This window comes from Saccostrea echinata, unplaced genomic scaffold (genome assembly GCF_033153115.1).
Source record: "Saccostrea echinata isolate AGI-Se365-2 ecotype Australia unplaced genomic scaffold, CSIRO_AGI_Sech_v1 ptg000037l, whole genome shotgun sequence".
Classification (NCBI taxonomy): domain Eukaryota; kingdom Metazoa; phylum Mollusca; class Bivalvia; order Ostreida; family Ostreidae; genus Saccostrea; species Saccostrea echinata.
The window spans coordinates 24,698-168,876 of NW_026889786.1; the positions used below are offsets into that span (position 1 = coordinate 24,698).

Here is a 144,179-nt window from a genome sequence, read left to right on the forward strand (position 1 = left end):
CAACTTTTTTTTAAAAAGTGAAGAAAAAAATGAATGAGATAAGTTTTCGGAAATAAATACGGAAAGTTATATGCTATGTTATATAGGTATATATTATTAAGTGACATAAAAAGTCGTGCAAATGAGGTAGAATGTATCGCAAATGATTTATCTCGTTCGAACGACATACTGTGGATATATTTCCTAATGAAAAAAGGTGAAGATAACGAAAAGTGATGATTTTAAAATATCCACAAACAATACAATTCTGTTAACAGGCCATAAAAAGGAACCCGAAAATTGCAAAATGTGGGATCATGTGCCTAGAAAGAGTAAGCATGCCCTGTTGACCCGTAACACCTGCCGTAAGCTCTATGAATAAATCAGGTAAACGGGACATCCCATTGTCGAATTTGGTATAAAAACAAAGGCCAAACAATTGATCCAATTATAGGTTATATTTGTTGACAGGGTCATTGATACGACCATTGAATTTACGAAATGCTGACTTTAAACACGGTTGTTGACACCCCTGTAACATCAACTTACAGTTAGTAGCCTGCGTCGATTTAAGAATTAATCGTGCTCTTGGGTATCGAATAAGTTGGTAGATGTAAACATCATATGCAAATGATAGCGGAATATTACAACATAAATAAGGAAAGTTGACGATGAAAAAAGCTGAAGTCATACCGTTTGATAGACAATTTAGTTGTTAGTTGGTCTTTATCGTCTACAGTCAGTCGAACGTCCAAATATGAAGCAGACGTGTGTTACAACGCACTTTGAAAAATTACGCACTTTGAAAAAAAATTTCAAAATGCGTCAAATTTGGGACCAAGTTTCCACCATATCAACGCACTTTGAAAATAAATGTGCACGGTTTGGTCAATCTTCTTGCAAATTTTAGCATGATAAACAGATAGTTGAACTTAGTTGGATAACTTTTTGATGATGATATCACTTCAGGATCTGAGATATAGACGTTTTAAGGATTTTTAGGGGTTGTCTTGTTCCGAAAGCTCTCGTAAATATTATAAAAGGGAAATGGGTCTTTTAGAAATAATGGAGGAATGATTGTTTAATAACACAATTTTGTTTCCCTTTTTATTTTATTCAGTCTGTAATAAGGCATGGCCGTAGGAACCGGGGAGGGAGGGGACACAGGGGCGTGTCCCCAATAATTTTGAAGATATATAGAATACTACAGAAAACATAGCTACTATATGCTTATGCCTCCTCAATAATAACATCTGATGACCTTTTTTAATTTTTTCTTTCTTTTTTTTTTTTTTTTTTTTTGCTCGTCAGAGAAATTTAGAATTTTGGCTAGTGCCTAAGCAAACTGAAATTATTTGGTTGTGTCCAACCTGAAATTGCTTTCTATGGGCCTGATAAGTTCGGTAGATGTAGGGGTCGATAAATGACTTAAAACATCGCATTTTTCTAAGAGAAAAGGGTGCAATTATGATTTTTCTACTGAAAATAATTTTCCCGCACAATATGATAATCTTTTTATAGTTATTTGATAAGTATTAAGGAGTATGAAAAATTGTTTATTCCCGCACATTATGATGGCCTTTTTTATTTTTATTATTTTCACAGTTATTTGTTTAGTATTAAGAGATATGAAAAAAATATTCATGCTTTTTATACAATTTTTTTTTATCCGAATTGTATTTGATTTTGTAAAGCTACTTTGGCCAAAGTATAGTCGGTTGGCTGTTGTTGCTTAGGTCAGTGATATGGCCCCTGAGCCTCTCTTCTTTAATATAATAGGGTTCGTTATTATTTTTTTCAGGAAAGCTTAATTTTTCCCATCTATTTTACGTTAACTCAAATTTATTGAGAGAAGGTATATCAATGTCATACCAGTTATGTAAATTCATGTCTGGGTAGGAAAGATAAAAAGTTGGGCAGAGGGACCTTCTACCTGTCTTTTCGTTCTCAATGAGGGTAGATCAATTCATCAGATTTTCAAAAGAAATATTAAAAAATAATGCTGTTTATTACGAAAATCTAAGTCAGAATTTTTTATGCATATTTTTTCAAAGTGCGTTAAGTGTCTCCATGGTAAAAATGTAGATGTACACTCTTAACGCACTTTTTTTTTCAAAGTGAGTTGATTTTGCCCGAATTTTAAAGCACTTTGAAAATTTTTTTCAATGTGCGTAATTTTTTCAAAGTGCGTTGCCACAGACGTGGCAAACAAAAGAAGGACAAAAAATTTCTGCATGTCTGAAATATATACAGTCCTATAATGTGCATTATATTTTATTTATAAACAGTGGTCTATGGGAATTTCTTTTCAAACATATAGAAATAATAAAGAAGAATCCCAATATAATATACATTCAAGTCTGTTAACATGATCACCAGAGAATAGGAAACATACATGTAAGAGGAATATTTAAAAAAAAAACTACTTTAAAACAGTGATACATTTGTCAAATCAATATGGAAACATATCAATATAGTTTATATTGAAGTAGATTAATGTTTTCAATTCAACACTAGAGACAGACAATTTTTTTGACCTTCCAGGTGAACATAAGGATTTATTTTTCCTACATTGAACTAAAAGTAGATTGAAAACAATTCTGAAAAGTTATTTCAGCTGCATCCGAATTCCACTCAAGTGAACATAATATTCAGGCACAAAGAATCGGAGAAGGGGTATTGATTCCCCCCCCCCCCCGCACTTTTTCTGAATGTTTTTAGCAATTTCTAGTTTGAAAATGTTCATTGAAAGCCTTGTAACCGCCACCTCTTTTTTATACAATATAGTTAAAAAAAACTCTTCTACTTGACTGGACAAGGTGAACATAACATTCAGGCACATAGAATCAGGGGTTGGATGGGGTGTCCTCCCCCTTCCATTTTCATGAACGTAAATTTTTTTTTCACTTGAAAATGTTCATTGCAAGTCTGGTTGCCCTACCCCAACTTTTTGATACAGTAGAGTAAAAAGGGAATCCCCCTTACATCAACAAACTTTTTAAGGGGTTCATCAAAGATATTTCTAAGGTAACTTGCCATTTTTGCCTCTTATAATGCCCCATTTCCCCTTTCGATGCTATGCCTGAAATTTATTTTTACTACGTTGCACCAAAAATATATTTCAAATGCAAAATTAATACTGGTTATGCTTATGTTAACTACGATTCTCTCAGTGTTTGGCTAGGACTTGAGCAAATGTAAACAAGAAACTTGACATGTCTGCTTTATCACTTTGTATTATTTTAATCGATGAATCATATAATAAAACAATTATTACTGTTTCTTCTGTCAGTATGATGATTTTCCAACATCGATAAACAATGTTCACGTCGCCCTTTGGGCTCGATAAATCTTTTACTCCTCAAGTTTCTGAATCATCGCATTGACCTTAAAAACAGCAATAGTTGAATAATGTAATATCAACATATCATCGATTTATTCCCAATTTAGCTCAGGTGAGCATTTTGGCCAACAGATCTCTTGATTTACTATTTTTTTGCCCCCTAAAAATTTCAACTTTAATCTACAAGGGTCATTATTCTACGGGAGTCATTTTTCTTCACACAGGGTATGCAGATTTCTAGGGTTATGCCACTTTTTCTACGGGCAAAAGGGTCATTTTTCAACGTCGAATAATGACCGGGGGTCATTTTTCGCCGTTGAATAATGACCGAGGGTCATTATTCGACAGCGAAAAAATAATGACCGGGGATCTGGTTTTTTTCTGGTAGGATGTGCTATCCCTTAGACTATTGATTTTCTGTGCTGAGAAACCTAATTTGTCCAGATTTTCTATCTTTCTTTGCCTTCTCTTTTCCCATGATATCCAAAGACAATAGAATTATTTGACCCATAATAAAGGGTTTGGTTTGCAGACCCGAGGGTATATAATATCCACATACCGATGAGCCTTGCACAACATGCATCTGGGGGCCCAATCTCCTCCGACTGTTATACAAAGTTTGGAGATCTCTGTTCATACAATATATGTATATGTTGAACTATGTCTCTTATCTCCTAGTTTTATTACATTTCAATACCCACTTTTTAAAAAAAAATATCATCAATATATCAATATTTTTCATAGACTTGTCAATCTGTGATTAATGTTTGCCATGTAAAGTGGGAGAATTTTGTAAGATATTATCACATTTTAAAGTTTGAATAGAATAGCATAAAATTACCGGTACACCAAAGCACCAAAGAAAACTAACGATTTTTCTTTAAATTTTAGGGATTTATTACTTATTTAATTTCTATTAAAAAATGAGTCAAAAACAAAAATAATCCATGCATCAAATTTTGTTTGTTTTATGCATCCTGAAAGACTGAATGCAGTAACATGACATCAAAGATTTCAACTCGATGAACATATCAGATTTCATCATTTGATGTGTTAAAAAAAAAATCGAACTTGGTGAAGCTGAAAGGGGAATTATTTGACAAAGTGAATATTATTTTGATTAATAAGTAAACTAAATTTTGAAATTGAAATTCTGATGTCAATTGATACCTATTATATATCATATGATTAATTATATATAAATGCTAAAGATGTAGTTTTCGACTGCACTCGAGTTTTCCTTTGGATATTTGCCGATCAAGATGTACAGAATTTTGGTGACAGTTAAGGCACTCTTTACCTGCTTTTGTATTTCACATGGAAATTTTGTAAAGAATTTATCTTTTCTTTTAGCAGAAAATATAAGTTATTTTCCATAATCCTGAGAATACGACATGGTCTGCAATGCTTAGAAACATCTGACTGTATAGCTATGTACGTATGTGACGTCATGGACTACTTCAGATGCCGTCTGTGGACCACATTGCCAGATGTAGGTTCGTTTAACACATTCGTCTGCCAGCGCTTTTTTGAAATGAGTATAATTGTATTTTTTTTTGTATTTCTGACAACTGATAAATACCGTCAAAAAAGGTTCGTAACTTGGTAACAATTACAGGAATAAGATTCAAACTCTTATAAGACCGAGATCACATCTCAGACGCTTGCCCATATCAGTTCATATAGGCGGGCAACAGAACGTTCCCAACCTACATGATAAACACACCTTCCAAAAATAAATTTTTCTTAGGGGTGAAAGGTGGGAAAGTTGACTGGTAAGTATAACTCACTCATAAAACCTAAACTTGATAATAAATTTTCAAATTTTATTTCGTTCGTTATACTTACCAGTCATAAATATACATTAGGATAAATCAGATTCAAAAGCAATTTGAAATGGATGGAGGAAAAGAAAAACTTTCTTACCTCAAATTTTAAATTTCAACAACAGCAATTTTCATCTGTCACTAGTTATTCTGTCCACCATAGTGCCGTCACGGTAGCGTAGAACACTCGCTCCGTGATCGGAAGGTCTTGTGTTCGAATCACTTCCGCGACTGATCTAAGTCGATAAAAATAGGTAGCAACTGTTCCTTCGCCAAGCGCTCGACACTTTGAAGTGAAAGTTGCGAGTCCTTTGGATGAGACCTTAAAAACCGAGGCCCCGTGTCACGGTAGGCGTTGGCACGATAAAGAACCCTCATTGCGCAATGGCCCTGAGTGCCATAATGATTGAGTCTATCTTGCCTTGCCAAACCTTCTCTGACGAAAGTTACTCCTTTTTCTGAACATCGTCGTAGATCACTGCATCTCCTGAAAGTAGTTATGGCCATTAGATTAACAGTTTTGCATGTCAGATGTTTCAAAGATGCACTTTTGATAGGTTCAAAAGGAGAAACTTACAACATATAACCCTTGGTAAATCCCACTCTGAAACTAGCCTTACTTTTGGTGGTCTGAAGTTGAAAACTCCTTTGATGAGTCTGATAATGTAAGGATGTTCACCCACTAAAACATTGTCTACTGGAGGCAATACTGATGACAGCATTGACCTGTAATTGACCTGTAACCTGCAATAGTTCTCTACTGAAGACATTTGGTATACAGATCTGTCAAAAACCTAGCTACTTCAACTAAAGAGGCTGAATAGAGATCAATTTCCCTTGAACAACACCAGCTACTGAACTGCTTGAATTTACAGGAATAATCTTTTTGTGTTCCAGCTTGCTGCCAAAAGGATTCTAGTTTCTTTAGAAAACCCTTTCTTTTTGAAACCTCTGTCAATAGGAGCCATGTAGTTAGCTGAAACACTTCCGGATTTGGATGATAAATTTTTGTGTTTGGTTATTGAAGTAAATTTGGAATGTTTGGAAGTCTTTTTGGTATTGAGATTGAAGCTGAAGTAGATCTGTGTACCATGGTCTTCTTGGCCAACAGGGAGCTATCAGAATTACTTGACAATTGAATTGTCTGATGTGCTGAATAGCTTTGGCAATCAGACAAATCGGAGGGTAGGCATATAGAAACATCCCCTCCCAAGATAATGTCAGGGCATCCAATGCATACATGTATGCTTAGTTGTGAGGAAACTAAGTGCAAAAGATTTGAGTTTGGCGATTGTGAATAGATACACACGTGTCTATAAGAGGCTGACCCCACAACTGAAAAAAAATTCTGAACAATTTCTTTGTTCAACGTCCATTCTGTTTGTCTGATCTTGACCCTGCTCAAATGATCTGCTAAATATTTGACTTTCCTGCTATGTGAGCAGCTTTCAGCTTGAAATTCTCACCTATTGCCAAGTTCCACAAATCCCATGTCTGATAACAAATACGTGGAGATTTGGTTCCTCCCTGTTTGTTGATGTATTGAATCATGGTTGTTTTTTTGTTTATTTGTTTTTTAACGTCCCTCTCGAGAAATTTTCACTCACATGGAGACGCCACCACTTGCCGGTGGAGAGCTGCAATTTTTTTTTTTTACCTATTCTCGGCATTCAGGGCCATTGAGCAGTGAGGGATCTTTTTCGTGCCAGCACCTACTGCGACACGGGACCTCGGTTTATACGGTCTCATCCGAAGGACTGGTCTCCATGTCCCACAGTGGGATTCGAATCCGCGACGTAAAGATCAACTCCTTACTCAGCGACTCTAGAGCAGACGCTCTACCACTGCGCCACAAAGGCGACAAAAACAGCAGTTGTGTTGTCGCACCTGATCAAAATTGTCCTGTTTTGAATTTGTTTTTGAAAATGTTTTCAGAGATAAAAACACTGCTTCCATCTCTAGACAATTGATATGAAGACTTTTGTGTCAACTGTCCCAATTTCCTTGAATTAATTGATTGTTTAGATGACCCCCCACCCCCACAAGGATTCATCTGTCGTTATGGTCACCATAACCACCATTGTAGGTGTTGTATAAGATGTGTAATAGGAACTATTTTCTCCAAATCTAGAGAACTTGGTTTCCAAAAAAGGAAAAATGTACTGTAAAAACCTGTTTGACTCTCCTTTTTCTGTATTTGCGATATTATTGGGGTTTTTTTTACCCCTAGAAACTTGGGTTTTTGAAGGAATTCTAGTTTGTACCCCTCTTTGATTATCGATAATACCCAACTGTCTTGAGTTAAAAGATTCCAATTTTCTAGAAAATACTTGAGACGACCCCCAACTGGTATCTCGGGAAGCATTGCAATTTTGGTTAACTGTTCTAATATCCCGTCATTTACTGAATTTCTTTGCGGCCCGAAAGGAACCATTTCTGTCTACTGCAGTAGATGTAGACGTGTTTCTTGAATTGTCCCCTCTTAGTTTTTAGTCATAAGAACGTCTTGAGAAATTGGACCTCTGAGTAGATGTTCTTTTATTAATAACAGCAGTTGTTCTGGGTTTTTTTTTTTAAATTTCCAGAGTTGTCATTTGCATTTTCTGAAAATTTCCGTTTCTGTTTTCTTTTTTAAATTCCATTCTGGAATTAAATACTTTAGAGAGTCTTTCTGTTCTTTCCTTTCTTTTAGTTTCTCTTCTAATTTCTTGCCAAAAACCATCTTCTGAAAGAGGCAGGCAAACAATTTTACTATGATTACCTTTCAAAGTATATAATCCAGAGTCTTGTTCTGCTGTCTACCTTCTTATTAAATGGTGGAAAGTCCCTGCTCTCCCCATTTGTTGTAGTGCTTTGGTAGACATCGAGAAAATGTCTTTAATTGATTGTACAGTCTCTGCATCCTGACAGGCTATAGAATTCAGCATTGTTCCTAGAGCTTGCTGCATGTAGCTTAGTGAAATAATACCCATACGTGCAGCCATCTGTCCCAGATATGCTAGGGTTTCAATACTATTATAAGGCCGGGAAATTAAATGCTGACTTTCCCCCCAACCTTTGGCTTTATTACTGTGTTTTTCCTTAACATTGGTTCCAAGATATCATCTTTCTCACGAGTCTGGATAAAGTGGAAAACATTCCATGTCTATATTCATCTCTATAAGCAGACAAGCGTTCAGGATCAGTAATTCTCCATGACTTTTTCAAGATCTCCTCTTGAGTTTTATCTAAAACTAATCCGGTTTTTTCTTCCTCTGAAGAAGACACACTGCCAAAAATATCAGTTAGAATTTTTGTATGTTCATCACTTTTATTTATCAAGTTCTGAAATCTATTGTTGTTGCTGTCCAGATTATGTTGATTGCTATCAATATCAAGGGTAGCAATAGATTCCTCTTGTACTGAGGATTCATTATCTCCTAATAGCTCACGTACTTCTCTAACACTTGGAGCTAAGGATATCATATCGTCCATTTCAGGCACACTTAATGTCCCTTCTATTTGGGTTTGACTTTCCAAAGGTATAATCGGACGCCTTATAAATGAATCGTCTACATTTGATACAATTGGCTCAGGTCTCCGCCTGGATAAAACATCGGTATCCTGGTCCACTAACAAATTATAAGACACGTTTGTCTCATGTACATTCTGAGAAGCTGTATTCTCTAAAACACTATTTGAGAAAGTTTGAGTACTTTCTCTTAAAAACTCACCAAAGTGTCTAACCTTTCGTTTACTCTGCTCTCTAACTGTTCCATTTTCTCGTGAGCTTCTTTCTTAGAACTGCTGGAGAATTTTCTTGACGACCGCGTTTTCTTTTTTGCCTCCATAGCTGTTTGTAATTGTTGGTATTCTGAACCCGAATTTAATTCGTCATTCGTATTAATACTTGCCTCCTCCATACTAAGACTAAGAGGATAAGAAAAACTTCTACGAAGTGTTACTCCTCGGCAGAGTAAAAAGGATATCTCTGCCATAATTATAACGAACGAAATAAAAATATAATTGCCCTTTGTGGCCCCAGTCTATACATAGGGGCCTTAATTTAAACAAAAGTAAATATACACTACAAGAGGATGTTTTCACTAACAATGAATTATCACGGCTTTGCTGCTCTTGTGAGGAGGAGTTTTCAAGTTTTTTTTCCCCAATATAATCCCTAATGTGGCCACATCCAATCCCTGAGGCCCATGATGTAATTATTTAAACAATTTACAATCTACACTACTCCAGGAAGCTTTTCTCTAATTTTCAGCTTTTCTGGTCCATTGGTTCTTGAGAAAAAGATTTTTCCTTTATATCTCAATGTAAAACTTTGATACCCCACTGTGGCTCCGGCCTACCCACGACGACCATGATCTGAACAATTTAGAACCTACACTTCATAAGGAAGCTTCCGTACAAGTTTCAGCTTTTCTGGCCCAGTGATTCTTGAGAAGAATGTTTTTAAGGATTTTTCCTACATATTTCAATGTAAAAATTTAATTTTCTATTGTGTCCCCAACCTGCCCCTGGAGACCATGATTTAAACAATTTAGAATTTACACATCTTAGGAAATCTGAGGAATTTCCAAATAAGTTTTTGCTTTTCTGACCCAGTGGTTCTTGAGAAGATTTTTAAAGATTTTTCCTAGATAATTCAATGAAAATTATTGATTTCATATTGTACCCCCCTCCCCTTGGGGGCCATGATTTGAACAATTTAATTTAGAATCTACACTACCTTAGAAAGTTTCCACACGAGTCTCAGCTCTTCTTGAGAAGAAGATTTTTTAAAGATTTTCCTATATACTGTAAACGAACTATTATTCGCGTCGTCTTTTATTCGCGATTCGTCAGTTTGAAATCAATGCACGGCGATTAATTTTCGCGACTGAGAAAACATTCTCTATAAATACAAAGCAAAATAAAAGGTTCGCGGTGATTAATATTCACGAATTAAAGTAGGTCGCGTTTATTCTTGCACGCGAATAAAAGTTGGTTTACAGTATTTCAATGAAAAAACTCAAGGTTTTCTACTTATGTACAAGATCGAAATATTTCATCAAATAACCATGCCGAGAAAAAATGTCAAAATAAAACATATAGAATTTATTCATTTGTTCACACCAATCATTCAGTTTATTTATTTCTGTGTATATATAAAAATATAAAATAAATTATTATAAATGGTTAAATGTAATTTTCTCAGAAAACAAACTTTCCTGTATTAGTTTACAGAAATAAATTCGAATTACAAACCATTTAAAGGCAGAGAAAATAAGCACCTCCTCCAATTTTACCTGGTCTAGGGATCCCCGTCAATCAAGCAAATTGAGCTCAAGGATTGGGTGCTAGAATTTGAATGACATTTAGTTCCTAGTCCTCGCGTATACCTTGTATATCCCCAGGTACCGTGTCTAGACCTCGTGTCGATCTCAAATTTATTAAGCATTGTTAGCAAAAAACAGAATTACATTCACCAAAATGCACGGTCAAATTACGCTGATATATTGCCTATCCAAATGCACACAGACAGACACTTCAGCTTCCACTGTGAAAAAATACCCATCAATTTTTTTTGCATATTATGGAGTCTTTTAGTATATTCTTATATCAAAATTTTATGATCTTACATCCTAGCCTAGCCCTTCCTTGACAAATCATGCACTTTGAAGAATAAGGTTACTAGGAGAGATTTTCAAGAATTAATCAAAATATTTTGCAGAAAATGTGTAAATTCACTCTAATAAAGTCTTCAAAATTACATTTTATATCACGAAAGCAAAAAAAAGTTATACATACTAGACACATGTTGCCCTGATTGACCCTTTTGCACTTACATTAAAAAAAATATAAACATTTTTTTCATATCCAAAAATTGATTGAAATTTAATTTTTAAAAAAATCCGCTGTAGAGTCATGCCCTGTTCACACAGAGAGTTAAATTCGAATTAAACGTAAGTTACTGCGAATTTAATTTGAACCGCGTTAACACGGAGAATTTAATGCGAATTAGTTCAATTCGAATTAGTTTACTTAAGAAATAAACAACAATGTTAAAAAGTTCTCTGGGAAATGAACTTGGTTGGTCACGTGATCAAATCCTGTGAAGCCCGAAGGGCTTCTCAGAAGATTTGATCACGTACCAACCAAGTTCATTTCCCAGTGAACTTTTTAACATTGTTGTTTATTACTTTTATTTACATTTGAGACAAATATTCTGAAAAGAACTGCATTTATTACACGAACGGCCCGCCGTATTGCTACGTTGTGACGCGCAATGACCTAGAAGCTGTTTGGTCTTGAGAGTTCGCCTCGCTCCAACATTTGAATACTTACATTGATGTTCAGCAGTCCAGTTCAGGAAATATCTGTTCCTAATGCAAAACAATGATCGCTACTGACAATAATCTTACTATTATTGTATGAGTTCTTTATATATGAAGTCAAAAGCGGTGCTATCGTCTTCCGTTTACATACCATCAGAGGGATTTCGGGTTAAAAAGGTAAGCGTGATTTTAGGCTTTCTTCGCATCGAAGAAAGAACAAATGATCATTTGTTGAACGAAGAAAAACATATATGTTCCAATAATTTTATCTTTTTCATCGCTTTAACGGGTTAGAAGTTCCGAAACCAGTGTCACCGTGACAGAAATATGTAGACAGATATCATCGCGCTGTGTGATTCGGTCATGCCATGACCTCTGACCCCCAAATAAGTTCATACAGAATTGAACATATTTTCTCTTCAATAGGTTCATCTAAGAAAAAATATTTGCAAATGTAAATAATGCGCATTAAATTTCTTCGCATTAGCTCCGTGTGTACGCTAAGTGACGCTAATTCGAATTAAATTGTGTACAGACATTAGGTCAAATGGATCTGTCTGCATAAGATGATGTGATTTGCAAATGACGTCATAATAGCCTTACTGAATAGCCCTACCATACTAATAGACTATAGAAATAAAATTTTAATTCGCATCAGTTGTCGTGTGAACGCAATTTAATTTGCATTAGTTTACTTCGCATCAATTTACTGCGAATTAAACTATCTGTGTGAACAGGGCATTAGTAATACTTATTTACCGGTCGCCCGCGAGGCACAGTGGTAGAACGTCCGTTCTAGAGTCGCGGAGTAAAGAGTTGATCCTTACGTCGCGGGTTCGAATCCCACTGTGGGACGTGGAGACCGGTCTTTCGGATGAGACCGTATAAACCGAGGTCCCGTGTCGCAGTATATGCTGGCACGAAAATGATCCCTCACTGCTCAATGACCCTGAGTGCCGAGTATAGGTCAAAATCTGCAGTTCTCCACCGGCAAGTGGTGGCGTCTCCATATGAGTGAAATTTCTCGAGAGGGCGTTAAATAATACACAAACTTATTTACCATCTACGATATTATGTTTTTTATCTAAAAAGTAATTGTCTAGGATATTAATATACAAAAATAAAAATGATGACAAATTTTCACCTAGTCATAAACCCACAATCAGTTGAAAAAAATCTGCTGATATACCTAAATGCCATTCATATTAATCCTTGATTTATTTCATTTTATAATTATAACATTCACCAAATTTGGTCAATTTACTCCATTAACCATTTCTTTAAGCAGTTTTAAAAACATGTTTGAAACCTGTAAGTACACCAAAAATTCATAAGAGTGTGCAATAGAAGTTACAATGTATTAAATACTATAACCTAAAGTATAAATAGTGTTTTCTAAATCCAGATTGACTTTCATTAATAAGATTTTTTCTGATACGTATAATTAAGAAAAAATTAAATAAATAAGAAACACAAATTTCACCAGAAACCTCAAAATTATATTAGCCAGTGGCACTGTAGCTCTCCGGTCTGTCAATATTTTTTTTTCCGGAGAGCTACAGTTCTACAGATAAGTCAATAAATGTTTTGTTATACCTTTTACTTTTTATTTTGACATAACATGATGTAAATTTTGTTTACCCGCACCGCGGTCTAAACTTGGTCAATTCCGTAAAGTTCTGTCAAACTCCAACGCATGCAAATAAGATACAGCTGACCCCGCCCACACTGTGACGTATGCGGTTCAACATCTTATCGACAGGTCTAATATCTCGCTCTGCGGTCAAACATCGATTTTTTTTTATGACCGCTCAGTAAAACATTGAAAATGTTAGGCTTTTTTAGTATAGAATTATATAGGAAACAATAAGCTTTAGATACAAACCAATGGCTACTTTGGTGTTAATGTCAAAAGCACCCTTGCAAGCACCCCTGCATTCCTCTTTCCAGATCGATGACACTTGATTCAAATGGCCAACCAGGTTATTTCTACAGATAATGCTGAACACACTACCTAGTCTGTATCTTTTTTCACCTGGCAGTATTTCATACTTAAGTATTTATATTATCTGTTTAAAATCAGGGCCCTTTTGAGCATACAACAACAAATACATACATAAGTAACATGTATATACACAAGTACAATTATTTACAAAAGTGATTTTTGAATACAACTCCATTTAAACCGTATTTTATCAGTTTGTAAATGGATCATAAGTTGAGGTATTTGTTAACATGTAAAATAATTAAATACTATTAACACGGTAAATAATTAAACAAACTTATACATGTAACACCACAAAGCTTTATTAAATACTATATATCAAAAATACAGTCGTAAATATTCACCTGATATATCTGACAGATGCAGAGCTGACTGTATATCTGACAGATGCAGAGCTGACTGACAGTACAAACAATACATTTTATCTGCAAGGTGTTTAATCTAAACCACTCTTCTTCCATCACACCATTTAATATCTGCAGGGTCATGGTATTTTATGTCTACATTGAAAGCTACATCAGGCACAGTAGATGTAGATACCGGTACGGGACGTGAACAAGGTGTATTTTTCGTCAAAACTATATTCATGGTCGTTTTTAATCTCACATTTCGTTTCTTATTAAGGTGCTTTAATTTAGAGGACCGCCAAGATTTAATTTGGGTGTAAAATTTGCCTTTTAAGTTTAAAACGAGGAAATTTTCTCGTGCCAAATCGTCTGCCTGGTCAGCCATCTTGTAGCAATAGACAACAAGCTAATTCAGAGAATTTGTGTCCCCCGCTTAGGGAAAAAAGAAGAGCATACGCAGTTCGGGGGGGGGGGGTGTCACACTGCCCCCTGTATTTGTAGAATTACATGTATTAAATGTATACATGTATATTGAAGCAAATTTAAAAAAATGCCAATATGCATATAAAGATTTGATTGCTTTTTCTTTAAAATTAATGTGTGTATAGAAGATTATTTTTAATATACAGAATATTTATTACACTGTAATAATGATTTTATGAGTTTGTAAACGCCAGACATCATAACTTTTTCATTTCACATGTTGAATAGTATCATTTAGTAAATCAAAAAAAAAAAAAAAAAAAAAAAAATTAAAAAAAAAAAAAAAAAAGAGATTCGTCCGGGGATTGAACCCAAGCCTCTCGCTTGCTAAGCGAGCAACATGCCACTAAACCACGGAGGTACTTGATCATGGAACAAATTAAATGCAAACATTAACTCACATATAATGTTTATATTGACGTTTGATATTGTCAAAATTTTAATCAATATATGGTGTCTAATTTAGCCTTCACTAAGCAGTTCTAATAGATGTAATAAGAATATATAATGTCCGCCGACAACCTGTATTATACGTAATAACTCTCCACAAGGCCCTGTCGCTTGGCACTATTTTAGCACAGGGGCATGTCGAGAGTTATTACGTATAATACAGGTTGTCGGCGGACTTTATATTCTTATTACATCTATTAGAACTGTTTAGCAAAGGCTCAATTATACACCATGTATCGTGTAAAATTTTGACAATATCGAACGTGAATATAAACACACGTGACCTACTGTTTGCATTTAATTTGCTCTTTAATCATGTGCCTCCGTGGTCCAGATGTATGACTCCGGCTTAGCATGTGACAGGTGACGGGTTCAAATCCCGGACGATCCTTTTTTTTTTCTTTTTTTTTAAATTTTTTTTGTTGGATTTACTAAATGATAGTATTCAGCATGTGAAATGAAAAAGTTATGATGTCTGGCTTGTACAAACTCATAAAATCATTATTACAGTGTAATAAATATTCTGTATATTAAAAATAATCTTCTATACACACATTAATTTTAAAGAAAAAGCAATATTCTATATAAAAAGATACTTCTATACACATATTAAAGAATAAGTTATCAAATCTTTATATCCATATTGGCATTTTTTATTTCCTTCAATATACATGTATACATTTAATAATTCTACAAATCCAGGGGGGGGGGGGTCCGTCCGACCCCCCCCCCCCGAACTGCGCATGCTCTTCTTTTTTCCCTAAGCGGGGGACACAAATTCTCTGAATTAGCTTGTTTAAAATTACTTTTCCCAATACATTGTATGAATAAAGAATAAGGCAAGTCTATAGATACGGATACAGTACAACTCATGATCATTCTAACATGACTTTTTTTGTGATATACATGGATAATAAATCTGACCTCATATCTTATGATTGTATGTGGCGAATATATTCTATATAAATTTAGGAGACTACATGTACATCGTACTACCATTACACAAGATTCGTCACTGCTTTTTATAAAAGAATCGTCAGGTACGATTTTCCAAGACCCTGATATAAAATAACAAGAGGCCCATGGGCCACAACGCTCACCTGAGTCAATATGGCCCTGCTGTTTTTCACCATCAGATTTATTCTATCATACCTTCCTATATTATACAATTAATTATCCCATATGAGGTCAACATGTTGAAATAAGGACCCGAGACCTGGCCCACGAGGTGACCTGACCTGACCTGACCGAGGCCGCGTAGGTCAGCGAGTGGGCCAGGTCGAGGGTCCTTATTTCACCATGTTGATCTCATAAGGGGTAAATCAATTGTTTTATTATATCGATATATGCTAAGACAATGATTTGAACATACTTGAATTTACACTACCTCAAGATACTTCTATATCAATGTGACTAGACATGGCATAATTTTTTTTTCGATGCATCCACATGTTAAACTCTGATAGTGTATTGTGGCCCATCCTATTCCTACGGGGGTCATGAGTTGTACAAATTTGAGTCTACACTACCTGAGGATGTTTCCATATCAGTATGACTAAGCATGGTTTTGCTGTTCTTGTGAAGAAGATTTATAAGGATTTTTTAAGCTTTCAGATCAGATGAGCTAAAGAATATGAATATCGTCATTTCTGCTGTGAAAAACTTGAGGAACTTCAGGGCGGATCTCAAAGAGCACTTTGATATAAGATCCACACATTGAATAACCCAGATTCCTTACTGTTATAAAAATTAAATTACTGATATCTCTCGATTTTGCATTTTAGTAATTTCAAGACGGACCTTAAAACGTAGTTACTGTCCAATAAAAGGACCGCCCTCTGCATTTCCCAGTTTTGCTTAAATTACAATTAAAATCTTGGAATTTGCTGATTTCTTCTGAGAAAAGATAAAACGCAAAGTTGGACCTTCAAACGTAGCATAATAAAAGTTCCGTCCTCTGTATTAAGCAAATCTTACTGTTAAAAAGCTAAAATTTTGGACAGGGTTTATTTCCGTAGCATACAAACTAGATAAATTGGCAAATAAATTGACCTTAAACCGCCCCATATAAAATTTCCGTCCTCTGTATTTCAACTATCTTCGTGTTACAAAGCAAAAATGTCGGAAATAGTTTAGTTACGACAGTGACATGAAATCTGGAGAAAGTGGCAGGGCGGATCTAAAAACACAGTACAATGAAAGGTCCGCCATCTGTATTTCAGATATCCTACTGTTAGAAGCAAAAACTATGGACAGGTTTCTTTTCTGTAGCATAAAAACTAGAGAAAGCGGCAGGACGGACCTTAAACGCAGCCCTCTGTATTTAAGATATCTTACTGTAAGTTAGCAAAAATTATGGACGGGGTTTATTTTCGTAGCATAAAATCTAGAGAAAGAGGCAGGGCGGACCTTAAAACGCAGTATAATAAAAGGTCCACCCTCTGGATTTCAGATATCTTTCTGTAAGAAAGCAAAAATTATGGACAGGGTTTATTTTCGTAGCATAAAAACTCGAGAAAGGGCCAGGGTGAACCTTAAAACGCAGTATAACAAAAGGTCCACCCTCTGTAATTCAGATATCTTACTGTTAGAAAGCAAAAATTTTGGACAGGGTTCTTTTCGGTGGCATAAAATCTAGAGAAAGGGGCAGGGCGGACCTTGAAACGCAGTATAATAAAAGGTCCGCCCTTTGTATTTCATGGAGAAAGAGGCAAGGCGGACCTTAAAACGCGGTATAATAAAAGGTCCGCCCTCTGTTTTTAAGATATCTTACAGTTAGAAAGCAAAAATTTTGGACAGGGTTCTTTTCGGTGGCATAAAAACTTGAGAAAGGGGCAGGTCGAACCTTAAAACGCAGAATAATAAAAGGTCCGCCCTCTGTATTTCAAATATCTTACTGTAAGAAAGCGAAAATTTTGGACAGGTTTATTTCCGTAACATACAAACTAGAAATAGAGGCAGGGTGGACCTAGTGCAGCATTATAAAAGGTCTGCCCTCTGGGTTTTTCCCAGATTCATGTATCTTACGGTTTCAAAGCAAAAATTGTGGAAGGGTTTATTTCCGTCGTACAAACATTATAAGAAAGAGGCCAGGGCGGACCTTAAAACGCAGGAAAATGAAGGTCCAACCCCCCCCCCCCCAACCCCCCCTGTATTTCAGATATCTTCCTTTGTGCGAACATGGTTTATTTTCCTAGCATAAAAAATATCATGTCATTACATGACCGAAGAAAGTATTGTGAATTCACTTTTCAGATTCGGTCGTCTCCGCAGTTAACAGGAGCTGTTGTTTCTGTGGGGTTAAAAACAACATGTGAGCTTTCGGATTTCATCATAATAATGAATACAGGAGTCTTGTTGATTTCTTTCATATTTTTAAAGTATTAGATCCTAGGTGTCGCTTTAAGCACTTGTTCAACTTCGATGAAAATGAATTCGCTTGCCGTTCTGAATGGTTATGTTTTTGATACTCTAATGCTCCGAAAGCAATGTTTTACAAAATTTGGGGGGAAAAAATCTGTATTCTCAGGTATCTTTTAGTCAGAAAATGTATATTATGGATGTCACTCATTTCTGGTATTTAAATAATATTAATTTAGAATTTAGACATACACATTCCAATACGGAGGGACCATACAGAATATGAATATGAGCTTGATTCATTGATTATGCATGAAAATATTTTGATCCTCCAAGGGTATCATTTTTTTTTCAAATTTATGAATTATAACCATTATGAAAATGCGTTAATTCAGTGGCAGGTATGATACATGTACATTGTTGTACGAACTGCTTCTGAAATCTTTACAAACTGTAAAATTATTATTAATATATGCATAAAGTTCTCATTGTTTCTAGTGTTGTACCACATGCTACCACGTAGCATACTTTTTCCATCCGAAAAAAAAAAACAACAACACAGGCGGCAATCAGATTTTGGAACGCAGTTCGCAATTCGCAATTCAAAAGTGAACTGCATTCCAGAACGCAGTTCGCAATTCAAAATTTAAACATAAGTCATGGGGTCTGAAATTTTGAGGGTAGGCTACTAGTGGTCAGTTACCACTTCTGTGAAAAAATGGTGATGGTACCATCTCTAGTTTCCGAGATATAGAACTCCAGTTTTTAGGCCTACTATATAATACTATATGAATAAACATCGGGCTCGGGGACATCGAAGTCCCCTGTCCCAGGGTCTGAAATTTTGGGGGTAGGCTACTAGTGGTCAGTTACCACTTCTGTGAAAAAATGGTGATGGTACCATCTCTAGTTTCCGAGATATAGAACTCCAGTTTTTAGGCCTACTATATAATACTATATGAATAAACATCGGGCTCGGGGACACCGAAGTCCCCTGTCCCAGGGTCTGAAATTTTGGGGGTAGGCTACTAGTGGTCAGTTACCACTTCTGTGAAAAAATGGTGATGGTACCATCTCTAGTTTCCGAGATATAGAACTCCAGTTTTTAGGCCTACTATATAATACTATATGAATAAACATCGGGCTCGGGGACATCGAAGTCCCCTGTCCCAGGGTCTGAAATTTTGGGGGTAGGCTACTAGTGGTCAGTTACCACTTCTGTGAAAAAATGGTGATGGTACCGTCTCTAGTTTCCGAGATATAGAACTCCAGTTTTTAGGCCTACTATATAATACTATATGAATAAACATCGGGCTCGGGGACATCGAAGTCCCCTGTCCCGGGATCTGAAATTTTGGGGGTAGGCTACTAGTGGTCAGTTACCACTTCTGTGAAAAAATGGTGATGGTACCATCTCTAGTTTCCGAGATATAGAACTCCAGTTTTTAGGCCTACTATATAATACTATATGAATAAACATCGGGCTCGGGGACATCGAAGTCCCCTGTCCCGGGGTCTGAAATTTTGGGGGTAGGCTACTAGTGGTCAGTTACCACTTCTGTGAAAAAATGGTGATGGTACCTTCTCTAGTTTCCGAGATATAGAACTCCAGTTTTTAGGCCTACTATATAATACTATATGAATAAACATCGGGCTCGGGGACATCGAAGTCCCCTGTCCCAGGGTCTGAAATTTTGGGGATAGGCTACTAGTGGTCAGTTACCACTTCTGTGAAAAAATGGTGATGGTACCATCTCTAGTTTCCGAGATATAGAACTCCAGTTTTTAGGCCTACTATATAATACTATATGAATAAACATCGGGCTCGGGGACATCGAAGTCCCCTGTCCCAGGGTCTGAAATTTTGGGGGTAGGGTACTAGTGGTCAGTTACCACTTCTGTGAAAAAATGGTGATGGTACCATCTCTAGTTTCCGAGATATAGAACTCCAGTTTTTAGGCCTACTATATAATACTATATGAATAAACATCGGGCTCGGGGACACCGAAGTCCCCTGTCCCAGGGTCTGAAATTTTGGGGGTAGGGTACTAGTGGTCAGTTACCACTTCTGTGAAAAAATGGTGATGGTACCATCTCTAGTTTCCGAGATAGAGAACTCCAGTTTTTAGGCCTACTATATAATACTATATGAATAAACATCGGGCTCGGGGACATCGAAGTCCCCTGTCCCAGGGTCTGAAATTTTGGGGGTAGGCTACTAGTGGTCAGTTACCACTTCTGTGAAAAAATGGTGATGGTACCTTCTCTAGTTTCCGAGATATAGAACTCCAGTTTTTAGGCCTACTATATAATACTATATGAATAAACATCGGGCTCGGGGACATCGAAGTCCCCTGTCCCGGGGTCTGAAATTTTGGGGGTAGGCTACTAGTGGTCAGTTACCACTTCTGTGAAAAAATGGTGATGGTACCTTCTCTAGTTTCCGAGATATAGAACTCCAGTTTTTAGGCCTACTATATAATACTATATGAATAAACATCGGGCTCGGGGACATCGAAGTCCCCTGTCCCAGGGTCTGAAATTTTGGGGGTAGGCTACTAGTGGTCAGTTACCACTTCTGTGAAAAAATGGTGATGGTACCATCTCTAGTTTCCGAGATATAGAACTCCAGTTTTTAGGCCTACTATATAATACTATATGAATAAACATCGGGCTCGGGGACATCGAAGTCCCCTGTCCCAGGGTCTGAAATTTTGGGGGTAGGCTACTAGTGGTCAGTTACCACTTCTGTGAAAAAATGGTGATGGTACCATCTCTAGTTTCCGAGATATAGAACTCCAGTTTTTAGGCCTACTATATAATACTATATGAATAAACATCGGGCTCGGGGACACCGAAGTCCCCTGTCCCAGGGTCTGAAATTTTGGGGGTAGGCTACTAGTGGTCAGTTACCACTTCTGTGAAAAAATGGTGATGGTACCATCTCTAGTTTCCGAGATATAGAACTCCAGTTTTTAGGCCTACTATATAATACTATATGAATAAACATCGGGCTCGGGGACATCGAAGTCCCCTGTCCCAGGGTCTGAAATTTTGGGGGTAGGCTACTAGTGGTCAGTTACCACTTCTGTGAAAAAATGGTGATGGTACCGTCTCTAGTTTCCGAGATATAGAACTCCAGTTTTTAGGCCTACTATATAATACTATATGAATAAACATCGGGCTCGGGGACATCGAAGTCCCCTGTCCCGGGGTCTGAAATTTTGGGGGTAGGCTACTAGTGGTCAGTTACCACTTCTGTGAAAAAATGGTGATGGTACCTTCTCTAGTTTCCGAGATATAGAACTCCAGTTTTTAGGCCTACTATATAATACTATATGAATAAACATCGGGCTCGGGGACATCGAAGTCCCCTGTCCCAGGGTCTGAAATTTTGGGGGTAGGCTAATAGTGGTCAGTTACCACTTCTGTGAAAAAATGGTGATGGTACCTTCTCTAGTTTCCGAGATATAGAACTCCAGTTTTTAGGCTTTTTATATATAGACCTCCTATAAATAGCAGGCAAATCCCTTCCCATTATTCTTCTCTCTGGGAAAACCCCTGGATTTTATACGAAACTGTGTTTAGTTACCACATGTAATACTAAGTGAATAAACATCGGGCTTGGAGACATTTTAATTAATATACACAAGAACAATTTAAAACACTAGTCTCATAGCTTCCTTGATATTACAACTTTTAATATTTTTATTGCGGTTGATATGTTACATAATATAGTTTTTCAGTTCTGTAAACCTTTTTCTTTAACTCTAAAGGCATCACTAAACACTGAATACATGTACATGTGCGTGGTAAGTAATTCGGGTTGATAGGTTGTTCACCATTTTTTAGGCGAATCCGGCAATTTCAAAAAAGGGGGAGGGGGCGGGGGATTTTAAAAAAGTGGAAGATGATATCCAATATATTAGAAGATATCAATATATATAATTTAAAACGAAATGTTCTTCTAATTCTAGAATTCATCCTCCATAAATATGTAGAAATAATATCTATATTTAATAAAGGAAAATCCAAAACCTTTTTTCAAAGTAGAAATAATTTTTTTAAAACTTTTGTTTGATATTATAAAATACATAGGCAACATTTTTTTTAAAGATGTCAGACATAAATTAAAATATAAGCATATATATCAAAATGTAAATAGGGAACATTTCGGTAAACAACCTTAATAAAGATGCTTAAAAACGGCTTGAATTTACGAAATAATCATTATATTAACTTTTAACTATTATTTTATAAATATATTTAAATCCTTAATACTAGTATCAGGGAAATTTTCAATTAGAAGTATAACTATGAAAATATATGAAAAAAAAAAAAAAACATAAGTAGAAGTAATTGCCCTTGCCAAACTTTTTTCTTTACTATTGACACACTATAAAAGAAATATACTATTGAAAGATATTTTTATAATATTTCTATTACACCAAATGAAAGCAATTTTTTTAATGAGAATCATTCTTATTATCCACGAAGCTCAAAACCTATGACGTCACATGGGGTTGAAGATACCTTAAATATAAATAATAACTATAGACTCATGAAAGAAGTGTATATCCTTTCTAATCGTGCGTTGAGTTTGTAATACAGAGAGAGAGAGAGAGAGAGATTCCCCGAGATTCCAAAATCTAAAAAAAAGAAAAAAATCCGATAAAGTTAGTGTTCCTATGTGGATGCTTGTTCGGTTGGGGGGGGGGGGGGTTCATTTATAACGAATTTACTTAATGTGTTTGTTTGTTTGTTCTTTGATTAATGTCCCTTCCCAGAATTTTTCACTCATATGGAGACGTCACCAATTGGCGGTGGAGAGCTGCAAATTTTGACGTATACTCGGCACTCAGGGCCATTGAACAGTGAGAGATCTTTTTCGTGCCAGCATCTTCTACGACACGGGACCTCGGTTTATAAATACGATCTCAGCCAAAGGACCGGTCTCGAAGTACTCAATGTTGTATTAAGTTCATTTAATTTATTGCTATTTGTTTAGTCCGTCGCAAACATTCCATTATTTTCAGTTTCCTCTCTGAGGCGCCGTTTCGGTATTTACTGCCATAAAGTGATATCACCTATTTGAATAGGTGATATCACCTAATCGAATAAGTGATATCACCTATTCAATTGGTGATACCAGTATCACCTATTCGAATAAGTGATATCACCTACTCAGCTTCTGAATTGGTGATATCACCTATTCGAATAGGTCATATCACCTTATCATATTGAAATGGTGATATCACTTAATCGAAAAGGTGATATCATCTATTCAAATTATTTTTGAAATAAAACTCCTCTCAAGACTAGAGACTCTGAAAGCCTCGTTTACTTTCACTTTAGTTTATAATTTGTTAATGTTATCGAAAAATCTCGTGAGTCAGGTGACAAGATTTATACAATTCATTCTTTTTGAACACGAATAATCATAACTGAGAGAACTCAGAAACTATCAATAAATTTTGCAAAACTAATCTGCGAGTGCAATTTATATATCTTTACAGGGATCGATAACATAAAGTCTTTAAAATGTTTTGGATTAACTGGGCAGCCCAAATTTTCTTGGGGCCAATGGAAAACTAGATAGTCTTGAGGAAGGGAGCATTCATTATTTTATAATGTAAGAATTGCATTTAGGTGATATCACCTATTCCAATTTGTGATATCACTCATTCCAATTGAATAGGTGATATCACCTATTCCAATAGGTTATATCAATTATTCGAATAGGTGATATCAACTATTCATCTCGAAAAGGTGATATCACCTATTCGAATAAGTGATATCACTTCAATTCAAGGGTGCCTCTATCAAAATTTTGAGGTTTGAGACCCCCCCCCCCCCCCGGGCGAGGGGTACTGCGGGAGGGGGTTCTATTGATTTAATAGTGATTTTATAGTGAAAATGCATTATTTCTGTGAAAATCTTCTTTGCTCTAGTGTATTAAGCAAACAAACCAAGTATATAGTTATGATGAGCATGGAAGCCTTTTCCAAAATTGTGAATGTCATGGCCCCTAGTTCAGGGGTTCTGGGGCCTGTTTTACAAAAGACCAAAATTTAACTATGCTTATTACTCTCTATATTACAAATGTTAAAAAATGGTTTTAATCGTTTTAAAACGAATTTAACAAGATAATTTTAAGCTAGGAATTTCAAACAGAATTATCAATTCTGTAAAATTTTACAATCAACTTAAATCTTTGATCTTAGGCGTATTTTTTTTGTTTTTTTTTTTAAGGTCACCTGAGTCACTCAGGTGACCTATTGCTATCTCTTTTCATCCGTTGTCGTCCGTCGTCCTTCGGTCGTAAACTTTTGAACATTTTCAGCTTCTTCTCTGGAACCAGCAAACGAATTTCAACCAATTTTGGCATATAGCATCTATGGGTGAGGGGAACAAAAATTTTGAAATTCGTGGCCCCTGCCCCCCTGGGGCCTGAGGGGTGGGGCCAAAACCATCAAAATTAATGCAATCTTTAAAAATCTTCTTCTTTACTCATGGACATCAAGCAGTCAAACTGTTGGCATGATTATAATAAGCACTGAGCCCTCCACCAAAATTGTGAAATTCATGGCCCCAGGGTTAGGGGTTCTGGTGCTAGGGCGGGGCAATATAGATCACATAGTGAAAGTGCATTATTTCTTTGAAAATTTTCTTCTCTACTCCTGGGTATTATTGAAACAAATTAAATACATAGTTATGATAAGCAAGAGTGACTCTACCAAAATTGTGAAATTCATAGCCCCAGGGTCAGGGGTTCTGGTGCTAGGGCGGGGCTATATAGATCATGCAGTGAAAGTGTATATTTCCTTGAAAATCTTCTTCTCTGCTCCTGGGTATTATTTAAACAAATGCATAGTTATGATAGGCAAGGATGCCTCTTCCAAAATTGTGAATTTCATGATCCCTGGATCAGAGATTCTGATGTTAGGGCGGGGCTCTATTAATTATAGAGTGAAAATGCATTAATGCTTTAAAAATCTTCTCTGCACCTGGGCATATCAGAGGCAAAAAGAGTAAAAGTTTTAATAAGGAAGGGTATTTTTACCAGATTTTTGAACATCAGGAGCATTTGGTTCAAGTGTTCTGGTCCAGGCCAGGGCTCTTATAATTTGTATTCTACTGAGAGGAGTTATTCCACTTTGCCATTTACTTGTGATAATTAATCACTGTAAATAATGTACTTGAAAGGTTGATAGAATAGGAGAATTATGCAAGAATTTTTATTGTATAGTACAAAAAGTACTTTCATAGTTTTAATGATCAGGTAGACTTGTAAATAATAGATAAATAAAATTGAGACAAAAAGAACTTGTCTTATTAAATGTTCATCAAAGACCAAGGGAGGCCAATGTAAGAGATTTCAACAAGGAATTAAAAGAGTACAGAAGCACTGATAGTTTGTTTACATACTGTCTGGTGAGAGTGATAAATGGGGAACAGATTAGAACCTAATTTATGAACTGTTAATGAATACTAGACTAATAATATTGTTGATCCTGATCACCCTATTTTTCTTGCTTTTGGGGAACAAAACTTCACCTTTCAGTTCATTTTATACTCTATGGATCCTCTAAATTGTTGTCAGTATTATACTCAGGTGACCGTTAAGGCCCTTGGGCCTCTCTTTTTTTCTTTGTAAAACGTGCCCAAGGTCTACGAGAGGGGCTCTATTTTTTATATTGTTTAAATGCATCAATTCTTTGAAAATCTTCTCTATCCCTGGAATTTAGCAGACAAACTAACTACATGGTTATGATAAGTAATTTGCCTTTTCCAAAATTGTGGAATATATAGCCCCACTAAGGGGTTCTGTGGAAAGGGGGGACTGTTGAGAATAGAATGAAAGTGCATGAATTCTTTGAAAATCTTCTCTGCTACTGAGTACTTAGCAGATGAACTACATACATGGTTATGATAAGCAAGGATGCTACTTTCAAAATTGTGAAAATTGTCACCCAGGATAAGAGTGTTAATGTCGGGGCATGTCTGTGGAATACATGTATACTATGAAAATGAAATATAGTGATAATGCAATATTTCTTTGAAAATCTTCTTCCCTGTCCCTGGAAAGTTAGCAGACAAACTGCAGGATAAGGATTCTCAAGGATGCCTCTTCAAAAATTGAAATTAATAACCCCTGGGTCAGGGGTGTGTTTGTTTGTTTATTGTTTAACGTCCATCTCGAGAATTTTTTATTCATATGGAGACGCCACCACTTGACGGTGGAGAGCTGCAAATTTTGACCTATACTCGGCACTCAGGGCCATTGAGCAGTGAGGGATCTTTTTTCGGCCAGCACCTACTGCGACATGGGACCTCGGTTTATACGGTCTCATCCGAAGGACCGGTCACCACGTCTCACAGTGGGATTCGAACCCGCGACGTAAGGATCAACTCCTTACTCTGCAACATTATAGCGAACGCTCTAACCACTTCGCCACGTGGGTCAGGGGTTTGGCTCTGTTGACTGTATACTAAAAATGCAGTATTTCTTTGAAAATCTTCCCTCTGCCCATGGGTATTTAGTAAACAAACTAAATGCATGGCTATGATTAGCAAGGGCGTCTCTTCCAAAATTGTAAATTTTATGGCCTCTGGGTTAAAGGCTCTGGTGTTGGATGGAGCTATGTTGAATCTGTGGAGAAAATGCATTATTTCTTTGAAACCATTCATCTCTGCCCCTGGACATTTAGGAGGGAAAAAGAATATATATAAAACTGAAATAAATAAGATTATTTTTACAAGGTTTTTGAAATTCTGCACCATTTGGTCAATTTATCATTTTGTATTCTACTGACAGAAGTTATTCCACTTTGTTATTCACCTATGATAGTTAAACACTGTAAATGTAATTGAAGGGTCAACAGAATAACAGAATTTTACAATTTTGACAAGAGGTATTTTCTTAAATAATGTTAGGTAGAAATTCAAATAATAGCTGAATAAAACAGAGGCCAATGTGAGAGAGAATGAGATAGGTTTACAAACAGTGCTCAAGAACTTTTGTGTTGTTTAGTCTGCATGAGAATAGTGACAAACTGGGCAAGTACAGGCAAGTAAATAAATCAATTTTTATGTTTGCTCATGAACAATAAAATAATTTTGTTGCTGATCCCTGTTCACTATGTTCATATTTCTCTTATTTGGGGCAACATAGCTTTATTTATCGGCGTCTTTGTTTTACTTCATGTTCAATCTCCTGATCCTTTATATTGTGACATTATACTCAGGTGACCTAGGACCCTTGAGCCTCTGTTCCAGAAATATTTCGGGAAGTGGTTAGTTTGATTTGACGACTAGATCCCTACTAAAAATTTCAATCCTCTATGTTACGGGTTTTTCAATATTTCTGAGCATGATGTTTAAAAAATGCAGGACCTATCGAAGGGATCAAGATTCGAGGTCGGATCTTAAATCGTAAAACACGACGGCATCACCATGTTTTTCATAAAGGTTTTTTGACAATAATACCCAATGCGTCTCAAATATGTTTCATAGTATCCAGCACTTAAATTTATCCCTATTGTACAAGTTCTAAGTCGGAAGTCAATTGGCTTCATAAAATTCCTAATGAATAACACAGGTGGACCTGGGCCAAAATGCAAACCTGAGAAACTTTAGTCCCGCTTTTATTTAAAAGAAATTTCTCTTTTTTTTTTTTAAGAAAAACTGTGATTCAGTAATTATTATAGACCTTAATCGAAGTGGTATCTGAATCAACACAGCATACGCGCGCATGCTTTGATATCAACGTGACTATATTGGAACTGAAGTTCTGGAAAAGAGTTTTTTTTTCTCTTTTACTTGTAATAAGATTTGATCTCAATTTTAGCCATCTCTATTACAAGATTAAAAAAGGGAATCAACACAACTTGGATATGTCTCAAGATTAAGGGTTAAATATTGTGCTCAACCTGCAATGGACCAATAATTCTTGAAAAGATTTGATAAATCCAATATATCTTTCAGTTTAAAACGAGTACTTAAAATTTCAGACCCCGGGGCAGGGGACTTCGATGTCCCCGAGCCCGATGTTTATTCATATAGTATTATATAGTAGGCCTAAAAACTGGAGTTCTATATCTCGGAAACTAGAGATGGTACCATCACCATTTTTTCACAAAAGTGGTAACTGACCACTAGTAGCCTATCCTCAAAATTTCAGACCCCGGGACAGGGGACTTCGATGTCCCCGAGCCCGATGTTTATTCATATAGTATTATATAGTAGGCCTAAAAACTGGAGTTCTATATCTCGGAAACTAGAGATGGTACCATCACCATTTTTTCACAGAAGTGGAAACTGACCACTAGTAGCCTACCCTCAAAATTTCAGACCCCGGGACAGGGGACTTCGGTGTCCCCGAGCCCGATGTTTATTCATATAGTATTATATAGTAGGCCTAAAAACTGGAGTTCTATATCTCGGAAACTAGAGATGGTACCATCACCATTTTTTCACAGAAGTGGTAACTGACCACTAGTAGCCTACCCTCAAAATTTCAGACCCCATGACTTATGTTTAAATTTTGAATTGCGAACTGCGTTCTGGAATGCAGTTCACTTTTGAATTGCGAATTGCGAACTGCGAACTGCGTTCCAAAATCTGATTGCCCAACACAGGCCTGGCCCCAGGACCATGAAGCGTAAGCGTAAGTCAAAAATATATATTGCGCTGAAATATTTTAAAAATCAAGCAGTCCAAAATTAAAATGATTTTTAATTTTGCATCAATAGACTAATGTTATAAGCAAATTAAGAGTTTCAGTTCACAATCAAGTGATAAACATTCTACAGATGTGCCACAGTCATAATTATTTGACACTCCTTTTAATAATAACAAGGAAAACAGCTGTTGGGTTCGATATATTTCAATTACTTGGTAAGATTTAAAGGTGACCTGCAACAATAACAGTAATGAAAATAAATGAATACACTCTCATACATAAACACTCACACATTAAATTACTTTAATATATTTTAGCTTTTCTGTTCTAATTATCTCTAAGTGGATAATTATTTTATAATATATTTACTTTATCTAGAGCAACGGTGGTAAAATTTCTTACCCAATAGACAGTTAAATTGTCCACATTATGAAATGAGAGACCTTATGGAGAAGGAGAGGAATTCTTCCTTACTCCTGGCTGTTCTAGGGTGGAGTGAATTAGTTAGGGTATTTGGCGCCAAGCATGAGCACCTGAAACCAAACAGGTAAAACCACTCACACACTCCTCACTCTAAAATATCACCCAATCATACAACTCCAAGCCTCAGCCATTCTGACACAAACACCTTTGACCTTTCACACTCCTAAATCCAAAAATGAGCATTCAACCCGATGAATATGAATGAGATATTTTATGAATGAACACATAGTAAATTCCAGAGGACTGTAATTGACTATGCTGTAAAGATGAAAATGAGGATGAAGATAATAAATGATGATTAGTAGATTAGGTAATTAATTATTCAATCATATATAATATTTATTAGAATAATAATTTATTCACCCTGTGACATTCTCCCCCTCTTAGACAAAAATGTCTCCTGACATTTCAAATACGAAAAATCACATCTGAAATAAAATTATTCAGTTAATTTAAAATAATAACTCATACTACTTGACACTTGATCATTGTGGATGTCTTCCCTTGTAAACAAAAAGATGTGTCATGCATTAGTAACATGAGTTGTAACGATCAAACAAAAGAACAAGTATAGTCCAAGTAATATTCTGAAAAAAAATACATGATTAGTATCATAAAATAAACCAAGTAACTACCCTTAGCCATTCACTAAATTTACTGCCATAAAACTTATATACACCTACTGACCTGTACATTATGTTTCAGATCATCAATAAAATTAATTTAGTAACTCTTCTTAGTAAATTACTAAATTTAAGATCATAAAACTATAATACATATTTCATAACCCTGTGGCATTCTCCCCCTATACATACCAAACCTGAGGACACTGTTCCCCAACTACCCATTCACCATAGCTATCTGGTACATTTCGCACTTGAGTAGTGCGTCTCGGTTGTGCAGTAGACGGACTCGTTTCAAGTTCACGTGGCTGACTTTCATTAACATTTGTATAATCTAAGCCCGAAATTGTGTTCGATTTCTTATCTTGAATATAAGATTCAGGATCAATAGAAGAAAATGAATCTTACTGTTGGATAGGTCTACTGACATTATTACTGATACTGAAAGTATGTTGATTTGGTCTACTGATATTATAACTCACATTGAAAGTATGTTGATTTGGTCTACTGATATCCCATATGTTCACATGAACTATTGAGATCAGTATTGTGATCTACATCTGAAGTGTGTAAGACATTGTACTTTCTTTTACAGTTGCAGGGTCTTGTTACATATATTTATTGTTCTGAATCTGACTCGCACGATTCAGACTCTTCTTCATTAATCTCACCTTTCCTCTTCATCTTGTTTTGTCTGGTATTTTTCTTTGTTATTGTTGGGGGTGTCTCTTCAATCTCTTCCTCATCTGCAAGAAACATAAAAGGTAGTAATAAATTTTTGTGCAATAACCTTGTAGGCCCCTTTCCTGATGCCCTTTGCACCTTGTACACAGGAATGTCATCATTTGGTATGTCTGTTACTACATAGGGGTCTTTCTCCCACTTATCTGAAAGTTTACTTCTGGTAATAATGATCTATTCACCATGCACTATCTTGTGTTCAAATCCTCTTAGCATATGTTCTAATACTGTTTCCATTAGTGGATCATGTTTTGATCATCTGAAAATTTCCGCAAGAATCAAATTTACTGCTGTTTGCAATGCTCAGCTACACATACAATGTGAATTATTCCAAAAAAAAAAGCATTAATGTCTTATTCAATAGATAACATGCGAGAGCTTCCATGGCAGTGTTTCAAGGTTTTAGACAGATCGATATCAGATACTCAATGAGAAAGACTCTCATTTTGAAAAATGTGCAGATTACATTCCCAAGTGTGATCATGAAAGTCATACACTGCATTCATTTCATACGATAGTATTTCTCTTACAAACAGTTTTTTAAAGTTACGTGAATATTAAATCCATGTCTAGATAAAAAACCTCATTTTCTCTAACTCCTACAGGCATACAAGTATATACACCATTCATCCATAATAATGGTGATTTTTTTTCATGCATAATATTTTAAAAACTTGCGCGAACCACCTGGGAAAAAAATACGGAAATTTCGAATTAATCTTGTCCTTACAAATTCTTTTGACATTTTGGTCTGGATTGCCACAATATTTGCTTGATAATACAAGGGGAAATGTAGGTACAAGTGAAACAACGAAGTGAAAATGAACATATACTGCATTTAATCACAAAAGTAATATATATTTCCTAATATCAAATGTGCAATTCTTCCGGAAAGTACACAAATCAACATTCAAATGATTCCATTGCATAATGCTCTTCTATATATAGACCATTTTATATCCCTATTTAATTAGATCTGATTAATGATTAAGATATAAAAAGTCTATATTTGATGACTGTAACACCATGAACACAGGGAATTTTATTATTAAGTTTAAGATTTCATACCCTGTCATTTTAATCCAAACCAAAATAAGCATTGGCAATGATCATCAATTGTATGGAATGTGCTAGGGGGGTAAATTGTGACCAAAAAACTTAGAACATAGAAAAATTATGATCGCTTTGCTTACCCTGAAAGTTGCCTGTTGCACGGTAAGTAACGGGGAAAAGAAATAAACGCTTTTTAAATATCTATACATCAAATTCATTACAGCAGACAGCATAACTTTAGAATTTGTTAATCATAAATTTGTTAATTATAAATCAATTATCGCATGCATGCGCATATTGCTTAAAATAACGATTACAATAACATAGGAAAAAATTTGATCATTTTTTCTTCTTTTCAAAATATAAAATTTACCTTAAGAATTAAAATTATTATACTCTTTCAAAAAATCATGAAAACACTCAATGATACAGAAAAAATGTGCAGAAAAAAAGGCACTACACATTTTTGCGCAGCAAAAAATGGATACTAGATAGCAACAACAACATACTTTAGCTATACAGTGCGCTGTTATATTCATACGCAAATTGTACAACACCGCGCGAGCACATTATATACTGCAGACAAAGTCATTAGTAGAGAAATCACAAGTATAACAAATACAGATATAAAATGGACAGTTAAAAGTTTTTTTTTTCACATTTTCTTATGTAAAATTATTTCCCAGATTTCGTTTTTGTGATAACACTTTAAAGGAGTACACAATTAATGATAAACAATACATGCACAGTTATATATGTCAAATTGACAGCAGAGAAATGCCACCTGATGAAAAAAAAAGGAATAACAAATATGTGTTCTGACTGAATCAACTTACTTGAAAAACCGTTATTACCATTATGTTTTACCATTAATGGAATTTCTGCAAAGGAGGCATAAACTTAGAAAAATCGGGATTTATCTTTTAGATGACTTCAGAGTACAAGAAGGGTACACAGATTTTCTGCCATTCTGTTCCACAAGATAAGATAACAAGGGTATCCCCTTACCCCTCCCCTTCCCATTTAGCTTTCCTTTTTTTAGTATCCATGTCTGTGTTCACAGATTAACCCTAATACATAATAGCATATCTAGTACAAATGTGTATTGTATCCCAACCTTGCTTTCTAAATAAAACAAGAACATGAATTAGCAGGTACATTATCTTTCTCACTTAGTTGGACCTCAGTGTCTGTATAACCTGGTCAGCCAACCAAAATATTAAATTGCAAAGTTCGGAACTGATTTTTTTTTTTAAAAAAAATGATCTGAGGTTCCTATCTCTTCTGACAAAACAAATAGCTAAAATAAACATTTCTAGTTGAAAAAAGTTGGAAAGAAGAAAAGAATGCTTCTACATGTTGGTCAATACCTATGCCAAGCCAGTTTGATTAGCTAATCTCTTAAGAATGTTAATCAGATGCATGTCACAAAAAGGATGCGTCACCAATTCTATCACAATAGCCAAATCTTGTCCTTGATCAGGCACATTATGATGAGAAAAACTCTATAAATTTAATATCTGGCTGTTGCAATATCTTGGTATTCAATACGGCATGCAGTTTTAGTGCTAAGTCACATGGAACCAGTCTACAGGGATTTACTCGCATAACTGCAAGACCTAACTTCATGCAAATTAGTCATAGTACAGGCTACCAGCAAGTAAACATAACAAGATGTTTAACAGTTGCAAAGTACATTTTCTGCTTTGCTCAAAGATATCCATACCTTTTGTAGGATTATTTTTTCCAGAAATAATAATAAATTTTGATCATGCTCTAGAGCCCATACATCATAAGTTAGTTTAACAAATATTGATTATTTGTTTTACTTCTCTACAGTGTACTTACTGCATGATAAATGCATGCTATCACCATGGTAATTGTTTTGATACCATGCAGAGAAATATTTTTTTTTATCAACATGCCATAGCATTTGTTTTGGTACAGCTCCATCTGTGATGGAACAGACACATTGCGTGCTTTCTTGTAAAAGTACTGCACTTAGAAATCAACCAATGGATAAGCCACAACAGAGTCACATGACAACTTACTTCCTTCATTGGTGATGACAGTTATAAGCTGTGACACTGGACCTTCCCCTTTACTGGAGTAAGCTAGGACACAAAATGTGTATGTGTCATTTGGCTTCAGACCCGTTATAATAGTTTCACTGGTGTTCGACAGGACTTCTTTGTTGCTCCACAGAATCATGGGTAAACCTGCTTGCAGAGTGTAGAACACTCGGTATCCCTAAGAAAAAGAGAACAGAGTTAAGAATATTTCTGCATAGAAAACTGTTATAAATTATTCCAAAAGGACTAGAGTATAATTGTGGTACAGATTATTTTTCTTTTCTTTTTTATCTATTTATTCATTTTTGGGTTGGCAACAACCTGTATGACACCGTTTGGTTTTTCTGGAGGTAGCCATGACACACTGACTGTGTTTGAGTTAAGAGCCTTGGCGGTAACATATCTGGGAGGTGTTCCAGGTGCTGCAAGATAAAAAAAACATCCAGATTCATAAAACAAGATTAACTTTACTTAAGAAGCATACCAGTATTCTCAGTTTTAGACAAATGTAATTGTCTAACTTTGCATCTTATAATTGATTAATCAATAATGCCTTTGCAAAGTAAGTTGTTTTGCTTCTGTGAGAAATAATACTTGGAAGCAAGATCAGCTTAATTGACCATATTCAATTAGAAATGTTCATGCCTCCAAAGACAGAAGAAATACACAAAGTAAACAATTCGAAAAATCCATGCAAAACTATAAGTGAAAATAAAAGTTTTACAAAATATACATATTAAATTAAGAAGTGACTAAAAACTTAACTTTCAATATTTTTTATTTCAACTTAATGTCAACTACTTGAATACTAAAGGGCAATTTTAGAAACTGGGTGACCTAGGAACACATTTTCACCAAAGGCCAGTTTCTGTGTGTGAAGTATAGATGTGGTAAAAAGATTAAGTACAATTTGTGTCCCAGTAAAGCTAACCAAACTCTCCCCATGATGTCCGACTGCCTCAATCTTGCCAGAAGTAAACCAACCTCGGTAAAACAGTATATATATTTAGACTGACAGCTTATAAATACAGGCTGGCCAATAAAGTATTAAATTCTAATCAATTCAAAACAGGCTTATGAAATTCAAAGTAAGGGAATGATAAGTGAATTTGTTGCAGACATAATTCCTTGATCACATCAGCATATGTACCTCCTTAGTATCCATGAATTAGGACATCTGGATGCTGGACATTTATTTCAGAAACACTGTATATCAAGGTATGTCACTTCAGCTTTTGAGAAAAGTTTGATCAGAACCTTTAACTTAAAAATTATTTGATTTATAGCATACTTGAATTAAACAATTTAAAATTATACAACATTCAATTTAAAAACTGCTTACAAAACTGTAAAGAAAAAAAAGAGTGTGCAGTAATATTTATGTATAGATCATAATTGATTTAATTTTTAAAATTCAAAACAATACACGATAATTTACGAGCGTCATCAATATAAACACTTCGTATACACGGGCTGCACATCCCAATCCGACGGCTTGATTTATAACAACGTTATGAATAGTGATATCCTATTTTCATCATATAACAGTGGTTTTCCACTTCTTGTAGTGTCTCCGAAAATTTACACATCTCCGAAATTTTACACACCGTTGAAAAATCGTATACACCAATTACAAATCAATGAACTAAATATATTCCAATAATTTCAAGTTGTTTGAATAAATATTTTGTGTCTGACGTCGTTTCAACCATATTAAAACATAATTGTATGATTGGACGCTGTTCCGTTCGGATGGCCGACGTCGTTTTTTCTGTCAATTTTTGAAACATACTCGTACTTCTTGCGGTTTTCGCTTAATATTCTCACTGTCTATTTAGTAAGCGATGCTAAAGATATCAGAAAATGACGATAGCCGCTTTATTTGCGACACATTTAATTTTTATTAAGCTTTGACTCGTTTTATAAAGAATATAATCATTTTGATCAGAACACTTTATTTAACAGTTTATGGCATTTTAACCCTGGTCCGTGCGCACTATCGGCGACCTTTAATGTCCGCGATTTTTACAAAAATATTAAGTTCAAACAATAAAAACCAAACTATTCTGACTTGGATTTTCGTAACTAATATTTTGGTATACAATAAGTATATCTTTAACCATTCATTTTGACAAAAACGCCATTGTCCACGAACTTTTTGGACAATCCTCGTAGATAAACAAGTGAGTTACAACCAACAAATGTACAATACAAAAATATTCAAGGAAATAAGAAAGGAAGGAAGGAAGCGTGCAAGGAAAGGATGTAAGGTGGTTGTAATAGATACATAATGGTTTTGCTGTTTATTCATAAAATCTTTTCGATTTTCTTATATATTTGTGTACAGCTTTAACAATGTTGATATTATTTTGTTGACCCAAGTTTGGGTCCCCTAACAGAAATGTGTCCAGGTCTATTGCTCCTTGATATTTCTGATGGTGTGAAATAATTCTGTTCTTATTAAGGTCTTCCGTTTCCAACGGAAGACCTTCTACTGATTGTGATGATTAAGATTATTCTTCTTTTTTTTTTTTTCCTAGACGCCAACTTTGACGCTTCATATCTTCCTCATTTTTAAACAGATTTTGTTCAAATTTTCAGAGCTTTTAGACTTTACAAAACACTGTCAGAATACCGTAATACAATTCGGAAATTACCTTCTGTTCACGAGTTATTCCCCTTTGATTGACTTTTTCATGCCTCCGATTTCCAGACAAAGGCTCAGAAATGGTTATAATTGGAGCACAAAACCCTTTGAAATTGAAAAGAGGAAGTATTGAAGTTGTGCACATCGGTTTTTGTTTTTTGATTTTTGCATTAAAAATGGCGCTAGAGAGGGGTCAAAAGTTAGAACGCGGAAAACAGCAAAAAAATTGACATATTTTCCTTTATATCTTGAAAACTAGAAATATTTTGCTAAGACATGTAGAACAAAAGTTGTGCATAATTACAAGGGCTTTCATATTATACTATTTAAAAGGGGCTGGCCCCTATGATTAGGGATCTTGGGCCCTTAAAAGTTTTTGCTTTATAACTCAAAAACGGTAAATATTTCGATCTGGATCTTGGGAACAAAATTGTTCTTTTACACCTTTTTGATCTAATGAAAATGTTGTTTTGTTCGAGTATACCATGGGTATTGCGTAATACGTATTAGAAAGCTGGCCAGGTAAACAGGTAACGTTTTTCATTCGGCAAGGAAATCAGACCTCTTCATGTGTATAACTTAAACAGACTTGCTATCAATAATATACCCTGCGGTATTTAATGTTAATTTTCTTTTTAATAAGGTTTGAAACGTGGTTTATGGTTCACTATTAAATTATTTATTACAACTAGTCTTTCTTTTCTTTTTTAAATTAGATTAATAGTGTTCAAAAGCGGAGAATATTAAATCTATCTTTCTACGTTTATTATTACAACAAACTTTGTAAGTGATTTTAAACTGTATGCATTGAATAATTCACGATCATTAGCTGTATGCATATTACGGTCTCCATGTTCAGCTCGATGTTTAGTTATGTAACCCAACGCGCGAATCCCACGCCTTTGATCGAGGTCACCAGTGTACTAGCCACCTGTGGCCATAAACAAAGGTAGTATTTGTGATCGCGTATAATGTCAATTTTGTACAAAGAGCTGTTAATTAATGGAAAGTTATGTTTTTAATTATATCGAATCAGTACGACTACTTTACCGATCTTTTATAATCTTAATTCCAAACACTGGTGCATAAAAATCATTTTGAATTTTAATCGCTGTTTTTGTCTGTTCACGCAACAATACATTTACATCGAAATATTTCGAAAAAGCTGCCGTAATTAAAGTTGTTAGTTAACATCTTACTGATCTCAAGAAAACGTTATTTTGAGCTAGAAGCATAACACATATACAGGTAAGCGTTTTCATTCAGCAAGTAAACAAGAGCTCTTCATGCGTGTAATTAAAATAAACTTACTATAAATAATAAACCTAGCTACATTAGATGCTAATATTCTTTAGAATCGGGTTCTTGAAGTGTTCAGAGCTTTATTTCTAAATTATTTACTGACAACTTTCCCTTTTATTTCGTTTGTTTTCAAATTTGGATAAACCAGTCTACTTAACAGGGAAAAAAGATAACCTTTTCTTCTTATCATATAAAAACAAACAATAAAGTTAGAAAATAAAACAAAACTTTAAACATAGACCATTCACAGCCATTAAGTACACGCCTTTTACATTTACCTTGTGTGTTTACAATTATGTAACCCCTCCCTCGATAGCGCGTGGCAGAGGAGGTCACAGGGGATCAATCGGCGTGTGATCCAGCGACCTAAGGTCATACACAAAACAAACCATAGAATGGCCTTTCCAAATACATTTTGTAAACTAAGTGATGAGTGGATAAATATGTTGAATCTTTCAGATTATTTTATAATATCTTTGGTTAAGTCGCTAGTACATTTCAATTTATATTTTATTCGCTGAATTACAAGAAAGTTGCATATTAATTTTATTTTTATAAACATTGTATTTCTCGATATCGAGATAATTGCGCTTTGTGAAAAATTACTTTAAAATCATTCAGAATCTTTCATATTATTTCGTCTTACTGTTTATCACTCGCTCGTTTTAATCAACTAGTCTTAACTGACTTCAAATTCAATGCATTCGAATGCCGAAAAGACCACTTTGTTTGCGTATTAAAGAAACAGTTTATTTATCTCTCTAATGTTATTATTTAACGAGTTGCTATTTCTTTCATGAACATTAAACAGCATGTATATAATTATCACGATGATTGTACGTAGAGGTCACATTTTTAATTGTCAGGAAAATCGAAAATAAAGTTAACTACTTTTGAGTTTGTATTATTTTCTTCCTAACTTACAATATTATTGCATACAAAATACTAGTTCGGACGCAAGTAACCTAAGTATTTCACTTGTATTTGAAAATTCTATCGAGCGTCGAATGAATTTTACCCGTTAAAAAGTGTACAAAAAAAAACTTCCTATGCAGTTTTCTTTGGGAATCAATTGGCTTAGATAGTTTACTCCGACATGTGTTGACAAAACTCACGCAATGAGAAGCCATACATTTCAAACTTGTGACCTCTTGGTCAGTGCATGTGAAGTGCACGACAATTAGTGTCTGGGAAACGAATTCAAGTATGTTTTATAAATGATTTAACAGGTTAAGATTTGTTCTCATTCTAAATTAAATACAAATTTACACAATCCCGTTATTTCTTTGTTATTTTATACCGTCAGTTATATTAGAGATTGTTTTAAAAACGTGTTGTTTAGGAAGATTAACCTTATGCTTTTGTTTTATTTCATCTAATAAACTTAATTTTCCCATGATACGAATTACTGGTACATGCATGTAAGTACGCGTAAATGCGGTCTTATTTGTTTATGTGGAAGAGCGCCCAAAATAAATACACTTCGAACTCTGGAATTTCCCTATTTTACTGTTTAAATCATAGGTCCGCTCAGCTGACGAGTTGTTTTAATAACGGTTATAAATTATATTCAAAAAAGTCCTGGCAAGCGATCGTTACGCTTGGTTACATTGCAATTAAACAGGTATATACTAATAAGATATTAAGATACTATCGGTATATATATTTTCACCTAATATGTTTTCATTGAGTGTTTTCATAAAAATAAATTGCTGGAGAATATCATGTTCTCCCTGATCATATCGATAGCGCGTAGAAACAGCGGTACATGTATATGAACACACGCTTTTGTGTACAAAGCAAACGTGTAAATCAAAAGGATGGGGAAAAACGATGAAATAAAAGCATTTCTCTCTCAACTGAAATTATTGTCTTTAGACAGATAAAAATAAATGAATATTCGCCTGAGAACATGTGAAAATTATACCCAAATACAATGTAACGAAGGATTTTCGGTTTAATCCGAGTACACAATAACAATGTTGTGTACATGTACATGCAGAATACCTCTTTTTTATCCTTCGCCCATGTGTTCCTCCTTAACGGAAAAAATTATCAGTAAATTATATTATACCGAACGAGGTTGAAAAATGACGAACTTTATTTCTTAAAATTAACAGGAATTATCAGACTTTTCTCATATCACTGTAAAAATGCCCTAAAAACTAAAACCGTCTGGTTTGACTTTGTCAACGCGTTTTAGATCGGGTTCGAGATTTTTATTAAATATCTGGAGTATTTCGCTTATTCTGCAAGTCTTTATAACAAGATTAGCTTTTTAAAAAAAAGCTGAGAGTCAGCCACTGGAATATAGAAAGACTTAGTTTCTTTCTTGGTTTGTGATGGTATATGATTTGTTTTATCCATCATGTTGTGTTCATTAAAAGTCATTGTCGTCTAAGTTAAAATTCGCCCAGTCGTTTTCTTATTTGTAACATAATTCTGTACATAATAAATAATCAAAGTACTTACAGTACTGAAAAGCGCTAAGCTAAGTTAGTTAATAGAACTCTGGTGAATAAGTATGCTCTTTTTCAACAATTGTCACAGTTTTACTTACATACACTTTTTCAGAATTTAATGTCGATCTTATGTGTCTCAAAATGTTAAAAAAAATTTACCGTTTGACATGAGCGTAATTTAACTACTTAAAGAATACCTTCACCTAGGTGCTGAGTAATTATTTTCATGCCCAGACTTTGATCAGATTGATTACGATCTTTGGAGCATGAATATGCAAACAACTCAAGTAATCTGTTGCTATCGCGCAAAATCATATTTCTATCGATGTGGCCCATCATCGAATACGGTACGTAAAAGTGATGACAAAAACAAATACTAATACATGTACAATAGTACATTCATACTGGCGTATAACCGGTATTCATGTACACCAACTCATTTTTTAATGTTAAACATTGTTAAGAAAAAAGTGCAAGCAACTTTACTGGTCTTCACCGCTAGATCCATCATAAAATTAAGATATGATAGCACTGCGCTAGATCACTACAGCGGTGCTATTTTTAGAAAATGCGCTTATCGGAATATCTGAGGTGCTATGTTTAGAAGAACATAATGCCGATAGGAGTCGTTGATTGGATGACTTCCTGTTTATGAAGACTCCCTAATAAGCGCTTGCGCATGCGCTTAGCGCTTAATAAAGCATAGAATAAATTTTAGTTAAACTACATCGTGATCATTATGATGACCTCCGATTAATTTCTCTTGGGCGCGGACATCAGATAAAGTTCGTCTCAGAAATGAACAAAGCCACTATGATCCCAATCATTGAACGTGTAAGAATGTATACATTTTCATTTTTACTGTTAAATTCTATAAATAATATAGATTAATATGATGCTGAAAAGGAAGGTAGACCTTGGGTTAGATTGTGTTAATTATTATTAGATAAAAGTTTTTTAATCGTGCAGGTTCGAGGCATGCAATGCATGATAGGGGAAGGGGGAGGGTGTATGTATATTTAATTCAATTTCTAAATTTAAGCATCCATTTTAGTGTTATTAGGAAAGAAAAGAATTGCTTCCAAAATAAAGTAATAAACTGGAGATTCAAAATATTTTATACATACAGTACGTATACCCTAAAATGATACTGGATTCCATCTCGCCCACTCTCTCTAATTTGGGGGGGGGGGGGGGCTGTCTACAAATCCGCGCAGTTTCTCTCAACTATCGCAGTTCTACTATGGTCAGTTTCTCACCTGTGGGTGCGGTTCACGTGCACAAGCGGCACTTACATGTACATGTCTATCATCGTGTAAATTATAAGAATTTACACATCTTAAGTGATATTCTGACGTTTTCATAACTTTCATCATTAAAGTAAAGAGATTCTTTTTTTTTCACTGTCTTGGGACCTTTGTGCAAGTGGATTATTGTGAGAATTCCGACCCGTACCTGTCTTATGCAAGGTATTGATCGAGGGAGTCTTGCATCAGGCATTCAGAGGAATACAAATCCTTGAACTTGCAACGGCGATTGAGGGTATATATCAAGTGTTAAATGTGCTCTGCATATAAACTTCTCATCTTCTATAAGAAGCACTGAAATATTTTCATAGTATCATATTTCCCACTTAGAACAATCTCTTCTTTAATTTTTCGTCGAGAACGACGAAGAACAATGCAGTCTATCAATAGATCGAGGTCGCGTCTTTGTTTAGAGGCGTTTGTGAAGAATCACACCCTTTGGTTGGAGCAAATAGCACGAGTTTCTTTAGAACAAGTCGTGTACATCTTTTTCCCAGAATTCCAAATTATGCAAGCGTACTTGCAGTTTTATCCCACCGTAACTAGTCAGCCCGTGGGCTGACTAATAAAAAAAAAACACTGGCAGATTTAGAGGAGGTTCAGGGGGCCTGCAAGCCCCCTTTTTGTATCCAAAATATACACAAGATTTAATAAATCAATTTTTATGTGGCTTTGGGCCCCTACCCCGACCCAAAACTGATCGGGCCCCCTTTTCTAGATTCCTTTATCCGCCACTGAAAAAAAGAATGTGTTGTTCTCTTGGATGTCGATATCTGAATTATATTTTAATTAAACATCCTGTCTAATATATCATGGGCGCCCATAATAGGACGATTATTTGTTTTTTAAAATAAAGTGGTTCTTACAAATGTTAAAAAAAAATCTTACAAACGGCTAAGTAATTATTTAATTCATCTAGAACAAAAGTTAGTTTTGTTATTTGCTTACATAATCTAACTTTTATAAATTAACACGAAAGTCGTGCGATCGTATACAAATACTCAGAAGCAATCTTCATATTTAATGAACGTATAGTTGAATAAATTGCCTCTCATCGCTATACGTATACCCCCATCCCCGAAATAAATAGAATGTTTTCCTTCGCAGCCGGTTATGTAAGTACAAGTGAGGATGGAGCTTTACAGAAGCAGGTGATGTATTCCGAGAGAAAGGCACTGCCTATTTTATATACATGTACATTCCTAGGGACCTGGTTTTCTGAACCGATGTCACTGTTATTCAAAGACCTAGCTAGAAATTCTCTCTCTCTTTGAAATGCAGGCCCGTCGATCGTAAAAAAATGACAAAATAATTTCAATTTTTATTATTTACATTTGCAAATATTTTTCTTAGGTGAACCTATTGAAGAGAAAATATGTTCAATTCTGTACAAACTTATTAGGGGGTCAGAGGTCATGGCGTGACCTATTCTCTTTAGAGAAGTTGACAGGCTTTCGCCTACATCCACTTCTCTTCGCAAGCCTTCATGCTTTGATTCTGGAAAACGTGTAAATCTCGAACCGGTGACGGTCTACACTTCAACTGACATTTCGTCTAAAATACGTCTGAATGTACGTAATAGACGTGTTATCTTAACAATTTTAACATAAATACACACAATTGTCACAAGAAAACTGACCTTTTAGTATTGTTAATCCATTTTCACAAGTTCTCCATCCCGGATTTAAATTATGTGCAAGTAACTCTTGAAGTATTCAAAAATCTCTAATTCGGATAAAAATGGAAACTATTTTTTACAAAATAATAATGGAACGAGAGAAATCGTCTACTCTGTTTAAACTAACGAGACAGTATTTCCTCAAGTTTCGTTCAAATTCTTTTGATCTTTGTTTTAAATCTTTTTCATTTCTCGAGAAAGGTAGAGTTAATATCGTTTAAAAATAAAAGAAAATATTTTTTAGTATTGTCAGTGAGGAAGTAATGAAGTATTTTTTAAGTTCAAATTTACATTTAAATTGTATTAAAATAGTAAAAATAAGTAAAGGTAATAATATTAATTTTGAATAATATGCTAAATCAAAAGTAAATTGTCCAAAACATTTTTTGAACATTAAAATACGTCTTCGCCAATTTTTCCAAATTATCCGACTTAAAATTTTCATTTTTTTCTAATAAGCTGTGGTAGATAAACATTAGTTTAAATCCGGGATGGAGAACTTGTGAAAATGGATTAACAATACTTAAAGGTCAGTTTTCTTGTGACAGTTGTGTGTATTTATGTTAAAATTGTTAAGATAACACGTCTATTACGTACATTCAGACGTATTTTAGACGAAATGTCAGTTGAAGTGTAGACCGTCACCGGTTCGAGATTTACACGTTTTCCAGAATCAAAACATGAAGGCTTGCGAAGAGAAGTGGATGTAGGCGAAAGCCTGTCCACTTCTCTAAAGAGAATAGGCGTGACCGTATCACACAGCGAGATGATATCTTGTCTACATATTTCTGTCCCGGTGACACTGGTTTCGGAACTTCTAAGCCGTTAAAGCGATGAAAAAGATAAAATTATTGAAACATATATGTTTTTTTTTCGTTCAACAAATGATCATTAGTTCTTTCTTCGGTGTGAAGAATGTTTTTAATTAGCCTAAAATCACGCTTACCTTTTTAACCCGAAATTCCTTTGAAGGTATGTAAACTGAAGACGATATCACCGCTTTTGACTTCATATAAAGAACTCATACAATAATAGTAAGATCATTCTCAGTAGCGATCATTGTTTTGTTGTTTTGTTTTTTTTTTTATTATAAATAGATATTTCCTGAACTGGACTGCTGAACAGCAATATTTATGTATTCAAATGTTGGAGCGAGGAGAACTCTCAAGACCAAACAGCTTCTAGGTCACTTCGCGTCACAACATAGCATGAATACGGCGGGCCGTTCGTTTAATAAATGCAGTTCTTTTCAGAAAATTCGTCTCAAATGTAAATAAAAGTAATAAACAACAATGTTAAAAAGTTTTCTGGGAAATGAACTTGTTTGGTACCTGATCAAATCTGAGAAGCCCTTAGGGCTTCACAGGATTTGATCACGTGACCAACCAAGTTCATTTCCCAGAGAACTTTTTAACATTGTTGTTTATTTCTTAAATAAGTATCTCATCTCCCAAGCCCAGAGGCCCAAAGTAAGCTTTTCTGTTCATAATTCTTCAGCTTTGTTTGCTTTCTTGGCGTATATAAGCGTTATCGTCGTTGTCGTTCTAAAGTTACTTGTAAAATTTTCTCATTTTATCTTATCAAGAATCACTGAGCCATAACAACGAAAATTAACATAGAATATTTTTGGTAAAGTTTTGTTCAAATGAAGGGTCACATCCTCTTTTAACGGATACATGTAGTAAAAATTAGATGGGGTCCAGGCGCGGATCAAGGATTTTTTTTCCACGGGGGGGGGGGGGGGGGGGGGAGGATCCCAATAAAAAAATATTTCAACCCAGAAATTTCTTGACGAGCCAAAAAAAAGAAATTCTTTTCACAAACGTGAAAAACCTATTTCGTGTGTGTGTTTATGTGCGTGTGTGTGTGTGTGTGTGGGGGGGGGGGGGGGGTCGTTGACTTTTAAAGCTTCATACCTAAGACTTTTCATACCATTTTAACACAGATCCGCGTTATCGAGGAAGGGTCTGCGTTTTCTAGGGGGGGGGGGTTACTTTTACTTGCTTTAGTATATACATTTAACTGCCCCCAACCCCCTCTAGATCCGCGCATGGGGTCATTTGAAAATAGTATTCTCAAGAACCCATGGACTAGAATGAGAAAATTTCCAACACAGCATACATTCATTTTATTTTTCAAATCTTGATTCCAGGGAGAAGGTTTGGGCCGGAAAGAGTGTTCATAATTTAACATAGGAATTTATATATCCCCCCAAACGAAGTGTGTTGGTTTGGGGTGGGGGTGTTTTGAGTCTTTGAATCACACTGTCCGTCTGCCTAGCTGTCCGGCTGTACGTGATAGTTTGCCCAGGATATAACTTTGTTATGAAGAAACTGGAAGGTCATACTTGGTACAAAGATTACTAATGATCCGAGGGTGTGTCATGGTTTTGATCCAACATCATTCCGGCAAGTTCAAGGTCACTTAAAAAAAAATAGCAAAGTTTTGTCCGACTCATTTATCTCTAATAGGGAGTCACCGGAAGCTCACTGGATACAGGAATTGCTTATGACAAAAAGAGTTTGCCACGACCTTCATTCAAGGTCATTCCTGTAAGTTCAAGGTCACTGACAGAAAAGTGTAAGATTACTGTATGTGCTATAATTTTGGAAGCTCATACTAGGAACAAAGATTGCTTATGATCCACCGGTTTGAGATAACATAGTACTAGATTGGCAGAAGAAGTGGCAAAACTCGTGCCTGGATTATAAATTTATAAGGGGTGGGAGGAACACAGGAAACTTTTTCTCAGATTGCTTGAGATGGGTTTGTCCTGACCTTGAATAGAGGTTTTTCCCGCAAGTTCAAGGTTACTGGCAGATAAATATTAATTTTTTTTCCATGCTATAACTTTGTAATATAAAATCACTGGAAGCTATTACTTGATACAGAGATTGCTTATGATCCAAGGATGTGTTTTGACCTTGATCCAAGGTCTTTCTGGTAAGTTCAAGGTCACTGACAGAAAAGTGCAATATTCTTTTTCAGGAATATCTTGGTCATTGAGTATCACTGGAAGCTCATAATTAGTTCAAAGGTTGTTTTTGACCTTAAAATAGGTCATTTAGGCAAGTTCAAGGTCACTGATATAATAAGTGTAAAATTCAAAAAGGTCTAGTCGCCCACGTGGCGCAGTGGTAAGAGTGTCTCCTATAGAGTCATGGATTAAGGAGTTGATCCTTATGTCGCAGGTTCGAATCCCACTATGGGACGCAGAGACCGATCCTTCAGATGAGACCGTATAAACTGAAGTCCCGTCTGGCAGTAGGTGCTGGCACAAAAAAGATCCTTCACTGTTCAATGGCCATGAGTGCCGAGCATAGGTCAAAATTTGCAGATCTCCATCGGCAAATATGGTGGCGTCTCCACATGATTGAAAAATTCTCGAGAGGGACGTTAAACAACATACACACAAACAAACAAACAAAAAGGTCTTTAATTTTGTAATAGAAAAAATTGCATGCATTTGCATTTCACTGAAAAGACGATAAATATATCATCCAAAGTGTGTAATGGCCTTGACTTAAATTCGAGGTCACTTAGAATATGATGTTTTGGATGAATAGTCTGAAAGAATACGTGACTGTGAATTTTTTTTTTGTCGATGACATACAGATGGTGTTTGCTCTTAACCAGCTGCAGAATGTGTCCTGGCTTGACGCACGATTATTTGCACAAGTTCAAGTTCACTGACAGGGGAATTTTACATTCTTTTACTGTCTTTCTTCTGTTAAACATTGGAAGTTGATGCCCCTTACAGGATTGTTTATAACCTTAAAATGTTGCATGACCTTGACTCAAGGTCGCTATGTTCTGTCCGGAGCTCCGACGGAAGACCTATTCGTTGCATTGCAACGAGCTCGGCTCTAGTTTCAGCATATTTTTTATAACACAGGAAGAAGTGTTCATTGGTATATACACAAGAACCACCAAGTGTTATCGGGATCCCTAACTTTAAATATACGAGTATATGACTTAAGGAGACTTACATTGTGTTACATCGATATTTTTCAAGGCAAAAAGGTCACACAATAATAAACGTGCATTGCAGGATTTTTTTTCAATAATACTAAGTACATGTAAATATTATTCAAACTATTTTACATAAAATGAGATTTTTTTCCCCCCATGACTACCTCAGGTAAAATATGATAAAGGTTTAAGTCATTAACCTAAAAGTTACAATTTAAGTGCGAAAAGGTTAAATTAATTTTACCCTTGCTCAGTAAGATGCACACTGACCCCTGATTGTCTTTGCGATTTTGAGTAATGCTATACGAGTAGATACCCAAAATATACATCTCAAAAATCCTTGATGTAACTCATGTCAGGAGTGTACCTTAACAATTATTAAAAGTTAAAACGTATAATTTTGCCATGGGTACAATAGTCTATCAAAAATTAATGCAGATCACTCTAAAATTCTAGGAATTATACTTTTTATACTACAGGACTAGCAAAATTACTTGTATGATTATACTGCCTTCACAAAGGTTTACAGAGGTGATTTCTAGCTCAATTTTAGACTATATAGTAATTCAGAAAGCTGCCAATATTCTAAAATCCTAAAAAATTAAAGATATACCAGCTTATTTTAATCATAATGTTGAAAAATACTTTATAAACAGAAACACATTAAGCAGCTGGATATTGGCACATCTTTACGCATGACATTCTCTCTGCCTGGCAATTGATAAAAACTACTTGTGAAATTTTTGGGGGCACAAATATTTTGGTTTGGAAAATGATTTTTTTAAATTTCAAAATGTTTACATTTTACTTTTTTGTTTTATTAAATACATGAGTTCTGTTGGTAATTAAATTCATATTGTCATAATTTAAGTCTGGTTGTAACGTGCCATTTGATTGGATAAAATTATTACGTTATATCGAATAAACTATGTTGCTTACGTCACAATGACTTGTGTCAAGACGTTTCGATCCGTTACATTTAAATTTTGTACAATTTGAAGTCATTTTAAGGACAAAAGTCTATTTTTCTAACACTGAAATGAAGGAAAATTATAAGGAATGAAATTAATAGCTACCCAAATTATACGGTATAAACTGGATTGGAACATTTACGCTTTTTATAAACCGCTTTGCGGTTTATAAAGCGTAAACTGCCCGACCCTGTTCATACCATATAAATTGGATACACTTTTCGAGTTGTTTATGATATGGTCATAAACATTGACCCACGGTTTTTATTTTTTTCTTCAAGAAATTCATGTACTAATTATCAAACAAGAAAAGTAAAGTTTAAGGGTATCCCATGAAGTAGGTAGTGTGTTGTTATCACTGGTTTGGCATATAATACAGATCTGATGAAGTGTGTTCCTGAATTTCAGACTTGACAGATGAAGAGTGTCATTTCTTCCTACTTCGCCGCAGGGAACTCCCACTGTGTAACTTTAGTAAGGGTGACCCTATTTCATGAATTCTCTGAGTGTGGTTCATATCCTTGAAATCCTACAGGGTACGCCCACTGTGAATCTGGGAAGGGTGACCAAGTTCTCGAGTGATGTCTTGACCTCATAACTGCCATGATCCTTTATCTCCTGGTCCTGTACTCTAACCCAAAGATTTGGAAAAGACGTATGCATCTCCAGCAGAACTTAACCAGCCCTCTGATTTAGACTTACCTGGCATACTATAGAAACTGGGGTCATATTTCCCCGGTAACTTTTTTTTGACAGACAAAAATATTACATTCTTTTCCTACCATTAATCTAAAAACATAATCAACAGTTGATAACTAGAATGCCTTCTTTTTCCCCTCTTTTATCTTGTTAGGTAGAACATAAAGAGTGGGAGATGCCAAATATTTCATCAGCATAACTTTGTAAAACTTTGAAACTGAGAATCTGCATCTGTGAATTTCTGTAAGATTTTGTTTTTAAAATTTTCCTCCAAAAACATTAGTACAATAACTTTGAAACCCTATGGACACTAATTACCTTATGACATGTAGGTTAATAACTGACTCTTAGAATCCTAGCCATGTTCTAACCTCTATACATGTATACACAGAGTGCACTGGGCCAAGTTTTATCCTGACAATTGTATACTTATTTTGGGTTAAATTTCAAGTGTTTGGTTAGCAATAGAATATTAAAATAGCATCTCTTACATATCTTAAAATAATATAGCTTCTTCCCAAAGTTTAAATGATGCAAAATCATTAAAAGAAATGATTTGTAACATCTGCCAAAGATAATTGATCATGCAATTTTCCATCATATTCTGCAGAAGTTTGTAATTTTGAAACCAATTTAGCTCTCCAGTTCGAACTTCAATTGTATCACTGCCCTGACCACGGCCATAATTATTTACACCTACAACACGAAATTGGTAAACTGTGTAAGGCTGTAGACGTCGGACAGTGAGTTCCGACTTTTGAGAGAACGAGTTTCAATCCACTGAAAACTATTGTCGTTCTTGGGTTTGTACTGGATCACCGCTTCGTTACTCCCGGCATTCCACGTCAGCCTCACAGACTGGGGAGTCACTTCCCTTTGAGTTAATCCTGTAGGTTTCTCCGGTACACTCTGACCAGTAATTCCACTCAATAATACCAATATAAAAACACATCTCGCAGTACAATCCTTGTAGTAAAAGCTCCTAGAAATTAGATCCATATTGTTTGACAAGTTTTCATCAGGTTTCAAAAAATCCCAATCTCTCTCAGAATAAGAGAGTGATCATCACATTATGTTGCTGCAATAGGGTAAATTAATTCCCTGACACTAAAGCTGTTAACAGAATTAACAGAATTATTGATGAAACTTATCCTTGATTCCCCGTTCTAATTAAATTGCATGTCGCAGAAAAAACATCCTTTGTCTTGTTTTGCTTTCATTTTGACTTCATCACTTGCAACACAGGGAACCTCAGGCTCACCACTACTGAGAGGTCATGTGACTCTCTTCACTCACTTGATTGGTTAATCATTATCTGTGTGGAAAAAGGGGGGAACCTCTCATCATCCTGGTAATCTGGTTGTCATAGCAACTCACCATGTAACACCCTATGTCATGGTGTGTCAGTTAAAAAATACAGTGCATTGTAGTCCAACATCTTTTGATATGTGCTAAACTTGAAAATGGCTTTTTATCAGAATTATCTGACAAATAGAGGATAAAAAAAAGCATTCAATAACATACATCTATGTGATAAGACAAAGATTAGAGAAAATATGAAGCGAATAAAATTTGGTACTCTCCATCAACTGTTTTTCAAAGCTAGTTCCACCAGGAATCTGATAGGGATCTTAACACTGCCTTCATACTTATCAAATGTTTTTCTAAGAAGCTAGTGCTCTTAAATTTCTGGTTTTGTGATTCAAAATTTGTGAAAGGAAGAAAAAAGCACTCATAGATTAACAACTGATTAAATAAACTAAATGTTCTAAGACTAATTTATTAACAACTGAATCATGTGCATCACATTGGGGATGGTGTCAAGAGTCTTAAATGTATCATAACATCCCCTCTTTTTTTTCAGAATGGCAAATTCAAAATACAATTGATAAGAAATTTAGCAGTTATAGTCTTAAAAATGTTCCGAATAGGGATGTCAACGAATATTCGACTATTCGAATATTCATTCGATGAGTTGATATTCGAATATGAATTCATAATTCGAATATTCGTTTTTTTTAAGTACACTTAAAAGAGAAATAACTTTGCAATTTAATTGGGAAAGTATCTAATTAATGAAGTTTCATTTCGAACACTTAAAAAAAATTGATTTGAATGGTTCAGAAGAAAGGTCAAACCTCAAATCCAAACGTTTGGTGGTATTTTAAGAGGAATAGTAATGGATATATGGAAACACCCTTTGTTGTAAATATGATTAGATATAGAATCACATGAGCACGTCTGCTCAAAATTGAATTTGAAGACATTCCTATTAGATTATCTAAAAAGCGTGAACCGTGTACCTATTTAAATAAATATTTGTTCATTGAATTATTTGTATGAATAGTCCGTTTGTAATGTTACAAGAGCTCAATTTCATAATAAATGAATTGATTTCTCATTTACGTGTAACTAATTAAAAATAATTATCATGAAATTAATATGGATATTGCCATTCCGGTATTTGGTTTTGGGTGGTTTTCAAAACATTATACCAATTAAGATAATTTTTCTCCTGGTGATAATTGTTAATCCTGCACTGTATACGTTTGTAGAAGTTATAATTCTAGTCTTCGGTTTCATTACTAACACGATCAATTAATCATTTTACACTTTCAAGATAATTATTTGAATTATGTTTTGGCTGCACACAGTAATAGTCACTATAGTTTTATAAAATATTGACAAATAAAACGTAAACATTCTCTACTATACACTTACAAACCTCTACATGACATTGTACGCCGAAATACCAAGGCAAAACGTATACCAGCTGAGGGTAGGATGATGCATAAATAAAATAAATCCGGTCCCAAGACCATAAACTGAGAACAAACTTAAATCAAAATTTAAAATCAATATAAATTTTGTTAATTAATTTTGATAATGATACAATATTTTCAATATATATATGAATTTGAACAATATACAAACCTGCAGATTTTTATGCATATATATTAAATAGAACTCAAGATATTTAAAATCAAAATCTTGACTTAAGTTTGTTCTCAGTTTATGGTCTTGAGGCCAGGGATTATTTATTTTTTCGAATATTCGAATATATTCGAATACTTCTACCGAATATTCGAATATGAATTATTGACAATTCTGACATCCCTAGTTCTGAATGATAGGGAAAAAACAACAAATTATTGTCCACGGTCCGTAAATGAGCACAACGTTGTTATGAAAAGAAAAAATCATTAACATAAAAGATTAACTTAAACTACAATAAATTTACAGTCTTGATGGAAAATAAATCTATTGGCACACAAAGTCGACAAGGTGTTTAGGTGGCACGATTGTTCTCTGGCTCCTTCGGACACTTTGCTGCAAAATCTGATTGTCCTTCACTGTTGGTCCTTTTGTTTTGTCAGGATTGCAGATGTCTTCCTGTGGATAGTCCACATGTAGGTCATCAAGAGGTGGTACTTCTCTCGAGATTCTCAGGTCCCTGCGGTTTCTACGATACTGTGTTCCATCAATGTCTACTATGTATGAACGCGGTAAAGTGTGTTTTTGAATACATTTTCCTAATTTCCACTTATCATCTCCGAGTCTGGTTGGTTTTACTCGGATGCAATCTCCTGTGCGCAGTTCGGGTAGTGGTCGTGCTCCTTTGTCATAATACCGTTTCGACTTCTGTCTCTTGATCTTTATCTTGGTTGGTACATGTTTAGTAATTTCTCGTTTAAGAAGCTGGTATGTGATCGGGAGAGATGCTCTTGTTCTTCTTTACATTAGCCGCTGAACAGGACTACATCCCACGTCTTGAGTTGGGGTATTCCTCCAGTCTAATATGGCTCTCCAAAGGTCTTTCTTATCTTTCATTGATTTCTTGATGATCCCTTTTGCTATCTTCATGGCAGATTCCGCTTTTCCATTTGACTGGCTGTGGTAGGGTGAACTGGTAGCATGTTCAAATTCCCATTCATCTGCAAAATTCCTAAATGTGTCATTTGTAAATTGCGGTCCATTGTCGCTTATGACAGTGTTTGGAATCCCGTGACGACTGAAGTGCTCCTTCAAACATTTGATGATGGTATCTGCTGAAGTAGAAGAGAGTTCGTTGAGTTCCCAGAAGTCAGAGTAGTAATCGACTGTAATGAGATAATCCTTGTCTCTGATCGAGAATAGGTCAGTTCCTACTTTGCATGGTAGCTTTGGTATCGGATGTATCATTAATGGTTCTTTGGTTTGTTTTGATTGGAATTATGATGCTACACTGTTGTACATAATCTTTGATTTCGTTGTTCATTGCAGGCCAGTAGATAGAATCTCGGGCTTTTACGAAGAGAAGCTTCAATACCTTGGTGACTAGCATGTGCTTTGGACATCATCTTGGATCTCAGTAGTTTTGGAATAATAATTCTACAATCTTTGAATAGTAGACCATTCTGAACTGTTACTTCTTCTCTGTAGGTCCAATACTCTTTTGCTTCTGTGGGTACACTGTTTTTGTCGTTAGGCCACCCTTTTACTATGAGTGTTTTCAATGTCTGCAATGCATTGTCTGTCTCTGTGTATTTTCTGATTTCTTGCAGACTTTCGTTAGAAATGTTTATTGATTCTGTGCAGTCCATGTCATCCAGTTCTTTCAACAGCATTTCTTCTTTTTCAATCTTGAATATTTCATACTGAGATTTTGTATTTGTTGTTTCTCGATTAGGCAGTGCAGCCCTTGAGAGGAAATCGGCAATGTGTAGTTCTTTACCTCGCTTGTAGACTACATTTTTATTGTACTTTTGTAGTCTAAGGAGCATTCTTTGCAAGCGTTTAGGTGCTGATAGAAGGGGTTTCTTGAAGATTGCCTCTAGTGGTTTGTGATCCGAGTGCACTGTGATTTTCTCTCGTCCATAGATGTACTGGTCGAACCTTTCACAAGCAAATACAATGGCGAGGCATTCCTTTTCAATTTGTGCGTATCTTTGTTGTGTTTGTGTCATGGTCTTGGATGCAAATGAGACAGGTTGACCATTTTGTAAAAGTGTTGCTCCCAATCTACTTTCGCTGGCATCGCATTGTATTGTGACATCTGCTTCTATGTCGTAGTACTTTAGTACTGGGTAGTTTGTAACAAGCTCTTTCACTTTCTTGAACGCCTCCTCTTGTTTTGATTGCCATGCCCATTCATTGTTTACAAGACGTCTCAGGGGTTCACAGACTTCAGAAATCTTGGGTAGAAATTTTGACAAATAGTTGACAAACCCAAGGAATCGTTGCACAGATTGTACATCATGAGGTTGAGGCATGTCTTGAATTGCTTTGACTTTTTCTGGATCCGGCTTTCATCCTTCCTTTGTCAACAAGTGTCCTATATATGGCACTTCTTTGCAGCGTAGATTGAGCTTCTTTTTATTAAGCTTTAAGTTAACTTCTCGTGCACGATTGAGAAGGTTTCGCAAGTTTTCGTCGTGGTCTTTTAATGCCTCTTCTTCTGAGTCTCCACAGCCGAAAACAAGTATGTCATCCACTATGACATCTACTCCTTTAAGTCCATTGAGAGCATCATGCAGTCTTCGCTGATACTCTTCTGGCGCTGTAGATATTCCAAAGGGCATACGGATCCATCTGTATCTTCCGAATGGCGTCCAAAATGTCGTAAGAAAACTACTTTCCTTGTCTAGTTTTATTTGCCAAAATCCATCTTTAGCATCGAGTACTGAAAATACCTTAGCCTTGCTGAGGCGTGGTAGAATTTCTTCGATGGTCGGCACTGGATAATGTGAGCGCTTCAGTGCTTTATTTAGATCTTTGGGATCTATACATATTCTAAGCTTATTTGGTTTCTTCACCGCAACCATGCTGCTTATCCATTCTGTTGGCTGTGTCACTTTAGCGATGACACCCAATCTCTTCAATTCCTGTATCTTTTCCTTTAGTGCTCTTTTCAGTGGAGCAGCTACTCTTCGAGGCGAGTGTTGCAATGGAGTGATGGATTTATCAATTTCTAAGTGATACTCTCCTGGTAAACATCCTAGACCAGTGAAGACATCTTTATACTCGGTAAGTATTTGCTCTTTTGTCAGCTCTTTGTGTTTTGCTTTCCCATTTACTGAATGTACGTTTTCATTCAGCTGAATGATTTTCATCTTTTCACAAGCTTCTGCTGACAATAGAGGATATTGCTTGACATCTACGATTTGGAATTCGAGTTTGTACTGTTTTCCATTTAGCTCAACATTCACTACTGCCTGGCCAATGGGTTTCATTCGTGACCCATCATAGAGTGTCAGTTTTGAATTACTCTTTTGCATTGGTGGATCTCCATTTTGCGCAATAGTGCAAAAGTCCTTGTAGCTGATAAGGTTGCATGTTGAACCGGTGTCTATTTGGCATTTCATTTCAGTTACGTTTTTCTGTTCTGCAAGTTTCATTTTCATGTTGACAAACCATTGCTTTCCTGTGGACTGTACTGATCCAATGCTGTGTGTAACTTTAAAAGCTGAATCTTCAGAATAAGTGTCATCCTCAGAGTCGCTGTTGTCTTCGCCAACTAAATGCACTCTGCATCTTCCAGGTTTTCTTTCTGTTGTTTTGATATCTGTTTTCTTAGAATTGCTTTGTAGCGTTTGTTTGCAGACTTTCGCAAAATGGTTCATCTTGTCACACTTGCTGCATTTCTTTCCATATGCTGGACATGCTGTTTTGTCTCTAGCATGATTTCCTCCACAGTATTTGCATTTCGGAGCATTTGGTTTTTGATTGTCAAATTTTCTTGCTTTTTCCGGCTTCCTTGAACTGTAGTGAACGCTTTCTTTTGTCCCTTCAGATTCCATCTTCTTAAGTTGTTGTTGTGCAACTTCACCGGCTCTACACATGCTTATTGCTTTCTTGAGATCTAGCTTTGGTTCTCTAAGCATCCTTGCTCTTGTTGGGTTGTCATATATTCCCAGAACCGATCTGTCTCTTATCATATCATCTGTGAGGCTTCCAAACTCACAGGAGTCAGATAGTTGTCTTAGCTTTGTTACGTATTTGTCTAATGTTTTTCCTTGCTTTTGGTCAGTTGTGTTAAAGGTGTATCTCTCATAAATCACGTTTACTTGTGGTTCAAAATGTTTTCTCATAGCTTCAAGTATGGTTTTTGTTTTCTTGCGGTCTTGCTCAGACATGTCGAGATGTCTGTAAATTCTGTAGAAATTTTTGCCCATAATGCTCAGTAATGATGCAACTCTGATAGTGTCATCTTTCTCACAAAGTTGTGTAGCTATTTCATAGTTCTCCTATTGTGACTGGAAAAATTTCCAATTACTTTTGAGATCTCCCCTAACTTCCATTTTGTCTGGTACTTGGAAGTTTGATGCTGCCATGTTTTGATCAGGTGAATCCTATTTTCATCTCCTGCACGTGTGTGCCTACAATGTCTTATCTCTGCAGTTAGAGTCGTTTCTGTTATCTTCTTTGATAATCAGTATGCCAGTATCAGAATCTTTAATTACAAGTCTGATGAAATTCCCTAAAAGTCAGGGATATCAAAGTTTTCCTACCAGAGTTAAGAACATAAATCCTTCTCACTCAGTTCTTTGTTTGCAGTTCCCGCGTGATTGTTCTAGCATCACAAAACATCACTGCATGTACTCACATTTATCAAACAGTCATTTTGGCTTTCACAAATGCCTCGCTTGTCGCTTGTCCTCACTAAATGTCTGCGTAGGGTTTATGCTTATGAAATTAATCCTTTGCTATCTTGCAATGTTTGTTGTGAAGTCGCCACTTCTGACACCATGTTCTAAGACTAATTTATTAACAACTGAATCATGTGTGCATCACATTGGAGATGGTGTCAAGAGTCTTAAATATATCATAACACTAAACATCTTAGTGGGCAAAAGAAATTTTTTTTAATCTATACATCAACATATCTACACAATATTCTGTGCTCTAGTGCCTACTGGTACCAAGTTAGGAGTGAATAAAAAAAAGTTGCCTTAAGAAATTAATAAGTTTCTATGGTAATCACAATGTGTATTTCATATAAACTACATTAGACTATGGTCCATTCAATCTAATCAAACAACAATCTACCAAAGAAGTCTAAGTTGATTCAGAGGTCCAGAGGTAATGATCAAAGGGTGGACGGGCCCCAAGATGATCATCAGCATAGCCTGATCAATTTTTTAATGACTTTCAATACCGTCTCCCGAGAAAAGTATCAACAAAAAGCACATGTAAATCACATTACCTCTCCATGGCTCTACAGCTGTTTAATTAACCAGTGAAAATTGGACAAAGATAAGACATCACATAAAATACACAGACGAGGAAAAAAAATATAGTGTGTATAGTGTAAATATGTGTAAGGGTAGGAAAAAACATGATGTAATAACTCCCTTACAACTTAACAGCATGTTAGAAGGCAGTTCTGCAATCTTACGCATGTTGCATTCTCAATAAAAATACCGCAAAATCTTTGAGTATTAGCTGATTCTTATAAACCACTTTTTAACAGGAAATCCAAATTAATGCGATAATCTTGAGGCAGATGTTGAATGCTAATTTAGCTACGGTTCATATCTACTCTGTAGAACTGTAGTGTAAAATGAAATGCAAACATGCTTCAAGAAATTTGATAATAAGTATCAGTCCTAATCCCATGCGAACAAATACACATAATGAGCATTTTCAAAGAGATGTTATTTAAGAAGTTGAGTTTTGGGGGAAATATTGTGTTTACTAAAATAAAAGTAGATCCTCAATTCATTAAAATTTCCAATTATCTTGGTAATGATAGGACAGTGCCAAAGAGCATACAATATATTTTTCCTTTTATCAGTCTAGTGTAAATCAAGTTATAATAATAGATATATACAGAATTTCAAATTTTTTACCCCAAAGTCACAGTAACCCTATATCATCAGCTGATATGACTCGATGCACAGAAATGTCATGAAAGAATTGATTATGTATAAGAAGAAACTGATATAGATTATATTATACACTCAAAGATGATTTAAATCATTTTTATATGTATGATTATGATAAACAACAGATCCATGCTGTTTTTGTAAGGAAACTATGTGAAATAGCATACCACTACTCTTGGCTGCATAAAAAGGAGATGACAAAATGAAAAAAAAAATCAAGTGAATTTGGCTTATACAATCATACCATAAAGTGAATATGTACTTATTGGAACATAACATTTTTTTTCTTAAAAGAAAAAAATTTCTGAAAATTGTCATTCTATTTGATGTATTTGGTATTTTTGACATAATCTGCATTCTTTTGACTACTGCTATACTTAAAACTTTTTTTTTTTTTAAATTGAATACATTCAGGAATATTTGTTGAATCTTTATTACAATACTTATCACATGCACATTATGCATCAAAATAAATTCTAAAAATTGACTGTGAGTGTAAACATTCAGTTAATCATTTTCTTAAATGACTGGCACTAAAATTTAAGGTGATAAGAACTGAATTCTTATTAATAACAATGATATACATTCCCATCAGGATATTACTCAGGTACAGTACAAGTTAGTAAAGTTTTGTTAGTATTTTGTGTATATATAATTTCTAATGAATTAGACCACATGTTGCTGTATAGATATTTTACCTTTAACTATGACCTCCCCAACATGTTCGATGTTCCCTAAGTCAGAGGACGCCACGCACGTGTAGTTCTTGCTTTCTGTGACATTTTTAAGTTGAAGGACATTTTTTCCTATGACAGGTTTTCCGAGTTCTGTGGCACCATCTCGCCACATGACATGTGGCATAGGGGATCCGACAGCCACACAGGTCAGATTGACACTGCCATTGGGGTCCACCTCCACCCTCTTTGGAGGGAGGGTAAAATGAGGGGGAACTCTACGCACTGGAAAAAAATAGTCATAATTCATTATAGCTTTGCTGTCATTTAAATATACCATTTACAGGTGGGCTTTTTTATAGCTTTCTTGTCATAAATTCTTGCATACATTATGAAAACAGCAGAGTAAAGATGCTGCCATTAAAATGTATTGGCTTCATAAACTTAAAATACTTCAAGAGCAAAACTTAATGAACATTCAGTAATTGCACCTGAATCAATCTACAACTGTAGCAGTCTTCTAAAAATTCTGAGATAAATGTAAGTTAAGTTTTCAGATAAGACTTGTTGGCATCAAATAATATATGGGAGTGTGTTTTTTAAACCGAAATCCAAAAAAGATATCATAATTTGATGATGGTAGATTCAACGAAAAATATATTAAATTCAAATCAGCATGATCTATTACCCTGTTTAAGTAGGGCTGGTGATATGCAGGAATAAGACAGGGGTGTGTTCTAAGATTACCTGATATTAGCAGTGTCTTTGATTAAACCTAGCATATATTACATCACAAATAACCCCCGATATCTAGGATATCTAGCACACCGTCTATAGGATGCTGTTCATCTTTAGATCTGGTACCCTGTTAAGTGTTAACCCACTTATACTTGTAAAGTATGGGGAAGTGGACACAAGATCATATTGATTAATCACAGTATATACAAGAGGAGAAAAAAATTAGAGTTCATAATAAGAGAAAAAATTTGAAAAATTTTGAGTAAGGAATAAAATTGTTAAATGGGTAACAATATTCACGATACAAAACTTTAGTTTTATTTACATGATTTATAATTTTTTTCTCTAACATAGAGTTCTTATCTTTCTTTCTTTTTGTATGCAAGAGGAAGAGTTCTGCAGAACTACTTATGTCAAAACTGACATGATGGTATGATCATGAAACATTGTTGTCTACCTTTTATCTGATAAAGCCTGATGGTATCTAACCCCTAGGTTTAACAACCTTGTAGTACATAAGACAAAAAAATTTGAAAAGTCTCTGTTTGTGATAGTAGACAGATGTTTCTTAAGAGTATTCTAGTCATCCTTCATTCAGTGTCATGCCAGTCAACAGAAATAATTTGAATTGGTTGTACATATAGCAAGCTCTACCAGATCTAAGGGAGGAAACTCCATAATCTATCACTGCAGCAATGTATTGGTCCATTGCCATCTGAATCTTATTCAACTATTAGGCTAAACATTATTCTTTGTTCAGCAGTTCAGCCTAATTGATGGGATCATGTTATTCATTCAGATTTTTTTCTCCCCTCAAAGAAATAATCATTTGTTAGGCTATTCGGAATTTATGATTTCAAGAGCTGACTCTTGTGTAGTTGTAAAATTTCATTTATAAATTGGCATGTTTTTTTTTCTCGCTGTCTCTTTTTCCTCAGCAGCCACTTATGAAGATACACACCTCTGATGTATAACATAGCAGCATAAGAGTACGCCACTCCATATTCATTGGTAGCTACACATTCATACTTTCCATAATCCGACTCTAAAGCCTTGGCTATCCGTAAAGAGCCTGAAAAGAAAATGATTGTTCCATTGATAAAGAGGAAACACATTCCAAAATGTTAATGTTTCAATCAAGCTATGAAATACAATTTTCAACTGATACATAAATACCTGAATTCTCCCGTGGAAGGAAAATTTTCTGTAAAAACAGAAGGGGTGGGTGGTTTATAGTGCTATTTCTTCAAGAGGTCAGTATCAAAGATATTTTTGACAAGGTCTTCTTCAAAATGTAAAAGAACTATATATGGTAAGGGCGTATTCCTGCCCCCATAATAGTCAAATTTTGAAAATCTATTGAAATGAGCAAAAGTGCATATATTGTATAAAATAATCCAAATTAAGACAATATATTATGAAATTGGAAAAAATAGTTGGCTTTTCTTGTCTCTGTGACGTCACAAACTATTTGGATTTCCGTTATTTTTAAAAAAGAGGCCAAAATGCACAGAGTTTGTTCAATTTTGACTATAGTATTTATAGAGCGCAAGCTTGCTCAGGTACCATATTCACATATTTCATTGATATTATCATTCTACACATTGTATCAAAAGATCTAGTCTGAGCAGACCTGCGCTCGATAATTTCCAATCAAAATACCGACGTAAAATACACTATTTTCTCTCAAAATCATTGTAATTTGGAATTTACGTCATTTTATTGACGTCATATCTAACTAATGATGTCATAATTGATAAAAATATTTAATGCTTTGAAGTCTGCAAATATCCACCTGGTTTAGAACATAATTAAAGATTTCTCCATCAAAGTTTTATTTTGGGGGGCAGATACTGGCCACTACAGAATATAGAAAATGATTGTTCCATTGATAAAGAGGAAACGCATTCCAAAATGTTAATATTTCAATCAAGCTATGAAATACAATTTTCAACTGATACATAAATACTTGAATTCCCTGTGGAATGAAAATTTTCTGTAAAAACAGAAGGGGTGGGTGGGTGGGTGGTTTATAGTGCTATTTCTTCAAGAGGTCAGTATCAAAGATATTTTTTACAAGGTCTTCTTCAACATGTAAATTTTACAATATTTTTAATGTCAATGCTTTCCGTTTTCCCTTATTTAAACAATATCTGTACTTTACAATTTTTATTTAAGCTATTTTTCTGATCTCTAAAAGTTTCAAAGGTTTCACCTTGCCATCCAAAAATAGGTTGATATATATTTTTTAACTATGAAAAACAATACAGATATCACAACTGGTGCCTATCCTTTTAGGTTACTGACTCAGTTTGATTCTCCTGAAGTTAACAACCCACAGAATCACAGTGAGTCAATCCCCTCAAGACAGACATTATCCAGCAGGTAGACTATCTGTACAAATGCTTTGATATTTAAAAAAATTATCCGTTGGGGGAAAAGATGCATTCTTTTTTTATTATTAATAAAAAAAAAGATGTACAGAATTTGTTAAATGTGTGCCCTAAAAATAAATCGTATATGTGTGTGTGTGTGGGGGGGGGGGGTTAATTTCTTTCAGATTGAAAATACAAGAGGCACCTATAGGGTGCAAGAATTGCAATATGTGACCTCATCAACAAGTTATTTGACTCATTTACATAAAAATGTCAATGGTTCATTTGTGCTTTAGTTTTAATTCTTTCTTGTAATCTATATTCTACAAAGTACATGTAACACCATTAAGTTTTAAAAGGTGGCTATGTTGCAAAATAACTTATTTGGCTGTATCATTTAACCTGTTTTTGTGATTGTGAGCCGTTTGTTGTCACCCATATCTACAGGGATGCCATTTTTGAACCACTCGATGTCAAACTTGTGTCCATTAGCATCAGCTTGACACTGCATGATGGCAGGTTTCTCTTTCTCAACAGATTTTAGCTCTGGGTTAACAATAATTTTGGGATATCCTACTGGAAATTCTGTAAAAAAAAAAATAACGAAGATAAGTAATCTTTGACTTTCTTATTTCTTGATAAATAGTGCAATATCTCCTTCACTAAATAAGCTGATCCATTTCTGGTGTTAATATTTCAGTACGTGCGAAATTCCACATTCAACAGAAAAAGTACCTGTATCCCCTCAATCTATGACATTTGTTTGACAACTGATTGTTCAGTATCACTAAAAAAAGATCATTAGTGAATAGAAATCTATATATTGTGGTTTATATATACCAGTAAATACATTTTTAGTAAAACTTAGATGAACAGTTTTGCACTCTTCAATGATAAAACTCATGACAGTTTAAAAATCTTTCTGGAAAAGGTTTTCTTAACATGATAACAAAATGCCAAATTGTAGGAAAAAATATACACTGAAGTAAAGTTTTTTGATAGGGATGGTCCAGAAGAGAGACAGAGAGCAGGAATTATGGGTAGACTGGGTAAATGGGAGGATTATGGGAAGGAAAATATAGGCATCTCTACTTGTCAAACAACTGTGGAAAACTGCAGAAAGTATACAAAGTTTGCTTTGTATTGTGCAATTATACAATAGACCAGGTCTATTCAAAATTTGAAAATATTTGAAAAAAGCTGAAATAGCTGCCATTGCTCACTTGAGATTTTCTTATTTATGAAAATGCTGAAATATAAACTAACCAATGCATCAGCCTGTTGCAACAAATTTTAACTAGGAAAATATGACTTGTTTCTCTTTGAATCAGCTATTTAAAACTCAACAACAAAATTTTTGAATTATTAATTATAATGATAATAGAATTTTATTTCTATAATGCCTTAGCTTTCTGTTTCTTTTTTTTGTAGCTCATATATTCTCGGGTGAGCAAAATAATCCACAGTACCTGTGTTGAATCTGAGTTATCTCTCTTGGTTCACGACAGTTGTGAACCAACTTTTATTCAAGATGCAAATGAAAAACAGTTACAGATAAAGAAAATTGTTGTTTTTCTCCATCTTGGGGTTGAGAAATTTGGATCCATTAGAATAAAAAGACATCAATAGCTACCTTTAGAAGTTTTTTTCCATTTAAGATATTCACCTGAAATTTATAGCAATCTATTTTCTAAGGATGATAACATTAGTTTCAAAAGCATTATAAATTTACTTAAATGAAATAATAGTTTAAAAAAAAACCCACATATTTTATCCATATCCTCTAAATGATTTTCTAAAATAAATCACATGACATTTGTCCCAAAGGCAGCATATCATAATCTGTGATAAATATAGAACGTGGTGTATAAATTTTTATCAGAAAGACACTTTAAAGCAAAATTTGCGAAGCCCAAAAGTTCAGGATTACTAAACTGGAGATGGAATAAAAAACAAAATATTTCACAAAATATGCTTCTTTTGTAAGAAAGCTATAAGGTCATTTTTACTTTATCACAGAAAAAACCAGCTGCATTTTTATGACAATTAGACAATTAAACTTAGATTAGAGCTGATGACTAAGTCCTCTCATAACATTTTGTTGTTCTATTCTTCCTCAAAAGAAGTCATGACTAGAGCTTTGATTTCCATGGTAACTGAGACAAAATCAATACTTGGTGTATAGTGCAGCATAGGCAAGTTTGACAATGCAGGGAATAATTCTAATGACCATTTTCTTTGTCCGCCCAGTGACATACAGAAATCTGTCTTTCCTGCAGTGACAGTGAGGGCGTCATTTTGATACATTTTATTCAAACCTTTAACACTAGCCAATAATATCTAAGAGTACATGTCATAGAAAGTTACTGCTTTATCGCTATATTGAACATATTAAAGTGCGTACTTCTATTTTATTTTGCCAATTCTGGAACAGGTGAATCAAGTACATTGGCACTCCCCTTGTCAACATTTTCTGTCACTTGATAGCCTTTTAATTATCATAACAGTTCCAATGCATATTTAAAAAGCTCAGCTTCATTACTAATGTGTATGCTGCAGAAACTGAACACATATATACATGTATGCAGAGGGAAAACATATTAACTAATTGCTCCGTTAACGGAAGTAAAAATTTCTGAGTTAGTGAACTGCACATATTATTGTTGCTGAAAAAAAAATCATTTTAATTAAGAATCATTCATGTGTCAAAAACATCATTGGAGATAATCTCCTATAATTCCGTTTGTGATTCCTAATGAATGGAATCTGTCCCTCTATCCCTCAAGACTTCCAATCACAGGTTAACATAGAGAGTGTAAGATATATGGCACCTCTATATCACTCCTTTACATAATTATACAATTTTGTGTTACTTCACATAAGGATGAAAATGAGATGAATTTTAAAGTTGCTTTGTACATGGATGAAGATGTGAAATTTTGAGTTCCTTTGCACAAGGATGAAGCTGAAAAAAAAATTGAGTTCCTTTTTACAATGACGAATATGCAAAGTATGAGTTCCTTTAAACAAAGATTTGAGCTCCTTTGTTCCAGGAAAAAAACGCAGAATTCTGAGTTCCTTTGCATAGGGATGAATATGAAAAGTATTGAGTTCATTTGTTCAAGGATGAAAATAATAAATTTTGACTTGCTTTTTTCAAGGATGAAAATGCAGAGATCTGAGTTTCTTTGCATAATGATGGTGGTGCAAATTATGGTTCCTTTTAATGGAGATGCAGAAATTTTAAGTTTCATTGAACAATGATGAAGATGCAAATTATGAGTTCATTTGTACAAGGATGTTGATGAAAAACATGACATTCCATTGTACAAAGATGATGCAAAATCTTCTTAAGTTTCTTTGTACAATGATGAAGATGCAAAATTTTGAGTTTCCTTTAAGAATGAAGAAGATGACAAATTTTGAGTTTGTAAATGCAAATATTTTTTGAGTTACCTTATACAAGATCAAGATGGCACATGATCAAAATTATAGATGAGACATCCCATTCTGGATCAATGCAATTTATACATTATTTTTTAATAAACAGCTGATGACTTTTTGCATGTGTATTTTTTCTGTTGGTGTTTGATTAAATCAATTTAATGCACAAAAAGAACAACAAGAGAGATATCCCAAAGGGAGATAACTCCTAATCTTCATCAAAAAAAAATATTCTAGAATGAGAACTTGTCAAAAAAAAATTGATATTGGACATTATTTTGACATAAAATCATAGCAATTCATTCTCATGGAAAAAAATAATTATCAAGTCAATTCTCGATATTCTTGTCTTTAATTATTGGGCAATACTGTTCTGCTATGTGAAGATCTTTGACAAGACACAAGCTTCAGCAGGGTCAAAAGTTGATAAAAGAAAAATAATAATCCCTGCATTGCCCTGATCATCCAGGAACAAAGCTTCTCTCCTGAGATATAAAAAAGATCAGTTCTTAGTGCTGTGTGCTTCGGGTGAAATCAATCCACCTGAGAAAACATAAAATATGATGAAAGATATCGAGAATTTTTACCTTATCCATATTTCTCTGTAGTTATTAAACTCTAGCATTTGTAATGCTTCTTTTTTATGAATATTACATACTTATCATAAAAGATTTTTTTTTTTTAAATCTACAAAAGACAATGTGAATTGCAAGACAGTTTAACACTCATACTTCAGGCAAAAAGGAACAAGCTTGTGCTTCACAGACATTGAATTTCTAATGCGTTTTCCAATTCCATAAACCGTTCACGGTAGCTCAGTCGGTAGAGCGCTCGCTCCGTGATCGGGAGGTCGTGAGTTCGAATCTCGGCCGCGACAGACCTAAGTCGATAAAAAATAGGTAGCAACTGTTCCTTCGCCATGCGCTCGGCACTTTGAAGTGAAAGTTGCGGGTCCTTCGGATGAGACCTTAAAAACCGAGGCCCCGTGTCACGGCAGGCGTTGGCACGATAAAGATCCCTCACTGCTCAATGGCCCTGAGTGCCGAGTAAAGGTCAAAATTTGAAGCCCTTCACCGGTATATGGTGACGTCTCTATATGAGTGAAAAATTCTCGAATGGGACGTAAAACAATATACAATCAATCAATCAATCCAATTCCATAATGGGTATTAAAATTTAAAAGGCTAAACACAGCATCGAAATATCAGCTCAGGTCAACGGAAATTAATCTCTGCAAATTATGGCATGATGAAGCCAAGCTTATAGAGGCATTGGGGGGGGATAAACCAATGTCATTTTTTTTTTCATAAATGTTCAACCTTGAACTTCAGACATTGAACAGTTATGTTGAAACTTGCAACAATTTTCTCCAAAACCTACTCTTTCTCAAAATAAAATTCTTATACAAAGTCTAGTTAGCAGGAGATGCAGAGTATAGTGACCAAGCAACATCACAACGTACAAACTGCACGCGATTTTTAGTAACCGCTCACTCGCTTACTTGTTCGATCGAGTACCCGGTTGCTCTGATGGTTTTCTCTTAGGATCTCTAAACATCCTTGCTCGTGGTATATATTCAATAATAACTACAACGTCGTTCAGTTTCCATAATTACAAAAGCTTCTAAATAAATTTATTTTCGAATATCTTAACAATTAAATTGGCTGTTTTTGCAGGGTCTAATTTATATACATGTATTTACATATGGTTTCAGAATGTGTATGTCAATTCCATTTCACATATCAATTTTACACCTAACGTATTTAAATTATAAAAAAAAAATATTTCGGAACATATGCTTTTAATGGTTGTGGCGGCATCTTGTTTAATCCTGGACTAATACAATTTAATAAGGTATAATTTTAATAACCCAGGTCTTCGAAATTTGTATACCCCTTGGCAATCAAGGCTATTAATTGATGAACTGTGAAAACTGAGTGTAATCAAAACAAATATATCGTATTTGTAGAACTCTAGATGAAATCTAACTGTGAATAACGGCAACGTGTAAATAATATTTCATTTAGGAATAATATATATTTTTGTTCTGCTTTTGTCTAATGTATCCGAGTAACCGAATAGTAGTTTTACTGACCGATATTCGCATCATTCGACGATTAACCGGTTAACCGGGTACTCGTTGACAACATTACTTCTTACCATTCCCTTCTCTGTCAATGCGGTAAACCTTCAGATGGCCAGTACTTCTGGCTGGATCCCCCACACCATTCTCAGCCACACAGGTAAAGGTACTATCACTGTCTCTATTCCGCACGGTCTCAATTCTCAAAACGCTACCATACGGCAGGTCAAATACTTTGAATCTGTTCCTAATTGTATTCAATTTTTTCTCATCTTTTTCCCAATAAAATGTAGGCTGTGGATTTCCAGATGCTTTACAGACAAAACTGGCTACAAGTTCCTCAGCAACAGTCAGATTCCGAACTTCATGGGTAATCTGTGGTGCAACTACAAATACAAATTATAGGTAAGTTTTGATCTCTAGATGGAGCTAAACTTGGTGGATACACTGCATACGTACATGTTAAGACATATATTCATGTTAAAAAACGGACACATCTAATAAATCTCAAGGCATCTGCATACATCTTCAAGAGTTTTGAAAAAAATAGCTGCTATTATATATAAATGTAAAGTTTTCATAAGCTGCCTTTGAATTTCAAATGATGATGAAGCTGAGGTACTCTATACATCAACAGAGTCCATCAGTTAGTGACATTTATGACTTTACACAAAATGTTTTATCTTCTGAAAATTCTGTTTTTACATAAAATCTCCCCTATCCCTTCTTTTTAACGTTATACAGATTATACATATTTTTGTCTTTTTACAAGTATATTTAGTGTAAGAAAATGCCTTTAACTGCCAACAAGCATGCCTTTAACTGCCAACAAGCATGTTCCTTATAGGTATACAATACATTATCATACTTTTATATTGTTCTTTATCCAGCAGACAACACTCATTCTTAATATTCATGATGCCTTTCACTACATTTACAAAATACAATATCTCATTACATAATACAAAAATGTAATTTAACTTTCTTTACATATGTCATAATTTCAAGAAAAAGAATGATTGCACGTAGAGCATGTTCTTTCGTATCGAATGAGCTGGGAAATTAACCCCATATACAAGTGATAAGGGTATATTGCTACATAATTAAGGAAAGTTGACGATAGAAAAGTTGGAGTTCTCTCGTTTACCACAGTTTTATTGTAAGGTTACTATAAATGTCTTTTTCAAGTAAAATCTCCAAATATGAAACAGATGTGTCATCTGTGGTGTCTTTTATTTCAAGTTCACCGGGATATATCGAATCGACATATGATTGGAAGTAACTACTGTTAATTGATAATACGTCGTCGATATAGTTGAAGGCCATAGCAAGCGATTTCTTCCTTTCATGTGAGAGTTTTTGAAAAAAAAATTCTGCTTCATATGAATACAAAAATAGGTCTGCTAATTACGGGGTGGAATTGATACCCAGATGGTACAGCTAAACGGATCTATCCATTACTCAATTTCTGTATATCCTGGTCAACCAACCAAAATTATATTGCAGATCTCTGAACAGATTAGATTTTTTAAAATGATCTGAGCTCCCTATCTTTTCTGACAAGAGGAAAAGCCAAAATAAACATTTCTAGTCGAAAAAAGTTGGAAAGAAGAAAAGGATGCTTCTGAGTGTTGGTCAATACCTATACCAAGCCAGTTTGATTGGCTAATCTCTACAGAATGATAATCAGATGCATGTCACAAAAATGCGTCACAAATTATATCACAATAGCCAAATCTTGTCCTCGATGAGGCACATTATGATGAAAAAACTCTATAAATTTAATATGTAGCTGTAGCAATATTTTGGTATTCAATACGGCATGCAGTTTTAGTGCTAAGTCACATGGATCCAGTCTACAGGGATTTAATCGCCTATCTGCAAGACCTAACTTCATGCAAATTAGTCATAGTACGGGCTACCAGCAAGTAAACATTACAAGATGTTTAACAGTTGCAAATGTACATTTTCTGCTTGGCTAAAAAGAAAAAGATATCCATACCTTTTGTAGGATTATTTTTTCCAGAAAAATGATAAATTTTGATCATGCTCTAGAGCCCATACATCATAAATTAGTTTAACAAATATTGATTATTTATTTTACTTCTCTACAGTGTACTTACTGCATGATGAATGCATGCTATCACCATGATAATTGTGTTTTGAAACAATGCAGAGAAATATATTTTTTATCAACATGCCATAGCATTTGTTTTGGTACAGCTCCGTCTGTGGAACAGACACATTGTGTGCTTTCTTGTAAAAGTACTGTACTTAGAAATCAACCAATGGATAAGCCTCAACAGAGTCACATGACAACTTACTTTCTTCATTGGTGATGACTGTTATAAGCTGTGACACTGGACCTTCCCCTTTACTGGAGTAAGCTAGGACACAAATTGTGTATGTGTCATTTGGCTTCAAACCCGTTATAATAGTTTCATTGGTGTTTGACTGGACTTCTTTGTTGTTCCACAGAATTATGGGTAAATCTGCTTGCAGAGTGTGGAACACTCGGTATCCCTAAGAAAAAGGGAACAGAGTTAAGAATATTTCTGCATAGAATTTTGAAATTGTTATAAATTATTCAAAAATGACTAGAGTATAATTGTGGCACAGATTATTTTTCTTTTATTCATTTATTTATTTATTGGTTGGCGACAACCTGTATGACACTATTTGGTTTTTCTGGAGGTAGCCATGACACACTGACTGTGTTGGAGTTCAGAGCCTTGGCGGTAACATATCTGGGAGGTGTTCCAGGTGCTGCAAGATAAAAAAAATATCCAGATTCATAAAACAAGATTAACTTCACTTAAGAAGCACATCAGTATTCTCAGTCTTGGACAAACGTAATTGCCTAACTTTGCATCTTATAATTGATTAATCAAAATGCCTTTGCAAAGTTTTGCTTCTGTGAAAAATAATACTTGGAAGCAAGATCAGCTTAATTAATCATATTCAATTAGAAATGTTCATGCCTCCAAGGACAGAAGAAATACACAATTCGAAAAATCCATGCAAAACCATCAGTGAAAATACAAGTATTTCAAAATATACATATTAAAATAAGAAGTGACTAGAAAACTTGACTTTCAATATTTCTTATTTCAACTTAATGTCAACTACTTGAATACTAAAGGGCAATTTTAGAAACTGGGTGACCCAGGAACATATTTTCACCAAAGGCCAGTTTCTGTGTGTACAGATAAAAGAGATGTGGTAAAAAGATTAAATACAATTTGACTCCCAGTAAAGCTAACCAAACTCTCCCCATCATGTCCGACTACCTCTATCTTGCCAGAAGCAAACTAATATCGGTAAAACGGTATATATATTCAGACTGACAGCTTATAAATACAGGCTGGCCAATAAAGTATCAAATTCTAATCAATTCAAAACAGGCTAATGAAATTCAAAGTAAGGGAATGATAAGTGAATTTGTTGGAGACATAATTCCTTGATCACATCACCATATGTACCTCCTTAGTATCTATGAATTAGGACATCTGGATTCTGGACATTTATTTCAGAAACACTGTATATTAAGGTATGTCACTTCAGCTTTTGAGAAAAGTTTGGTCAGAACCTTTAACTTAAAAATTATTTGATTTATAGGATACTTGAATTAAACAATTTTAAATTATACAACATTCCATTTAAAAACTGCTAACAAAACTGTAAAGAAAAAAAAAAGAGATTTATGGCTGACTATTTCTTGTGGTGGAAAGATGTTTAGACGAAAATTCTTCAAATCTATACATTTTGTTTCATTTAATATCTTGGATCTTTAGCCCTACATATATTTACTCAGAGATTTTTTTTCGTTATTATATGCTAGGAATATTAAATATAGGTTCAAATTAGTAATTTTAGAACAAATTTTACACATTCACTGAACAGACTTTGCCCAAAAAAAGAAATTTTGAAGAATTCGAGAAAGAAATACATTGTTTTTTGCCTGAAAATCGCGTATGTTGATCAATATTTTCAAATTTACACCATTGACTCCAACTTTTTTTTTTTCAATATTTTAAACTACATGATACTCTAACGGATCAGCACTTAAGTCATAAAAAGCTTGATAAAAGAAAATGTTTTATTGGCGGCTTTCATTTTTAAGACCCCAAATATGATATTTTTGTATTATTTTTTTTTTATATTAAACATATTTAATTGAAACATAATCAATAGAATTGGACACAACTTAACCACTTAGATTTTCCTCTCCAACACAATGACATATACATATACACTTGAAGTACAACCAACAAATGTAGAATACAAAAATGTTCAGGGAAATAAGAAAGGAAGGAAGCGTGCAAGGAAAGGATGTAAGGTGGTTGTAATAGATGCATAATGGTTAAGCTGTTTATTCATAAAATCTTTTCGAGTTTTTTATATATATATATTTGTGTTCGTCTTTAACAATGTTGATATATTATCTTGTTGACCCAAGTTTGGGTCCCCAAATAGAATTGTTTCGAGGTCTATTGCTCCTTGATATTTTTTATGGTGTGAAATAATTATGTTCTTATTTCAGCATGGTTTTTATAATACAGGAAGAAGTATTCATTGGTATATCCAAAAGAACACCAAGTGTTATCGGAAACCCTATCTTTAAATAGATATGACTTAAGGAGACTTACATTGTGTTACATTGATATTTTTCAAGGCAAAAAGGTCATACAATAATAAACGTGCATTGCAGGATTTTTTCAATAATACTAAGTAAATATTATTCAAACAATTTTACATAAAATGAGATTATATTTTTTGCCATGACTACCTCTGGTGAAATATGATAACGGTTTAAGTGATTAAACTAAAAGTTACAATTTAAACCCTCTATACACCAGAGGAAAATATTTTTGGGACACTGAGAAAATTATAGTGTGTTAAGGTTTAAATATTGGGCTTATCTATCACATTTTCAAGATAGGGCACCTTGCATTTACCCCCAGGAAAATGTTCAAAGACACTGAAGTACTGATGAACAGAAATCATTGTTGTTTACGTAAGTCAGCAAAATACCTGCAAATGAAGTGTTCAATCTATTCATCTTGGCCTATTAAAATGTTATAAATGCTTGATTTGATCAGAAATTAAGTAATAAACTGTACATTTCAATTTATTTTATTCTTAATCAAAGGGCAGATAACTCTATCTGCATAAAAATACCAGAAAATCAGAACTCTTTAGTGTGCAGTGTATAGAGGGCTCTTAAGTGCAAAAAAGGTTAAATTAACTTTACCCTTGCTCAGTATGATGCACACTGACCCTAAATGTTCTTTGCGATTTTGAGTCATGCTATACGAGTAGATACCTAAAATATTTATCTCAAAAGTCCTTGATATAACTCATGTCAGGAGGATTGCATACCTTAACAATTATTAAAAGTTAAAACATGTATGATTTTGCCATGTGAAAAATAGTATCAAACTATCATAAATCAATGCAGATCCATAGTTTAAACTCTAAAATTCTAGGAATTACTTTTTATACTACAGGACTAGCAAAATTACTTGTATGTTTATACTGCCTTCACATCGGTTTACAGAGGTGATATCTAGCTCAATTTTAGACTATTTAGTAATTCAGAAAGCTGCCAATATTCTAAAATACTGAAAACTATCTGAGCTTATTTTAATCATAATGTTGAAAAATACCTTATAAACAGAAAGACAACAAGCAGCTGGATATGGCACATTTTCATACATGACATTCTCTCTGCTTGGCAATTGATAAAACTTACTTGTGAAATCTTTTGGGTACAAATATTTTGGATTGGAACATGAATTTTTTTATATTTTAAAATGTTTACAAATACATGAGTTCTGTTGGTAATTAAATTCATATTGTCATAATTTAATTCTGGTTGTAACGCGCCATTTGATTGGATAAAATTTTTACGGTATATCGAATAAACTGTGTTGCCTACGTCTAAATGACTTGTATCAAAAACGTTTCGATCCGTTACATTTAAATTTTGTACAATTTGAAGTCATTTAAAAGCAATCGTCTTCTTTTCTTACACTGAAATGAATGAAAATTATAAGGAGTGAATAGAATAGCTACCCAATTAATACGGTATAAACTGGGTTGGAACAGTTCACGCTTTTTTATAAACCGCTTCGCAGTTTATAAAGCGTAAACTGCCCCAACCCTGTTCATACCATATAAATTGGATACACTTTTTGAGTTGTTTATGATATGATCATAAACATTGACCCCAGTTATTTTTTTCCTTCAAGAAATTCATGCACTATATATCAAACACAGAAAGTAAAGTTTAAGGGTATCCCATGAAGTAGGTAGTGTGTTGTTATCACTGGTTTGGCATATAATAAAGATCTGATGAAGATGAATTTCAGACTTGACAGATGAAGAGTGTCATTTCTTCCTACTTCGCCACAGGGAACTCCCACTGTGTAACTTTAGTAAGGGTGACCGATTTCATGAATTCTTTGAGTGTGGTTCATATCCGTGAAATCCTACAGGGCACGCCCACTGTGAATCTGGGAAGGGTGACCAAGTTCTTGAGTGATGTCTTGACCTCATAACTGCCATGACCCTTTATCTCCTGGTCCTGTACTCTAACCCAAAAATTTGGAAAAGACGTATGCATCTCCAGCAGAACCTAACCAGCCCTTTCATTTAGACTTACCTGGCATACTATAGAAATGGAGTCATATTTCCCCGGAAACTTTTTTTTGACAGACAAAAATATTACATTCCTTTCCTTTCATTAATCTAAATTTAAAAACACAATCAACAGTTGATAACTATAGTGCCTTCTTTTTTCCCCTCTTTTATCTTGTTAGGTAGAACATAAAGAGTGGGAGATGCCAAATATTTCATCAGCATAATTTTGTAAAACTTTGAAACTGAGAATCTGCATCTGTGAATTTCTGTAAGATTTTGTTTTTAAAATTTTCCTCCAAAACACCAGTACAATAACTTTGAAATCCTATGGACACTAAATACCTTATGACATGTAGGTTAATAACTGACTCTTAGAATCCTAGCCATGTTCTAACCTCTATAACAACATGTATACACAGAGTGCACTGGGCCAAGTTTTATCCTGACAATTGTATACTTATTTTGGGTCAAATTTCAAGTGTTTGGTTAGCAACAATTGACAACAGAATACTGAAATAGCATCTCTTGCATAATTTAAAATAATATAGCTTCTTCCCAAAGCTTAAAATACACAAAAACTTTGAAATATCTTCCAAAGATAATGGATTAGCAATTTTCCGTTATAATAGAAGTTTGTAATTTTGAGACCAACCTAGCTCTCCAGTTCGAACTTCAATTGTATCACTGCCCTGACCACGGCCATAATTATTTACACCTACAACACGAAACTGATAAACCGTGTAGGGCTCTAGACGTCGGACAGTGAATTCCGACATTTTGAGAGGACGAGTTTCAATCCACTGAAAACTATCGTCGTCCTTGGGTTTGTACTGGATCACGGCTTCGTTACTTCCGGCATTCCAAGTCAGTCTTACAGAATGGGGAGTCACTTCCCAGTGAGTTAATCCTGTAGGTTTCTCCGGTACACTCTGACCAGAAATTCCTTTTAGTAAGACCCATATAAAACCACATCTCGCAATACAATCCCTGTAGTAAAAGCTCCTAGAAATTAGTTTCATATTGTTTGACAAGCTTTCATCAGGTTTCAAAAAAATCCCAATCTCTCTCAGAACAAGAGAATAAATCATCACATTATCTGATTATGTTGCTGCAGTGGGGTAAACCGATTCTCTGACACTAAAGCTGTAGAATAATTGATGAAACTTATCTTTGATTCCCCTCCCTAATCAAATTGTGTGTCAAAGAGAAAACAATCCTCTGTATTGTTTTGCTTCCTTTTGACTTCTTCACTTGCAACACAGGATCTGACAACTGAGAGGTCATGTGACTCTCTTCAATCACTTGATTGGTTAATCATTATTTGTGTGAAAAGGGGGGAGGGACTTCTCATCATCCTGGTAATCTGGTTGTCATAGCAACTCAGCATGTAACACTCTATGTCATGGTGTGTCAGTTAAGAAATATAGTGCATTGAAAGCAGTCTAACATCTTTTGATAGGTGCTTAACTTGAGAATGGGTTGTTTTTTTTCAGAATTATCTGACAGCAGGGGATAAAAAAACATTCAATAACATAATCAGAAAATCTTCTGATCTTAGCCTTTTATATTTTGACATGTGCGGGGGAGAGTCAGAGGGGAGGCCATATTGAAAGGCGGGAATGCAGCGACACCAGTTGGTGTCGCTACTCTGCCATCTTTTACAACTTTATTCCGCGGATCTAACTTCCGAGAAGAGGGAAATCAGTAATGGAATGATTCTTCTACTACATAGTTAATCATCACTAATATGATTCTATCGCCGCTTTCTTTGCGCAAAGATGTCAAATGGCGAGGAGGCGCCCTAATTCAAGTGATGCTTCATTTGTCGGTGATAGGGAAGTTTAAACGGCGATAAAGTCGTCGCTGGTGTCCCTAAATTCTCATTTTTCAATATGGCCTCCGCTCTTACTCTCCCCCGCACATGTCAAATCATAAAAGCGGGGTTAAAGGAATCTTGGATTATCAATAACATACATATATGTGATAAGTTAAAGATTAGAGCAAATATGAAGCGAATAAAATTTTGTTCTCTCCCAAACTTTCGCCAGGGTTTGTTTTGTACCAAACCAAACTCTTCTAGTTAGGTATTATGAGATAGAGATTTCCCAGGAAATCAAAGCCGCGCGGTTGCGTGCACTGACTGATTTTGAAATTAGAACTAGATAGTGGCATTGTTGGTTTTCTATTTATATGTACAAAAATATGATAAGAAAAAACACGAACTTTTTTTTTTGAATGATTATATTTACTGTTCGAATTTCCTCTGATATGTAAATGGTCAAATGGTAAACTAAAGAAACCAATATTGTTTTGTTCTGGATTTCTACACAATCTGAGGAGTTCAGTAGAATTATCCGATATATACCAGAGATGATATACATTTTATAAAATAAAGTATTAAAATTCATGTAAAATCTCAAATGCATTATTTTTACATCATTGAGTGAAGGTCTTCAATATACAGCAAGGGTCAAGGTTTACAAGCAAGTACTTCACAGTAGGTACAACAACATAAAATTTCACGCACATCACAACATTTGCATTTTTTGTTGTGGCTACCTCTGCTGTAATCTAAATGCTGTAACAATTGCAAACGCGAACAAGTGTCTACTAATGCAGTAATGGCGCATCGAGTTTTGCATGCCAGGTCTGTTGGTACTGACATCTTTTTATTAAAATACAAAATTGCGTCAGCAGGTAACCCATCTGGCCCTGCGCGACCAGTTTCTTGTAGGTATTTCTCAATGCTGGTTGGGCATTTAAAATGAATAACTTTAAGAACAGAAGGTGCATGCAAACCAATGCCAAGAGCTACAGTGGCAAGTACTACTCTAATAACTGACTCAGATTTGCCGAGTTCGGATATAATTAATTTTTTCATTTTCTCTGGATAATGGGTATGATACTTTCACCTGTTCTCGGGAAACTCAACTCCTTACTTGCCCTCCATATCCTATATCCATACCTAATTGATTACAAGTCGGTCTAAATGTAGGTCAGAGGGTAATGTCAACTGTCCTTTTGTAGACCCGTAACAATTTCTCCTAGAACTTTGTCAAGGTCGTCTTCTTGTCGCATGCTGGGTTGACATTCATATTTGTGATACTTAATATTTGGTCTGTCTGGATTTAAAAAAACCCAACTAGGATCCCTTAAAACAAGGTCTTTTTCGGGCACGGTAGCCTAGTGGTAGGGCGCTCGCTTCGTCATCGGGAGGCCCGGGTTCGATTCTCGTTCATCGGGCCGCGTCAAACGTGCGACGTAAACATAGATAGTGACTGTTCCTTCGCCAAGCGCCCGGCATTAGAAGTGAAAGTCACGGGTTTTTCGGATGAAACCTTAAAAACCGAGGTCCCGTGTCACGGTAGGCGTTGGCACGATAAAGAACCCTCACTGCTCAATGGCCCTGAGTGCCGAGTATAGGTCTAAATTTGAAACCCTTCATCGGCATACGGTGACGTCTCTTTATGAGTGAAAAATTCTCGAATGGAACGTTAAACAACATACAATCAATCAATCAATCTTTCTCTTTTCAAGAACCACTATGCCAGAAAAGTTTAAACTTATGTGAAACCTTCACAACATCGTGTAGATACAAGTTTGTTCAAATCATGACCCCCGGGGGTATGGTGGGAACACACTGGGTGATCAATATTTTACATAAGAATGTAGGGAAAAAAATCTTCAAAATTTTTTTTTCAAAACCAACAAGACTATTGTCTTGATATGAATATGATATTGATATGAAAGCATCTTCGTGTAAATAGATTCAAGTTTGTTCAAACCATGACACATGGGGCGAGGATAAGGCTAAAACAGGGGAGCAAATTTTTACTTAGGAATATGTAGGAGAAAAAACTGCTGATAAGGAACAGCAGGGTCATATGGACTGGTGAGCCTTTTGGCTTATGGACCTCTTGTTTTCTTAATATATATTTTGTATCATTGCTGCGGTGTTCACTGTGTTTTTATTTTCAATACACCATGACTAACTTTGCTCTAACAACCATGCTCTATCAAGATAGAACACGTCAGGGTTATGATGCAACAATTCCAATGACCCTTGACCTTACATTGATAAAGAAAAAGAATATAAACAAAGTAGCTGACTTTATAAGCAAAATACAAAAACATATAAACATAGTGAAGGTATATCCTTCCTTAGGTCTACATAAAAGAATCTAAATTTTGAACGTCAATTTTTCAATCCAAAATGGAATTCACACAAGCACATTTTTAAATGAATGTTTTCGTCTCTTATAAACTTGAAGCGTAACAAGTGCATTGTAATATATAGAGTACCTTTTAACGTGCGTATCTTCAGATATCAGACGAGGGGGCTTGTCTCCCGAGTCTGATATCTGAAGATGCATGAGTTAAAAGATACTATATGTTTTGTATCATTGTTCTCAGGTATTGAGTTACCCATGATCTATCAATTTCACGTTAAAAGCACGTGATTCAACTATATTCTCATGCACTGAGTTAGCCATGATCTATCAAAATTTCACAATGCCATTTTTATGACCATTGAAAAAAGAGCATGTGGTACAACGGGCTGTATTTCTTGAACTATCTACCTCGTCGATTCAATTCTGAACGCCATGGATGACGGTAGTGATTTTATACTTTCGCAATTCTTAGACACGGAAACCGAATTATGAAGGAAAATTCTTTAGATCAGTTTGGAAACCATATACAGGTTGAAGATTCTTTGGGAACTGTGACGTTTGATCTACCGGAACTAAAAATTGAACCAATTATGGGTTTTGATATACTGATATAGGAGATATTTTAGACATGATGGAGACTGAGTTGAGTGCGTTAATTTCACCAGTCCCGAGGTCGAGACAAAGACGAAAAATGAACGGTTTGTACAAGTGTCCGATCATGAACTTCAGCGTTTGATATACTCTTAAAAACGTAACATTTATAAAGGTATTAGAATTTTTTTTAAAAGACCAACCTATCAACCTTGAAAAATATTGGTCGGAGTATGGTCGGAGTACATCAAACAAAAAAAAATAATGATGACCTTTGAATCCAAAATAGACACTGCACTCTTTCCTAGGTCATGCTGCATTTTTCCCATTTGTATGTCATGCCATATTTACAAGTCATATCAAGAAAGCATGCAGGTACCCCGTTATCACATAGCTTTTTAACCTGATCTTTCATTATGGCGATATTACAGTTTCAATGGCAGAAGGATCTTCCACTTAAAGGACATTAACCGGAATATTTTACTTTTTCCAAATCCAGTGGGAAGAAGACACACTACTGGTACGTATCTTTTTTCCATAGACATGGATAGCTTCATTCTGTTCTTCCTTTATCTCAAAATCAAATCCAAAAATTTTTTTCGCTTGCTGCAGGTTGTCATCCATGAGCGAAATGAAAGTGGAAGTGCAATCTTTTTGAAAATGAAAGTTCATTTTATTTATACTGTAGTTGGAGCAGAGTTTTCCTAATTTTAAGTGATTTTTTAAAATAATTTTAGCATTTATCATTTTTTAAAATAAATTCATACTTTTATCAATACTTTTAATTTCAATATTTTCAAACTTTAACTAAGATCTACTTCTTTATTGTTATTTGCTATTATTTGTTATTATTATTTTGTGTACTGCGTCATCCGGGAGAGGTCTCTAGATTGGGCCTCGACGGGGAGTTTGATTTATAGCGTCAAGTTTCCCGCCTTTGATTTGGGTAAACTTAGTCAATCGAGGATACCGCGTTATCTCTGACTGGTTGTTGGTATGATGGTTCAAAACAAAGACAAAAGAAAACCAACAACAAAATAACAAGAGAGAGAGAGAGAGAGAGAGAGAGAGAGAGAGAGAGAGAGAACAAATGTTACGATACCTACGCTAATGTTAGGCATGAAATTCATTTTAATTTCTTGTTAAATTGGAATGCCACATCAATATCTTATTTATTGGATGTTTAAGGCATCTCTTTTGAAATACGGTTTCAGCATAGAAAGATTTAATTATTTTATAGGAATTTTTTGTCATTTTTCGACGAAAAAAAAAGTAAATGAAAATGAAATAAGAATTTAAAAAAGGCCTGTTCTGCCAGGCGTTATCTGCTCTCATTCTTAGCACATGTCCTATCCATTTCCACCATTTGGTTTTTATGATGCTACTTATCTTTTCCATGTTTGATGTGCTTTTTAACGGTCAAAGTATGTTCATAATCTTTCTAAGAAATTCATGGAGAAAGGTGTCAATTAGTTTTTGATCTTCCATGTTTCCGTATAGCAAAACAGATATCACTTGACTTGTAGGTCTTCAATTTGGTCCTCCTTGAAAGGTAGTTGCTTGACCATATCTTGGGGAATCTGTTGTAGGTTACTCTAGCATAACCTAATTTTCTCCATATATCTCTGTATTTCTCTAGTTCTTTACTTATGGTTACACCAAGATAGACAAGTGTCAACCTCATTCGTACTTCCATTGATTTATCTCCTGGTTGTTGATGTTGTTCAATCTCATTACTTTTGTTATGTCGGAGTTGATGATTAATCCTGTTGATCTAAATGTCCAATTCTTCTGACTTCTGTTGAGTTTGATCTTTACCACTTGACAGGAGAGCAATATCGTCTGCATAATCATGGTCATCTAATTTGTGTTAATTTCACCTGGATTCCATAGTTGTTTTCTTATGTTGTTTTCTTCATGATCCTGTGAAAGTATGAATTAGAATCCTGACATATTACATCCAAATTTTTCAGCCAAACAGTCTGATGATTCAACTCTATGTATTACTGCACACATGTTATAACTGTACAGGACTTTGATCTTGGCTACTGGTTTTTCTGGAATTCCATCTTGATGTGGAATTTCCCTTACAATGTTTCTTGATGTCCACTATCTAATGCATTTTCATAATCTATGAATAGAAAGTAATTTGATCACTCTATTGCTTGTTCGATTGTTGTTTAACGTCCCATTCGTGAATTTTTCACTCATATAGAAAAGTCGAAAAATCGAACCCGGTACCTCCCGATCACAAAGCGAGTGCCACCACAAGGCTACTGTGACCGGTTATTCCTTGTTCGATGTTCCTCAGTATAACATCTATAAAGTTGGAAAAGCCAAGATTAAGTTGGAAAGCCAACTTTAAAGTTGGAAAAGCCATGATTAAAGTTGAAATACCAACTTTAAAGTTGGAAAAGTCAAGATTAAAGTTGGAATTACCAACTTTAAAGTTGGAAAAGCCCAGATTAAAGTTGGAATTACCAACTTTAAAGTTGGAAAAGCCAACTTTAAAGTTGGAATTTCCAACTTTTAAGTTGGTAAATCCAACTTTAAAGTTGGAAAAGCCAACTTTAAAGTTGGAAAAGCCATGATTAAAGTTGAAATACCAACTTTAAAGTTGGAAAAGTCAAGATTAAAGTTGGAATTACCAACTTTAAAGTTGGAAAAGCCCAGATTAAAGTTGGAAAAGCCAACTTTAAAGTTGGAAAAGCCAACTTTAAAGTTGGAAAAGCCAACTTTAAAGTTGGAATTACCAACTTTCAAGTTGGAAAAGCCAACTTTAAATCTGGAATTTCCAACTTTAAAGTTGGTAAAGCCAACTTTAAAGTTGGAATTACAAACTTAAAAAGGATATTACATGGCACTAACACGCTTTCGTGGTCTGCGCTATGAAGTTCTGTTATGATTTTTAAAAATATCAACGTGTTTTCTTCATGTCTCTGACATTAAGATCTGGGGATGGTGGTTTTATGTCTAATACTTTTCAATTGTTTTTGGACAATCTTGTTCAAGCCTGTTGAGAACATAATAAAAGTGTTCCTTCCACCTTCCTCTTATCTCTGCTTCTTTTGATAGTATCACACCATCCATTCTCTTCACAAAACCAAGATTCTTAGGTTTATCTTTACATTACTTCTTGGTGAAATCGAACACACTTTTCGTATTGCTAGTTTGTGCTGCTTTCTCTTCCTCCCCTGCTAGCTCATCTGTCCCTTCTCATACCATTATTCTTTTTCACTCCTTTGTTTTAGTTATTGTTCTCTTTGTAGTCTTACCGGTCATGGTAGCCTAGTGGTAGGGCGTTCGCCGCGTCAAACCTAAGGCGTAAACATAGATAGTGACTGGTTCTTCGCCAAGCGCCCCACACTAGAAGTGAAAGTCACGGGTCTTTTGGGTGAGACCTTAAAAACCGAGGTCCCGTGTCACGGTAGGTGTTGGCACGATGAAGACCCCTCATTGCTCAATGGCCCTGAGTGACGAGTAAGCCCTCCATCGGTATATGGTGACGTCTCTATATGAGTGAAAAATTCTCGAATGGGACGTAAAACAAAATACAATCAATCAATCTGTATCCTTTCTTTTACCCTTTTTTGATCTTAAAGAGCTTAGCTTCTCTTTCAGTTGCTTTCTAACATCTACCTTCTTCCATCTCTCACTTCTTATGCATTCTTCATGTTCTCTCTGTTTTGGTCCTTAGACGTTTATAGCTCTTTTATTATATGTAGTCTTAAAGGTTTCTCTCTGACTCTCTGTGTCATTATTGATTGTTCCTCAAGGATGTAATATCTTTTTCTAAACAATAACCTGGTTTTCTCTGTAATGTCTTTTGATTCAAATTTGCGTTTCTTATTTTGTGCAATTCAATGTTTTCATACCTTATATGAGTAATTTAAGCTTGGCTCTGATTACTACCAAACTGTGATCACTGCCAACGTCTGCATACCTAAATGCACAAGCATCACGAATAGATCTCTCGAACTTTCCATTAACCGCTACATGATCTATCTGATTCGGGTGATGTCAATTTGATGACGTCCGTGTTTGTACGTGGATATCTTTTTTTCTTGAACATAATTGATGTTACTGCCAAGACGTTAATAGCACAAAAGGATGATAACCGTTCATTTTAGTTTCTTTCACAATCAATCCCATATACACCGATGTTTCCTTCTTCTCCATCAAATCGTCCTCCAAGGTTTGTTTTAACGACTCCAAAGACTAGAATCATGCCATGGTGGCGTAGCATAGAACACCGTTTGAAGTTATTCATATAACGAGTCTTTGTCTCCTCCTTCTTTTGCTTCATTACTTGGTACATATACTTCGATTACAGTGGTGCTGATGAACTTGGACCAGAATCTTCCTGTAATGATTCGTCAATGACTGGTGTTCTATGTATATGTAGTTTATTCATTCAGGAATCTTTGGACTTTCTTTGACTGTCATGGCTATTGACACTTCATTTATGTGATATTTTCTCTGTCTGCCTGTGTATTTGATGGTTTTTTTCCTGTTAAAATCTTCTTGTGATATCATTCTTTTCTTTGAGCCCTCCATTTTTTGGAGGGGGTGGGGGGAGGGAATAAGTTACAAAACACATGGAGATCATAGCATTTATATTATGTATATGTTCTCCCTATCACACCTCTATTAGTACTTAGCTTGTTAGAACTTAATAAATTTTATAATGTTTGTTATATTTTCATAAGAAACAGCGTATGGATCCTGGTGCCCTCTGAAATGTAGTCGGGTACTCACTGTACTGCGTTACCGAAGCCGATTTAAATAACTTCACAACACTTTCTTTGCCGTGTATATCCTTTCGACGGCCGGAGATTGTTAACAATGTTGATCCGAAGGGGAGTGGTCCGGGGAAAAATCTTGATAAAAATATAAATCACTGTATCGAAAATTATCCACATCGAGAAAATGTAGATTTAATGTGTTACAGAATGAAGATCGGGATCGCCTAATGGTCACGGCGCAGAGGTCAGACGAAGAAAAAGTATGCACGACACTTCTTTTTTTGACCGTCACTCTAGTTCATTCGGTAGAGCGCTCGCTCCGTGATCAGAAGGTCGTGGGTTCGAGCCCCGGCCGCGACTGACCAAAATCGATAAAAAAAAAAAAAATAAGGTAGAACTGTTCCTTCGCCAAGCGCTCGCTCCTTTGAAGTGAAAGTTGCGGGTCATTCGAATGAGACCTTAAAAATCGAGGCCCCTTGCACGGCAGGCGTTGGCACGATAAAGATCCCTCACTACTCAATGGCCCTGAGTGCCGAGTAAAGGTCTAAATTTGAAGCCCTTCACCGGTATATGTGAGTGAAAATTTTTCGACCGGGACGTAAAACAACATACAATCAATCAATCTTTTTTTCTGCTTTTAGGGTGTTATTTTTCCCTTCATTCCTCCTTCCTTTTTCTTTGTTACCTTCTATTAAGTTTTCCCTGATGTCTAAATTGTGTATCAGTCTATTAAGAGTAACCTATACCGGCCAAAGTTTGAAGGGTGTGGAAATCCATAAATGGTTTCATGAAACCCCTTTCCTGTTGCGTATCTGAGGATCTATTAAATTAGACAGAATAAAGAAAGAGCTTTGTAATTTTAACTTCCTGTTACGATCCATTCCAAATATGTCATGAAATCCTCGCCTTGGGCCGAGCACAGGGGGTCAATATCTCTATTTTTGGCCATTACGCATTTTTTACTCTATGGCTGTGGAAAGGATATACATAAATTTTCATTTAAATAAAGTAAATCTTATTTAATAATATTACATATTGACAAACAATAATATCATTCAAAGCAGTTGATTTTAAGTGGGTTGATATCCTCGTACTCCATTCCTTAAAAGCAGTAGTCCTCGGCCCCTTTATGGCCTCGGCTCAATTACTTTTAAGGAATGGAGAGATACTCGGACATAAACCAATATGTAATGAATTGTCCTTTCCTGACTCACCCAATCTGCACTCACTTATCCCCAAACTGTCGATTCGATATCTTTGCATTTCCTTTGTGAACTAGCCGTCTTTTCAAATAGCAAACATTGTCTTTACTTTCCATGTCTCTATTCTTCATATTGACCAGCGAATCTTTCAGTCCACAGATTTCCTTTCAGGTTTATCATGGAGACTTCCTTGTGACATTTCCATAGTTGTAACAAGTAAACACATCATCAGAAAAATATATGATAGCTGGGTAATCCCTGTATGTGAATATGTGACCTATTTATTGTTTGGGTGTGGTTTTTGTAGTGCTGGATGATTTGCCCCACGCCAAACCTGCTACTTGCAGGAGCTGGGTTTTTCTGTCAGGTTGAACCATCCCTAAAACTATTGATTTTCTGGGCTGGAAACCCTATTTGTCTAGATTTTCTGTCTTTATTAACTCCAGTTGCCTTCTCCGTTCCCTTGGTATCCAAAGACAATGGAACTATTTAACCAATATTAAGGGGATTGGTTTGTAGACCCCATGGTATATCCACACATCGATGAGCCCTGCACGACATGCATCTGGGGGCTCAGTCTCCTCGGAGTCCTTGCAGTTCAGCCTGACCGTCCCCACTTTCTTTCTGTCACCATGGGGAGGAGCTAGGCTGAATGGGAATTGTTATGGGGAGGCTGCATGTGTACAGACAGAGAGACAACAATCCGTCTCTCTTGTCGCATGTTTCAGATGTGTTATGCGAACCAGCGGTTGATGTGTAAGCGAGCGGACAAAACATATACACTAGTGTACATTTAACATCAAGCTGTGCATTGCACAACCATGGAGGGACAACAACACATCATATTTCCCATCATTTTTTGAAGAAAGTTCTTATGTTACACAAAGTTTGGAGATCTCTGATCATACGATATATATTGTACTTTATATCTTATCTCGTAGTTTTATTATGTTTCAATACCCACTTATTCACACCATAGTAAAGCAAATATTTTAAAGGATAAATAACACAAAGAAACTTTTTCAAAAATCAGCAATATTTCTCATAGATTTTTATTCAAATAGGTAACCTGAGTAATGTTTGCCAAGTAATGTGGGAGAAATATGTAAGATTTCATCACAATGTTAAAAATATGTAGAAAATTTTGTATAGAATTACATAAAAGCGAAAACAAAGTCGTATATCTAAACACCAATTTAAAAAAAACTTACGATTTCTTTGTATTTTAGGGATTTATTATTTATGTCATTTCTATTCAAACTTAGCCAGAAATATATATATCAATCCATGCATCAAATTTTTGTTTGTGTTATGTATCCTTAAAAACTGAATGCAGATAAACATAATATCAAAGATTTCAACTCGGGGAACATATCAGATTTCATCGTTTGAAGTCATTTGACGTGTTAAAAAATCGAAGTTGATGAAGCTGAAAGGGATTATTTGACAAACTGAACATTATTTGGACTAATTAAGTTTTGAAATTGAAATTCTGATGTCCGATGATACCTCATATATCATATGATTAATTTTATATAAATGCTAAAGAAATAGTGTTCGACTGCACTCGATCTTTCCTTGGGATATCTGTCGATCAAGATGTACAGAATTTTGGCGATACTTAAGGCACTTTTTATCTGCTTTTGTATTTCACATGGACATTTTGTAAAGGAATTGTCTTTTCTTTCAGCAGAAAATGTAAGTTATTTTGCAGGAAACGAATTACTAGATTTTTTACTAGGTAGTCAAAATCCTGAAGTACGATGTGGTCTGCGATGTTTAGAAACATCTGATTGTATAGCTATGGACGTATGTGACGTCACGGACTATTTCAGATGCCGTCTGTGGACCACATTGCCAGATGTAGGTTCGTCCAACACATCCATCTGCCAGCGTTTTTTTGAAGTGAGTATAATGGTAATTATTTTTATATTTCTGGCAACTAATAAATGCTGATCAAGACGGAAATTCAAAACCTTTGGCCTTATTACTTTGTTCCGAACAAAGATATATAACTGACATGGAAATAAGTTGATGTTTAAACAGGCACAATTCAAAAACTATATTTAAAATTAGTGTAAACCAAATTTCATTCATAAACGAGGAAATCTTATTCTCATGTGCTTCAAATTCTTTCCCAGATTACCACAGCGTCTCTTGGAGTAACAATACCCAAGGCTTCGCCTGAATCTAGTTTGATCCAGACAACATCAAATTCTTTTCTTCAGACAACATCAGATTTATCAACAAAATCAACAATTCTGTTGACAGCCCAACCGCATACACCTCTTGAATCGTCAATCCAAACAACAGAAGCATTAACAGTTGACACAACGACTGCTACTATGCCTATAGGTACGTGTGACGTATTTTATTAACACTCTACCCCCAAATACACACACACACACACACACACACACACACACACACACACACACAGAGTAATGAAATGAAATGAAATTAATTTATCATTTTGAAATGAAAAATTTTAACCATTAAATTTTATGGTAGAAACCGGGAAAGTGTAATAGTTTTGTTCAATATTACAATCCACTTATCAATCAAAATCGAAATAAAATTTAAATGTGTTTGAGTGTTTAATTTTTACACATTAGACATCTGGCCTTTTGTATAGATTTGAACTGTTCCGAGGGGTGTGATTGTCTCCCTATCACTAGCCAGTTTGGTCTTGGGTCAGAGCACTATTCTGTCACTTTGAACGGAAATGACGTTTCTTATGTTTGCAAACTCTTCTCTGGCGAAGTGTGGACGGTGAGGAATATGTCGTTCTTTGTGAGATGATATGTCATGTTTTCTGTTTAATTGTTTGTTGTTTTTTGATTTGTTGTTGTTGTTTTGTGAAGTAATTATGTGTAACATTCTTCGATCATCTGATACTTGATCACTGAATGAAGTTTGACTTTACAGGTAATTCAGCGTAGACTTAATGGGATGGTTGACTTTCACAGTAAACTCTGGACAGAGTACGAAACAGGATTTGGTTCAAACTCCATTGAATTCTGGATAGGTCAGATACTTTGTTTCTAAATTTTGAAATACTATTGCTATTTCTTAAATTATAGTAAACATAAATAGCATAAACACAAATCAAAAATAATATTTATAAAAAGCAAAACACAAATTAGGTATACATATATAAATATTTTTGATATTTTCCTTGTCTAAGCTTTTGCAAATACTAGTATTCAAAAATACACTAGATAAAATTGCTAAAGCACCATTTGTTATTTGTGAATTGAACATTTGCCTGATCGATTCTGATATATATAATATGCAATCTTTTCCAATACAGTGGGATTGACAAATGTCTAAGTATCACCAGTGTCATGGCATGTCCCTTGAATGACCTTGTCCAAAAACCATTTCCCAACGTGCAATGCGCACCGTTTATGCTTAGATATGAAGTTGATGATTACCGACGGTTGTCCGTGAGGTTGCGACAGAAGGAGTATATCAGATAAAATCAAATAACAGCGTTGACTATCATATCGCCTAGTAGACTTCCAGTGCCTTAGTGTCAGTACCCTGTCCACCCAACATCCGGTTGCCCAAATTTTGTGAAACAATCTTAATATGGTCGTTTGGTGCTTACTCAATGCCGTGACTATCTATAATAAATAAAATTATGTTTGTTAATCTATTTGCAACAATTTTTCGCGAGAGGAATGAATAATCTTTCAATTGTTTTATTTTTTTTCACAAATTTCTCCAAAGGAACCCCTGCACACACTGACTGCTTTAGCAAGCTCTGCTAGGGTCAACTTTCCCCCTAAGTTTTTGATTAGTACAAACACAAAGAACACAAACACAGAGAAAAAATAGAAATTTATTCCCCCCAAAAAGTATGTACACGATTTGATTTTATTTCTATGAAATGGTTACACTTTAGTTAAAATTGTAGCCCAGTGAATCGAAATTCCTATGCACCGCGGATTACTCTAGTAGATAAGTTTTGGGGTTTATCGATGGCGATGAATTGACTTGGGGATGTTAATTTCGGCTGAGATTAGGCTATTGTCCTACGGACCCGGTTTAACGACATATTCTAACTGTGGTGAGGGCTTGTCCCGAGACACAGTTAGATTATTCTAACTAAGATTCGGCTTGGCTGGACCTTCATCGATGAAGGCTTCAGTCCAAATATCTCACCCAAGGTAAGACCGTTGGTTATACAACGGTGAACCGCTTTCCGATAGCACTTGTTAAGTAGTCTAAGTAATCGAGGCGACATTATGATTTCCAACCAATCAAATTAGAGTTTTTTGGGGGAGAGGGGTGATTGTTATTCAAACAAAATGAGGACCGGTCGTGGTAAGGCGCTCGCTTCGTGATGGAAAGGTCGATTCTCGCTCCCGGCGTCGCGTCAAACCTAAATAGTAAACATAGATAGCGACTTTTCCTCCGCCAAGCACCTGGCACTCTTTACCTCTGGAGGGACATAGGACTGCCACAACAGCTCTCCATCTGTTTCTGTCTTGGGCTGCTTCTTTAGCCTCTCCCCAGAACATACGGATCGATTTTTATTACCGTCTAGTGTTCTTCTCCAAGTTGACTTTGGATGCCCTTGTCTTTGTTCACCGTGAGGGTTCCAGTCCATAGCATGCCCTCGTGATGTTGCTGTGAGGTCTTTTTAAAATTAATATGCCCATTTTTCTCTCTTTGATGGTATCTATTATGGACCGCTGGTTGGTTCTTCTCGGCAGTTCTAAGTTGGAGATTTTTTTCTGACACCTTATTCCTATGATCTCTCGTAGACACTTGTTCTCAAACATTTGAAGCCTATTTTCTGACTGTTTCGTTTGTTTTCAGGCCTCTGATCCATAGAGGAGGATTGATTTTGTTACAAACAGTCTTATTTTGGTCTTTATACAAATATGTCCTTGTTTAATCTCGGTGGAGATTCGGCTGGGCTAGATATTTGGTCTGACGCCCACCGAATCTCGGGACAGTCCTTCATAATTCATGTCTGGAAATTCAGCCCCAACTTCGGCCGGCTATATCAAGAATTAATCACCTAGGCGACACTGTCGTTCGCTTCAATTAAGTCATTTAGTTGTTTAATTAACTCTCTGTCACTATTATTTTCACATTGCTTACCGTCTAGGCATGTAAATCCCACCATAAAAACATTCACTAAAATCTCCGTTCAAAATATGGCTCCCCTGACGTAATTGTTTATCTCCTCGCACTAAAGAGTTCCTCTATGGTCTGTTTTCATTTCTATGAAAAATACCTAAAAGCTACAGTAGAGGTTCAGCATCACACGAAAGAAAACAGACTGTAGGAACTCTTTAGTGCGAGGAGATAAACAATTACGTCAGGGGAGCCATATTTTGAACGGAGATTTTAGTGAATGTTTTTATGGTGGGATTTACATGCCTAGACGGTAAGCAATGTGAAAATAATAGTGACAGAGAGTTAATTAAACAACTAAATGACTTAATTGAAGCGAACGACAGTGTCGCCTAGGTGATTAATTCTTGATATAGCCGGCCGAAGTTGGGGCTGAATTTCCAGACATGAATTATGAAGGACTGTCCCGAGATTCGGTGGGCGTCAGACCAAATATCTAGCCCAGCCGAATCTCCACCGAGATTAGTCCTTGTTTTTCCATATTGGTCTTAGTGTGACAAATGCTGATCTTGATTTTCCTGTTCTTGATGTTATATCTTCGTCAGTTCCTCCTTTTTTGTTGTCAATTCTTCCCCTATAGGGTGAATTCACCATGCATCGGACACCCTCGCACTTCAACAAGTTCTAGCGATATCGCTACCAACCGAATATTATCAAAATGGAACTTTATATGTAGTATGTGGTTAAAATATAAATTTTTGACACAATCGTGTGCTATTTATAGAGAAAATATCATTAAAACCCGATTTTTTCGAAATAAGTCAGAATTCACCATGGATCGGACAATATTCACCATGCATCGGACATATGGTATTTAAACCAGAAAAATATCATACCTTGATCTCGGTGCTTTAAAATTAGTGATATCGAAACATTTTTATCTTTAATTAAAAAATTAAACTTCTAGTTAAATTTGAATGACTATTTCGATCCACAAATGTGAAGAGATTCTAGGTGCATCACATCGCCTTAGAAAGGCTTTACAATGCAAGTAATATGGCAACTCGCGCCTTTGTCTCGTGTGTTATCATCATCTAGTTTAAAGAAATAAATTGAGTCCACTTGTAGTCGTCATATATCGATATCTTGTATTTTCACTTAAAATTTAGAGTTTTTATTTTCTATTTCCGTAAAAAATAGGTGTCATTTGGGTTTTATATGAAAATGGAAGTGATTACCCATGCATCGGAAAGTGTCCGATGCATGGTTAATTTGTGTCCGATGTACGGTGAAATAAACATACTAGTTAAAAACAACTCTAAGAAATATTATACAAACATTGAAGTAAAATTTTTGAAAATTTCTGAAAATTATCAATTATTAATAAATTTTACCTAGGTCCGACCCGTTCCGTTGACGTCTATTTAAAAGAACGACAACTCTAAAAATTGCAAAATCGTGAATTTCTGGTTACTCCCCTTTGATGATGCAAAATATGACGTAATTTCAAGGCCATTCTTGTGGTATTTTTATCACAACATGAAAATAAAAATCGGCATCATTAAAAAGTTTAAATCTTCACCTTTAAGACAGAAACAAGTAAAAACACGGGGAGACTCAGGTTCAATGAAAGTTTATTGCTTCAAGTTGTCCGAAGCAAGGTATGTGTCCGATGCATGGTTAACTCACCCTATATGAGACTGTGTACATCATCAATTGGACCGTCTTCCAATATAATAGGGGAGTTTTGATTTGTAGGTACTTAGTTTTTAGCTCACCTGAGCTTAGCCTTTTCTGATCACATTTTGTCCGGCATCCGTCTATTCGCCCATCTTTAAACTTTTAACATTTTCGACTTCTTCTCAAAGACCACAAGGCCAATTTCAACTAAACTTGCCACAAGCATTCTTGGGTAAAGGGGATTCAAGATTGTTTAAATGGAGGATGATACTCTCTTTCAGGGGGAGATAATTATGAATTAGTGAAAATAAAAGATGTTTCAAAAATCTTATTCTCAAGAACCACTGGGCCAAAAAGACGAAACTTATGTGAAAGCTTCATTACATAGTGTTAATTCAATTTGTTCAAATCATGATCCCCAGGGGTAGGTGGGGCCACAATGGGCTATCAAATTTTTATGAAAACAGGTTTGTCCATGTTCGATTTGTGGCCATGGCTTTCTCTATTTGACAGGCTAGCTGGTCTATGTGTTTTCTTTTATCTGTTTCTGCTTTGTTTTTAACGTCTTTCGTGACATTGCATACTTCTGTTTTTTCTTTGTGTCCGTGCTTTAGTTTTTACTTGTCTAAGTTTCTCTTTAATCTTTCTCCTGTCTTCAATCGTTTTTTTTTTTTGACTTCTGTGGACACCTAAATTTTGTATTCTTTTTTGACATGACCTGGTTCTTAAAATTCCTCACAGATTTTTACATATGTGGTTCTCACTCTCTCCCATCTATGCAAAACTGAGCAGTCTTCAACAGTTGCGAGAGCTTGGAAACGATTTTGAAGTTGTAGCACAAACACTTGCTGTTTTTAGGGTCTTTGAGTTTCTTGATGTTAAATTGGGGTTTTGGATGTTCGGTTGTTTTCTTTGCTCTAGATCTAGAATATTTCAAATTGTTTGGCTGTTCACAATTTTTGCATTTGTATTGTTTTTTTTTTAATCTAATACCACTTGGGGCCTCAAGGTGGCCCCAAACCACCTGCCCCGGCTGAAATAGGACCCGTTTAGGACCTTCTTGTGTGCGGAAATAGGACCCTTTTAGGGCCTTCTTGTGTGCGACCGCCGAAATATAGCTGAAAGATTGCCGACTCGGCGTTAAACAATATTTAATCAATCAATCTTGTCCGCGGACTGCGGACTTTCAGCATCAGCTATGGACGACCAAGTTCTATTACTGTAGACAGACTTTGATCGGGGCTTTGTAAGATTTGATAATCAATAAAAGTGTCATCCAATTACTGTTCTCATTTAACAATTCTTACAACATTGCTGTCATTGTCTGGTCTTGTCTTGTAGCAGAAGTTAAAAGTGATCTGGATTAAAGAGAAGATCGTTGAAATGCATTTAGGCGTCTAATCCCCTGATTTTTTGATAAAGTCTGCATTCGTAAATCCTGTTGAGTTCTCTGGACCACTAAGTTGTATCAGCTAGACATCGTGAATGCATAAAACATGTTAAATTATTTCTCTCGAAATTCGGTTAGTTCCGAGTTAAACCCCTTTCTGTCTTTACGACGGGTGATCAAAAAGTTCGCGAACTAATTGAATTAATTCCTTAAAAGAAATAAAATGAGGTTTCAGTGGTCATTATTTTTTAAAGTAGTCCTCTCCGATTATAATACACATCTGCCATTGTTCTGCCCATTAGCGAAGCACGTGATCCAGGCGGTCACGTGACATGCATCGTTGCGTTCTGTTCACAGAAGTTAAAAGATTTTTCCGAGTCTTATATTTCTTACCATGCAAGTTATTTTTTATAACAAGAACAGTCCATCTGTCAGAAATGGCCAAATCCCGGCAATAGGATGGGTGGATAAGGACATCCTTTTCCAGAATTAGCATCGTGATCATCAAAACCCAAGTCCTCTGTCTCGGGAGCCTCGTTTATCCAATGGGGATAAAGTATGGACGACCTCTTTTTATCATATCTCGTATGTTTAAAGTCAAAAGTAAACGATATTTTAGAGATTTAATAATTATATTATTGTTAAGATATTAAACTATTTTTCTAATTGAACTTGGCGATCTTTCAAAACAAATTGCTCAATTAAGGACACATCTTTTCCCCGGCTTGCTTTCGCTAGGCAAAAGAACAAAATCATTTTCAACCATCTCCCTGCCTTCACTAAAACAATCAATCCAATTAATGATTGAACTTCTGGTAAGTCTTTTGTCTTCATAAACCTTGTACAAATTATCATAAACTACTGCAAAGGAATTTCCAAGATATACGTTAAACGAGTAGGACTGGGTCAACCATTTGTTGTCACAAGTCACATACATATTGATGTTCTGTTCAAATGTTCTATGGACGTCATTTTCACATTGTGACGTCACAAACACGGAGCAGAACATTATATAACACCTGCTGTTTATAGAAAACGTGTATGACTATATGTGTGCCAAATTTCATTCTGGACTGAATTGTGGTTTTGTAAATATAGAGATAGTTTTCGAACTTGTTGATCACCCCTTGTATATATACATGCTTCTCAGTTGTAAAACGGACTCAGTGGAGCGGTTAAAAAAGTTAGCATATGAGCTCTGGCTAAATGTTCGAAATTCCTAGTATTTATCTGGTAGACAATATAATCCACACAATAATTCTAGAGGATAACTTGTAACTTCTCACTCTATTTTAGGACTGAAGGAGATTCATCGTCTAACCTCTTTGGGATTAACTAAGATGCGTATAAACTTGGAATTTTTGGACGGCTCTGGAAGCTATGCCCAATATAACTATTTTACAGTAGGAGGAACGGAGACAAGCTACGAGTTAACAATATCGGGCTATAGCGGAACAGCTGGTAACACTGACTTTCAATAGTAAGTTTTAGATAAGATGTCCAAAACTTGAATGGTGTGTTACATCTTGAATTCAAATATTTAGATTTTTTAATGGTCAGTTTAAGTAAAAAAAACTGTCTTCCATTGCAGATAGTTACATTCCCTACTGAATTTTTACGTCACAAATTTGATCTAAATCTCTCAAGAAAAGCTATCAGTGTAAGCACCCTTTCAAAAAAAAAAAAGAAATAAATAAAAAAAAAAGAAAAGAAACAAACAAAGGGTTTGGGTCCAAAAGGCCACATCTGAACTTTTTTGTCACAAAGTTACACTGAAAGAACATGGATGAAAAGTGGGAAATGCGTATATTGCGTTTTATTAAAAGATCCTATCCATGGGTAAGATTTTTTTTTAAATAAAACGTTTGTTTTACGTTATTTATTTATTTGGCTTTTCTATATAAAATGTTAACGTGTGTTAGAAAAATAATTTATGAAAGAAAACAAATAAAAATATCCTTGGAGTGCTTGTGGACAGGAACACCACCCCACCACTGCAAATATACATCCCGGGTCCAGGGATATTTTATATTTTTATTTATTATATATAGTTGCCCGCGTGGCTCAGTGGTTAGAGCGTTTGCTCTAGAGTCGCGAAGTAAGGATCGAGTTGATCCTTACGTCGCGGGTTCGAATCCCACTGTGGGACGTGGAGACCGGTCCTTCGGATGAGACTGTATAAACCGAGGTCCCGTGTCGCAGTAGGTGCTGGCACGAAAAAGATCCCTCACTGCTCAATGGCCGTAAGTGCCGAGTATAGGACAAAATTTGCAGCTCTCCACTGGCAAGTGGTGGCGTCTCCATATGAGTGAAAAATTCTCGAGAGGGACGTTAAACAACATACAAACAAATTTATTATATATATATAATAACTTTATAATTTTCTAAGAAAGTTCGGGTATACTGTTATCCTGGTCTGTCCGTCCGTCCATCTGTCACCCTTTCTTCTTCCTCAAACTCCTCTTACATTTTAAGCAGTAGCCAACTCATCTTTGGTGGTGCCTTGAACATGTGCAAAAAGATTTTAAAATTTTCCTTTTTACCCTGGGGGCGTTTCTTCAAAATCCCGCGGTTTTATGGACTCCTCATACATTTTTCAAAGTAGCTAATTCATATTAAGGAATGTGATTGGCTGTGCCCTGTAGATGTGCAAGAAGGTTTCGGAATTTCGATTTTCACCTTGGGGGCAATTGAGGGTCCAAAAACGTTTTTCTTGAACGGTTTCCTGAACGCCTCTTACCATTTTTGCAGCAAACATCTCATCTTTTGGAATATGATGGGCGAATGTCTTATAGATGAGCAATAAGGTTTCGGAATTTCTGTTTTCACCCTTGGGGACGATAGGGGTCAAAAACGTCGTTTTCCTACAAAAAACCCCCGCTTTCCTGAATTCCTCTTACATTTTTCAAAGTAATTCATATTCTTGAATGTGATTTGCAGTTTCCTTTAGATGTGCAATAAGGTTCTTGAATTTCGATTTTCATCCTTTGGGCGATTGGGGGTCAAACAATGACATTTCTCTACAAAAAAACTTGGTTCCCTGATTTCTTCTTACATTTTTGCAGTAACCATCTCATCTTTTGGAATTATGATTAGTGGTGTCCTGAGGGCGATTCGGGATTTTTTACAAAAAAAAAACAAAACAAAAAACGTCATATTTACTACATATAACCTAATTCCCTGAACTTCTTTTTCATTTTTCGCAATAGCCCATTCATATTTTGGAATTTTATTGGAAGTGTCCTCTAGATATGCAATAAGGTTTTAGAATTTCAATTTTCATCCTGGGGGCGATTGGCGGTCAAAAATGACATTTTTTCTAGAAAAACCTCGTTCCTTGAACTCCTCTAACATTTCTTTTCACAGAAGTCAACCCATCTTTTGGAATATGATTGGTGGTGTCCTATAGATGTGCAACAAGGTTTTGGAATTTCGATTGTCACTCAGGTGGAATTGAGGGTTAAAAATGTCGTTTTTCTACAAAAAAAAAACTTGTTCCCTTAACTCCACTTATATTTTCGCAGTAGCTTATTCATATTTTGGAATGTGATTGGGAGTGTCTTCTGTGCAATAGGTTTTTTGAATTTCGATTTTCACCTTGGAGGAAGACTACAGCCAGTAGGGGTCGAAAAAACGATGTTTTTATAGAAAAACCTGGTTCACTAGCTGGACTTTTCTAACATGTTTTGCAGTAACCAACTCATCTTTTGGAATATTATTGGTGGTTTCCTGTAGATATGCAATACGGATTCAGAATTTTCATTTTTTTTACGGTGGTGCCCAAATGAATTATATTTTTTGGAAGAAGTCTAAGTGTGTCTGTAGATGTGCGTATAGGTTTAGGAATTTCGATTTTCACCCTGAGGGTGACTGGAGGTTTAAAATCGATTGATTTTTTGTAAATTATAGAATTATTGTGGCCTTTTCCCTTGTTATCCAAATAAGAAGGTGAGTACATTTAGAAGCAAACACTTAAGTGCGGATAATACTTCTTATGACAGCATCTAGTATGAATATGAAAGAAAAAAATTCGTTTGTAGGCGGTAAGATGATGACCACAGATCCGGACGTTAATCTTAATGGGATGATGTTTACAACAACTGACCACGACCATGATCTCTACAGTGCCGGAAGTTGTGCTAGCCTCTTCAAGGGGGCGTGGTGGTACAATAACTGTGCATTGTCAAACCTAAATGCATTGTATACCGATGCTAGTAATTTTGCATGGGGTGCACATGCGTCTAAGTGACAAAAACAATGATTATGATAAAGAAGCCATGATTCACCAGACGCATATTTTTATGTGCCACTAAATCTTGTGAATTTAAAGTCAAGTGGTAGTAAATGCGCGAATCATAATTCATAAGACCATCTTTTGCATAAACAGTTAGTTTCCAAATATGCTTCAAAAATGTGTACCTTTACAAAATAAAATTCAATATAAAAGTTATTTTCAAATATTGATCATTAAGTTCCATCCGAAAGTTTAACGGAATACGAAACTGATCATGAACGTTTATTAATTTTTTGTCTCATCCTTCCAGGGAATATCGATTAAAAAATGATAAATATTGGAATCGTGCAAATGTACAGGACAGAATGGAATTAAATGTTTATTGTTTTGGCACTATTTTTTTACAAGCATCAAAAGCATATTATATACATATTTTAATTACTGATTTAAATTGTAATCCTGCTATGGGATGGAGAAGTGCATTACGAAGTTTTTCTGTAGGTCTGTCTTTCTGTTACACTATTTGCTACGACAGTTTATTTCTTAACTTGAAAAAAATCTGACTCAGGTATGTTGTTGTCTATGAGGAAAAGAAACATGTTTAACAAAATAGGTCACAAGGTAAAAGACGTTTGAAGTGTGCCCAGAGATTCCCTAAAATGCATACTCCAATTTTAATGATTTAATGGATTGGAACAATTAGAATTCAAGGTCATAAGCCAAAGCTAAGGTCACTTGAGAATGTGAATTTGATACTCTTTGCATTGGAAATCTTGAATCCATAGTTGGCATGAATTCAACATATTGTTTCCTAAGATCTTTGTGAAGAAATACATAAAATGTTACATGTTGTATCTTCCTAGGTTTATTGATTTTATCCCTCTTTCACTTTCTCGTAGGACAACTGTTTTACTCCACATACAATGTGAGCACAATTACACTTCTAAAACAGTACGTGCGAAATAAAGAAAAGGCAAAAAAGTTTTTTTTTTTTAAAGTATTTTTATTTCACTGATTTAATTATCCAATCAATGCAAAGGTAATTATTTGTTTACATGACATCATGACTCATGAGGTGTCGGAATACAAAGTGAGGGGTATAAAAAAAAAAGGATGCAATGACTAATATATACTGGATTAATGTGATAAAATACTGTATACAGGGTTATTTTCGCCCTTTTACACTTGCATACAATTTTGCCCCATTTCAAATTCGCCCAGTCATAGTTGTGCTTAAGAAATCATACTATGTTCTATGTTGGCAAACTCGCAGAAATATCATCGTAAAATACGCAAATTTGTTGATTACAGACAACTAATCAGAAAATTTAATTCATTTTTGAAAATACGTTTATTAGTTTGCTATTTATGCTTAATATCTTGACGCTCGTTACATATTGTAAAAGGTGCCAATTTTGTTTTAAAACGATTAAAGACAAACCGTACAGGTCACTAACATCAAATACCATTAAGAAATTATATGGAACTACCTTTCTCAAACTGCAAAATGCACCGGTGAGTGGATTTATTTGCAATCCACGTGTTAACTACGGAACAGTTTTTGTCATTGCCGAACATACATATACATAACGTAAACTTTAATTTGTTGATTTGCCATCGCGACTCCGAGGAGCAGCTAATCAAATGACCCGCGCATATTAATTACATACAAGGATTTTTCGGTGAATTTGCCCACGGGTGATGAGTAAAAGACGAAATCACCCGTGGGTATCCGACGATGAATAAATAGGTGAAGATAACGAACAGTGATCAATCCTATAAACAACATAAAAATAAAACAAAATTTAAAAGGCAAAACATGGATACCCGGAAATGCAGAGGAGGGATCGGGTGATTATGAGGAGAAAGCATCCCCTACCTACAAGTCATCCCGCCTTGAGCCCTCTGTATTGAAAAGTAAACAGAGTCATTCTTAGTAAAAATTAGTTCGAAAACAAGTCCCTAACAATTGGTCTGAAACATGTCGATCAAATTAAGACCCAATGATAGGCTAAATTTGAAAATAAGGTAATCATGACAACTAAAATTTGCGAAATGATTAAACAAGACTGTTGAAACCCCCGTAACAGCAATTTGTTTGCCAGTGGCGTATCTCAGTTGAAAAAATTGACCGTACACGGAACATGCTCTTGCGTACCGTATTAGTTAGGAGACGTAACAATTTATGCGGATGATATGGAATATTGTTACATAAATATGGGAAGTTGACGATGGAAAAGCTCCAGTCATTCTGCTTGTTATCAATTTGAGTAAATGTAGTTAATTTATAATAAACGTCTACATTCAGTTAAATACCCAAATAAACAGATGTGGCAGACTCTGTTATGTCTCTGTTACATCATCGATGTATCTAAATGTCGAATTTAAGACCACAGCATTGACTTTTCTTCTCACGTAGAGGTTTATATATATATATTCTCCTTCATAAGAAGACAAAAGCAGGTCGATTAATTAAGAAACATTATTTGTACCCATTGTATTTCCAACAGATTGTTGGAAGATTTGGTTTCCAAAATCCTTAAAAATAGTGTCAAAAAGGAACTCTAGCATCTTTCTGATATCAACTACAGAGTAGTTGTATGTAAATCGGAATGAGTTTTAACAAAGTAATTTTGAAATTTTGACCTTTAAAACCGAGGCCCCGTGTCACGACAGGCGTTGGCACGATAAAGGTCGCTCACTGCTCAATGGCCCTTAGTGCCGAGTAAAGGTCTAAATTTGAAGCCCTTCACCGGTATGGTGACGTCTCTATATGAGTGAAAAATTCTCGAATGGAACGTAAAACAACAAACATCAATCAATCAAAAAAGCGAGATTTTTATTATAACTTGAGAATTTTATATGTAAATTGTTGAAAAGCCATACGTTTTGATACTGTTGATTTGGGGGAAAACAAATTTACTTTCATATTTTCTTTGAGTTCTTAGGAGTTTCTGAGAATTCACATTTGATTGACAACACTATTGTGATTACAAAAGATAGAGCTGAATGGAACATTTACAAGAACTTGCAATGAAACTTTTTTGTATGGGGGGGGGGGGGAGGTAGGGTAACCCAAAATCGCTCCCGTTGACTGGGATTTTTAAAGTATTTAAAACTGAAACGTGATTATGAAGGATATCATCCATTGAAAGGGAAGTGTGAGTATAAAACGGATTACCAGATGTGGTCATTTGATGCACTTTTCATGAAATATATTATATAAGAGATGCTTTCTGTGTTAGATATCAGAATTAGGTTAATTAAAAAAGGTACCCCCTGTTAGATATTGTCTCTGTGTTAGATGTCATAAAAACTCAGCCCATTTTGAATTGTTAGTTGTCAATTGATACAGGCTCTTTATTAGATGTCGCCCAATTCAGGTCATTTCTGATACAAATCCGCTATGTTATAGCTCATTATGATTTTCAGGTAGTCTGTGTTAAATAAGAGTTAGTCTGGACCCTCTGTTCTAGATATTATTTAAATGATACCTTTTGCGATAGAAATCATTTGAAGAAGATAATGTATTGGAAACATTTCTCTTATTATTTCTTTTTTGCATCAGTCTGATTTCCGAATGCTATGAATATAAACATTCCAATACTACCACTGAAAAAGCTATGGATGTGAGAAAAGAAGGGGATGTTAACCAACTCATATATCAATCCACAAATCCAAGCTATTCCTGTAACTATCGATAACCTGAGGTATATCTTCAAGAGTTGTTTATCTCTAGAATTTGAAATACTCGAGTTCTTTTTAATGCAGAAAATGGTTAAGATGAAGATGAGGGTATTCAAAAATACCATTAACGCTATCGGCAAAAGTAACGTAAAGACTTTCACTGTCCTGTTTTCGATAAAACAGGTAGTTTTTGAATATCCCAAACTAGATCCTCCACTGATATGATAACTTACTCTAATATGCGTTACCACCAAAGCCATGCATATTGTTAAGTTTGAAATTAGATATGCATGAAAACTAAAAGACTTTTGAAATTTCAAGAAACCAAACATAGAGAGAAACATATCTAAACATGAAGTAGTCATAAAAGCAAAAACCAAGAGCCAAAGGAAATGAGAAAGCAATCCAAACACCATGCAGATTGGATAATGATAGATGAAAAACCGTGAAATTGTATAGAAAGTATTAGCCAGAAAAAGAGAGGAGGACAATGCTATTATCATCTTTTTTGAAGCATTTGAAGTGTTTTGTGTAACACAGAATGTAATGACCGTGAGAAAACAGCCGAAGGAAGAGACGGACGGACAGATGACAGAGTAGTAGGTCTCAGGGGAACCCTCTCCACTGGACTTCCGGGCATAGTTCTCTACAATCCTTCTGTAATCTTCCAAACATAAAGCTATGACATGATTTTCTTGTTCAACTTTCACAAGATGGCTTTCAATACAAACATCGTAATCGATGATGCACACTTCAAAGTCACTGTAATTCAGATGATAGCTTTCTGGTAAATAAAGTTTTGGACAGAACTGTCTTTCTGAAACTACCCGGTTAATAAACGTTCTGCGCATGGGATTTCTATGCTTCATTTCAAAAAGAGCCGATTGTGACATGTTGAGCGCAGAGGTGTCAAACTTGGTTATTTTCATTTTTAAATGCGAAACGATATCATCATTCACAGTCGGGTTATTTAGGAACAACAGAAGAAAATCTGTCATGGCAACAACATTTGTTAGGTTTTCAGGTGCGAAATATAAAATGAAAGGAGAACAATATCTGCTTGTCTTCGTAAAAAGTGACGAAAAAAATCCGATACCCATTTTTGCAAAATTTCTATTGATGTCTCCCAGCTCTTCCATTAAAAGTTTTCCAATTTTCTCCAAATTCACAGGTTTGTTTGGTTCCACATGACAAATCAATGCACTGATGAAATAATGTCCAGACATGTCATTAGAAATTCGACGGTGACATTTTGGCCCTTGTTGAATATATTCTGGATCACATAAAACGGGTAGACATTTTCTCTGAAAAACAAAAGCATAATGCTCTTTTTTACAAAAAGGGCAATGTGTAAATATGACGAACTATACCAATTTATATGTTCTATAAATATATATTAACGGAGTCTCATGTACAAAAGCGTCCTACCATACCGAAATTTTCCCGTGTATAAATTTTTCATACTAATTGTTAGGCCATTATTTACACCCTGAATTGTCTACGGATTTTTCCGTTATTTACCGATCATGGCAAGAAGCACACGGCGGGTGTGACCGGTCGGCAGGGAATGCTCACTCCTCCAAGGCACCTGATCCCACCTCTGTTTTTGGAGGTCCGTGTTTGCTCTCCTCCCAATTTGTATTGTTTTAATGGACTTTGAGCTCGAATACTGTTCTTTATCTCCATATTTCATGTTTTAAAATTGTGATAATACATATCTATGAATCAAATAAAGAATAATAATGAAATTTTCAAATATGTTACAAAGAATATTTTGAAAATGAATTATAGCCTGAAATAGTTGGCAATTAATTACTTTCCAAAATAAAAACACAATCATCTATTTATGTGCATGTACTATTTCTATAACATGTAGGTCATGTACTATTTGAGGCATCGAAACTATTTTATTTGAGTTGATTTTATATTGAATCATATTCTGGCGGTAATTATGGTAACTATGCAAAACTTGCCATCATTCCGCAGAATTATCGAAAATACAAGCATCAAAGGCGCTGCTACCGCCTACTATTATGTACTTGATTGTAAACAATAGATTTAAATTTTGAGTCCATGCAAGATCAGATTAACAATTGAAGACTTTTTTTCCACTCCGTTTCATAGCTAGCTCAATTTTCCCTGCATTATATAATAACATTTTCATTGCGAACCAAATTAATACATGAACATAATACATTTTGGGTCTGTTGTTGAAAAGTTTTAACTTGTATACGTTATTTATTATGTATAAACTGTATTGTTGAAGCATAAAGTTTCCACAATTTTTACAAAATATTTATAATGCAGTAAAACAACAGAAATGAAATGATTGCACGTACAACACAGTGGGGAGACAACTCTTGCTTTTTTCAATTAAGCGTTCAATGTGACGCCAAGTCTAACGTTTATTGTAAAGCGTCAAATAGAGGAGCAATACGATTCCAATGTATTTAAAAAGGGGAGGGATTTGTGGCTTTGTTTATTATTCCTTTATGCATTCAAAATCCCACTATTGATAATTTTCGTATTTGCAATCATCCACTCCCTCCCCCAATATAAAGGAAAAAAGAAAATAAGGGAAAAAATTCATTCAGATTACGGAACTATTCCATAATTATACAAATTGATACTTTCATCTTTTATAAAACCGTTTGCTTACTTTGAAAATTTTTTATCGCATTACGCGGTACGTATCATAGATGAATGATATGATGAATAGAGCACTCACCAATATTGGACTGTAGAACATTTCGGATTCACAGTTACTTTCAATTCTGTAATTGGATATGACTTTGTCTGCTGTTAAACTCAGGAGTGACGGGAATATCCCCAGAGTCTGTCTAAAAACGGCGTCTGATTTGAATCTAGTTGGTTGTCTCATATATTCAGTTGAAACTGGCAATGTATATTCAGGAGAAAATGTGTTGCACATAGCACAATAAACATTCTTGAATGTCAGTTTAGAAATGGAATGAAAATAAAACAGTGTTTGTGTCATGTTTTCACATGCCCATTGTAATCTTTCATCATATTGACTCCAGAGTCCTGTTTCATTACATTGGGTTACGTCTGGTAGAGTACATGCCAAGTTTTGTTCTAAAAAGGAAGGGGGATTGAAATGAATCATGAAATTGTTCTCATAAGCACCAAGGAAAGGATTACTTTCCAGCCTGTTTAGTTCATAAAAGTTATTTGTCAAGAAAACTTTTTTCCAGGGGTGAAGGTCAGTTTGTTTTTCACCAAAGCACTGTGCACAATACATATTTTGATAACTTTGGTTTGTTTTACTCGATGTTACGGGTGTATGAAGTTCCTCACTGCTAAGCATTGTATGTGATAAAAATTTCTTGCACCTTTGCCATACTGCATTCCTAGAATACTCATTTGGACAATTTACGACCAACCAGTATCTCAGTTCAGGCGCTTGCTTTTTTCCTCCAGTTTTACCATCATACACAGCACCGATTTGGGTACCAGTACAAGAAAATGGAACCGTTTTCATATATACAGGGTCTACAGTTCTTGGATGATCGATACCGTTTATTACAGGGATATATCTGGTCACACAACAATTGCGCATGCGTAGGCAATCTTTTGCACAGCTGCATTCTGGGCAAACGGGAAATCTCCCATTGAGTGGAAAAGAATAATTTTTGTAATATACACCGTTGTCATAACATAAAGGCCTATTAGGACAAAACATAATGAAACGACTAATAAGGAACTTTGCTAAGTCATTCTGAATAATCTGAGTATAATTTAGAGCGCGTTCTCTATTCATGAAAAACGCCACAGTATCCGGATTTGAAAGATTCATTCTCCGTTCAAAAAGTTCATTCAAAAGGAAAAGTGTGTGAGTAGTTAGTTTCCTTGATTGACTTCCTCGCCACATAAATAGTATCTGTTAAAGGAAAAATTATTCAGAAAATGGACCTACAAATGGACGAAAAAAATAAGAGATTTAATTATTTATATTTAAAGATTTTTAAAACTAGTAGATTAACAATAAGATTAAAATTTGGTCGAAATAAAAAAAGAATCTATTTAATAAAAACAGGTAAATAAAAAAGGATTATCTTGTTTCTCTGTATTACGTAAAAGGAATATGCCCCGATCGAACGGAAGTATTTCTTACGCTTCTCCCCTAACTACATGTATTATCCTGAATTTGATTGGAACCTATACTTTTTTTAACAAAGCAAAACAAATCATTTTTATTTTTTATTTTTTTTAAATGGATAAATTCAAAAGGTTTTAAAGTGATAAACAAACAATAATTTACTTACTTTATAATATAAATTGTCATGGAGTATCATTTATATTTTATTTTCCATCACCGGTAATTTACAAATAATTGATGAAATATGGATCAGAAAAGTTTTGACTTTATAGCACAGTGTACAAACACAAAATTACATAAAGTCTAAATTCAACAAAGAGTTAGATGGTGCTTTTAAATTTTAAAACTACGTAAATTTCAGGATTTTTAAATAGAAAAAAAAAATCAAATAAGCATACATTTTGTATACGTGTAATTTTATTTTTACCTTGCAGAGGTTCATTACTTTAATGGGGAAAATAATAGTTTTGTTTAAAGAGGGCAATTAAATATGCATGTATTAAATGAACCATATGATAGTCATTTTAAGTTTTATAACTATAATTCATATCAAATACATACCCAAACTATCGTCATGAATATGCTTCTACAATACATCTTTCTGTCAATTCTGACGATTTGAGTCGTCGTCATTTTGATTTTAAATATTAGATATATTATCAACCTTTCAGGTAATTCTTAGCGTGAAGCAACTAATATATCTATTAATTGTGAACGATATGATGTCCAATTCATTGATTTTTTTTTCTTTGTGTATACAGATGTAATTTATGATAGTTATATAATTCTAAAACTTCCATTAAAAAATCGTGTGTGAAAGGAACCACAAAGGTTGGGATTAAAGAAAATGGAGGTAACTATACAGTATAAAGCTGGTATTAAAGGGAGAAGCACATAATGATACAACAAAGGTGACAGGTCCGTAGGGAGCGATTTTAGTTGGGGTGGTGGTACTACTTTAAAGAATTTTTTGAAATGCGAGGGGGAAAAAAGAAACAAAAGGCCCATGGGCCCCATCGCTCACCTGACCACATTGGCTGGGAAAAAGCAGACATCAGTTTAGTATTGAAAAGATAAATACATAAGTAATTGCACATAAACCCACCCACCCCCGCCCCAGGGGAAAGGGGAGGGGCATCTTTTGATCACACTTGAATCTACAATAACTGAGGATGCTTCGATATTTCCTTGACTAATCATGGCGTTAGAAGATTTTTTTCTATATGTTTGATCTTCTTCTGTGGTATGCCCTTTCTCCGGCGAACATAATTTGAACAAACGTGAATCTACACTACCTGAGGATGCGTCTGAATTAATATGACTAATCATGGATTTGCTGTTCTTGGGGGGAAGATTTTTCAAGATATTTCCTATATATTCCATTGTAAAACTTTAATCACCTATCATGGGTCCACCCTACTCCTGGGGGTCATGATTTGAACAGATTTGAATCTACACTACGTCAGGAAGCTTTCACCTAAGTTTTATCTTTTCTGGCCTAGTGGTTCTTGATAAGAAGACTTTTTAAGGACCTCACCAAGTTTTTACCTTTTCTTGACTATCTCCCCTTGGAAGAATGTGTGGCCCTTCAAACTTGAATCCCCTTTACCAAAGGATACTCTGTGCCAAGTTTGGTTGAAATTGGCCAGGTGGTTCTGCAGAAGAAGATGAAATTGTAAGAGTTTACGACAACAACGATGACAACAACGACGACGACAGACAACGGACAAATTTCTGATCAAAAAAGCTCACGCGTTCCTTCGGTGCAGGTGAGCTAAAAATGTCATCAGACTTAACTTTTGAGGCGACACAACCGTAAATTTGCTTTGTTTTCTATTGTATAGTATATTCTGGCAAAATCATTGGGAGGATACAACTTTAAATTAGCACAATTATTATTCAATACATGAACCCAGGGATAGGGTTGGGGCTAGAATAGGTACTAGTATTAAAAAATTTACATTGGAATATTATATGAAGCAGATAAGGTAAATTTTAGTTCGTTGCCACGGTAACTTAAGATTTTTTTTTATTTTAATCATTAATTTGTGACGATGACGATAAATGATTTATAAATTTTTATGTATGCTTATTAAATTGTGCAAGTTGACACAAGCAATGGTCCTTTATTCCGTATTGTGTGGAGATATCTTGCTTTTTTCAACAGAAATGCATTTTGATCGTCTTTCTTTAGGTGCAATACCTTAAGGTTAAAAAGTTTTTTGAGCTGTATACACTTCTTTTACCAAAGCTTTTGTCTTTCTTTTTATTTTATTACCAAAATTCATACTTGATTTCTGAGCAAAATTTTTAAAATAAATATCATTTCAATAGAATACTTAGATTTTTTTTCAAAACCCTTGGTTAATTATTTGCTATAAATTGTCCCTATCATATTGACCGTTAAGTCTGTTGATTGACTTTAAAGATATATATTATCGTACATGTATTACTAATTTTCGAAATAATTCTTAGCATGAGACAACTCAATCAGATATTCAGCGATGCCTTCCTTACTGAGTTTTTTTTCTTTGCGCACACACCTCAGGTGTAATAGGTGAAGTTTATAAAATTTATATAATTGCAAACGTCAGCAGAGAAAATCGTGTCTGCTATTTCCTTTCGTTGCATAAACAAATACTAAAAGCGGAGAAGAACATGAGAGATGGGGATTAAAGAAAGGGGAGGCAATCATGCACACAGCTTGTTAGTAGAAATGTACACCACACCGCCATTGGAAGTCCCCTGCGTAAGCTTTAGAATCTATCATAATATCTTCAAGTTCCTGCTTTAAACAACAGTGTTATAGGTTATAAAAAGGCTCACTTGTCTACTTATTTTCACTATCGTGAGCGGTGTAATGTAGTTGACTTTGCTAAGACTGTTCCCACTAGCACGATTCACAACACGATTTAAATCGTACTTTTAATCGTGAAGTTATTGTGGCGGCCCTATCAAATCTTATCAGATCTTTAGGTCAGTCTTTAGGCAATCGTGTTGAATGTAGATTATTTTTTTTTATGTGTCAACAAATTTTCTATTTTTTAATTTTTAATCATGATCATCGCATCAGATCCTATAACATCGTAACAAAATGTGACGCATTGTATCTAATGTTCGGGATATCTTAGATAAAGCAAGCACCACGCTATGTTCAGATGTGTTGCGATGTCCCACATCAAAAGGGCAATTGATAACATTGTCATCTTACTCAGACTTGCGTTTTTACTTCGTTAAAAAATATAATACCACTGACATATATCAATACCCGAAACGAGATGAACAACTCGTTATATTAATATAACGAGGTATTAACTCGATATAACGAGATAATTTTGCAAGAAGTAGATAATTAAATCGATGCAACGAAATATTAATATGTCCTTATAACGTGATGAGTAACTCATATAACAAGACGATTAATTCGTAATAACAAGATAATACACTCGTTATAACGAGATATTAATTCGTAATAACGAGATAAAATACTCGTTATAACAAGACATGCACTAACTCGTTAATACGAGATAAATAACTCGCTAGAAGGAGATCATCAACTTGTTATAACAGTATACTAGTAATTAACTTGTAATAACTAAATAATGAACTCGTTATAAAGAGGTATTGAGATATAAGCTCATTTCAACTCTTCATAACGAGATACTAACTCGTTATAACGAAATTCAGTCAGTACGGAAGCGTAAAGGTCTCTACACTTGTTGTATTATATTTATGTACATTGTCTTACTTTTTATTGTCTTCTCAACATATAATCTGTTATGACTTCTTATTTTCATTCATATTTTGTTTTGTATCTGGGTATTTTCACATAATTGAAGGCGTCTTTTCTATGTGATGGATTTTATTGCTAAAAGTTATATCGACTTAAAAAAATATCGATATGAAAAATATTGATTTAAGCTAGAAAATTAAAGATATCAATGTAGTTAGCTCGACACACACAATAAAAATATATGCTTAAGAGTTAAATTGATATAAATGTGCTAGAAATTCTAGGGGAAAAGTCTTAAAATATTGTTCTCCAACTAACTTCGCGGGCGCGGGAATTTTAATGAAACGTCACATCTCTCAGATTTATTGACGGCACATGCACAATGTCACGGTGTCATGTGTAAAGTGTTAAATATTTGTTGTATGGTTATAGAGAAAAACAAATTAAAGGAGAAGGGGTGAGAGGGAGGTAATCAGTTAGATTGTCCCCTTTAAAGCAAATATCAATTACAATCAAATCATTCTGATTCATAAGAAATGAAATCTACTAGTATATGCATGTCTAGTAATAATTTGATATTTTTTTCTTATTAATAAATGAAAATAATTAAGGACAGCTCCCCCTTTCCCACCGTTTCAATGTTCCATTCATAAATGCATTTAGTACTTGTCCTATTTGTGGATGAAGCGAAAGTAGAAAGTAAAATATTATGAAAGTGGCACAACACTGGCCATATACTCTGTAATTACTTGATGTTTTACCACTCTGTGGTAAGCATAGGATGTGCCACATAGACGTTAATACCCACTGTCCTCCCCCCCCCCCCCACCCCCCGAACTCATAAAAATTAAGCAATGAATTATTATAGAATATATAATAAGATAAAAATTGACTATCTGCACATCAGATCTACATGTTACTTCTAATTACTTAAAAATGTAAAATAATCTGTGCTTCTTTGCAGCCAATCTGCATAAGCTTAGTAACAGAGTTAAAATAGGGAAAGGGTGGGGTCAGCTAAATAAAATATATCACAAGAAAAAAAACAGAGATTTAATTATCCAACTGCGAGTAACTTCTTTATTATTGGGATATATTAGCGGATCTGTACTATACTCAGGTTTACAAAAAGCTGGAGGAGGGGCACAAAGATACGCTTGCCTCTCCCCCTCTTCAAAAGTGCTTATATATAGTACAATATATAGCCCCCTTTGACTATGCATATAATCTAACTGTTGATTTCTCTCCATCTCCCTTTATTAAAAATATTTTTGAATCTGTATCAGCCTAATAATCGAATACGATAGCAAATACATGGAAGAGGAGCTTGAGTGAAGTGAAGATTCATTAGAATTCCCGCCCCCACGAAGTTAATTCAATAACTATATTTTCTCACTTTTTATTTTTATCGATATCACTACATATTTATTTTTACATATCGACATTACTATATTGATATGATTAAATATCTTGCTTTGATCACTATCTTAAAATCAATATTTTTTTAAGTCGATAAAACTTATGGCAATAAAATCAATTAAATAAAAGAAGGTGCCTTAAATTATTTAAGAACATCTAAATACAATTCAAAATATATGTATAAATAAGGAGTTATTACGCTTTATATGTTGATAAGACAATAAAATATAAGATAATATACAAATTGTAACGCAACAAGTGTAGAGCCCTTTACGCTTCCGTAAGTCAGCGACATTGTGGGTAGAGTGTTGACTTCTGAAATAACACGTTTAAATTGTGTAATAATTTTTGGAAAATATTAATACATATATTCTTTCAGTTCCCTCCGGAATTTAAATCAAAACTGAGACTGAACATTAAATGTTGCAGACGATTAATCATGAACTCGGGAGAATGTTGAGTTGCACGTTTTATCGTGTAGGACTATAAGGACTTGAAACAATTTTTTAAAGGATTAGATATGAACTATGTATACATCTTCATGTATAATGACTAAATATTTTGATTTTAAATTGAATTTTTGAGAATATATTTTAACCCTTGTATATAGTTTTAAATCATTTCATTGGATATGTCAATCCTGATTCGTAATACGTGATTCGTAATACTGTCCTCAAGGTCATAGAGTAATGACTGGATCTTAGTTTAGGAAGGGGAGACATCCTTTTTTGTTAAAAAAAAAAAACCCAATATCTCGTTATATTTTAAGGTTTACTATGAAAGTAAATACTTAACATAGATTTACTTTTGTTGAAAGATTTCTATTTTTGTTGCTTTTTCTATAAGATAAAAGTTAAATAATAGCGATTTTGCTTAGAAACTATAAAATTTTTAATCTGTATACATTAATCTTAGTTTTGTTTTAGTTACTTTGGTAAAGGCTTTTTTCTTAACTTTTTCCCCTCCCATTAAGATTTGTTTTGTTTTTGCTTGTTTGAACCAATATTCCTCTATTAGTCATTTTAAAAATAAAATGAAAAAAGGTGTACACGGATACATATTAAAATCATGCCGGACCCGGAAGTAAGAAAAGGAACTAGGGACATATGGGTCACAACTCTCTCTCTCTCTCTCTCTCTCTCTCTCTCTCTCTCTCTCTCTCTCAGACAATTAATAATATACTGACGGACTTTAAAAACGCAACACAGGTTTTTTCCTAATTATCATTTTTCAATTTTTTAAAAAAACTTTTATTGCAAACTTCACCCACCATACATAGTGTTGATTTTTAAAATCCATCACCTGACTTACCTGCGTTCATTGTTTGCGCAACGTGAGTAGTATCGCACGAAATTTTCAGGAATCTTTTCAAAACACGCGAAAAGGTAAAAAGGAATTTCGTCGTTACTAAACAGCTTTGTTAATGATAGCATAGGCAGCACTAACAGAGGAAATCAGAATAAAGACTATGCCACGTTTAAATAATGAAATGCGAAATCGAGCTATCGGTTTGCTGCAAGCTATAACACAATTGATGTATACACTAATGTTTATTAGTGTGTTTATTTATGCATTATCTATTATATATGTTGTATGCATTATCTATTTATGTTTAACTGATATCTCTGTATCTGAGTTCTCTTATAATAAAAATACTATCTTATTGACAAACAAGTGTCTCAGGGCATAATAATGCCTGTGTTTGTCTTAAGAACCAATGTACTGAAATGTGATACCTCTTTTAATCCGAATTATGGAATTAATTTTAAATATCTCTAAAAAGAGATTGGATCATCGGATTGTTCTGTTGGTCCGAATTTCATCTATTCATCTTAAGGAATACATTTCTATTTTTGGCTTAAAAGGTGATTAACTTAAGCCACTAAGACTAATTAACAGCTGGAATCGGATAACTAACTTATTCTGCCTTTCATTGACCAAACTCATTTTGATCCAAAACATACCCTAAGTGGTTTAATAGGATCAGTAAGATATAAACTATGACCAGCAGTTTGCCTGGACACGGGTGTTGCCATACACCAGTACCTTGGAGACTGGACATGGGTATAAAAGGGTCCAAACCGGAGGAGACGGCCAGACTGAGAGAGAGAACACTACCGATCAGTACAGATCAAAGACTCTGGAATATCTCCTCCCCTGAACTGGGAAAGTGAACTAAAACATTTCAATCTATTTTTGGACTTTATAAATCTATACGATTACCTTTAATTTATTGTGAACTTTATCTTATTGTTGGACTTGTGACTTTATATAACGAAATTAAAAATGTCTTTGAATTGTATAATCTTGTCTTTATTCTAGCCTTGCTCTGTTACAAAGCAGGCGTTAGTCAGCGGGAGGTATCAAGGCGCTTTAATGTTCATTCCTGTACAATAAGCCGGTTGCTGCGTCGGTTTCATCAGACAGGATCAATAAATGATCGTCCAAGACCAGGTCAACCTTTTGTGACAACACCACGTCAACAAGCGTACATACGACAACGTCATTTGCGAGAACGGTTTACGGCTGCTTCGACCACGGCGAGAGAAATTATTGGACGTCATGGGAGGCCTATTCATCCTAGAACAGTTTCTAGAATATTAAAACGCCATGGGATCTGCTGCAGAAGACCTTACAAAGGGCTACAACTTAAACCGCATCACCGACGTTACAGACTGCAATGGGCCAGGCAAAATTTGAATCAACGCCAGAATTGGGCACAGGTTGTCTTTTTCGATGAGTCTAGATTTAATGTGAGCAATGCAGACGGCAGATGTCGAGTTTAACGTCATTTACATGTTATATTTAGAGTACGAGTTTCCTACTGTATCGGAGATACAGGGCGGGGCTTAAGGCGAGAGCGATAGCTCGAGCCGGGCCCCGCCCTGTATCTCCGATACAGTAGGAAACTCGTATTCTAAATGACTTGTGACATGACCTTTCTTATGACCTCGCTAATTTACATGTGTTTTTGGGTATATATCTCTCAACCAATCAGATGATTTTGCAGAAAGTTGATTTAGTACCCAATTTTTAGCAATCGCAACTGAAATGCCGAGTGAGGTGGACGTGCAGGTATCTATCAATTTAAATAATTATAATTATGAGATGCATTATATAATATTTTTTCCCAAAATTTAATTTATATTTGATTCCTTTCTATTTAGCTCTTGCTGACTTTTTTTTAAATGTAAGCTACGAATTTAGTGCAAAACATTTTGATACATAAGAATCATATATGGGAATTATTTGAAGCAAAAATGTTTCGGGGAGCACTGTCGGGGAGGTTGTATTCTTAGAGAAATGTCCGACAATGTCATCGACCGGTCCATACATGCTCCAAATTGAAATAAACAAATGTAAGAAAGGGGGCATATTACCTTCATGTTTGAAAAAAGAATGTAGAGGAACCAAACTGAAAGGTAGATCCAGCACTCACTCACGCGCGTCGGTATCCCCCCTTTCGAGTTTTTTCTTTTTATTTTTTTGGCTTTCGTAAATTATGTTTGCTAAACTTGTATACATGCACTTTTAATTTATCAACACGAAACGATCACGCACATATAGTGTCAGGCCTGATTATGAATCTACCCCCCATCCCCCCACGAAACCCCCGATTTTCCAGTTAGGACATTTTTTTTTCCGAAGAAAACCATTTGTGTACTGCCCCCACTCTCTCCTTTCTCAAATCTTTGAATCCGCCACTGGTAACTTTACGTTGTAAAATTCTATTCTTAATTCATCTCAAATTTTGAATAAGTACTAACAGCGCTATCTTACGATTTGATTGATTCTTATGTCTATATCATTTAAGATACGGATTCAGTTTTCCGTCATCGCTAAAAATAAATCATACTGTATCGTTGATATTTTGCAGATACAGTACAGTTTCTGCTCATTTGCATAAGAAACGCCTACTAAAAGTGTTCTGTATCGCAGTACGGTTGACTTCAAAGGAAAACTCGCCGGGTCATGTCACAAGAACGTTATGTAGACAAATGTGTCCTTGAACGCGACAGATTCGGAGGGGGTAGCGTCATGGTCTGGGGTGCGATTAACCACTGTTTTCGCTCACAACTAGTCATTTTGAACGGAACCCTCACCTCCAGGAGGTATGTGGACGAAATTCTTCAGCCTGTTTTAGCATCATTATTGCAGCAATATAGACGAGGCAACTGGTTAATTTTTCAACAGGACAATGCACGTGCGCATACGGCAAGGTTGACACAAAATTTTCTTCAAACGAACGGCATCAACGTCCTTGACTGGCCCGCTATGTCGCCAGACTTAAATCCAATCGAGCATTTGTGGGATGAGCTGGGAAGACGTGTGCGCAGCCGCCAGCCTCAGCCTCAGAACCCACAGGAACTTGGGAGAGCCTTGTTGGCAGAGTTGCAGAATATCCCTAAGAGGACTATTCGAAGTGTCTGCCAGTCAATGACATGTCGCCTTCGCGCCGTTATCAGGGCCAATGGAGGCCATACTCGGTATTAGTGACCAAAACCACAATTTTGACCCACCCCTCTTTGACATTCTGTTCAAATGTAGCCTTTTTGTGAATAAAATGATGTTAAAAATCAAAGAACATTGGGCATTTAACATGGTAGATTATATACCAGAAATAATTTATTTGTTAGATCTATGAATAAATTTACAATTCAGAAAATTATCAAGCATTGCGTTTCTAAAGTCCGTCAGTATATATAATACATGTACACTATAATAATTGTATGTAACAAGACCCTACTTGAGGAATATTTAAAAAAAAACACATGTATTAATGGTTGGATAAATATGTTAATCTATAAGAATTATTGTGTTCTTCCAATATTCTTACATAAATCTTGAATCCTGTTCAATCATAGCTACTCATACTCATTAGTTTCACCAGACAATGGCAAGAAAACTGAATCTTCACAAAAGAAGATGTGTGAACAAGGTGTGCAAAATGCCTATAGCTTCAAAAATATAAAACTCATTCAATTTGTGAATTTCGTATTAAGAGTAAAGATCTCATATTAAAATTTATGAAATTATGTTAAACAAAACTTTTCTGAGGAAAAATTTCTCAGCAAAAGTTATTCTGTTTAAAAAAATGGTATTCGTGGGTTCGAACCCTAACAATAAAAATCCCGAGTATTTGAATCAACAAACAAGAAAACTGCATTCAATTCAAGTTCATGGAAGCTAAAACCAAAACACAAAAAAGAAAGAAATTAACAAACAATAAAAAACAAACAGAACAAATTAAAATTAAACAAAAAAGTTGATTTTTATTTTCAGTTAACCAATAATCTCTGTAAAATATCATTTTAATATCAAGATAGTGGTGTTGCTCATGTTAATTCGTTTGAAGGACTCATAAAGAAATGTGTCATAAGAACATTACATATAAATGACACGTTTACATTGTGTTAAAATGACAACGGTACCAAAAGTTTCACTCTCTGACCCGTGTATAATTAAGAACCCTCTATACACTGCACACTAGAGAGTTCTGATTTTGTGGTATTTTTATGCAGATAGAGTGATCTGCCCTTTGATCAAGAATAAAATAAATTGAAATGTACAGTTTATTACTTAATTTGCGATCAAATCAAGCATTCATGAGACTTTAATAGGCCAAGATGAATAGATAGAACACTTCATGTGCAGGTATTTGCCCACTTAAGTAAACGACAGTGATTTATGCTCATCAGTACTTCATTGTCTTTGAACATTTTTCCTGGGGGTAAATGCAAGGCACCCTATGCTGAAAATGTGATAGATAAGCTCAACGCTTACACCTTTACACACTATAATTTTCTCAATGTCCAAAAAATATTTTCCTCTAGTGTATAGAGGGTCCTTAATGTAGACAGTGATATAGAGTACTTGTTTGTAATGCAATTGTCATTCAGAACACTTGTTATCTTTTACAGTTATTTCAAGACCAATGTATTTTGAATTCCTGATTTTGATAAAATTTATGGATGGTCCATGCTGTATTGCACACTAGCTAATGTTTATACTTGATTTTCTTCACTTTACCATACATCTCAGCCACAAGCAAGTTGTCATTCTTGTCGACAAATAAACCACATGGCCTATCCAGACCACATCCATCTATGTAGCGTAAGAACTGTCCATCTTGGTCTAAGATATGTACGCAGTGGTTAGAACAGTCCGTTGTTAGAATTTGAGATTGAGTGTCTGTGGCTATGCCCCAGAAATCGGAAGAATTTTTCATGGTAGTAGATTGGTAACCAGTGTATCTAAATCGAAACTCTCCAGTTTGGTTGACCACCACAATCGCAGAAACTTCATTATCAGCAACACAGATATCTAAGTTTCTGTTTTCAGTAATGTATTTAATTTTATCATTTCCTGAATATAAAAGTCTTCCTTCATTATCAAACATGATTGTTTGGTTTTCTTTTGAGCCAGAATATCGGACAACTTTGGATTGTGTTTGATCAGCATTGAACATGGCAACTAAGAGTTCGTTACGTGATGTAACATAAATATTCACAGGATTCCATTCTACCAATGTAATTACTCTTTTTTCCTTTCCATTTTTCACTATATAAATAGTCTGCGTATCTCCATCGCTATATACTAGATCTCCTCTACTAGTTAAAGCAATGTCGTTGGGAAATTCTTCGGACAATGTCGTAATTGTATTAACAAGGGATCCCTGTTCATCGAAGCACTTTATTTCACTGTCCTGACCACTTGCCCATATTTCCCCATCACTGCTACAGGTAACACTGTATAGTTCAGAGATACCAGTGTCTACAGACGTGATGATTCTGGGTTTATAGTGCTGTCCATCTTCCAGAGATGATGCAGTGCCAGTTTTTATGTCTTCTTCTATTGTAACAGAGAATGGGAAAAGAGACCCAAACAGTTTGCTTAATTGAGTACTATCTATTTGTACTTGATGAAATATTGGCATGGGCACATGAATCTTTGGCGGGAACTTCCTCAATAATTGATTTTTTGATTTGTAATCCAAAGTTACAAGAACATCATTAGAACCAAGAATATCTGAAGATTCGAGCTTTATGTGCTGAACGATGGAATGAGCATGTTTTATTTCTGCCAAGTGTTTTTTAAGTGTTTCAAAGTGCTTTTCTTTCAGCTTATGAGCTTCCAGTAAGAATTTTTTGATTAATATGTCGACTTCTCTGTGCCAGTCTTCTCCATGTTTTAAAATTTGTGTTGTCAATTTCATGTATTCTCCATCTAAGCTGTTGATCTGAGTTTCCAGATTGCTGATGTCTGTTTCATATGCCGGGGAAATTATATTTTCGATTTCATCAACATCGCTTTGTATTTTCTGCTTTTGGGCGGAAAACATTTCAAAGAGATTTGAGAAGACGTGTCTTTTGTGCTTTTCAGATGAAATACAAAGTGAACAAACATGGACATTGCACTCACCACACTGAAACTCACAAAGTTTCTTTTCATGTATGTTACATTTTGGGAAGATTGGAGTTGATCTGCGCTTGTCGATTTGTACCACCTTATGTTTGAAAGGATCATCCAATATGTGATCACCAACACAGCCTTTGCAAAGATTGACAAGGCAGAAATCACAGTACAGTTGTCCTACTTCAGTTTCACACAGGTCACAACGAAGGACATCTTGTATACTGAGTTTAGGATCCATTTAGGAGGTCAAAATCTAAAATAAAGTCATGTTAATCAAATTTACAAGCTACCGTACAAAGATTTCTGTTAAACGCACGCGTATTCATTTAAGACTGTATCCCGTACAAAATGGCGTCTGTTTAGTCTCGTTTTCCTTCCTGTTCTAATTATACCTTTGAATAGGTTAAAATCAAATCAAGGTACAATGTACAGCTGCGGTGAATATTTACATATCAAGCATACCTGCCAACTAAACGACATCAAATATCGTGTATCCTTTGAACTTTTCATTTGGTGTCTTCATTTGGCTGTAATTCAGAAGTCTTGCTAATATATCAATTAGGATTAAGAGAGATGGAGGCCACAATGGGAAAGGTGTTTACTTTATTTATAGTATGCATACCTTAAATGTCAATCGCCATCGTTTAAATTTTAAAATTGTATTTGGCTCATCTACAGTAAAATGACAGTTCAACATGTAATTACACACATGGATAAAGGGATGAAGATAATTATGCCTAAGTATGATCACAGATATCTAATAAATGCAGAATTCTTCTCACATCAGATATAATCCTCCACATAAATGATCTGTTTTCATACACTGCATGTACTTGGAAAAGTGTACTAAATTTTGTAAAGTGGCTCAATGGTTTAAAGTTACTTCAAATGGTGATAAAGTTCCCGAAATTTAATCCGTGTTTGAGACTTAATTGACGTTCAATTAATCGTTCAATTAATCATGATGCACCACGATCAGGGAATATTGATTACAAGTATTATTACTGATAATTAAATTCATGTAATCTAGTAAATGTGTTTCACGGTTTATCGCTTTTGAAGCGAAAGTTCAAAGCATTTATTGAAAAATTACATGTATTCATTTGTTTTACTGTTTCATAATGTTTTCAAGTTTTATGCTTCCTACCTGTGCAATACACTGAAGACCGCTGAATGTCTTATATAATTTACATTTTGAATAAATATAGCTTGACAATACACTGTATATGATTTTAATTAAAATTAACATCAAGTCAGTGTTGTTTAAAATTACAGGTACCTTAAAAACTAACAGACCACTATCCTTTCAAAAATTCATTATAAATTTCACTTATATTGTATGGAAAATTACAGCTGAATGTTCCAATCCATTGCTGGCGTCTGAACATCATCCATTCCTGGGATACCAACTTGCTTCACTTCTAAAGACTTGATCCTTTTCTAATAAAGATATTTCAAAAATAGGACAGTAAGGTGCTTGTACTTTTATAAAATCTGAAGGTGGTCCCTGCTGTATTTTTCACTAGCTAATCTTGATACTTAATTTTCTTCAGTATACCATTCGTCTCAGCCACAAGCAAGTTGTCATTCTTGTCGACACATAAACCACATGGCCTATCCAGACCACATCCCTCTATATAGTGTAAGAACTGTCCATCTTGGTCTACGATATGGATGCAGTGGTTAGCACAGTCTGCTATTAGGATTTGATTTTGTCTATCTGTAGCAATGCCACAGGGACTGAAAGGATTTTCCTTGGCAGCGAATGGGTAACATGTGTATCTAAACCGAAACTTACCAGACTTATTGACTACTACAACTGCAGAAACTTCGAAGTCGGCAACACAGATATCACAGTTCCCGTTTTCTGTTATGTATTTTATCATTTCTTGAATATAAAGGTTTTCCCTCATTGTCAAAAATGATTGTTTTTCATTTGAGCCAGAATATCGGACAACTTTAGATTGTGTTTCATCGTCACTGAACATGATAATTAAGAGTTCATCACCAGAAGTTACGAAAATAGCAAGAGGATTCCATTCCAGTAACGTGATTATTCTTTTTTTCTGTCCGTTCTTCATCAACTCAATCGTTTTCCTTGTGCCATCAATATACAGTAAATCTCCTTCATTTGTCACAGCTATGTCATTAGGCCATATCCCTGATGTTGTATCAACTGCATTGAGTAGGGATCCTTGACCATCAAAACATTTTATTTTACTATCTTCTCCACTTGCCCAGAATTCTTCATCACAATTACAGGCAACATTGTAAAGGATTTTGAACCCAGTTTCTGTCGAAGTGATAAGTCTAGGTGTATAGAGCTTTGTATTCCCTGGAGATGATGCAGTTGCTGTGCGAATCAGAGAGACTTCCTTTTTCGTAATGGGGAATGGTAAAAGGGATCCAAACAATTTTCTAAGCTGTGTGCCATCTATTTCTTCTTGTTGAAATATTGCATCGACACTTGAACTCTTTGCTGGAGATTCATCAGGTCTTCATTTGCTGGTTTGAAGATCAAGGTTAATGGTAAATCATTAGAACAAAGAATTTCGGAGCATTCGAGCTTTATTTGTTGAAGTTCAGAATGGGCATGCTTGAATTCCGTGACGAGTTTTCTAAGTCTCTGTAGGTGTTTCTTTTTCAAATGACCTACTTCAAGTTTAATTTTTTCTATTATGATGTCGATTTCTCTGTGCCAATTTTCCCCATGTTTTGAAATTAATTCGGTCAATTTCAGAAACCCATAATCTGAGTTGTTGATTTGAGTTTCCAAATCAGCGATAATGTTTTCGTAAGCCGGGGAAAATTCATTTTCGATTTCATCAACATATTCTTGTATCTTTTGCTTTCTGGCGGCATATGTTTCAAGGAGACTGGAGAAGACGTGTCCTTTGTGAATTTCAGATGAAATACAAAAGGAACAAACGTAGATGTCACAATCATTACAAAGACACTCTCAATGTGTGTCTTTATGTATGTTGCATTTTGGAAAAGACGGAAATGATCTGCGTTGACTGATTTGTACGATCTTGTGTTTCAAAGGGTCATCCAGAATGTGCACACCAACACACTGTATGCAAAGACTGACTGGACATAAAATACAAAATAACTGTCCTCTTTCTCTTTCACACAGGTCACAACAAAGAACATCTTCTCCATTGAGTTTTTGGTCCAGTTTGAAGGTCAAGCTGTTCATTATTGGAAGCTAAAATCAAATCAATATCATTAATCTAAAGAAGACCAGTTACTAAATATTAGTAATGTAACTAGAATGTTAAGAAGTTTGATAAATATATCTATACAGTGTTAACTTTACCTTGTTCGGAACAACAATGGCGTCTGATTATAGCTGAAAGACAATCTTCCTGTTGTATTGAAATTAATAATGAACACTGGACGAATATGATATTTATAATACATCCTTGATAGAACTTGTACTTGAACTCCTTTTCATCAAAACTGAATGCGGCACATTTTTAAAAATAAAAAGTTAACAATTAGTACTGAACACACCTCAAATTCGTATAACATTTTTTTCCAATCATGTTCAAAAACGGATTTATTTATTGCGCAGTACGAAAATAGGTCATACTTTACAGACATCACATGATACAGTGGTAAACATAGAACTTTTATTTCGTTTTGAACTTTTGGTTCAATGATTTACTCAGTTCAGACTTGTCCCATGTTTCTCAGTTACTTGAAATTAAAAGCGTATTATGTCCCTTTATGATAACAGTTTATAAAGGATAACTGCACTTAACGCTGGGTTTTGGGTCTTTTTCCGTCGCTTCTGCTGCTTTTATATCGTAACCTTATTTCACTTTTGTATATTTACTAGGGAATTCTATCAATTTGGCACCAAATTTAAATGTTAAAATGATTTTAGACTGTGATACAATCGAATAAAATTGTTTTTTGTCCCTACTCCTTTCCAAATATAGAGATTTTACACTTACCTGCCCTTGATTAAACATTAGGTATGCATGAGAGGTGGAGCTAACATTGTAAGAATGTCTCTAAAATTAGACTAGATAAATAACAATGACATGTGTTAAAATACGTGATCACTCTTTCCCATTTCTCTCTTTATCCTTTATGGCACAAGTACACTACTATAATAGTATTTACAAAGGTTTCAAAATGAAATTAACAATATGAGCACGTACATGTAAGTAAAGAATATTTTGAATCGATGCCTGACAATTCAACGTGTTCGAAAAGAGTGTCCTAGTTAGCACAAAACATGCTATCTTACAAGTCACGTGACGGAATTTAGAATTCACAGAGTTACCTTAGGTAGGACATCACGTGGTGACTTATAATATTCAACATGCCGTAATGCCCTTGGTTACAACAGTGAGAGCGAATGGTAGAAGAAGCAGTTTTTTCTCTTTTAAACCATGAGCGCATGTTTGTCTATTAATCTCCTTTTGACACAATATTATTAATGCAAATATGCAACTACTGTTAAACGGAGAACAATAGACAAACATGCGCTGACTATGTACAAAGTCAGTGAAAAAGTGGGCGTCCTCATTATCGTACGGAGATTCAAGATATTGTGATGACCCCCACCTTTGAAAACAGCTTCGTACTTCGTAAATACATACTTTTAATCAATGTAATTACGTAAAGTTGTAGATTACATGTTGACCATTCCTGAAATTAAAAGAAAATTGCTTGTTTTGAAAGTTTATTTTGTAGCAATTTTCGCATGTCCTTAAGTGCAGTCATCCTTTCGTGTTTTTAACCCTCGGTTAAAAATCCAAGTTAATTAGATAGCGATCACGTGACCATGATACGTCATATGCGACAATGGCTGATCAGCTGTTTTATTACTAAAATGTACGCGATGCAAACTGGATTTTCTGCGTAATGAACGACCAAATCACTAATTTTATCTGCATGAAGTTGAATATTCAACCTTTTTGTTTGAACTGTTAGCAAGATAAAATACAAAAATTATATGTAAACATGGTAAATTATCCTGTTAACAGTGATGAAAGCGAGGAAGACGATCGCGAGCGAAGACGAAGAAACTCGCCTGCACAATATAATTATATAATTTGTCATCTTATCACACGTATTAATCAACCTTATTCACAAATTTAAATTTACAGAGCTTTGTTAATTCATTTTATTTAATAATCATAAATTAATTAAAATCGTAATGTAAATACTTGAGCGACTGAATCGCCATTGAAATCAAAAGGGGAATGCGGGACCGGGGTAATTATGGCATGTCAAACGTTGCAATATTCGATCTTTTGCATTTGCATTGTATAATTTTCCATTTGCATTGTATAATTTTTATTTGTATTCTATAATTTTCTATTTGTATTGCATAATTTTTCATTTGTATTGTATAATTTTTATTTGTATTCTATAATTTTCTATTTGTATTGTATAATTTTCATTTGTATTGTATAATTTTTATTTGTATTGTATAATTTTCCATTTGCATTGTATAATTTCTTATTTGTATTGTAAAATTTCTTATTTGTATGCGATAATTTTTCATTTGTATTGTATCCGCGGACTGTTTATTTGTTTCGTTACGAAGGATTTCATTGGTCAAGTTTCAGCCTGTATCGGGTTGAAGATGTTCCGGATGCTCAAAGCAAACTGGGCTCATATGTATTTGCTTGATTGATTGATTGATTATTGTTTAACGCCGAGTCGGCAATATTTCAGCCATATTTCGGCGGCATATGTATTTGCGTGCATGTTAGACGGTCATTGGATTCTAAAAAGGGAGCGCTGGTAGATGGCAAATAAATAATCTGTCCTTAGGAATGCTGACTGAGAAAATAAATAAATTGACCTTGAGTGGTGGTAAATACCCCCACCCCCAAAAAACTGAGTTTTCGGGTTTGGGCGGATTTTCTTCTTTTTGTTTTTCTCCTTGTCTCTGGCCATATTGGAAATAAATATTCTCTCCTGCGAGAGAATGAAAATAAATAATCGGATTCGACATCCCCCGATAATCAAATGGTCGTCCCTTAGCATGCACCGCAAATAGAGGAGCCGAGTTTGTGTTTGTAGAGAGTGCGCGATCGGAATTGTGGGAAGGGTACCAGACTAAGTTTGTGATGGGCACCTGAGACCTTTATACAGACTAAATTTTATGACCAATGACATCCTTCGTAACGAAATAAATAAACAATCCTCGGATACAATACAAATGAAAAATTATCGCATACAAATAAGAAATTATACAATACAAATAAGAAATTATACAATGCAAATGGAAAATATAGAATACAAATGAAAAATTATACAATACAAATGATTTTTTTACAACACAAATGGAAAATATAGAATACAAATAAACATTATACAATCCAAATGGAAAATTATAAAATCCAAATGGAAAATTATAGAATACAAATAAAAATTGTACCATAGGACTGGCGGTAAATTAAGATTTTGCTTTGATGTTGCTGTGGTGTATTTGCCAGTAGAATCACAGTTTTTTAAGTCACGCCCACCTTTTGGCATCAAGCCATACTGTGACAAGACCTTGACTGATGAATGAATGATGTCAATTTCCAGACCTGGCTGATGAATGAATTAAGTCAACAAATAACATTAGCTTGTCGATGTTCGCTTCATAAATGTTTCTGTATGATTTCTCCGCGTAACCTTAATCAGTAAATGATACGTCCTATCTCAAGTTCTCGTCATTCTCTTTCCCGTCTCCAAATAGAAATAGCAATTTCACATCAGAAGTCCCGCGTTTGTTTGTTTTTTTTTTTGTTTTTTTGTTTTTTTTTACTCCAATACAATTTCAAACTTTCATTAAAATGTCACAAATCACTTCATTTTTTTCTGTACGCCGATTGCCATATAGAATAAGTTCAATAGCGATGTTTCCTATGTACTCATCCCCCCTTTAAAAAAAAAAAAAAAAAAAAAAAAAAATCTAGAAAATAAATTTTCTTTCAGAGTTCACGGCTTGAATATAAAAGCCGACAATCGCTACCCCTGTACCTTACAAAAATCATGTTTTCTGCGTCTTCAACATTCCAAAGGTACAATATCCTCACACGTACCAATTCCGATTTTTTTTAATCAACAATTTGCAGTTGCTGTGACGCAGCTAAGTATGATCCTTGCAGATGGAGACAGCTATTTATACAGGCTCCGGACCGTGGCTTGACACCTCGTAGTAGGCGGTGCTAATTATCAACTTGCTTTTCTCTCATTGGTCCTCTGGTACAAGTAACTTACACAATAGATATTAATTGGTTAGGGGTAAATACACTCACAGTTTTTATTCACTCGGGGCTCCGCCCCTCGTGAATGAAAAACTGTGAGTGTATTTACCCCTAACCAATTAATATCTATAGTGTAACTATAACTTATACAATACAAATTGAAAATTATACAATACAAATGAAAAATTATACAATACAAATGAAAAATTATACAATACAAATAAAAATTATACAATACAAATGGAAAGTTATACAATACAAATGGAAAAGATCGAATATTGCAACGTTTGACATGCCATAGGGTAATTGATAATAATACCTATAGTTTGAAAAGGCGACGGGATCTTTACTAATTATCCTTTCTTCTATCATCAGATACTAGTTACTGTTATTGAAAATGACAAGCTCTGCAATAAATCAGCAAGTTTTTTTTTCGAGATTTAGAATTTTTATTTTGTTACTAACATCATTACACCATGTATACCTACACAGTAGTCCGTTTATAACAGGGACCTTTATACTATATACTATGTTAGTATATAGGTCCCTGGTTTATAATATTTACATGCATATATATTTATAAATTCATCTTTAAATAAATGTTTATACTTAAATTAGATCAAGTTCATACTTCTATACTTATTGAAAAGCATGTAAGATTCAGAATTTTCCTCATTACCCTGCATTTGTCGTTGATAACTTCGTTAAAAGTATACAGTTTCTCATCTAGCTATCACTGAATTGCCGCATATGACGTCACAGCCTTATGGCGCCGAAATCCGAGTGAAATATGCATATCGCCGTATTTGAATTTCAACTCTAAATTTCTCTATTAAAATATGCTTTGGATATTTTACTTGAAAAAGACGTTAATGGTAATCTAACAACCAAGCTTTATGATAAACGTGATGACTTTAACTTTTCAATCGTCAACTTCCCTTTCTTATGCAGCAACATGCCTTCATCACCTGCATACGGGGTATATATCTCTCAGTTGATTCGATATGCAAGAGCATGCTCTACGTATGTACAATTTCTAAAACGAGGTAAATTATTGACAAACAAGTTGATGAAACAAGAATAATAGCTGTCTCGTTTAAAGTCATCATTTCGTAAGTTCTATGGTCGATACAATGACCTTGTCAGCAAATACAATTTATCACTGAGTCAAATGCTGACTGACGTTTTTCATACAAATTGTTAGGCCATTATTTACACACTGAAGTGTCGACGGATTTTTCCGTTATTTTCCGATCATGACAAGGAGCACACGGCGGGTGTGACCGGTCTGCAGGGGATGCTCACTCCTCCATGGCACCTGATCCCACCTCTGATGTTTAGAGGTCCGTGTTTGCTCTGCTCCTATTTTGTATTGTTTGATGGACTTTTGAGCCTGAATACTGTTCGTTATCTTCATATATTTCATTACAACAACCTCTATTTTATTCAATATTTTAATAAAAAAGGTTGTAGATATTTTTCATAAAATTACAGATTTTTTAAAAACATGGGACAAGTCCTTTAATGGTTTCCCACAAGAAACTTTCGAAAAAGTTCAATTTGCATTCATCATTGTTAATATAAATAGACAAAAATTGAGAATGTATATTTTCTGCATTTATAGAATGAAAAAGTTGGAGCAAACGTGCACTGTGATGAATTCCTTAAATCATATAATTTCATTTCGGATAGGCTGGAGTTGACTTGTATTGCTTTGTTTTAAAATGGTCGTCTAAATAGAGCTCTCCAAAACAAAAATAGGAAATGACTGAATAAAAGATAAAAGAGATTGAATTTTGAAAAGTTTCAGCCATTCAAGCAAGACGCATACACTGTTATTATGTTCCCCAAACGAAGTTTGGGAACATATTGTTTTTACTCTGTTTCTTATTAAGGTCTTCCGTCTTCACGGAAGACCTTATAGTGATTCTACTGTTTCTTATTATTATTATTATTATTAAGGTCTTCCGTCTTCACGGAAGACCTTATAGTGATTCTACTGTTTCTTATTATTATTATTATTATTATTATTCTTATTTTTTAGACAAATTTTGTGCACGCAATATCTCGAGAACTATTCAGTGGTTTTTCATCAAACGTTCAGGGATAATGTGCTATGAAATGCCATTGTTACATTTGAAAGAGTTTTGGAGAAATTCGTTTCCGGTTCCAAGTTATGGACATTTTTCTGATTTTGAAATGACATTTTATCCGCGCGAGATCTAAAGAACGGATAAAGATATGAACTGGAGACTTGTTGGAGAGCATAGAACATGACTTCTAGATATGCGGGTTTGCCTTTTCGTGCGTCGTGAGTACTTCCGGTCGCTACCGGAAGCGAATTTAAAAAGTCAATTTTTTCAACTTTTACGTTTTTCAATATTTTTCTTCGATTTTAATAGGGTTAATAGAGACTTTTATTGTAATGCTTAATATATAATTTGTTTTTAAAATTGTCTACCAGAATACATTTTAAAAATAGATTTTTTACACAAATCTTGTGCACGCAATATCTCAAGAAGTATTCAATGGTTTTCCATCATACTTTCAGGGATAATGCGCTATAAAATGCTATTGTTACATTTGAAAGAATTTTGGAAAAATTCGTTTCCGGTTCCAAGTTATGGACATTTTCTGATTTTGAAATGAAATTTTATCCGCGCGAGATCTAAAGAACGGCTAAAGATATGAATTGGAGAATTGTTGGAGACCATAGAACATGACTTCTAGATATGCGGGTTTGCCTTTTCGTGCGTCGTGAGTACTTCCGGTCGCTACCGGAAGCGAATTAAAAAAGTCCATTTTTTCAACTTTTACGTTTTTCAATATTTTTCTTTGATTTTAGTAGGGTTATATTCCTTTATAGATGCAATTTACCGAACATAATAGGTATCAGATTCCTTGAGCGTCATATGGCGAGACGTGTTTTGTTGCAAAACATTCAAGACTTTTCATTAATGTTTTACTAAATGGAATAGTCCACTTTGGGGGTTAAGAGGAATATAAAATGTGTAAGAAAACTTAGCGCTGCCTTTATGTTACTTGCCCGTATACGATATGTTATATGTACAGTGTGATAAATAAACATTCTTAGGCTCGAAAATCAGGCTATAGCAACATATTTTCTTTTTAAATTTCATTGAAGCTATCACTACACTTATTCAATTGAAGACACATTTCAAAGAAAAGGTGCGAAGATTTACTCGTGACGTTTGGCGCGAAATAATGTATCTTGACCCGCCTTTCACAAATGGTCTGATGCAGTAGTGTAGAAGTACAGAAAAAGATTACACGGACATGTCTGTATTTGGAATTGCATAGAATAGAAAGCTGAATGCATAAAGAATAAAGGAAGTAAACACAATAGTTTTTTTTTTTTTTTAGTTTTTATCAGTAGCAGATTATTTTCTCTGCTATCAGTTATTGTTAAAAATCAAGTAACAAATCCGATGTAAATCTACTAGCACTTGCACAAAATTTAGCTGGCTAGTTTTCATCCTATAATTCGGCACTATAAGAAAACAAAATTAACCTGCCTGACACTCGTTACTTCAGGGAATGAGTGCAAGGTAAACATCGATGATGGCTGGTACATTGCGCTAGTGTAGTGGTTTCAATATTAAAGAACAAGGTTCTCTTAGGACCTTTTTTGGCCCTGTGAATTTCAGAAAAAACTGAAACTGCTTGGTTTTAGTTGACAATGCATCAAATATCATTTAGACCTTTGATGACTGCGTATCTATCAAAAATGATGTAATTTTCTGGCTAGCCTATGCATTAAGACGTCATGAAATGCGTCATTTTCCTCGTATCCTGAAAATTTCTACAAAACAGCCAACTTTTAAAGCTATTTTTCGATATTTAATTTAGGACGTAACCTCTGATCTTAAATATGCAACAATTAAATGATAGAACTATTTCTGAGGATTACAAAACCTGTTTTATTTTTTTAGATCAGAGGATGTGCTCATATCTTCTTTCTTTTTTAAACTAAAACTTGCATCACTTTATTGCATCTCTTTCGCTGTTTTAAATTATGTAAGATTCCATCGGAAATAATCGTCAACTTCCGGTCTATTGCTCGGAAACAGTAAACGACTGAAGTCTAAAACTTTCAGGACTGATAGTCAGTCATCAGTTTATTTGAATCGTGACAAAATCTTGTATCGCCGTTACTTCCGATCGTGACAGGAAGTGATGCAAAAAAGGGAATGGTTAATGGTTAGCACGTTGGATTTTCAGGCTGACGACCAGGGTTAAATCTCATGAGTGTCTGAATTTCTTTTATCACTTTTCAGCTTGAGTTTTCTTTTTTTTCAGAATCGGACGGAAGACCTCTCATTGCTCGCAATGAGTTTCTAGTTATTATTATTATTATTCTTATTTTTTAGACAAATTTTGTGCACGGAATATCTCGAGAACTATTCAGTGGATTTTCTTCAAACTTTCAGAGATAATGCGCTATAAAATGCCATTGTTACATTTGAAAGAGTTTTGGAGAAATTCGCTTCCGGTTCCAAGTTATGGACATTTTTCTGATTTTAAAATGAAATTTTATCCACGCGAGATCTAAAGAACGGATAAAGATATGAACTGGAGACTTGTTGGAGAGCATAGAACATGACTTCTAGATATGCGGGTTTGCCTTTTCGTGCGTCGTGAGTATTTCCGGTCGCTACCGGAAGCGAATTTAAAAAGTCAATTTTTTCAACTTTTACGTTTTTCAATATTTTTTTTTAATTTTAATAGAGGTAATAGAGATTCTTATCGTAATGCTTAATATATAATTTGTTTTTAAAATTGTCCACCAGAAGATATTTTAAAAATAGATTTTTTAGACAAATCTTGTGCACGCAATATCTCGAGAACTATTCAATGGTTTTTCATCAAACTTTCAGGGATAATGCGCTATAAAATGCCATTGTTACATTTGAAAGAATTTTGGAGAAAATCATTTCCGGTTCCAAGTTATGGACATTTTTCTGATTTTAAAATGAAATTTTATCCACGCGAGATCTAAAGAACGGCTAAAGATATGAACTGGAGACTTGTTGGAGAGCATAGAACATGACTTCTAGATATGTGGGTTTGCCTTTTCGTGCGTCGTGAGTACTTCCGGTCGCTACCGGAAGCGAATTAAAAAAGTCAATTTTTCAACTTTTACGTTTTTCAATATTTTTCTTTGATATTAGTGGGGTAATATTTCTTTATAGATGCTAGTTACTGAACATAATAGGTATCGGATTCCTTGAGCGTCATATGGCGAAACGTGTTTTGTTGCAAAACATTCTAGTCTTTTCATTAATGTGTTACTAATTGGAATAATCCACTTTGGGGGTAAAGAGAAATATAAAATGTGTAAGGAAACTTAGCGCTGCCTTTATGTTATTTGCCTGTATACGATATGTTATATATACAGTGTGATAAATATACATTCTTAGGCTCGAAATTCAGGCTATAGCAACATATATTTTTTTAAATTTCATTGAAGCTATCACGTACACTTATTCAATTGAAGACACATTCCAAACAAAAGGCGCGAAGATTTACTCGTGACCTTTGGCGCGAAATATTGATCTTGACCCGCCTTTCACAAATGGTCTGATGCAGTAGTGTAGAAGTACAAAAACAGATTACGCGGACATGTCTGTATTTGGAATTGCATAGAATAGAAAGTTGAATGCATAAAGAATAAAGGAAGTAAACACAATAGTTTTTTTTTAAATTTTGATCAGTAACAGATTATTTTCTCCGCTATCAGTTATTCTTAAAACTCAAGTAACAAATCCGATGTAAATCTACTAGTACTTGCACAAAATTTAGCTGGCTAGTTTTCATCCTATAATTCCGCACTATAAGAAAAAAAATTAACCTGCCTGACACTCGTTACTTCAGGGAATGAGTGCAAGGTAAACATCGATGATGGCTGGTACATTGCGCTAATGTAGTGGTTTCAATATTAAAGAACAAGGTTCAATTAGGGTCTTTTTTGGCCCTGTGAATTTCAGAAAAATTGAAACTGCTTGGTTTTAGTTGACAATGCATTAAATATCATTTAAACCTTTGATGACTGCGTATCTATCAAAAAGACGTAATTTTCTGGCTAGCCAATGCATTATGACGTCATGAAATGCGCCATTTTCCTCATATCCTGAAAAATTCTAAAAAACAGCCAATTTTTAAAGCTATTTTTCGATATTTAATATAGAGCGTAACCTCTGATCTTAAATATGCAACTATTAACTGATAGAACTATTTCTGAGGATTAGAAAACCTGTTTTATTTTTTTTTAGATCAGAGGGTGCGCTCATATTATTTCTCTTCTGTGAAAGTACTCAAATATACTAGTTTTCCTTAAAATTCAATAACATTGCAATTCCATGAAGCCTGTTTTCCAGAACCTTTGCTTTAAGGAGAAAATTTTTAATAGGTTATGAAAGCACTAAGTCTCTACTTTATCTTGATGTTTAAAATGGAACATAAAGTGTTAGTCAATAAATTGGTATATCTACAGGTCCATTTTATGCATAAAGTGAACCTAGCTCTTTTCAGGCAGCCGATCTTGGTTTAATCCCGACTATATCTGAATTTTTTGCATTTTTCGTTTTTATTTATCTAGAGTAACCTTAAATATCTTTCAAAATTTCACTTTTGGTCGCGTGTTTTTCTGTCCTCAAAATGAGAAATTGTCTGAGCGACATCTCAAAAATAGGTAAAAGATTAAAACACCAAATTTTTATGAGTAACAGACCTTGAGGAGTAGGCAAAACCATTTTGGATAAACGCGTCAGTCTAAACTTCCGGTCGTCACAGGAAGTCATCAAAGAAATAAAAAAATTTAACTTTTCTTTTTAAAATTAAAGTTTGCATTAATTTATTGTATCTCTTTCGCTGTTTTAAAACTTCAACTTCCGTTTTAGGTGATAAACTAAGTTATTTCGATATTTAACTTTTGTCATAAATATTGCTTATCGATAAAGTACTTGAAATGTTTTTTATGCATTTTGTAGATACTGCAAATGTCTACAGAAACGTCAGAGATTTTTTTTTTAATAAAATTCACTTCCAGTCGCTTGTTTACCTGTCCTCAAAATTAGAATTTGTTTTCACAATATTGCTCGGCAACAGTAAACGATTGAAGTCTGAAACTTTCAGGACTGATAGTCAGTCATCAGTTTTCTTAATCGCGAGAAAATCTCGTATCGCTGTTACTTCCGGTCGTGACAGGAAGTGATGCAAAAAAGTGAATGGTTAATAGTTAGCTCGTTGGATTTTCAGGCTGACGACCAGGGTTAAATCTCCAGAGTGTCTGAATTTCTTTTATCACCTTTTCAGCTTGAATTTACGTTTTTATTCTCAAAATCGGACGGAAGACCTCTCATTGCTCGCAATGAGTTTCTAGTTATTATTATTATTATTATTTTTCTTCCTGGGTACTTTTTTGTCCGTGAGTGATCTCCGAAACTACACATCCGATTGAGGTGAAACCTTTTTAGGGTTACTAGGCATGTTATGTAGATTTGCGGAACGAAGGTCATTTTGCGCGTACGCGCATGCACGTGCGTGCGCGTGCAATGCGTAAAATGACCAATATACTTGAAATAGCTGTAACTTTTAAATTTTTTGATAAAATGCTTTGATACTCAGAATATAAGGATATATTAAAAGTATGAACAAGATGACATGGTCAACATGCACATGCATGCACGTGCGCGCACGCGCAAAGCGTAAAATGACCAATTTACTTGATATAGTTGTAACTTTGAAACTTTTTGATGAAATGCTTTGATACTCAAAATATTTATATGTATTTAAAGTGTAGACAAGACGACATGATCATCATGCACATGCATGCATATGCATGCACGTGCGCGCGCGTGCAATGTGTTAAATGACCAATTTACTTAATATAGCCGTACTTTTTATATTTTTTGATGAAAAGCTTTGATATTAAAAATATACAGATATATTAAAAGTGTAGACAAGATGATGTGGCCATCATGCACATGCATGCACATGCGCGCGCGTGCAATGTGTTTAATGACCAATATACTTAATATAGCCGTAACTTTTATATTTTTTGATGAAAAGCTTTGATACTAAGAACAAACAGACATATTATAAGTGTAGACAAAATGGCATGGTCATTATGAACATGCATACAGGTGCGCATGCGCGCAATGCTAAGATGACCAATATACTTGATATAGCCGGAACTTATATATTTTTTGATGAAATGTTTTGATACTGAGAATATAAAGATGCATTTATAGTATAGACGGAATGACATTGTCAACCTGCACATGCATGCACGTGCGCGCGCGTGAAATGCGTTAAATGACCAATATACTTAATTGCCTTATTTAATGAAGCTTACAAGAAATGAGACACCAAAAGGGAGTTGGGGAGCGTTTGGGGAACATCTGTAACGGTCCCCGTTACAATTAATACTAGTTTATACATGTATAATGATATACTTCAGTAAATGTAGACACACACACACACACAGATATATATATATATATATATATATATATATATATATATATATATATATATATATATATATATATATATATATATATATATATATATATATATATATATATATATTATACCTCTGTGAATTTTTTCTATATAAAAATATGACGAATAAACATGCTATTTTTTCCAAACAGCTCCTACCGTGGAATAGTTTTTGTGCTATTTGCCCATGGTGAAATAGTAATTAAACTATTCACCGGCAGCATTCTGTTTCCCTCGCTTTTCATCTCGGAACTCTTCTGCTTTTATCCTGATTGTGACGTAACACAAGTAAAAACTGCTTCGGTATAATAAAACACCTATTTACTGACTATTCGGACAATAGCAAGTTTATCGTCCCCCTCGACAGCAACTATTTCCCTCGGCTGCGCCTCGGGAAATAGTTGCTGTCTTGGGGAACGATAAACTTGCTATTGTCCTCATAGCCAGTAAATAGGTGTATAATATATAAATATATATATATATATATATATATATATATATATATATATATATATATATATATATATATATATATATATATATATATATATATATATACTTTTTATCTATATTTTTTCATTTTCGTCAAACAAACAGTACATGCATGTAGAAGAGTTTATTAGTCCCCTACCGGAGGGGACTATAGGTTTCCTCTGAGTCTGTCCGTCCGTCCGTCTGTCTGTCTAGCTGTCTGTCTGTCCCTCTGTCTGTCTGTCAGTCTGTCCCACTTGGTTTTCCGCACTTTTTTCCTAAACGTTTGCAGATATTGAGCTGATTTTTGGTATGTGAGTGTATCTTGATGAGTTACAGATTAAGTTTGCATTTCGTTCCGCTTCATTGATTTTTGACGGAATTACGGCCTTTTCAATTTTTACGGGTTTTCCGCAATTTTCTTCTAGACGCTTGTAGATATTGAGCTGATTTTTGGTATGTGGCTTTACCTTGATTAGTTATAGATCAAGTTTGTATTTCGTCCCGCTTCATTAATTTTTGACGGAATTATGGCATTTTCAATTCTCAACGGGAACCAGATTACACTTGCCGGTAGGGGACTAGTATTGCTAATGCAATACTCTCAGAATGCTTGTTTACAGGGCATTGATGCTAAATGCTGTTTACATTTTATAAATATGATATCTACTTGGCAAAAATGGTGGATGTAAGGCACAGTTTTGGCGAATTAAGACAATTTTTGAGAATTGTATATTTTGTGAATACGAGAAGATGGACAAACTATAAAGAAGTTTTGAAGAAAATTGCATGTTTTTGGGTTACAAGTACCAAAATTTATGCAAGCGGGCAAATGGTTAGTTTTTACGGTTGATAATTTTGGCACTTTCCACTGTGTAACTTATTGAATTATTACAAGTATTTTTGAGATCTATATAACGCCTTTATAATGCATGTCTAGATGTTTTATGCTTTCTACCAGAGTAAAGGTACTTTTTTACGTTAAGGAGGCTGGGGGGTCAACAAATTAACCATCAAATATAACTTAATTTTTTAGATATGATATCTTAAGCTGTGAAGTATCATTTGGCAAAGAAAAATTTCATACATTTTAGTTTTAAAATTTGATCATTTTTGTATATCTTCATATGGAGCACTTCTTCTAAAGGACTGAAAATGGCCACAACCACCCAGCCCTCTTAAATATGGCTTGGCGTTATATGATTTTAATTAAAGTCAATTTCAAGACAGTTGTGTTTAGTAAGCTCAAAGTACTAACAAAGCCCTTGAACCTTCAAAGGAATATTGCTTTTTAAAATGTTACACACAGCCTACAGAATGTTCCATTCCAGTACTAGTGTATAATCATCATCCATGTAGACGATGATACAAAATATTTGTCTCATTTTTTCTACTGAAGATTTCCTTATACAGTAAATTCAGAAAGAGAATTTTGAGCCGCGAACTTTCTTAAGGACAGACGATACGCTCTTCAATAATATATGTTTTTTTTTTCTAAGATTTTGTCACTGAATGAAATATGTGGAGATAACGAACAGTATTCGAGCTCAAAAGTCCATTAAACATTACAAAATAAGAAAAGAGCAATCACAGACCTCTAAAACTTCAGAGGTGGGATCAGGTGCCATGGAGGAGTGAGCATCCCCTGCCGACCTGCAAAATTCAGAAAAGATATCACTGTGACCTACTTTTCCTTAAATATGTTTCAAAGACCCATGATGAACTTACAATGTTGGTGATCTAAACCTTTCAGTATCCAAAATAATGAACTATTAAAAATGTTTTGAAAATGATTAGCTGTTAACTTCAGAAAGTAGGTCAAGGTGACCTTCTTTTAATTGACACACATAAGGACCCCATGATGCATCAATTGACAAGTTTTGATGATCACAGGCTTCAAAGCCTCCAAGTGCATGGTTTATGACTATGAAGTATGTACTTGTACATAACAGGAATATGGCTTTGTACATGTAATACCTCTACTTTCACAAAACTTTGATTTTCAACAGGTACATACATACTTCTGAGTATTTTTCATAAATTTTGATTTTCATAAGCGACCTACATTCTTAAGTACCTGGGTAGTTCCTGTTTTCATCCAGTTCAGAGAATGTGACTCCTGAGCACTGCTCCTCATATGCACAAGTCATCAATAACATTATACACTTTGTAAATACATGTAAATGTAGATTTATATCTCCTTCCTTACCTATGCCAATAAACTACCAGTACCAGAGAGATTATTATACCTCATTATAATTATTCTATACAACCCGTTATCTGATTGGTTCTAGGTTTTCACGTGACAGGGCCATAAAACTTCATATTTCCCTGTCGTCGTCATGCTTTTCATCATATTCAACCTCTTCGGAGACCTAATACATTTTCCCGCAATAGTTATCGTTCGTTGAACAAAAACAACCGAGAGAAGTATATGTCACAATAGCCTGGTTTACGTCACAAAATTGCTGATGGACTTCTGTGTTTTAGTAATACTAAGTTAAAATTGAAAGTGAATTTAAGAGCGGTGCCGAATTTGAAAGTTCATATTTATTTTTAAAGTTTTTACTTAATTGTTTCGGTATAATAAACAATTTATTGCATGAATGTTCAGGAAACATGAAGATTTATTCAACCAAGAAATATCATATTCCCCGAGGGCTTCATATGATTTTTCTTGGCTGAATAAATCTTCATATTTCTCTCACGATCATGCAATAATTGTATAATATTCACGAACCACAGGCATTCTGTGTGTAAATGTCCAGATTCGACAGAACAGTTTCCAAAACAGAGTTACAGCCCTTGTAATGCAGTACAATGTAGTGATCAAAAAATAACATACATACTGAGACACCGGGACCCATATTTTTATAAGAACATTATATATTGAAAGACTTTCACAAAAATGTAAATCAAAGTAAAAATATTGGACAATGAATATGACATATTTTAAAACATATATGTATTTTTTTTTTTAGACAATCATAAACATTTTCTGGGTATCATTAATATTTCAGTAACTGATTAAATGATGTATTCAACACATAAACGTATAAACTAGTAAAGTAGTGCCTGGAATATTCAATTTTTGATTGATCAAGATGTATATACAAAAAAACTTTGTAAATACTATTTATAATTCACTTCTGTCCTTTTTTTCCTCGACACTTCATTTTTTTGTCAGCAGATCTTGAACCAGTTTGGCAGACATAACATCTTCAATGGCAAGTCCTAATAAAAAATCAAAACATGTGTATAACATTCTTTTATTCATAAATTTTTTTGTTTTAAAGAAATGTAATCTGTTGTGCGGGTATTTTTCAAATATCATGTATTGTCCATTGGAAGAAAACTGATTATAAGACAACACACCTAGGGATTTAAACAGTGTTGTTTCTCTAACTTTAGCTTCTTTCAATCCCAGTAGCATTTCTCCAAGCTCACTGAAAATTTCTGCCTAAAATAAAAAAGCACCCTCAAACTAGATAAAACTTTCAAAAAAAAAAAAAAAAAAAGAATTTCTCAGGATGAGTTTTTCATTATTCTCTAGGCTATATCTATATATTCAGAATGTATTATCTCTAGCAATATTATATTATTAACAGCACACTCATCCATACCATTAAGAAATGTTCTGTAAATCAGAAGTAAACAAAAAATGTTTTTTGACAAATTTAAATATTGAAAACTGACCTTTGAGAGAATAACGTCACCGCTTTCCTTCAGAGCAGCATCACGGCTGTCCACATAGAGAACACTGGCCCTCACCAGATCTGGGTCAATTTCCTGCCAGTCCGGACGACAGGCACCCACAGCTGAAAAGTTAAAAAAGGAATGTTAGAATAATGAGTTTTGAAGAATTCTCTGCATAACTAAACATGTACCTGTAAAAATATGTAGCATTTTTGAATTTATAGATATAATATTGACATAGGTGATAGTACTCATTTTTGATTGCACAAAACAGTCACTGACCAAAGTTTGTGTTAATTTATAAATATGCTAAAATAAACACATATAGAGTGAATTCACTGATAATTCATTCATGTCTTTAAATAGTTCCTTTCTTTCTTAAAATGCAATTGGTTTTCTACAAATTGACTGGCCAATTGGTTTTCTTATTGACATGATAAATTCTCTGAGAAATGTCAAACTTAATTGCCATTGATATGTCCACCCGGTTTTACCCATTCCTTCTTCAATACAGGTGTTGCTGATGACGTAACTGTTACAATGACGTCTGCATCTTTGACAGCTTCCTCTGCAGTATCATAAGCTGTTCCACCCACCTCCCCAGCTAGAGACATTGCATTCTTTTTGGTTCTACTCCAGATATTTATCTATATAAGCAAAGAAAATACTGTATCACAGTCTTTGCCAAACGATTCTCAAACTTCACAGATAATATTTTTGCCACTTGCCAGTTGTGTTTTAAATCCTTCAAAAAATATGGCTGAATTTTCATTTATTTTTATTGAAAATACCAAAATTTAGTATACAAATGTTGAGAAAAAGGTCACATTTTAAAGGTCAATAAAATTGCCAATTACAAAATTGTTACTTCCTAGAATTTGAACAAACAGAGATGTAAACTATTAAATGATATCAACTCAAATGTGTACACAACTAATGCACAATAAGTCAAATTATAAATATAAAAGTGACAATATGGAACCATCCTGAGGTTCATTACTCTAGTCAAAAACTTTACTCATTTTCTAGTTTATTTTTTATACTGATCCTGTGAAAATATTGCAGAAGTTTTTTGATAATCTGAAACTACTGTGGAATCATTTAAATTCGTGGGGGTCAATGTTCGTGTGCAAGCAAAATTTTATTGGTTTGTGTGGATGTAATTTCGTGGGCAGCTCGTTTTTTGGTAGATTTAATTAATCAATACATTGATAAAAGAATTGTTCGTGGGGATGTAAATTCGTGGGTAAGGGTGACCCACGAAATCCACGAACATTGATCCCCCACGAACAATGATGATTCCACAGTAGTATCCCAAACAACCTACATGTATACCCCACTTACAGTAAATAAACAGTATATCTTGCCTAATCTGAACACCACTGGCTCTTGAGAAATTTTTTGGATTATACAATTAGACAATAAGCTTGATAAGACAAAATTAACATTTAAAGAATGAAAAGTTATTGAAAGGGACTTAAAGTTTTCATCATAATGGGCAAGATTTTGGAAAACACAATATCTAGATAGGACAAGTTTTACTGTACTTCTTTTTGAAACTAATTTTAAAGTTTACCAACCTTTTGGAATGACATAATGGATGACAGAGCCTGAATGTGAGAGCGAGCCTGAACTCCAGATCCTAAAACAGCAAGAACCTGGGGATTTGGTGCACAAAGGTGCTGTAATTAAACAAGTCAGACAGAAATAACTCAAGAGAATTGTGACAAAAACCAGACATCTCTGAAGAAACTGTAGCTCTACTAGTCTGTACCTTCAATATAGTCATGTTGAAGCAAGAAAGTAAAATTTTATGTAATATACATGTACCACTCCAAGAGAAGCTGAACAGATCTTCAGGACTATCTCTCCATATTGTGTTAGAATGCTACCACAGAGAGACAAGCATTTACAGCTTCATTAAATGATGGTTGTGTATCAAACTTTTACAGAGCAAAATAGCATAAATTACCTTTGTAGCTATTGCAGAAACAGCAGCCGTTCTCATTGTGGTAATCACTTCTCCATCCATTAACTAACATAGAAATTTTTTGCAATAGTTAAAATTTGCAAAGATGAAAAAATAATAATACAGATCTCTTTCCCACTGCTTCCAAAATAAAGTCAAAAATCCTTAACATAGTAATAAATTTTAATAAAAATTAATTAAACAAAATAATCACACATTTCACTTGGGGAAAATGGATTCATTACTAAAGAATACTCTCCTGATCTAAATGTTAAACTCTCATACTGGGGCAGTGCATATTTCTAAACATTTTAATTATCCTAATTTATATTACAGACTTTATGCTTATATGGGTTATTTCAATGATTCCAATGTGATTCAGTAAGATTTACAATACATTCATTAAGGAATGTATACTGAATAGTTATTTTGTGTATAATTGTTACATCCTCACACTGGTGCCACATTTACATATACAGTAGGTGAAGCGACCAGTATCTGCTATATTATCACTTAACTATTTCTGGAATTCCTGTCTGTGCATTGAACACAGGTATAATGGCATTATGAGTTGGTACTCCAGTGTTCTGTGGGAAAAAAGTGACCAACTTAACAGCCAATGCCTCATCCTCTGGACTATAAGCTGGCATCACTCCCAAAAACCTACAAAGTTATCTCAAGAATCATTATTATATTGTCATTGCATGATTTTTAAAGTAACATTGCTATAATTTTGTAAATAATTGCATAAATATTTCATTAAATCAAATACCATTTTAATTTACCTAAAAACAGTATTATACCTAAAATTCATGAGCACAAATTACTGGACATTTATCTTATAATGCTAATTATCTTTGACAAGTATCCATGTTTATGTTCTTTAAATGTTAATTAATACATTGCCAATTAGTATGGCAAGTACTCAGTTTTTACAGGAAATATATTTTTGTAGATCCTTCAAAACTTTATTTTGTGGAGTTTAATCTCGCTTAAGAAAAAGGAGTATTGCAATTGCAGTATATGAACAAGAAAGCTTTTCAAGAGAAGGTGGGAAAGGGGGGGGGGGGGCAAAAATACCTTGACCATAAGGCCTCCAATTTGAGTTTACAGTGAATTATCAACTATAACATTAACATCATATGAATAATTTTTTTAAGCATGATTCTATTGAAGTATGACATATGCTGAAATAATTATGCCAGTAATTTCTTATTAATATTTTCATGCAAAAATAGTCGAATCTGATTGGTCAAGAGACATATAAAAAATATAATATTACCCTATGAGAGCAGAAACCACGCCCCCAGGGTGATATTATCTAGCAACAAGGAATATTACTTGACAAATTGGCGATTTCGTGCGTGAAATGTACCGCGTACGGTTTACCGTAGTTTTTTTCAGACGTTCGGTTGAAGTTTTTCCCAGGTTCAAAATTTTCAATGTTACCCTCAAATACAAATATTTGACACTTAAGGTACTGCTTAACATGGACGTGTTAATAATTAAAAGTCATATATACCCATTTACTTTCTTCACTTGGACAATCGATCTAACGGGATGCTCGATAGATTTACTGGAGAATTTCTTCAGCGCTGATTCCATCTGAGGTATGAGATCGTTATACTGTAGAACTTTCTTAACATCTTCCGCTGGAATAAATTTAATGTCCATCTTGATATTAAACGAAACTAAAGGGGCAGCTCACTGTGAAATCTATGGAACGCCGATTGTGACATATCCTCTACGGTGAGACAGCAAGAGGCCCGCGGGCCTTGGTGGTGACCTGAGTACTATGAAATTTTCAATATCGTATCACTATCACGCCAAGCCATTTTTTTTAAAGTGGTCAATTACATTTTCCTAAAAGTGACCTTGAACTTGCCCAAATTACCTTGGGCCAATAAGATATGACATACCCTCTGGTCATAAATGATCTTTGTTTGAAGTGGTTCTCCATTTGAGTTATGGAGTGGGCGTAAATTATCCCCTACTATATCCAAACTCTGTCACCATAAGCGGAAAACACTCCAGGTTAGTCTCTGAATTATTATTTTCTATTTGTTTCTTGTTTGCTACACTTAGTAATGAACTTTAACATTGTTTTCAGAACTATTTTATTTAAAAAAGTCAGTTATTGGGCTTATACAAAACTACTATAAATAGAACATGTATCACATCTGTGTACATTACGTCCAACCCTAACTCTGTCACCAGGGCCCTCTACAATATGTCACATCAACAGCAACCTGGAATATTTCTCTAAAATTCAAACCAGACCTCGGATTGACATCAAATTTCGTACAAATGTAGTATCGATTTCGGAGAAACTTTCTTGAGAGTTTTACCGTGAGTCTTATAAGTATTAAGAAGTCATGAAGTTTAACATGACCTTGACCTTGACCCAAAGGTCACAATCAGGCTTTAGGATGTGGAAGTATTTAAAAGAGGCATGAAATAAATAATTTAACCCCCCTTTTCAAAAAAACCCCTCAAAATTCCAGTTTAGTTTTTTCTCCCTTTATCTTAAACTTGTAAACATAGAAAATTACTTTTGAAGATTTAAAATAGTATTTTTATATATTGTATTTTAGGAAAAGTATCAACAACAGAAAAAATAACTTTAATATAACGTATTTTATATGTAATCACAATACGTGATCTCCAACTTGTAGCGTATAAGATCAAATTGAGACAAAAAATAATTTTTTTTTAGCTGTATTCAATGTGGTATGTCATATAAATCCTTTGGCAAAGACCTTCATAAATATGACTAACATGTAAAAATGAGCATATTGAGGCACATGTCGGAGGTGTCAATGGAATAGCCCATAAAGGAAAAGTGCTGATTTCACATACATTGTGATAGATACAATAGATCAAGTGTGATTGTTGTTTATTTTTTAGGCATTCTTGAACTTGACTGTATTTGTCACTACCCTAACTCCGTCACTTTCGGGAAACTCCACACTGTTTATAAACAGATTGTGACTTCATTTCATTTTTACATGCTGAAAATCTACAATCAAATGTCGAAAAATTATAATTGTCTTATCCACTCTGTTCTCTACCACACATATTATAAAGATTATGCAATAGAGAACAGTGGATAAGATGTCCCTGTGCTTTAAGTAAATATTTTTAAACGTGGATTTTTTTCTGACGAAATTTAAGAGGTAAATATAACATGAAATTATACCAAAAATGTTGAAGGATTTACACATGTACTCTTCAAATCTGCGTCTATACCCATTTAAGAGATATATACATGCACCTCCTTTAATAACATGCCCAAATCATGGACATCTGCTATGAAATGAAACAGTCAAAACCAGTTTTTTAGCAAGGTAAAACTTGGATAGGTATCTTTATTTTGACACTCTTCATTTACAGCAAATTCCAATTCAGAATCAGTGTTTTTATTTAGGATTATTAATAATTGAACTCATCCACCACCATGACCTACAATGCTCACCCGAGTCACCATTTCCTTCCTTACAAATATTTACATATTGATAAACAAAATCCCTCATTTTTATCTTGAAATTAAAGTCCAAAATTTCATCAATTTCCATTAACAGTGCACTTTGTCTTAATGGCAACTTAATCATTATGGCCATGAATATATTTGCGATTTATATATTAGAAATTTGCAATATATTTTTCTGCTCAGTCCTTGGCCCAGTGTCCATAATTTGAATATGTGCATATACAAAACATATAGCTGCCTAACACTTTTTGACTATATTATTACCCTGCCTTTTTTTAGAAGCCTTTAACAGGGTTTTTTTTTAACAGGAATTTTTCATACTAAGATATATTATTTTTATAAAGATTGACTCTCAGTTGTGGCCCCTCACTAGCCATGGGCCGGGCACCTTTTTCTGAGTATAGTATTTTGCTATGGTAAATTTTCCTTTAGATGTTGGTTCCCCCACTTTTTGATGTTGTAAGGTACTGGCAAATTCCAGGATTTGGACAGTAAATTAGCATTTTTTTTTTTTTTTTTTTTTTTTGCTTGTCAGATAATTTGGGGAAGTTGGCCCCCAACTTTTGAAACCGTTGCTACGGGCCCAACGGGGTCATGATATGAAAGAACCTGAATATATACTACATGTGGATGCTTGCATCAATATGACTACTTGCTGCCCTGATGTCGAGATTTGAGAAGTTTTAAACATACAAAGTATACAAAATATATATGTACATACCAAAATTAAACTTTGATACCCTTTTGGAGCCCAATCCTAGGATCATGAATTAAACAAACTTGAAACTGATTTGGTGGTTCTGGAAGAGATTGAAAATGTGACAAGTTTTATATAGATACTTTATGGAAGATAGACGATCGCCAGACCCTCTTTAATCAGAAAAGCTCATACTGGAGCCATTGGATTATGTTGACCTAAAAATTGAAAAGCTAGTGCTAGTGGTTCCTCCCTCTCCAAAAAATCATGTGCATTTATCAAATTTGTGTTACATTTTGTGAATAAATCTATAAATATAGTCAAATAATTTCTATTTTCAAAAAACAAAAGTCTTTTCAAATGGTATGTAGTAATACTTCATCAGGGTCAAAAAAGAAAATTTTGAAAACACAAAATAATGCTTCATACATACAAGACTTAAGGTCAAGATCTAGTAAATGACTTCAGACTAACTTTTTGGTGCTAGATCCATTATGACGTCATAATCAATTTTAACTTTCTTTTTCCCGTACTTTACGGCTCTAGTAGAATTTTGTAGAAAATAAAGTACTTTCATGGAATTCAATTTGAAATCATGTGAAAAGTAATCCCGATACCTATATTCAATTTTATATTATTTTAAAGAAGAGGCCAAGAACAGACAAATTATCGTTTTCTGAGAGACTGTAGGCAATCTGGATACATTTCCTTTGTCTGATTTGGAAAAAACTCCCGTATTCATGACTAGTTTTCTTAATTTTCCATCGAAAATGACAGTTTAAAATATGATTTTTCGTCTTGTTCATCTACAAATTATGCCCCAAAACACCTTATTTGACCAAGCTAAAGTTATAAAGCACCATTAAAGGACTTTATTTCTCAAATTTGAGAAATCTGTAGGCACCTTTCATTTACTAGATCTTGACCTTAAATATACCTTTACAGTCAAAAACGTACACTGAATACAGATCATTGTTTATAAAAGGTATCTGACTCA

General features: G+C 34.7%; 4 protein-coding genes, 1 long non-coding RNA gene and 2 pseudogenes across 6 annotated transcripts; 2 read left to right on the plus strand and 5 right to left on the minus strand.

Annotated features, from left to right (window-relative positions):
- Nucleotides 1-7,544: 7,544 nt before the first annotated feature.
- On the minus strand, nt 7,545-9,050 carry LOC133200220 (uncharacterized; annotated as a pseudogene).
- A 21,462-nt stretch (nt 9,051-30,512) lies between these two features.
- LOC133200075 (receptor-type tyrosine-protein phosphatase S-like) lies at nt 30,513-74,742 on the minus strand. Its single transcript, XM_061335813.1, has 10 exons — nt 74,277-74,742; nt 69,645-69,745; nt 69,304-69,502; nt 67,057-67,365; nt 61,855-62,037; nt 60,039-60,149; nt 58,364-58,624; nt 34,082-34,182; nt 33,740-33,938; nt 30,513-30,640 (listed from the first exon to the last, which is right to left on the minus strand). The coding sequence occupies exons 1-10, from the start codon at nt 74,710-74,712 to the stop codon at nt 30,513-30,515; spliced, it is 2,028 nt and encodes a 675-aa protein (XP_061191797.1). The 5' UTR covers nt 74,713-74,742.
- Nucleotides 62,408-63,084, plus strand: LOC133200108 (uncharacterized). Its single transcript, XR_009722889.1, has 2 exons — nt 62,408-62,574; nt 62,904-63,084. It is a non-coding gene; the product is annotated as an uncharacterized LOC133200108 (long non-coding RNA).
- A 10,135-nt stretch (nt 74,743-84,877) lies between the features above and the next one.
- Nucleotides 84,878-96,779, plus strand: LOC133200076 (fibrinogen-like protein A; annotated as a pseudogene).
- An 18,910-nt stretch (nt 96,780-115,689) lies between these two features.
- LOC133200077 (uncharacterized) lies at nt 115,690-117,345 on the minus strand. Its single transcript, XM_061335814.1, has one exon. It carries the CDS (start codon nt 117,343-117,345, stop codon nt 115,690-115,692), a length of 1,656 nt encoding a protein of 551 aa, XP_061191798.1.
- Nucleotides 117,346-118,633: 1,288 nt separating this feature from the next.
- LOC133200078 (tripartite motif-containing protein 2-like) lies at nt 118,634-120,269 on the minus strand. The gene is made up of 2 exons (XM_061335815.1): nt 120,182-120,269; nt 118,634-119,586 (listed from the first exon to the last, which is right to left on the minus strand). Exons 1-2 carry the CDS (start codon nt 120,267-120,269, stop codon nt 118,634-118,636), a joined length of 1,041 nt encoding a protein of 346 aa, XP_061191799.1.
- A 15,907-nt stretch (nt 120,270-136,176) lies between these two features.
- Nucleotides 136,177-140,688, minus strand: LOC133200224 (ketimine reductase mu-crystallin-like). 2 transcript variants are annotated; one of them, XM_061336038.1, is made up of 8 exons: nt 140,518-140,688; nt 139,514-139,658; nt 138,999-139,061; nt 138,607-138,708; nt 137,496-137,673; nt 137,027-137,148; nt 136,706-136,790; nt 136,177-136,564 (listed from the first exon to the last, which is right to left on the minus strand). In XM_061336038.1, the coding sequence occupies exons 1-8, from the start codon at nt 140,667-140,669 to the stop codon at nt 136,503-136,505; spliced, it is 909 nt and encodes a 302-aa protein (XP_061192022.1). In that variant the 5' UTR covers nt 140,670-140,688; the 3' UTR covers nt 136,177-136,502. The 2 variants fall into 2 exon arrangements, with proteins under 2 accessions (XP_061192022.1, XP_061192023.1); XM_061336039.1 differs by having other exon boundaries at nt 136,706-136,786; nt 137,023-137,148.
- Between the last annotated feature and the right edge of the window lie 3,491 nt (nt 140,689-144,179).

Excerpts from the sequence above, each read along its gene's own strand:
- LOC133200224 (XM_061336038.1), bottom strand. The coding sequence starts at position 140,669 with ATGGACATTAAATTTATTCCAGCGGAAGATGTTAAGAAAGTTCTACAG. Across the intron at positions 137,149-137,495 it reads ACCGGGTGGACATATCAATG|CTGTGGGTGCCTGTCGTCCG; the intron begins GCAATTAAGTTT and ends TTAACTTTTCAG. Across the intron at positions 136,565-136,705 it reads AACACTGTTTAAATCCCTAG|GACTTGCCATTGAAGATGTT; the intron begins GTGTGTTGTCTT and ends ATTTTTTATTAG.
- LOC133200078 (XM_061335815.1), bottom strand. The coding sequence starts at position 120,269 with ATGGAGAAGATGTTCTTTGTTGTGACCTGTGTGAAAGAGAAAGAGGAC. Across the intron at positions 119,587-120,181 it reads CCAGTCAGTCTTTGCATACA|CAAAGAGTTCAAGTGTCGAT; the intron begins GTGTGTTGGTGT and ends ATGAATCTCCAG.
- LOC133200077 (XM_061335814.1), bottom strand. The coding sequence starts at position 117,345 with ATGGATCCTAAACTCAGTATACAAGATGTCCTTCGTTGTGACCTGTGT.
- LOC133200075 (XM_061335813.1), bottom strand. The coding sequence starts at position 74,712 with ATGATTTATTCTCTTGTTCTGAGAGAGATTGGGATTTTTTTGAAACCT. Across the intron at positions 62,038-67,056 it reads CATTGACAGAGAAGGGAATG|AATTTCCAGTAGGATATCCC; the intron begins GTAAGAAGTAAT and ends TTTTTTTTACAG. Across the intron at positions 33,939-34,081 it reads AACCAAACGGTGTCATACAG|GGATACCGAGTGTTCTACAC; the intron begins GTTGTTGCCAAC and ends TCTTTTTCTTAG.